Source organism: Pteronotus mesoamericanus, unplaced genomic scaffold, assembly GCF_021234165.1.
Source record: "Pteronotus mesoamericanus isolate MK-2021 breed Mesoamerican mustached bat unplaced genomic scaffold, CSHL_Meso_final contig_221, whole genome shotgun sequence".
NCBI classification, from domain to species: Eukaryota; Metazoa; Chordata; class Mammalia; order Chiroptera; family Mormoopidae; genus Pteronotus; species Pteronotus mesoamericanus.
This window is the reverse complement of record NW_026555092.1, coordinates 5,641,919-5,781,206: the sequence shown is the minus strand read 5'-3', so window position 1 is coordinate 5,781,206 and position 139,288 is coordinate 5,641,919. Positions and strand designations below refer to the sequence as shown.

The 139,288-nt window shown below is 48.2% G+C and overlaps 9 protein-coding genes across 16 annotated transcripts; 5 read left to right on the top strand and 4 right to left on the bottom strand.

Moving 5' to 3' along the window:
- Positions 1-26,301: 26,301 nt before the first annotated feature.
- Positions 26,302-29,011, top strand: KDF1 (keratinocyte differentiation factor 1). The gene is made up of 3 exons (XM_054571497.1): positions 26,302-27,359; positions 27,838-27,912; positions 28,457-29,011. The coding sequence occupies exons 1-3, from the start codon at positions 26,321-26,323 to the stop codon at positions 28,537-28,539; spliced, it is 1,197 nt and encodes a 398-aa protein (XP_054427472.1). The 5' UTR covers positions 26,302-26,320; the 3' UTR covers positions 28,540-29,011.
- A 1,742-nt stretch (positions 29,012-30,753) lies between these two features.
- Positions 30,754-44,468, bottom strand: NUDC (nuclear distribution C, dynein complex regulator). Its single transcript, XM_054571805.1, has 9 exons — positions 44,254-44,468; positions 40,493-40,570; positions 34,119-34,322; positions 33,968-34,033; positions 33,059-33,172; positions 32,792-32,986; positions 31,827-31,910; positions 31,616-31,734; positions 30,754-31,174 (listed from the first exon to the last, which is right to left on the bottom strand). The coding sequence occupies exons 1-9, from the start codon at positions 44,332-44,334 to the stop codon at positions 31,123-31,125; spliced, it is 993 nt and encodes a 330-aa protein (XP_054427780.1). The 5' UTR covers positions 44,335-44,468; the 3' UTR covers positions 30,754-31,122.
- A 6,926-nt stretch (positions 44,469-51,394) lies between these two features.
- Positions 51,395-54,486, top strand: NR0B2 (nuclear receptor subfamily 0 group B member 2). Its single transcript, XM_054571807.1, has 2 exons — positions 51,395-52,010; positions 53,152-54,486. The coding sequence occupies exons 1-2, from the start codon at positions 51,470-51,472 to the stop codon at positions 53,448-53,450; spliced, it is 840 nt and encodes a 279-aa protein (XP_054427782.1). The 5' UTR covers positions 51,395-51,469; the 3' UTR covers positions 53,451-54,486.
- A 6,655-nt stretch (positions 54,487-61,141) lies between these two features.
- Positions 61,142-68,057, top strand: GPATCH3 (G-patch domain containing 3). The gene is made up of 7 exons (XM_054571803.1): positions 61,142-61,613; positions 62,931-63,355; positions 65,216-65,390; positions 65,690-65,749; positions 66,350-66,471; positions 66,591-66,718; positions 67,182-68,057. Exons 1-7 carry the CDS (start codon positions 61,187-61,189, stop codon positions 67,396-67,398), a joined length of 1,554 nt encoding a protein of 517 aa, XP_054427778.1. The 5' UTR covers positions 61,142-61,186; the 3' UTR covers positions 67,399-68,057.
- Positions 68,058-68,068: 11 nt separating this feature from the next.
- Positions 68,069-78,470, top strand: GPN2 (GPN-loop GTPase 2). The gene is made up of 5 exons (XM_054571804.1): positions 68,069-68,790; positions 69,354-69,510; positions 71,660-71,820; positions 73,084-73,214; positions 76,083-78,470. The coding sequence occupies exons 1-5, from the start codon at positions 68,380-68,382 to the stop codon at positions 76,153-76,155; spliced, it is 933 nt and encodes a 310-aa protein (XP_054427779.1). The 5' UTR covers positions 68,069-68,379; the 3' UTR covers positions 76,156-78,470.
- A 6,382-nt stretch (positions 78,471-84,852) lies between these two features.
- On the bottom strand, positions 84,853-85,672 carry SFN (stratifin). The gene has a single exon (XM_054571801.1). It carries the CDS (start codon positions 85,665-85,667, stop codon positions 84,921-84,923), a length of 747 nt encoding a protein of 248 aa, XP_054427776.1. The 5' UTR covers positions 85,668-85,672; the 3' UTR covers positions 84,853-84,920.
- Positions 85,673-90,246: 4,574 nt separating this feature from the next.
- Positions 90,247-117,825, bottom strand: ZDHHC18 (zinc finger DHHC-type palmitoyltransferase 18). Its single transcript, XM_054571800.1, has 9 exons — positions 117,420-117,825; positions 112,948-113,108; positions 99,131-99,280; positions 97,428-97,565; positions 97,256-97,304; positions 96,662-96,764; positions 95,065-95,177; positions 93,906-94,005; positions 90,247-90,930 (listed from the first exon to the last, which is right to left on the bottom strand). The coding sequence occupies exons 1-9, from the start codon at positions 117,734-117,736 to the stop codon at positions 90,832-90,834; spliced, it is 1,230 nt and encodes a 409-aa protein (XP_054427775.1). The 5' UTR covers positions 117,737-117,825; the 3' UTR covers positions 90,247-90,831.
- On the top strand, positions 101,022-101,282 carry LOC129069210 (cytochrome c oxidase subunit 6B1-like). Its single transcript, XM_054571802.1, has one exon. The coding sequence runs from the start codon at positions 101,022-101,024 to the stop codon at positions 101,280-101,282; it is 261 nt and encodes an 86-aa protein (XP_054427777.1).
- Positions 117,826-127,079: 9,254 nt separating the features above from the next.
- PIGV (phosphatidylinositol glycan anchor biosynthesis class V) lies at positions 127,080-137,604 on the bottom strand. 8 transcript variants are annotated; one of them, XM_054571793.1, is made up of 5 exons: positions 136,915-137,604; positions 135,822-135,905; positions 133,913-134,043; positions 129,758-130,879; positions 127,080-127,973 (listed from the first exon to the last, which is right to left on the bottom strand). In XM_054571793.1, exons 3-5 carry the CDS (start codon positions 133,988-133,990, stop codon positions 127,692-127,694), a joined length of 1,482 nt encoding a protein of 493 aa, XP_054427768.1. In that variant the 5' UTR covers positions 133,991-134,043; positions 135,822-135,905; positions 136,915-137,604; the 3' UTR covers positions 127,080-127,691. The 8 variants fall into 8 exon arrangements, with proteins under 8 accessions (XP_054427768.1, XP_054427772.1, XP_054427770.1 ...); XM_054571797.1 differs by having other exon boundaries at positions 135,822-135,910; positions 136,915-136,934; XM_054571795.1 differs by lacking the exon at positions 136,915-137,604 and adding an exon at positions 136,745-136,904.
- Positions 137,605-139,288: the final 1,684 nt, after the last annotated feature.

The window sequence follows — 139,288 nt, the reverse complement described above, 5'->3', positions numbered from 1 at the left end:
CTGTGCAGGACATTGCCCACACCCTTCAGGTCCTTCGTCCTGCTGTCTTGCTAGAACAACCGGTCTCCATTCACCTCCCCCCAAATTTTGGGTGGAAAGAGGACCGTATCTTCGCTGGTTTGGCCCCTGATCATAAACTCTGGTAGTTGGTGCTTAGAAATCATGGATTCCAGTCTCCACTTAGAGGGGGTTTTGCCTGAAGCCACACTCTGTGAGAGTCCTTGCATAGTGCTCCTTCCCATACTGCACCCCTTGGTCCAATCGGTTCTGCCTGGTCTCCTGGACCACAAGGCTCACCAGGAACCCCTTCTCCAATCTCTCTGGGTGCGGGGTAACTCAGGACACGGCGCCTCCACGACCTCAGAGAACAGATGGCTGCCTGGCCAGCAGCCATAAGGAATGAGGAAAACAGTCTGTATATGGATGTCTCAGCCTTCTCAAGGCCCCTCTGTCTCAAGGCTCCCGTGTTTATCATGAAAGTGTAGAATTTGCACACGCTCCTCCCTCCCTAACCCTATAAGAAGCATCAAGGCTGGGTGCAGGGCACAGGCTTTCTCACACCGATCCACTGCCATTGGTGGACTCCCCTGTAAAATGAATAATAAACGGCATGTCCACAGCGTGTCCACATCTGCTGGTCCTCCGGGTGGTTTTTCCGGAATATCATGAACACAAGTGCAGCTCCTCAGTTTGGAGCTCCAGTGTGACACTGGAGCAGCGAGAGCTTAACACAGAGGGGCGACTGGCGTCCTGGGTCCTGGTGGCAATCTGATCCTGTTGGTTCCCCACCAGGCAGGCCCGTGGCATGCAGGACTAGAGCGCTGCCACTGAGTCTGGCCCAGCTTCATCAAATCTTGATGGACCCCCCAGAGGAGCCCTGAACCACGTGGTCTGCAAAAGTCTTTCCACACCCTTGCTCCTCCCAGTGGATGTCCCCACACCTTTACACAGAGGGGAAACACACCCAGAAGGTAGCAGTGGTGCCTTCCCCAAGGTCAATGGCAGATCTGTTGCTGAATTTGAACCACTGAATGGAACCAGCTCAGCCATTCATGCCCTCTGGAGGCTCAGATACCTGGGTCTGCTGTCATTGGGGAGGACCTTAACTGGGACCTTGTCAACCTGGCAAAATGATGGAATGGAGCCACGTCCATTTTCCCCGCAACAGAAATGACCCTGTCATACCCTCTCCAAACACTGGCTCAGACCACAGGGTCCTGCCTCAGTTTCTATCCCTTTGAAAGTGCCATCAGAGGTGGAAGGTCTCTGATCGGCAGAGCAGAGGCTGGAGGGTCAGAAACTAGTTCATACAACTGGGAACTGTAGCCAGCCCTGGGCTCCAGGGGACTTGCTAAAAGCGTGGCCAGTGTGATTACTGCCTCAGCCTGACGACAGGCAAATGCGGGAACTGCGCTGGCTTGATGTGGAGGAGGACAAGGCTGAAGCCTCCCCCTCCATGGTTGCGAAGTGCTTTCAGGTGTCTTAGATTGAGTGATTGGGACTCGTGGGCGAGCCAGCTGGGCTCCTGGGAGGCAGCTCAGAAGAGGAGGGAGAGGTCCAAGAAGGGGCCAGGCTCAGTGAAAAGGGAGGGAGGAAGACTTAGAAGGAGGGAGTGAAGGGGAGAGTGTTCAACAACAGAAGTGGTGGAGGTGCAGCGGAGGGGGAGCTGGGCGCTCAGTGAGTGCAAGACAAGGGGCTCACTGACTGTAAAGGGCTAAGGGAGGGGGGAGGAGATTAGTGGGTGCATTGGTTATGGAGGAGGCTCACACAGAGAAGAGGAGGAAAATTTAGTGGCAAAGATAGGGTCTCAGGGAGTCAGAGGGGCTCAAATGGGGATGAGGGGGGCTCAGGAATTACCAGGTTGCCCCCAGCAAGAAGGAATGCCTCCCTTTGAATGGTCTCCTTTGAGCCATCAAATTCTGTGACTATCTCTGGGCAGATGACCCCCCATCATCATCATCATCATTGTGGGGAGACTGACAGGGGTTTTGCCTGAAATAGGCAGACCACTGCTGCCAACTTCTGAGGATAAATAAGGGGGAAAAAGCTAGGGCTTACCCCTACCATCAGCCAGCACCAGAGAACCAGCCAGATCTGCGTTCACATCCCACATAGAGATGACCTTGTGACCTTGGGAAAGTCATTTCTCTAAGTAGGAGGAGATACTCAGCCTATTTTTATTGAACGAATGAATGTTCTCTATCTCCTCACAGCATACATAAGAAAGGAGCATCAGCAGTCTTTTCTTCCTGATAAGAAACCAAAGCACAGAGAGGTCACACAGCAGCTAAGGGGCCAAGCAAGAATTCAAACACAGATCTGACCCAACCCAAAGTCAGAGCTCACCTCCCTATCATTCTCTGATATGTTCCCCTCTTCCTGTCCTCTGTGGTATTTTTCCACGTTATAGATATATATGTATTTGTTTATTGTTTAGTTATTTAATAGTCTCTCACCCTAAACTGGTTTTCCTTATCATTAGACATCCCTGAAGTAGAATGTCTGGCCCCTTAAAGCTCCTAATAAACACTTGAATTAGAAAATAACGCAAGGGTTGATAGAGCTTGCTGAGAACAGAGAAGTCTCCTTCTTTATTCATTCATTTCTTATTTTACTCACTTGACAAATTTGATCATTACCTTCTCTTTTGGGCTGGCTGCTGAAGATACAGCCCAATGATCAGATGGGGCCCTGCCCTTAGGGAGCACACAGTTTACGAGGGACACAGGCATGCAATGGCCATTCGGTGAGGTATCTACTGGGATAGGGAAAAACAGAGGCTCTGGGAACACAAAGCAGATAGTGAGACCAGATGGGTGGGGAGGGGATCAGGGAGAGTTCCCTGCAGATGACATTTAAACTGAGACGTGAAGGATGAATCAAAGCAAGTGATGCAAACATGATGCGGGGATGGAAAAGGAGAAGGATTCAGGATGGGAACACTGTGTGCACAGGACCAGTGGTGAGAGCTTTGGCATCTGCCAGCTTCCCTTCTGGCTCCCTTAACGGCCCTGGGCTCTGCACTCCCAGAAGTGGACAGAGGCCACAGCCAGCCATCTCTTAGTGCGCAGCCAGCCTGGCAAACACAATACTTGGAATTAGGAAGTACATATTTAGACTATAATAACCATTGGGGTTTTTTTTTTTATTGTTATAGGTTATACATTCCTCTTACTGTAGCAAAGATGGGATATAGAGAAAATATTAAAATTAAAAAATAGACCCCTGGCTGGTGTGGCTCAGTGGATTGAATGCCAGCCTGTGAACCAAAAGGTGCTGGTTCAATTCCCCGGTCAGGGCACATGCCTGAGTTGCTGGCCAGATCTGCAGTTGGGAGCCTGCAAGAGATACCGATTGATGTATCTCTCACACATCGAAGTTTCTCTGCCTCTCTCTAAAAAAAAAAAAAAAAAAAAAAAAAGGGAAGAAAGGCATCTGGAATTAGACTTGAATTTGACTTGAAGCTCAGTCCTTTCTTAGCTGTGCAGCCCTAAGAAAGGCATGTTTTTTCTCTGATCTTCAGGGACTGAGGAATGGAACTGTTAATACCTACGGCATAGACAAGGGCATGGATAGATGCAAGGATTTGTCCAAGGTTTCAGAAGCTGGTACTATCTGTCCTCTGTCTGAGCCAGAGACACTGAAAGGGAAGAGGCAGCCCGAGGGGGACCTAATTCCAGAGTCCTGTGCACTATATGCCCACCCTTCTCAGGACAGCAGCCAGCAGAGACAGAGCCTACGGAGGGAGAGTGTGGCAATGGCCCAAACCGGGATCCCCTCCATCCGCTGAAAGTGGGGTGGGGCAGGAGGTCAAGGCCTGAAAAGTCCATCCCAGCCTAGAAGATTCAAGGCCTCTGCTAAGAGATCCAACCCCTCCCTTTCAGTTTCTTCCCTGCAACCTGATCTGGCACCCTCTAGGATGTGATATCAGTTTAATAATTTAGCAGATGCAGACAAAGATAGCAGCTCTGAAAATAACCCAGCCAGGCCCAGCCTCCATCTCCTCTTTCCCCAGCAGGCTCCCTACTTTCCCCGCCAGGCTTCTGGCTGCCCCTACAGCTGGCAGTGCCCCTGCCCACCGTGGGCACCTCACTTGACACATCCTCCTTTTTCTTCTTCTAGTCCTTCTCCTTCTCTGCCCTCCTTGCCTCTTCTTTCTCTCAATTCTCATATTAAGAGCTTTTATATTAATTAGAGCTTAAAAGAATTTTATGCTGGAAGTCAGGACCTTGGGTTTAATTCATTATGTGCACTGAGCAAGCACCTTCCAAGTGTCTCTTTCCACTTTTGTAGAAGGAGGCCTCTGGATTCCGCAGTGTGGCAGGAACAAAATGTTTGGGTGGAGGCAATTACTTGGACAGGGAACTGGATGTCATTCCCAGGCAGGCACAGCTGCAATGCCAGCGCCGTCTCAGCCAGTAGTATTACAATCCATCCTCCTGCTCCATCCCGAAGCTCGCAGGTTTTCTTTGTTTTAACTTCTCTTACGATAAAAATTTTGCTCTGGTTATTATTCTCAGAATAAAAGGCTGTGCGTGACTTGCATTCACAATGGATGTAGCAAGTTGCATGTGCTTTTGGTGCTTCAATCATGTTTCTGACAAGCAGAAATTTTACTTCCCTCTGGGAAGCTGGGAAGAGCAGTACCTCTTCCCCCTTGATGGGTCTTTGCCCAAATCACCCCACCTTTATGGGTCTCAGTTTTCACATCTCTAAAGTGGCTAGGTGTTGAAAGGTAAGAAAGACTCTATGATCTCTAGATTGTAAACTCCAAAAGGGTGAGATCGCTTCTGTTTTCATGCATTTATTCAACAACAGAATTAAGCACTTACTACGAACCAGACACCGTGCAAGTTGCTAGAGGCATAACAAAAAATAACAGCACAGTCCCTGTTCCCTCAAAGCTTACATTGCAGAAATCAAAATAATTAAATCACCCTGACTGGTGCAGCTCACCAGTTGGTTGGGCATTGTCCAGTAAAGCAAAAGGTCGCCGGTTCGACTCCTGCTCAGGGCACATGCCTGGGTTGCAGGCCCGGTCCCTGGTTGGGGCACGTGTCAGAGGCAACTGATCAACGTATCTCTCGTGCATTGCTGTTTCCCTCCCTCTTTTTCTCCCTCCCTTTCCGACTCTCTACAAATAAACACATAAAATCTTTAAAAACAAAAAAATGAAAAAACAAAATAATTAAATCCCAAGGCATGCACCATAAAGGAATAATAAAATACCTGCTAATATTTACCTAGTGCTTACTCTATGCCAGGTACTTATCCTATGAGGTGCTACTATTAACATACCCCATTTTATAGATGAGGAAACTAAAGGACAGAGTGGTTAAATAAATGTGGGCAAGGTCACATGGTCAAGGAGTGGCTAAGCTAGGATTCACCACGCAGGCAGTCTGCCTCCAGAGTCTGCTTTCAACCATGAAGCCACAGGGCTTCCTTAAAAATTATGAACAAAGAATAAAGTAGTGACACAATGAAAAAGAGGAGTCGAGGGGCTTCTCCTTAGGAGGTGACATTTAAACTGAAGCCTAAAATATGAGTAGGATTCAGTCATGTGGAATTGGGTAGAGAGATTTCCCAGCAGAAATAAAAAATATGTGCAAAGGTCCCGAGACAGAAAGATCAGTGTGTTCAGTGTCTTGTTAGCCAGCAGGAAAATGGGGAGAGCTGAGGTCAGAGGAGCAGGCTGGGCCTGGAGGCCAGCGCAAGGGTTTTGGATTTCACTGTGAGTTCAGGGGAAGCCTTTGAAAGGTTTAAGTGGGTATCAACATTATATGATTTGTTTTTAAAAGATTGTGCTGTTTGCTGTGTTGAGAATGAACTTAAATGGAGCAAGAAGGGAATGAGGGAGACCGGTTAGGAGATTACTACAATAATCCAACAGAGAGGGGAAAGTGCCACTCCAGGAGTAATGACAAGAGGTGGGAGGGGGGATGAATTTAGGCTCTATCTGGAGGTGAACTGAGAAGATTTGTGGGTGGATTAGTGTGAGCGTGAGGGTGAGGGTGAGGGAATGCCTTCCGGGTTTGTGGATGGAACAGCAGAGCAGACAGTCATGCCTTTGACTGGGATGGGGAAGACCAAAGACTGAGGGAGGGACAGGCTTAGTGGAAAAATCAAGGTCAAGCGTTTCTTGGTTTTTGTTTTTGTTTTTTAACCTAAATGATAATTGCTTCATTATAAAAATAAGAATAAAAGGGGCCTGACAGTAATAGCCCATTATATCTTCTCATTTTTTTAGTCTAATATATATTATACTTTGCAGAGGTGTGCCGTCAGTTTCAAAAAGCGGAAAGATTATTAGAAATAACTGGCATTAACGTAGAATTCAGATAATATGACTTGTGCCACAGTGCACTGGAAAATGAAGGAAAATAAAACTGTTTTCATTATGTATCAGTCTATTGAGAAAGGCAAACCTCAATAAAAATAATAGAGAGAGGAAAAAATATATTTCTGCTAAAAGTCTACACACATAGGGGATAAGCTTTGGAGAATAATTTTGTTTTGGAAACTGTTTTCTGCTTTTATCCTCTACTCAATATTCTACCTACAGTATTTTACTTCTGGTCACCAAATGTGTGGGTTTTCTTCTCCACACCAATCAATTCTCTGACATCAACTGGCTTATCCTGCAATTCGATTCAATTCTTTTTTTTTAAGATTTTATTTATTTACTTTTTATAGAGAGGGGAAGGGACAGAGAAAGAGAGGGAGAGATGCGAGGTACCAGAGAGATGCATCTATTGGTGGTCTTTCACAAGCCCCCCTCCCCCAGGGATCCGGCCTGCAACCCAGGCATATGCCCTGACCGGGAATTGAACCAGTGACCCTTTGGTTCACTGAGTCACATCAGCCAGGGCCAATTCAATTCTCTTTTATTTTACTTTTTTATTTTTGAGAGAAAAAGAGAGGTTGATTCATTGTTCCACTTATATATGCATTCATTGGTTGATATTCTTTTACGTGCCCTGACCAGGGATAGAACCCGCAACCTTGGCATATTGGGATGACACTCTAACCAACTGAGCTACCCAGCCAGGACTCAATTCAATTCTGACAGTACCCAGAGTTAACGCAAACCACAGACGTTAAAAGCTCATTCACACAAGACTGCTCCCCACTTCAGATGCCAAGCACAAGTAGTAGGTCCCCAGTGTATCCACAATTTCTGTCCCATTTGGCTACAAATCAGAGGTTCCCATCATCTTCTTGGATTCAATCATTTGCTGGCACAGCTCACCCAGCCCCTCTCCCCTTCCCAGCGCATTAGGGGGACAGTGGTTGGGCTGAAAGTTCCAAGCTTCTAATCATGGCTTGGTCTCGCTGGCGACCAGCTGCCATCCTGAAGCTACCCAGGTACCCACCAAGGGTCACTTCATTAGAACAAAAGGCGCTTCTATGACCTAGGAAATTCTAAGGATTCCGGAGCTCCACATCAGGAACTGGGGGCAGACAACAATATAGGCATACCTCATTTTTTGTGCTTCACTTTAGTGCTCTTCATAGATTTTTTAAAAACAAACAAACAAATTGAAGGCAAAACCCTCCACTGGCAAAGATTAGGACTCACTTTATTGCAGTGATCTGGAATTGCATCTGCTATATCTCTGAGATATGCCTGAATATATATTTTCTATTATTTCCCAACACCCAAGTTGGATATCCATGATAAGTAGTCAGGTAGGTGTATAGATGCTTCTGGAAGTTGGCACTGGAGAGTCAGGGCTGGAGACTTGAATTTGGAGAGTCATCTTCACATAGATGGCATTTAAAGCCACGGGACAGGACGGATGGCCTTGAGAGAAAGTGCTGATTGAGAAGAGAAGCAGACCAGCGCCTGAGGCAGCACATTGAGGAGTCAGGTTGACGGGGAGAGCAGGACCCCGGAAGGAGCCTGAGCAGGAGTGGTTGGCGATAAAGAGAGAAAGCGAGGAAGCAGCTGAACAATAAATTGAAAGTGAAGAAGCAATCATGGCAAATATAGACCAATCTTTTGCAAAGTTTTGTTTTGAAAGCAAGCAGAGAAATGGAGTGGTAGCTGGCGAGAAAGTGAGGTCCAAAGATGGGAACTTCGGAGCAGCTTCGTGTGCCGATGGCATTTATCCAGAGAGGGAAACATGGCTGCCTGGCATGAAGTAATAAACCGAGGTGCGAAGTTAAGAAAGCAAGAGAGGATGCGCTCTCCAATTCATCCTGCCAAAAGCCTTTATTAAGCACTTGCTGTATGCCAGACCCTCTTCCAAGTACTGGGGATAGAGCATTCAGAAGAAAGGGACCATTTGGGGTTCCAGCGTTCCATCGGATTTTTCTTATCTAAGGAGTTACGTTTTGGCCATGTTGACTTTGGAATGCCTATGAGAGATACTCAAGCAGAAATTTCAAATAGGCAGTTGAATTTGTGTGTGTAGAACTCAGGAAGCCTCTGAACCCCAGAGGGACTGCTGGGCTGGTCCCAGCCGCTCAGCTGTAGGATGCTGAGGAACAAAGATTCTACTAAGGGACAGAGCTCCAGAACCAGGGGCCAGAGGGAGGCAGAAGTATGGCTCTAGGACTGAAAACTGCCCGAGATTTCAAGGGACCACAGTGGGAGGCTCTTCGCCAACCTCTTAGGTGGCAGGAGGGGGTAGCAGTTCAGGCTCCCCAGTCCCAGGGAACGGATGGATCTAGGCCCTGCATTCAAGGAGACAAGTGGCATCCATAAGACTCGACCTCACATCAAGTGGCTCCTAGATCACCAAAGATGCTGTGCACCAAGCACAGCTGGCACTGAATGACACAGTCTCTAACTCGATGGGGCCATGCTGGCTGTGACCAAGGAGGGCTGCTGACCAAACTGAAACCTGTCCGTATCTGGTTCTGCAACACCAAGGCCCAACCCCGGGGGCTGTTATGGACTGAGAGAGCCCAACAATAATGGAGACTGAATTTCCCACAGGCCAGGTGGAATGAGGGTTCCACGTTGGATTAAAAAGTAGATATCCTTGCCCTGGCTGGTGTGGCTCAGTGGATTGAGTGCCAGCCTGCAAACGAAAGGGTCCCTGGTTCAATTCCCAGTCAGGGCTCATGCCTGGGTTGCAGGCCAGGTCCCCAGTTGGGGGTACATGAAAGGCAACCAACCACACATTAATGTTTCTCTCCCTTTCCTTCTCCCTCCTTTCCCTCCTCTAAGAATAAATAAATAAAATCTTTTAAAAAAGCAAATAGCCTATACCAACGTTTTTTTAGTAAATAGCCTATTTCTTACCTACCTAAACGTGTGCACACTACACAATACACCTGCTCCTGCCCTTTTCTTTCATCTGTCTTGTTCCGACTTTCTAGGTCTGTCTCCACCTCCCTCTCCAGGTTTGCCTTTCCCTCCCTGCAGCCTGCCTCCCCACGTGACCTCCCCTCCTCCTCCAGTATCTGAGGCTTGGACTCAGCATCCACCCCCACCCCCACCTCCGGAAAAGCTGGGAGAAGGGAACAGCAGAGCTCTGGCAGGGTGAATGCAGGGCTGCTTTTCCCTTTGGAAGGGAGGCCAGAGCTCAGCTGGCTCACTTGTGACTGAGTTCCTGTGCTGGCGACTCCCCAGAACCCTGGGGACCCGGAGCACCAGCGGAGAAGAGTGAAACAAACTTGAAGTCACTCAGGCTGAGGCTGAGCTGAGCCAGGGTCTAAGCTCCCATTCCCCCTCCTGTGTTCCACCTGCCCCAGAGAGGGGTTCTAGAGGGCTGCACTCCGCAGGTGGGCCTGAAGGCAAGAGCAGGGGTTCTCTGCTCAGACAGGGAGCTCCACGTCTGGGTCTGCCTGTCCTCAGTCCACGTCACCACCTTCCTTTGTGCCCTCATAGGGCTCTGCCTTCCTTAGGGAGGCGACCCAAATCCAGGACACAGGGAGGGACACCACACAGCAGCTCCTCCCACTTCCACACTCGCCTCTAGGGACATTCCTGCAAGCTCAGGAGAGAACCCTGCCATGCCCCACCTTCCCTATGATTTTGGCAAGAACTGAACAGGGTGAAAGGAAGCCCAGGATGTGAGGAGATGGATCTCGGTCAAGCGACTCCCCCACTCTGAGCCTCAGTTTGCGTACTATCAAAGGACCACTCTGGTGGTCTTCCCAGAGCCCACCGTGGATCCGCTTTCATCCTTTCACTGCCAGGGCCGGCGGGCAGCTGGCGCGGGCTGCCTTTACCTGCTCCAGCCCCACCACTTTGTCTGACCAACTGTTCGTCCTTCCAGCATTCCTGCTGTGGGGAGCACTGCTGGAATCCCTTCCCCGGGGCCCCAAAGGACCCTGGAAAGCCTTCCCCTGCAGCACTAAGCTGTCACCTCTCGCATGGTGTTGGCACCTCTGGCTGTGGTGTGTCTCCCCCCACACTGTGAGCTCGCCAATGTCACATGCTGAATCTTATTCCTCTTGGTGTCTGCAGCGTTCAGCCCAGAGCAAGGTGCACGGCAGGGGCTCGGTGATACCTGCTGAGGGAGAGAGCGGTCCAGGGCTTTTCAGGTTCTCCGCCATGATTACTACCCCTCCGGTGCCTGTTCTCACCTTACCCTACCCCAGCCTCACCATGCCCGGGCCTGTGTGTCTCCAGTGCTGCTGGCTTCCCCAAGCCCACTGTCCTCCTCAGGGTCTCACTTGGGAGGTCCAGGGGCAGGACACTATGCCACGACCCTGAGACTTCCGGCAAACCCCACCCTCTTCCCCCTGCACTTGAATCTCACCCATCTCCTCAGGCTGCCAATGGGGAAGTGTGTGCTAAATTGTTACATTGGTGGCCTCCAATGAAGCAGGCCTCCAGATATCCGTGCCCCGTGTGCCACCTCCCATGTTGACTCCGGGCTTGGCGAACAGGACTTGCTTTGGTTAATGGGATGTCTAGAAGCATGGCGGAAGCAGAGACTTAATGGGCACTTGCATATTGGAGCTTGACCTCCTGGAAGCCAGCTGCCGGGCTGTCAAGAAGGTTGGCTAGACTTCTGAACGATGAGGGGCCAGATGAAGAGAGGTCTTGGAGGTGGGGAAGCCATCGTGGTAATCCAGCCCCAGCTGCCCCCAGTTAAATGCAGCCCGAGTCATGACCCTCAGGTGCCACCTGCAGAACTGACCAGCTGACCGCAGCTGGACCACAGATTTTTTTTTATATCATTGCTGTTTTAAGACACTAAGTTTGGGAGTAGTTTATTGCTCAGCAATAGATAACAAACAAAAGTCCTCTCTTCCCGTACCCTCCGCAGGCAGTCCTGGGGAATCTACCTCCAGAACAGATAACAGGTCTAACCATCTCCTACCGTGTCCCCAGGCACCACGCTTGTCCAGGCCACCATCACCTCTCAGCTGGATTATCGCCCCGGACTCCTCACTGGACTCCCTGCCTCGTCTTACTCTCCTGCATTTACCATACAGTGACCAGAGTGCAGCTTTCGGGGGTTTGATCCAATCAAGCCATTCCCCTGCTCAAGACCCGCCTGTAAATTCTGATATCACTTGGATTAAAAGACAGACTCCTTGGTGGCCTTCAAAGCCGCCATGTCTCCGTCCCCATCTCCATTACTCTCCCCCAGCTCAACAGCAACACCAGCCTCCTTTCAGGTTTCCAGAACATGCCAAACCGATCCCCACATTGGGGCCCAGAAGATTTCTCCCCTAGGTCTTTCAATACTCAGCTTAAATGTACCCTCCTCAGGAAAGCTACTTATAGAAGAGAAAACTGAGGCTCGAAGAAATAAGGTCATTTCCCAATTCACACAGTTAGGAAGAGGCTGGGCTAGGATTCCATCCTAGGTGTGTGTGACCCCCCTCCACCCCGCTCCACTCCAGGGCTCTTTCTAACACATCAGTGGTTTGGGAGGGTGAAGGTGATGCGCATGCGCTCCTGAGAAAAGGAGGGGCTTGGAGGGGCTACAAGCTGTGGGCTTTGGACCCTGCCTTTAGCTGGGGGATCAGAGATGAACTGGACCGGACTTTGCTCTCTGAGGGCTCCCATCTGGGGGCACGGAAAGCAGGAGACAAGGTCAAGGCCATCAGAGGGGCTCAGATGGCCTCTGAGTTAGCTCAGAGAGAATGACTTCCAGGGAGCCTGGGGCGCTCTGGAAAGGCTTAACAGGGTTGTAAGATCCCTTGCAAGGGGGTGGGGAGAAGGGAGGAGCCCAGAAATGGGGATGTGCTCAGTGACCACAGGTGCCTATTTTTCCCTGTGAGTGACAGGAAGACTCAGCTACTGGCCACATGTATCCATGCCAGTGGGGTGTGTGTGTGTGTGTATAAGAAAATGAGAGAGCAGTACTGGGGCTGAGGTGGAGGACAGTTTAAAAGGGCTGAATGAATAAATGGATTTTACTGATGTGGAAATTAAAGCCCAGAGAGGCTGAGTCACTTGTTCCAACTCACAAGGCCACTAGGTGGTTAAGGCAGAATCTGAACCCAGGCCTATCTTGACACCACACAGAGCAAGGTGAAAAAGTAGAGGTCTGCCTCCCCCAGGGCCCACTGCTCATTCACCATGTGACCTCGGCTAAGGCCATTCCCTCCATGGGCCTCCTCTCCTCATCAATAAACTGAGGGAGTTTGATGAAGCTTTTTTAAGAACAAACGCTGCAGAAAATACTTCTTCTAGAGCTTGGAACCAAAGCCAGGAACAAAGCAGAAGCTGTTGCCTCAACCTGGTACAGGTTGGTGCCTCACCCTGAAGCTCCCTCCAGGCTCAGCGACTGGGTGCCCCACTAGCTAAACCAAGGGAGCCCCCACCATGCAGCCCAATCCAGAGTTCCAGAAGCCCCCATCGCCTAGCTCCCTAGAATTCTGGGGCTCGAGCTGCACCTTAGCCACATCATCAGCCCAACCCAGATCCCAGCACACCTGCCCGCCGCCCCCCTGCCAGGGAAGCTCACTCCTGGGCTTCCCTGGTTCTCTCCAGCTTCCAGGACACACCGCCCTTTGGCCAAACCGCCCTTTGGCCAACGAAGGAAAGGGGAGAGGCAACTCTGAATGGTCGCTGGCCCATTGTCTGACCTTACAGACAGGCCTGACCAATCAGAGGAGATGAGGCAGCCTCCATTCTCACATTCCAGTTCTGCCCATCCTCCACCATTCTGTCCCATCCACCTCAGTGGCTTTCCTTTCAGTTGGTTCCATTCCATTGATTCCATTCAGAATTCCAGGGTATTCTACTTGGGAAAATGGGGTATGGTAGCCAGAATTGGAGCTGATTACAGAAGGGAATTCTTGAGGGGAGAATCCCCCATTCGGCTGGGGCCTGGGGCAGTCTCCAGCACCCAGTCTGGTGTACCCAGAGGAGCCACTGCAAAGAGCTCAGGCTCTAGACAGAAGGAATTTGGGCTGATCTTAGGCAAGTGGCTTAAATCTCTGTGCTTTTGTTTTCTTAGCTGTACCATGGGGATTTGGGATCTATTCACCAAGTTATTGTGAGAATTAAATGGAATTAGGCGCATCATTTACCTAACACATAGCAGGTGGTCATGGTCAGGAGTAGTAATTTGTTTTCCTGCTGATTCTCAAAGTCAGTGATGTTTTTAAAATTATTTTTAGAGAGAGGAGAAGGGAGGGAGAAATAGAAGGAAAGAAGTATGAATGTGAAACAAAAACATCGATCGCTTGTGTGACACCCAACTGACCAGGGGCGTCAGAATCCATGGTCTTGCCTCAGAGAGTCCTGGCCCAGAATGGCTGGGGAGGCAGGGACGGGGCAGAAAGAAGGGATTAAAATACAAGAACTATCATCTATTTAGCACTTACCATGCGCTAGCCTCTGTTGTAATCACCACATGAAACTATTGCTACATTCACTTTATAAACAGGTATCTGTGCATAAGGTATCTGAGGCATAGAGAGGTTCAGTAACTTGGCCAAAGTCACCCAAGCTAGTAAGTGGCAGAGCTGGGACACTTATTCAGGCCCTCTGACTCCAGAGTTCACACTCTGAAGCACATCCTACCTTACATTAAATCCATTTTTGGATGAGAAATGCTGAGGTTCAAAGAGCTTAAGTTCACACTGAGCTGAACAGGGGTGCACCTAGGACTCCAACTCAGATCCTGTGACCCTGAGGTTCTGGCATGTATGCTGTTGTGTGCTGCCCCCTAGTGCCCCCTATGGGAGATGCACAACAGAGGCAAGTAGAAGGTAGATAACCCATGGATCCACATTTCCCTGACCCACGCTGCTCCTCCTGACCTCAAAACTTGCAGGTCTCATAAATAATAAATATCACTCTGAATGTCAACTACATATACAATCGTGACATTTCTTGGATATCTTACAAATCCTCCAGTTCAACAGAATAACACCAAGTTTGTACTTTTATACCTCAAATTTGCCCTCCTCAGTCATATCCATCCATCCAGTAGCACAAACCAGACCTTAGCTGCCCTTGACACCTCCATCTCCTCCTCACTATCTGTCACCAGACCAGGAGTCTGCATGGTAGCTGAGGAAGAAGACCAAAAAAGTAAACACTGAACACAGTAGAGCAACAGTAGTAGAAGCAGAGGATCAGGACAATGGCCCCAGTCATGGCCAAGAAACAACACTGAGCTTGGGTGGCTCTGGTTACAGAGGCAGGGCTTTCTGCTCAGAAAGGAGCCCGAATGCATGGCTGGGAGGAGGGTACTGTACTGGGAGCCAGAAGGGCTGGGTTCCCACCCAACTCCACTACTCAGTCCGGTAGGACCATGGAACCCTGATGAGCCTCAGTTTCCTCATTAGTAAAATGAATTTGATGATGCCTACCTAGGGCTTTTGTAAGGGTCAAATTGAAAAGTGTTTACTTTGTAAACTGTAAAGGAAAATGCATAGAAGAGATGGATTGTTATCTGGAAAATTCACTCCAGTAGAATTCACCTCTCTTTCCTTTGTTATACATTTTTAAAATTGTGGTAAATAATAATAATAATTTTATACGCACACACATGCATACATACAACAGGGGGGCTCATAAAAACAGAATTTATTCATTTAAAAAATTCTGTATTTATACCTTGGCTAGCATGGCTCAGTGGATTGAGTGCCAGCCTGTGAACCAAAAAGTTGCCTGTTTGATTCCCAGTCAGGGCACATGCCTGGGTTGTGGGCCAGGTTCCCCAGTTGGGGACGTACAAGAGACAGCCAACCGATCAATGTATCTTTCGCACCTTGATGTTTCTTTTTTCTCCCTCCCTTTCCCTCCCTCTAAAAAGTAAATAAATTAAATCATTTTTAAAAATTGTGTATTTATTCTTACATATTTAAATTTCAGTCACCTTCAAAGTACTCTCCATTGGATGTAATACACACACCTATTGAGGCATATTTTCCACAGCTCAAAACAGTTTTTGAACTCATCGACTTTGATGCCTTTTAGTGCTTCTGCCACATCATCAAAACATTTCCCTTTGAGGACTTTTTACATCTGGGGAACTTAAAAAAAAAAAAAAAGTCGCTCAGGGCAAATCAGGTGAACAGGGAGAGTGGAGCACAGGGCATGCCATTTTTTGGTCAAAAATTGCTGAATAGTCAGCGCGATGTGGGCAGTGCACTCACAAATCACCCATCATGAAATGGGCAAATGCATTGAAAGAGTCTTCAAAAAAATTCACTGAAGCTGAACACAGACTCTCACAATAACGCCAGATAGTACACCGATACAGATGGCTTCCTAGGACACTCACCTAGTGGGGGAAGTTTGTACTACAAGGGGCCTGCCCTGCAGAAAATAATTCCATTTTGGGGGGAGGGGGTGTCCCCCCTTGTATAAGCATAACATTTTCAATTTTAACCATTTTAAAATATACAATTCAGTGGCATTACATTCACACTGTTGTGCAACAATTACCACTATCTATTTCCAAAACTTTCCATCATCCCAAATAAAACCCCTGTACCCATTAAGCAGTAACTCACCATCCCCTTTTCCCTCCATCCTTGGTAACCACTAATTTCTGTCTCTATAAAGTTGTCTGCTCTAAGTATTTAATATAAGTGGAATCACAATATTTGTCCATTTGTGTCTGGTTTATTTCACTTAGCATAATGTGTTCAAGGTTCATCTGCATTTTAGCATATATTAGAACTTCATTTTTTGTTGCTGAATAATATTCCATTTAATGTATATAAAACATTTTGTTTATCTGCCCTGGCTGGTGTGGCTCAATGGACTGAGTGCTGGCCTGTGAACCAAAGGGTCACTGGTTCGATTCCCAGTTAAGGCACATGCCTGGGTTGCAGGCCAGGTCCCCAGTTGGGGGTGCATGAAAAGCAACCACACATTCCCTCTCTTTCTCCCTCCCTTCTCCTCTGTCTAAAAATAAATAAGTAAATCTTTAAAGAAAAACATTTTGTTTATCCATTCTCTATTGATGGACACAAGTTGTTTCTGCCTTTTGGCTGTTGAGAATAATGCTGCAATAAACCTTGGTATATAAGTATCTGTCTGAGTTCCTGTTTTCAATTCCTTTGGGCATACACAGAGTGTCATTGGATTTTGAGGAAGATTTTCAGTATGTACCGTGGCAAAGGAATGCAGAGGGCCCAGCGTGTCAAGTGTGGGAGAGTGAGGGGCAGAAAAGGAGAGAGGTTTCAGTGTGACTGTGGCTGGAATAACAGCAAACTTGTGGCTTTTGAAAAACACTGCACAAAACACTCTAAGGGGAGATTATTATCAGCTCCATTTAATCAATGAGGAGAAGAGAAATGGCTTCTCTAAGGTCACACAGCTGCTGAGAGGCAGGACAGGGGCTCCAGAGGAAGGGTCCCTCACTCATCAGAAAGCGCAGCCAGAGGGTCAGAGGTATGCTTTCCTTCCTTCCTTCCTTCCGGTTTTGTTTTTTTTTTTTCTAGGTAAGGAAAGTAGTTCTCAGCTGCGTCAGTCATCATGTTCCCATTAACCTACAGCATTAGGTAGCACAGGATTAGAATTTTGTAGTGCAGTTCTGCACTTTTACAATTAAACGTGTTTGGAAAAAACAAAGCTATGGAGACAGAAAAGAGATTAGTGGTTGCCAAGGGGTGGGGTTGAAGGCAGGAACTGACTACAGAAGGGTTTAGGGGAATTTTAGGAGATTAAGGAATTGATCTATAATTGATTGTGGTGGTAGTCATGCAACTGTATGTAGTTTTCAAAAAACTCACAGAACTGTATACACTAAAAGTGTGATTTGTACTATGTTATAGCTTAATCTTTAAAAAAAATGAGTGAATGAATGGGAAAAAAACTAAATAGACTCTAGACTCACACTTTTGCTACCTTGATAACTTTGCAAGTGACAGTGCCCTTAATTATTTAGAGCAAAAAAAAAAAATCTGTATTTTATCGATTTATTCATTTATACATTCATTTATTTAAAAATGAAAGTCCTTGAATCTAAACATCCAACCCAAGAACCAGAACATTACTAAAAATTAAATCCACTAATGGGCTCCCTGCCATCTCTGACCCCTTCTCCACTTGACTCTGGGTAATCACTAGTCTTAATTTTGTGTTCCTCAGTATTCTGCTTTTTTTTTAATAGTTTTTTTAATGTATAAATTATGCTGAACCTTATAAATTTACAATTTTTATAGGTCAGGTCAAAAACAGTAATTTCATATGATTCAACCCCATATTATTCCTAAACATAGTGGTTCTAGTTGTATTTGAACTTTATAAAAAGGATACCATTTTGTATGCACTCTTCTGGGACTTGTGTTTTTTCACTCAACATTCTGTCACCATGATCCAGCCATATCGCTGTTTTTTCACTCTATTCTGTCAGTGGCATTTGGGTGTTTTTGTTTGGGGCTACCATAAACCATGCTTTTCCTACCACTCTTACGCACATCTCCTGGTGCATGTATGTACTTCTTGTACCCTAGGAATGGATTTGCTGGGTCTTAGGGTACACAAATGTTCAACTGTACACAATGTGATACACTTTCTGAGCTCCAAATGAGGACACAATGTACCACTTGCCCCAGCTGAGAAGGTGGACAAGATATGGTAGGAGGGGTCACCATGGAGAGTCTCTAGTGGAAATTGAACATCTACTGTGTGCACATGGTAGGGCACCTGTGGAATGAAATGATCGTGTCTCGACAAGTAAGACAGGGAAGAAAACTCCCCAGTTACGGTAAGATTCATCTTCCAAGAAAACAGGAAGGACGCCTTGGCTGGCTAGTTCAGTTGGTTAGAGTGTTGCCCCAATGTGCAATACACCAAGGTTGCAGGTGCAATTCCCAGTGAGGACACATACAAGAATCAACCAATGAATGCATCAAGAAGTGAAACAAATCAATTTCTCTCCCTCTCTCTCCTTCTCCCCTCCCCTCTCTCTCTCTAAAATAAATGAATTAAAAAAAGAAAATGGATGAACCTGGAAAATATTATGCTAAGTGAAATAAACCAGTCAATAAAAGACCAAAAAAAAAAAAAAAAAAAGGGCAAGGGGAGGGCTTGCCAACCCAACAGGGCAGATAAAGGGCTCTGACCTAATTGGCAGTATCTCTGTTTGGGGGATGGGAGGTGAAAGGGGGTCTGGGGTTGGGAGGTCCTGCATTTGTGGAACACCTGGAGGGGAAGAAGCCTAGGCAGTATTGAATTCCTACCACTTATCAATCCTTATCCCCAGTCATCTCTCCCCATAGTCTTTATTTCACTTTGTATCTGCTATCTTTTTTAATTCATCCAATGGGAGAGAAGTACTATTATTTCCACAGATGAGGCTTAGAAAAGGAAAGGAAAGTGCCTTGCCCTAAGTCAAACAGTTTGTGCCAAATGCCTGAACAAATACGCCTTCCCCTTGCTAAGCTTTAGTTTCCTTATCAGTAAAATGGAATGATAAAACCAGTCCCACATCACAAATTAGTGGAAGGATTAAACAATACTATGCAAGTAAGGGGTTTGGCATGAATCCTGGAGATGCTCCCTAAAAGTCACTTGTTTATTGGTGCTATTAAGTTAAGTTGTGGGGTTGGGTGGACATAGAAGAGGTTATGGTGGGGGGAGCTAAATGGTAATGAAGAAAATACAGCCCTGGCTAGTATGGCTCAGTGGACTGAGTGACGGCCTAAGAACCAAACGGTTGCCAGCTGGATCCCAGTCAGGACACATGCCTGCATTGCAGGCCAGGTCCCCAATTGGGGGCGTGCGAGAGGCAACGTACTGATGTTTCTGTCCCTGTTTCTCCCTCCTTTCCCCTATCTCTAAAAAAAAGATAAAATCTTTTTTAAAAATATGATAAAATGTTTTAAAAAGTTATTAAGTTGTTATTAAGGGGAGCAGGAACCAAAGATAGTCTGAGCCCTGACTTCTTGCCACCCAGTGATGTTGCCTCTGGCAGAGACCCTGTGGGAAGGGCTGATCATGGCCCGTTTGGCCACTTCTGCTGATGTTGGATGTGTCTTTCAGGACTTCACAGCCTCTCTCCCTCCTCCCAGAACAGAGGTACCTGTCTTCTCCTCCTGCAGATTTCCTGGAACAGAGGTGAAGTGACCAGGGAGCAGAAGGCCCAGGCCCCCAATCCTACCTCAGAGCAAAGGAAGAAATCAGAGCCCAATGGTTCATGCAGTTGAAAACATCTGCTGAGTACCTCCTATGTGCCAGGTCCTACACTGCAGGAGCATTGGGAACAAGACCAGATCCTGTCCTCAAAGTCTGAGGCTAAAGGAGGAGACTGAAGACAAGAACACAACGGTGTGCTGAGTATTATGACAAAGAAGTACAGAAAATTGTTCTATATAACAAAATCAGACAGTCCTGGCATCAGGGAAGGCATCCCAGGAAACATGCCCTTTTGTCTCCTGGGCTTTTTAAGGTCTGGCAAGAGCTTCTGGGGCTCAGAGGTGCTAGGACCACCTGCCCACGGAAGAGCAGTCTGGGCCCCAGCATTTGTCCACTCTGCCCACCAGGCCTCACTTACCCGACTATGCAGAGCACAGGGCTCAAGAGTCTGCAGGCGGAGCACCCAAGTTTGCCCTCGGTGCCAGCCCAGCGCCCGGGGCGGGGCCCAGGTGCGCGGCGGCGGCGGCGGCGGCGGCGGCTGCGGCTGCGGCGCTTCGCGGAGGAAGGAAGTGTGTCCCCAGCGGCGGCCCGTGCAGCACTCCCGCGAGACGCTCACCTGCACCCCAGGTGCGGCCGCGGTGGGGGGGGAAGGGGGCGGGGGGGAGGGGCCGAGCCGAGCCGGAGGCTCTCACCTGGCGGGACAGGTAAGCCCCGCGAGGGCCGAGGGGGCGCGAACCGGGGAAGCACCAGTGTATAGAGGTCCCCGAGGCTGCGCGGGGGCAGGGGAGGATCCTGGGACCGGTTCCTCGGGGACCACCCTCCCACTTCCGGGGTGCGCAGACCGGGCCGGGGAGCGGCCTGAGCGGATGCCTGGGCCGTGATGGCAGAGTGGGGCAAAAGGGGCTGTGTTCGATCTTAGGGCTGCTCTGGCTTGGGGCGGGGACCGGGCATACCTTGAGAAACAGAGTCAGGGATGGAGGGAGGCTGCGTCCGCTGGAGGGCAGAGGGCCACCACAGCTGGAGAGGGTGGTGCTCACCCCCAGGGCATTGCTGGTGTAGGGGCTGTGATAGTTCATGGGGCTGTGTCGGGGTCTAGTCTCCCTTGCCCCCGACCAGGTACCCGCGGATGCGGGAGTTACGGGATGAGCCTTTGGAACAGTAGACTAAAGGTGCACAGATGCCGGGCGCGAGAACCGACGGCTGTTCCCTGAGCAGAATTGGGGTGCCCCTCCCGGCCCCGTGTGCAAGACTCGGCCGGCACGGGTGTGGGGCAGAGACCGGTGCAGCCGGGCATGTCCTGAGGACCTTGGGAGGAGAGAGTCGATAGAGACAGACCCCTGAGTGTGTGTGTTTGCAAGAACTGAAGGGGTGGGGGAAAGCATCAATAAGAAGTGTGGAGAAGGCGGGTCTGGGACCCTCTGAGCCTGAGGAAGATCCCTGCGGTGCCTTGGCGCTTCCCAGTGACCCAGATCCTTCCAGGTGCTAAAGTCCTTGCATGCAATACCTCATTTAAACCTCACCTGGCACTTGCAGATACTCATCTCCCCTTGCTAAAGTTGAGGAAACTGCCAGGCAGGTAGTTCAGTTGGTTAGAGCATTGTCCTGATAGGCCACGGTTGTGGTTGGATCCTCAGGGCACATACAAGAATCAACCAATGAATGCATAAAATAAGTGGGACAACAAATTGACGACTCTCCCCCAACACACACACCTGCCCTCTCTTCCCCCTTCCCGTCTCTCTCTAAAATCAATAAATAAAAAATGTTTTAACATGAGGAACTGAAGCCTAGAGTCTTGCCCCAGACAGCAATAGCAGCAAGGACCCTCCCCTCAGAAAATCAAATGAGCACTGTTCCTAGGATTTGGGAGGTGGGGGCAGCATCAGGCGGGGGGAAGACACAGCCTAGATGAAATGGGTCGAGTTTGACTTCAGGAGTGTTCAGGGCCTAGAGGGGAGGGGAGAGCTGAGGCCAGGCATTGTCCTTACCTCAGGTTTCACTCCCCTTCCTTCTGGTTTCACTCCCCTTCCCTCTGTCCCACTCCTGTTTGCGATGTGTGGCACAGAGCAAAGTTACATGGGCTCTGGAGTCCAGCAGACCACAGTACAAATCTGGTTCTATCCCTTTCCAGCTAGATACCAAGTCGCTTCAGCTCTCTAGGCCTCAGACTCCTCATTTGTAAAGTGGAAGTATAGTACTTACAGGGCAACTGTGAGTGTTAAATAAAGTAAAAGTCCTCTTGGACTGGAGCCTGTTTCTGGCCCATTCACTGCTGTTTCCCAGCATTTAGCACAGTGCTGGGCACGTGGTAGGTGCTCAGTAAATATTTGTTGGATGAATTTAATGAATAGTGGAAAATTCTAAAGTCTTGGAGATGAAGGAGGAGATAGAGACCCCGACCATCATCAGTAACCCCTTGATGTTCTTACAAACCCCCAGTACCCCAGAGATCAATGCAGTTGAAATAGTGTAGCTACGCTCACCCTTCTCATCCAAGGTCTGAGCCTGAAAGAGTCAGGGCTCCCTCCTTGGACTTGTCTATGAAGTTGGCAGCTGGCCACTTTGACTGCCCTCTTCCTCCCAAGTAACAGATGGGATGGGGTAGTGGATAAGAGCTGGGCTAGGCTGGTTGGGTTCAAATAAATGTGTGGCTTTAGACAACTTATTTAGTCTCTCTCTGCCTCAGTATAGTAATAATAATAATACCTACAAATAGGGCTTTGAGAATTAATTGTTGTAATATATTCAAAGCACTTATAACAATGTAAGCTATCAATAATTAACTCTTTCACTAGAATGCAAACTCCTGAGGTTAGGGAATTTTGTCTGTTTTACCACTATGTCCACAGGATTTATAACAGTATCTCACACACAGTAGGCCCTCAGATAATATCTGTTGATTGAGTGAATGAATGAATCCATTCCCACCCCAACATTGCTCAAACTAAGGCAAAGGTTTTTTAACCACTTGCATTGCCTCTCTGGCCTGTGAGAGACTATTACAATTTCAGTAATAGTTCATTCATCTTTTGTTCTACAGTGCCCAACACAGAACCAGGTTCAGTATTATGAAATGAGTGACATCTTAACTCTGAGCTTGCTAGCAACCAAGTCAAAAGGGAAAAAAGATGTATTTTGTGGCTCGGCTTTCTTGTCTAATCACCAGAAGCAAAACTGCTCGTACACCTTTGGAGAGAGGATTTCACACACACCCCCATCCAAACACTACCACCTCCACTCTGGTCACCTAGAGCCTAAGTCCTTTTTATTTGCACCCAATGATCCTTGCTCTACCCTGAGGTCACATGGAATGTGTCAGCTCCCTGAAGCACTTACTGTACCAGAACCTGTTTCAGACATTGAGGCAGAAGGTCCCTGTCCCTCCAGGTCGTATTGGTTTGTCGTTAAACTCTGGGTTCAAGGTCAATGGAGCTGACAAGCCAGCAGAATGCTGTTGGGAGAAATTTGCGACTCTGGAGGGTCCTTGGAGAAGCAGTGCTGAGTGGGGACAGCAGAGTGGGTTGCAGAGTTGTAGGAATAAAGAACTCTGTCCTCCTCATCCACATTCATCATGGCTAACAATCCCTCCCTCCCTTTCTCTCTCTACACACATATACCTTCTGCTTTTGGGGGAAACCTTTTTAGATTTTGCAGACATCATGCTCTTTACCCCTAAATTCTTCAGTGTATATTTCCTAAGAATAAGAACATTATCTTATATAACCATAGTAATCAAATTCAGGAAATTTAACATCGACACAATATTATTAAATAATATACAGTATTTTTAAATTTCACCAATTATCCACATTATTCCAATTTTTCCTCTTGATCCAGGATCCAATCCAGGATCACACATTGTGCTTAGTTGTCATGTTCCTCACCTTGGGCTTGTCTGATGTTTCCTCATGACTACATTCAGGCTATGCATTTTTGGCAGGAATACTTCATAAATGATATTGTATCCTTCTTAGTGCATAGTATCAAGAATACATGATGTAAGTACATCCCATTATTGGCAATGTTAATGTTGGTCATTTGATTAAAGTGGTATTTGCCAAGCTTTTCCGGATTTTTGGGTTTTAGCTGTTTTGTTTTGTTTTTTAAGTTCTCACTGGTTGCAGAAAGTAGAAGGGAGTGGAGGTGGCCAGAATCAGGGTCTTGACAGTATCTGGGTGAGAGACGATTGTGATTTTGGTTAGGGAGGTGGCACTGATTTCCCCAAAGCACGTTACCTATTAGAGCCAGAACTGGGACTAAAACACAGGTATTCTGACACTTAGTTCTTCCCAAGCATCACCAGTTCTAGGACCCCAGTCCCATTAAATCGGGGATAAAAAGGTAAGAGGTCAATATTTTAGAAAACCTAGGCTCAGAAGAGTTAACTGCCCTGCAAACCCCTACACATGACCAAGTACCCTCCCAAATATATCAGTACATAATGTTTCCTGACTCCCTTTGGCAGAGTTATTCACTCCTGTAATGCCTCATCTAAACTACATGCCCTATGTTAAGAGCCTTTAAGCATCTGTTTTCCCTACAAAACCATGTGCAAATCACAGGAACAGGGTCTATAGTTCATTCACCTTTGGTTCTACAGTGCCCAACACAGAACCAGGTTCAGTATTATGAAATGAGTGACATCTTAGCTCTGAGCTTGCTAGCAACCAAGTCAAAAGGGAAAAAAGGCATATTTTGTGGCTCGGCTTTCTTGTCTAATCACCAGAAGCAAAACTGCTTGATGTTAAATATTGCTAGAAGAGTAAATCTAAGCCAGACTGAAATATTGACAGGGTACCTGTTACATTCCCATCTCGGATTTGAAGGAGGAGGGGAAGAGAGAGAAGGTGGTAATGGTCAGGTTCTGTAGCAAGTCACATGGAAAGGCATTTATTGGGCAGCCTCAGAGGCTCTGTGCTGGGTGGGCTTATCAACAGTGGGAAGGAACTGGGGGAGACTATTCCCCAGGCAAGATCCTAGGAGATTTTTTTTCTTTTTTCTTTTCTTTTTGATTTTAGTGCGAGGGGAAGGGAGGGGGAAAGAGAGGGCAAGAAACACCTATGTGAGAATCATTGATTGGTTGCCCTCTGTATGTACCACAGGGAACTGAACCTGCAACCCAGGTATGTGCCCTGACCAAGAATCAAACCAGCTACAGGACAAACCAGCTACATTGTCTCAGGACAATGCCCAACCAACTGAGCCACACCAGCCAGGGCTTTTTTTGCTTTTTATGTGGTAAACTATTTATAACATAAAATTTACCATTTTTAACTTCTTGATTTTAGAGAGCGAGGAAGAGAGGGCGAGGGAGGGGAGGAGGGAGAGGAAAACATCTGTTTGTTGTTCCTCTTATTTAAACATTCATTAGTTGATTTTTTTAATATCCTCACCCAAGGACATGCTTATTGATTTTAGAGAAGGGAAAGGAGGGAGAGAGAGGAAGAGAAACATTGATAGGTTGCCTGTCATGTATATGCGCTGACCAGGGATAGAACTTGCAACCTAGGCATGTGTCCTGACCAGGAGTTGAACCTGTGACCTTTCAGTTTACAGGATGACACTCCAACCAACTGAGCCACGACGTTCAGGGATCATTAGTTGATTCTTGTATGTGCCCTGACCGGGATCAAACCCACAACCTAGGTGTATCAGGACCACGTTCTAACCAACTAAGCGACCCAGCCAGGATACCATTTTAACATTGTTAATAAATCACCTTAACCATCCATTCCTCTGGTGCTAAACACAGTCACAATGTTTTGTAATCATCACCACTATCCATCTCCAGAACTTTTTCATCTTCCCAAACTGAAACTCTACCCATTAAATGCTAACTCCCCATTCCCTTTGCCAGTCCCTAGGAACCAACATTCTCCTTTCTGTCTCTATGAATTTGACTATTCTAAATATTTAATATATGTAGGACCATACAATATTTGTCCTTTTATGTCAGGCTTATTTCACTTAGCATAATGTCTCAAGGCTCATCTGTGTTGTAGCATGTATCAAAATTTCATTATTTTTTAGGGCTGAACAATATTTCATTGTACATATATGTCATTTTATTTCATTCATCTGTCAAGGAACCTGTGGTCATTTCTATCTTTTGCTTATTATGAACAATGCTACTGTGAATATTCTTTTTTTTTAAATTGTTGTTCGTGCCGTGAATATTCTTGTACAAATATGTTTTCAGTTCTTTCTTGTATATACCCAGAATTGAAATTGCTGGATCATATTGTAATTCTGTGTTTAAGTTTTTGAGGAACCACCAGCTGTTTTCCACAGCAGCTGTGCTGTTCTGCATTCCCACCAGCAATGCAAAAGGGTTCCAACTTCTCTACGTTCTCTCCAATTCTTGTCACTTTCTGGTTTTTTTTTTAAAGATTCTATTCACTTATTTATTTATTTTTAGAGAGGGGGAAGGGAGGGAGAGAGGGAGCAAAACATCAATGTGTGGTTGCCTCTCGCATGCCCCCTACTGGGAATCGAACCAGTGACTCTTGGGTTTGCAAGCTGGCACTCAATCCACTGAGTCACACCAGCCATGGCTCCCCACCCCCCAATAGTAGTCATCCTAATGGGTGTGAAGTTCCAGAAGATTTCGATGTGTAGATTAAACCTCAGAAAGAACCTCCTCCTTGGAGAGGAAGGGAACACTAGATGAGGGACTGTGGGCATACTTGGGCTCACCCACATCGCAGGCCTCTCAGAAACCAGAAGTCTAAAGCTCCTCAGCGGATGGGATCAGAAAGGATCAGCGTAGGAACTTGCTCCTAGTCTCTGATCCTGACTCCTTCCTGACCTCTCCTCACAGGTGCCTGGCTGCAGCAAACCATGTAATGAGCCATGCCCCGCCCTGGACACCCACGCCCATCATCTGGGCCCCCACGCTTGGGACCCTGGGAGCGGCCATCAGAGCTATGCCTGGAGACCTATGATGAACCATCTCAGCCCCCAACAAGCCGCCGCACCCGTAGGCCAGACCCCAAGGATCCTGGCCACCATGGGCCCGAAAGCCTTACCTTCATCTCCAGCTCTGCTGAGCCTGCCGCGGAGCCCCCAGCCTGCTGCCTGCTCTGGCGGCCCTGGGTGTGGGACTGGTGCCTGGCTGCCTTCTGCTTCCGCCGCTGCCGGGATTGCCTCCAGCGCTGCGGAGCCTGTGTCCGGGGCTGCAGCCCCTGCTTGTCTACCGGGGACTCCCCTGAGGGCACTGCTGAAGCCAACTGGGCCAAGGAGCACAATGGAGTGCCCCCCAGTCCTGACCGTCCACCTTCCGGCAGGCGGGATGGCCAGCGGCTCAAGTCAACCATGGGGAGCAGCTTCAGCTACCCTGATGTCAAGCTCAAAGGCATTCCTGTATATCCTTACCGCAGTACCACCGCTCCAGCCCCTGATGCGGACTCCTGCTGCAAGGAGCCGCTGGCTGAGCCCCCATTCATGCGGCACAGCCTGCCGAGCACCCTTGCCAGCAGCCCCCGTGGCTCCGAGGAATACTACTCCTTCCACGAGTCGGACCTGGACCTGCCTGAGGTGGGCAGTGGCTCCATGTCAAGCCGAGAGATCGATGTGCTTATCTTCAAAAAGCTGACGGAGTTGTTCAGTGTACACCAGATTGACGAGCTGGCCAAGTGCACGTCAGACACTGTGTTCCTGGAGAAGACCAGTAAGATCTCGGACCTTATCAGCAGCATCACGCAGGACTACCACCTGGATGAGCAGGATGCTGAGGGCCGCCTGGTACGCGGCATCATTCGCATCAGTACCCGGAAGAGCCGCACCCGACCACAGACCACAGAGGGGCGTTCAACCCGGGCTGCTGCCCCTGCTGCCACTGCCCCTGACAGTGGCCATGAGACCATGGTGGGCTCTGGGCTCAGCCAGGATGGTAGGTGGGGTCCCACGGGGCCGAGGAACAGAATAGAGGGGGCCCTGGCCAAGGGAGGGCAGCACTGGGGTCTTTGGCCACTTTGGGTCCACCCCTCAGCCAATCCCTGCTCTTCCTCCTCCTTTTCCTCCTTTTCCTCCACTGCTCTTTATCTCCTTACAGTCTCCTTCTATCTCTTGCTACCACCTGCTGGGAGTAGCTTCCAGGCCCGGCCTGGTTAACAGGACTCAGGAGTTTATATGTATTCGGACCTCTGACCTGTCCTGGCCTAATTAAAACACCTCCCCCCGCCAATTGTGCATATCCACAAGCACACGTGCGCACACACACATGCATACACTTGTTACCTGTCTTTGTTTTAAACACTGTTTCTCCAGCCCCGCCGTGAGCAGCCCCTCTCTCATTGGGCTGGGGGCAGAAGTGGGGAGTGGAGTTGAGAAGACGTGATGACAGCTGCCCCCTCATGTTCCCTTTCTAGAACTCACAGTGCAGATCTCCCAGGAGACGACTGCAGATGCCATCGCCAGGAAGCTGAGGCCTCTTGGAGCCCCAGGTTTGGTCCTGGCCTGATGAGGAGTGTGGAGAGGAAAGGGGACTGCCCTAGGGGCCCCCAACCAACTTCCTCCTGGGGTGGGTGCGGATGGGATCAGAAAGAGACGAGAAACCTGAGGAGCCACAGAAGCCATCCCAATCCTGCAAGCTAGCTTAAAGGGTTCAGTTGGGAGAGATCCAGGGGACTGCTCCTGAATCTGCAGGAGGGCGGTGCCCAAACAGGCAACCTGGACGTGCTGGTACTCCAGCCTCTAAGCCCAGGTCACTGGAGAGGAGAGTGGAGGGTGGCGTCTGGGACTGAAGGCACTCTGTACGGTTTCTACTGTTGTCTTGGCCTTCACAAGCCCCTGGGAGCGGGGTTGTTACCCTTTCACAGAGAGGAAGTCTGGGACTCAGAGATCAAGAAACTGGGTGGGTCGCCCAGCCAGGATCAGACAGGCCCCGCTCCCAGTTTCACTCTCCTCCCCAGTGGGCTTCTCCCTGCCCGTGGGACCTGCACGAGCTCCTTCCCCTCTCAGCCTATTTCCTCCTCTCTTCCCCATCAGGATACCCAGCCAGCCACGACTCGTCCTTCCAGGGCACCGACACAGACTCCTCAGGGGCGCCCCTGCTCCAGGTGTACTGCTAACCCCAGCTGGGCCCAGGGACCGCAGCCAACCCCTTCTGAGAGACGCACGGCCCGCAGGATGATGAGGGGGACCAGGACCCGCTTTGGGGGAGACGGTGCCCACTCCGGCTGCCTGATTCCTGGAACATGTGCACTTCACTGGGCCGTGGTGCCCGCATTCCCCTGGATCCCCAGCTGGCCTGACTTGTCCCTTTCTGTCCCTGGCCTTCAGGCAGCCTGGGCCATGGAAAGCAAAAACTTACTACCTTCCTTCTGGGATTGAATCCCAGCTCGCTCTCTAACCTGCCACCCAATCATGCACACCACCCTCTTTCCACAGAGGGTGGCAGAGGATCACAGCGAAAGCAGCCTATCTTGAATGGACTGGGTTGGGGCACAGGAGTGTCTTGGTCAAATTCTGTGGGCAGTGCCTACTCCATTACGTTGTTGAACAGTGATCGTGGTTTCGCTACACGTAAGGTGACCCTAGTTAAAAGTACAAAGGAAATAAAGATGTCTGCCTTGTTAGCCTGGCTGTGACACTGTCCTTTCTGTCCCATTTGCCAGGCTACTGCCCACAGTAGGAAGCAGGATAGAGTGTCCCGCCTGGCTTAGTGTCATAGGGTCATGGTCAGAAGGCTAAGGTGGGAGCGGTAACACTGACCTCTCAGAATCACTGAGCTCCAGGCAATAGCCCAGCAGTGTCTGTACCTGAACTCTCATATGTGGTTTCTGGCATTCGGTCCAAGGACCACCTGCCTCGACTACCCCTGCCATCCAGTCACTGCCTGCAGGCGGCTGCGGTTTCACCCAGCTCAGAACTGCTACTCCCTCCACCTCTCCCTGGCACTACCCAACACTGTGGTTCACTGTTACCTTCCTGACCTTCCCAACAATGGAGTGGAATCATTTTCAGAAGGGTCAAGGAATTTAGTGGGCCACACAGCTAGAAACTGTGGCTCTGGACCTAGAAGTTGGCCTCAGAGATTGTGCCCCCAAGCTGCCGAGCAGACCTGCTTGCAGAAGCAGGGTCCCGGATACCAGCTGGGTTCCGAAGGATCCTGCTTAGCTACTCACGTAGGAGGGTCTCTTTCAGGAGCGAGGCCAGAGGAGACCCACCAACCCACTTGACTGAACAAGCTGGAAGGGTCCAGGACCACCTTGGCTCCCACCTCACCTATAGCCCCCGAAATCCTTATCATCTTCACGAGCACCCTTCAGTGACTAGACAAACTCTTCTTCTCTATCCAATTTCCTGTTGAACACAGGATGGTCCCTTGGGGTTATGACCACAGGGCCCAGTAGTGAAAACGGGCCCTTTTCCTCAAGCTCTCTCATCCAGGTCAAGGCCTCCCCCAGGCTGAAAATGACCACAGGGCACTGGAGAGCAAGGATACCAAAGAACATAGTAGGAATGATGTAACAGCCCCTCCAACCCAGCCTTGGCCCTGGAGCCCGATTTTCCTAACCCAGCCTTGGGACCAGTACTGGCATTCCCGGGACACACACACACACACACACACACTCTCTCTCTCTCTCTCTCTCTCTCCCCCCCCGCCGCCCCAAGCTTGGGAAACAAAGCTAGGTACTGCACAGCCTCGAAGTCTCAAGCTACTCTGAATTGCTGAAATATGCTATGTTCCAGAAATTCAGTTCTGCCCTCATCCACAGGGCAGAATACCCTGGGCAAGCCAATCTAGATGCTCCTGCTACTGTAACCGTATCTTCTACGGCCCCTTGCCCTCAGGGACCTCCACTCTCTGGCCAAAATGAGGTGGGGGACTGGATTTGGGCAGAGGCGAGCACCTCTCTAGCCCTGGCACCACCTGAGCAGCTGACTCTTAGAAGCCCCGAAACCTCCTGAAACCTGCAGAGGTCCAGGTCAGAGACACAAAGAGGGCCCCACTGGACTTTACCCTATCCTCCGGGCCAGCTGCCTGCCACACCTAGAGCAGACCTGAGCCCGGGGCTGTTCCCCCCGCCTCTGCTGCTCTCAGCCCCTGTGAAACAAGTGTGTAGTTTCAGAAACACTTGACCCAGGGCTGGAGGACAGACCCACTGCAGTGGGAAGATGTCATAGATGAAAATGAAATCAAGTACAGCTGGTCTGAAACTCTGCTGAGGCACAAGCCCCTCTGAAAATCAGACATATGTTCTGGTCCCTGTAGCCAAAAAAACACCTTTGCTCAGAATCACACACAAACGGCAAGTCTTGCTTTAATCCTCCCTTTAAGTAATGAGAAACTGAATCCAGAAAGGGGCAAGAACTTGCCCTAGTTCACATGGCAGAATCAGCTGGACGCCAAGCCCCCAGCTCCTTGCAGCAAGCGTAAGAGGTCTGTCCTTCCAGGTAAAGGCCAAAGGGAAGAGAAAAGAAGTGGAACTGGGTAAATAGTTTTAATGTGTAACAGAACAGTAGGCCAATTGGGGAGGATAAGAACCCCCTCCAGGGCCTCAGCCCTTCTTCCATGATGCCCTGGGACCTGTGTGCCTGGGCCAGCGCCATGCCTGCCTCAGCTCTGAGGCTCTCAAGTCCCAGGGAAGGGTGGGAAAGACAGGTAGATGGCTGTAGCCTCAGCCCCAAGAGTTCAGGGAAGCAAACAGCTAGTTGAATTTGGCCTTGGAAAAATCCATCTCCGGGTGCTGATCCATGAACCTGGGAAGGGAAAATAGGAAGAAAGTGAAACAGGCTGTCCCTCTCCCCCAAAGTCAGGCCCTTTCTCCCCACCTCCCGTATGAGGTCTAATCTCTTTAGAATCCTGAGCAACTTAGAGCCAGACCAGGCATGGGGTCCCTGAGGCCCATTTGGGACCGTGAGGCTGGAAGGTAAGGTACTAATGTTGGCACTATTCTCCTGTAAATGGCAATGACGGCCTATTATCTTCCTCCCCATCCTCTGGTGGCCTTGCCCTCAAGATCACCTCAGCAAGTGATTAGGGTAGGCAAGCTGAGGCAATAAAGCCATAAACTTGGCTGGCTCATTCTGGAAGGGGCAGGACAGCTCCTGCGTCGTGCTCAACGACCCACTTGCTGTTATCACCCAAATCCAAGCCCCCCAATATGCACCACCCCCAACCCCAATCTCTGATATGCTCACTTCTTCAGAATTTCCTGTTTCTTCTGTTCGTCCGAGGTAGGCAGCCCCATGGACTTCTGTCTCTGGTCATACATCATCTTTTCCACCATGCTACGCGTCTCACTGTCCAGGTCTGACAGCTGGGGGCAGGAAGCAATGGGAACAGGTGAAGCTCTGGGGTTACCTAGGCCCGCCTCTCCCGGCTAAAGCTCCCCAACCAGCCAGGGCTCACCTTCGAGTTCTCAGGGTTGATCTTCTTAGTATTGATCTCAGGGTCACTGGACACCAAGCGGCTCCACCACTCCATCTTATTGATCTGTGAGGAAGGGGAGAAGAACCACCAGGGGGTAGGCAAGAGCTCACTCTGTGCCCCAGGAACTACCCACCAACCCTGCCAGAAACCAAACTCCCATCCACATCCTTCACCTGAGACCCAAGCAGGCCTATGCTGGGGCCATAAGTAAAAAGGAGCAGGACCTCTGCCCTCCACAGTGGCTGGGGGGACTGACCCCACCAGTTACAAATCAGCATAAAGGAAAGAACGAAGCGTGGATGGAGGGACCACCCAGGGCGAAGGGAAAGAAACCGGTGCGACTCCCAGCTAGGACAAACACTGCACCAGATTTAAAGAGCAGGGAAGGACATCCCAACTGAGAGAAAACGCAAGTGCCAAGAGCACAGTGGGGTGACAGAGAGGCAGCCACGGCGGGTCAGGTCGGCCGGGACGGGCCTCAGTGCTATGGGCAGCTCTCCTTACACCTGCGGCACTTGACAGGGACTGCCTGTATTTACTGGTGTCTGTGTCCCATGTTTTTGAGGGACAGTGAGAATGTACACTTCCTGAGGGCAGTTTTCTGTTTTGTTCGCTGTTCTCTCTCCAACATATAGAATAGTCCCTGACACATAGTAGGTGTTCAAGTATTTGTTAAATACATGAACCTAATGGAAAGGCGAGGATTTGGTAACAAAGACTGTTTTGATCCTAACTCTACCCTTTCCTAGATGTAAAGACATCAAACAAATCTATGAACTACATTTTTCCTGACTCTGAAATGGGTGAGACCTACTTGAAGTCTTGTGTGATTAATATGTCCCCCAGGTCCCCAGCATGGTCCCTGAGTCAATGAGCAGAAACCCTCTCCTCCTCCTCCTCCATCAAGAATGAAGATGCGGGCCAGGAGGCTGGGCCCCTCGCACCTTCTCCAGATGCACTGTCACCACCTTGCCGTCCTCAATGAGCCAGGAGCTCTCCTCCACCTTCACCTCATTGTAGAGCTCGCCATCAATGATCGCAGGCTGTCCCTTGAGCCCCACCCGGAGGTGCTTCCGCTGGATGTCCACCACCACATCCTTCCCTTTCAGCCGGAAGTTCACACGGAAGGGCACTGCCAGCTGCATGACACAGAGGCGGTCAGGAGGGGCCCCAGGCTGGCTCCCGCACTCTACCCTGGCCCTGCTACTCACGTCCAGCTCTGACAGGGTCTGGGTCCAGCGATAGTTGGACAGGTCTGCCCCATTGCCAAGGTTGGGCTTCAGTTTTCCTTTGTCCTTCTCATCCTCTTCCTCGTCCTCAGCCTCCTGTTCGCAGTCAGAGTGCTCAGCTACTTAGCTGACAGACACAGACTGAAACCCTCTGGGCCAGGCCCAGGACTGGCACTGAGCATACAGCCACACAATGAAACAGACCTTTCCCTGTATACTCTATGGCCCACTGGGAGCCAGAGGTAAAACGTGGTTCTGGTCTCTGAAAGGAGCTCAGACTGTTATAACCATGTGATAAAGGACACAGCTGAGCGGCAGTGACAATCAGAATGGACCCATAGGATCCAACTGGGGTGTCAAGCCAAGGGATTTGGGAAGAAAGCCCAGCACAGAAAATTTGAAGGTCACAAAATGGCCATGAGCAGGTTTGTTCTGAAATAAAACTAGGCTGCCAAATGATCAACACCCTTCTTCTTTGTAGGGTTAAGACCCCTGTCTCAGAACAGAGCCTCCAGAAAGCCAATTAACACCTCAGCAATTGTTTGCAAATCTGGACTCGGTCAGTGGGAGGAGGCTCAAGGGGCTCACTCCCCAGATGTATTAGTGTCCCACCACAAAGTGCGAGGCTGGGCCCGCAGACCCCAGCCCACCTGAATGGTACCTGCGCAGGCACTGCCCTCTCTGGTTTTGGGGCTTTCTTGCCAAGGCTTAAGGCCAGTGGATTTGGGCCTTAAGCCCAAACACAGATCCTTTAATCCAATGCCTCTGAAACAGTGAGATCCTGAAGTATGGGGAGGACCCCAAAGCTGAGGGCAAGGAGGGAAGAGTACTCTGGAGACAGGGCAAGGCTCGAGTCCCCAGAAGTTCCCAAGCATCCCCAGTCCATCTCACCTGCTTCCCTGGTGAGTCAAGGCTGCCATTCTTGAGCTGGGCCTCATGATTCTCTGCATCCTTTTTCTGTGGCAGAGGGCAAAGCAGTTGGCAGGAGGGTCCTCTCTTCCAGTGCCAACTCAGGAGGCAAATGAGGGAAGCCCACTCTTACCTGGTCAATCTCTAGCTGCAGCCTCTCTGCCTCCTCATCTGTCAGCTCCTTGATCTGGGGCCCAGAGCTCTCTGACTTGGCCTCCCTGGCCAGCCTAGCCGCCCGCTCCGCCTTCTCCCGCCGCTCGTTCTCCTGCCGAGTTCTCTTCTCCTGCCGGGCCTTCTGTGCCAGCTGGTTGTGGTGGTTAAAGGTTTGTGTGATGAGCTGGGGAAGGAAGTTTAAGCAATGAGCCGTCACGACAGGGGACAGTCCCCATCTGCTGGGTGCCTGCACAAGGCATTGCACTCAGAACCTCAGTTTCCTCATCTACAAAATGGGAATAACACACCTATCTGACAGAGTTGTAATGAGAATACATGCAAATACCTGGCTCAATAGACAGTGGCTACATTAAAAGAAAAACAGTCTAGTGACTAAGAGTATGGACAATGCAGTTGGACAACATGGGTTCTAATCTAGGTTTTGTCACACACTACCTATCGTTTTTTTTTGCAAAGTACCTAACTTGTAAGAGCTCCAAAGTCCTCATTGGTAATGATGAATCCCCACCTCATAAGGGTTGTTGTGCAGACCAAATGTAAAGTGCTCTGGTGCTCTCCAAGTCCTTCACTAGAGAGTGAAGCTACTAGAACTCCACACACAGCTCCTCTAAGAAGCCTTTCCTGAGCTCAGGCCTACGCTCATTTACTCTGTACTGTGGCCTTGGACAAGTGAACAAAACAATGTTTTCTATGCCTGTTTCCTCATCTGTCATGAGGATCAAACATGACAGACACTCGTCTAGAGCCTGCCACAGTCCTTGCCACGTCACAGCTCACCTGGCTGAGGCTAAGCCGATGCCAGCTTTGAGGGCTGGGGAGAAGTATCTTCTCTACAACACAAATACAACGGGAACAATGGTTCCACCTCACTCCTAAGTAGCTCTCAAGTACGGTTCCCGCAACCTGCAGCCTCAGCATCATCCAGAATTTGTTAGAAATGCTAAATCTCAGGCCCGACCCCAACCTACTGAATCAGAAATTCCGGGGATGTGGCCCAGCAATCTGTATTTTTAACAAGCCCCCCTGGCTAGCTCTCACGCACACTGGGGAACCGCGTGTAGATTTGAGTCCCCGGCCTACTCCTTCTAGCTGTGTCACCCAGGGGTCACCTCTCTCTGTGCTTCTATTTTATTCTAAAAGTAGTCATGCGTAAGCTGTTCTTTGTCTAGAATGTCTTTGTGCCTCCTCTCAGGTCACCTGGCAAACGCCTACTCGTCCTCCAGAACCAACTCAAGTGTTCGAGTTTCACCTCTTCATCTTCAGAAGGCCTATAAACATACCAGACTTAGGAAACCCAACCTATACTGACACACTCATCTGGAGGTTTCGCTGGGTACCCATGAGATCGGTGATCAATAAACCATCTTTCAAGGGTCTCTGCGCCCAGTATGTAGAGAGGAAGGGGTCCGTCAAAGCTGAGAGGCCCACAAAGCAGTCAGGGTCACCAAAGTTACTTATGGGCTCCCAATGGACGTTTCAACCAAATGCCCTGTGACTTCTGAATCATTAGATGCCAGGTCCTCCTGGCACCCCCATATCCTCAACCTCATGCCGTACTGTAGAAGTTCTGTACTCTACAAAGTTGAAAGGGCACCAAAACTCTTCCCAAAACCAACCGGGTTAACAAAATGGGGTACGAGAGAGAGAGAGAAATGAGCCACCTGAAGGTCATTCTGCTGTTAACAGAATCAGTCATGAGACAATTACGCCAGCAGAGACTGTTCCACCACAGGGCTTTGGTCCCAAGTCCCTAATCGGAGAGACCTTGAACTCAAGCCATCTGCTAACCAGCGGCCAAGGGTAGGCGGGAGCAGGGTCCTCCCCTCTCCCGGCTCCAGTGAATCATGTTACATCTGTCCTGTTCCTTCCTAGCTCCTGGAGGTTAGGTAAGGGCAGAGCTGAACCACAGGACAGAGTCAAGGCCAGTCACGGCGACCTCTAACCCCACCCCCCCATGTCCTCCCACCAGCTTTACCCAGGCCCAGCCCCAAGCAAAGACCCCTGGGGGTTTGTAGCCTACTCAGAGGTGCCAACCGGCAGGCTGTCAGTCAAGCTTCTGCCACTGGGCACATCTTTGGGCACCACAGCCCAGCAAAGTAGGGAAGGCATGAGGAAGGCTGAGCTAACTCTAGAAGATAAGCCCTAGACTGCTCAGTGGGAATGCCTGAACACAGGCTTTTCCTGACTTAGGCTGGGTGACAGGGATGTAAAGAGTGGTCACCGCCAGTCTAACAAGGGAAGACACACATATTTAAACCTAATCCAAAGACATGAGATCCTGAACTTGTATTGGGGCAGGGGAGGGGGGTACGGGAAAAGAGGGAGAATCCCCAACACATCTGAAATGACACACTCCTATTTTCTAACTTCATATAAATGTAACCTTACATGTGCCCCTTTGTGTGTCTGTCTTCCTTTAAAAGGCTGAATAACATTCCATAATATGTATATACGATGTTTTGTTTATCCGTGTGTCAATGGACGTTTGGGTTCCTTCCAGCTGGTGGCTATTATAAATAGTTCTATGAACATGGGTGCACAAAACTCTCTTTAACCTTCAATTCTTTTGGATATATACCTAGAGGTAAGATTGCTGGATCATATAGTAGTTCTACTTCAATTTTTTGCAGAACTGCCATACTGTTTTCCATAGTGCCTGCATCACTTTATATTCCCACCTACAGAGCATAGGGTTCCATTTCTCCACATGCTCACCACACTTTTTATTTTGTGTTTTTTTTGATAGAAGCCATCCTAATGGATGAGAAGTGGTATTTTGTGGTTCTGATTTGTATTTCTCTTATAATTAGGGATGTCAAGCATTTTTTTAATTTTTTTAAAGATTTTATTTATTTATTTTTAGAGAGAGGGGAATGAAGGGAGAAAGAGGAGAGAAACACTGATGTGCAAGAGAAACATCGTTCGGTTGCCTCTTGCATGCCCCCAACTGGGGACCTGGCACTGGCTAGGAACTGAACCAGCCAACTTACGTTCACAAGCCAGCACTCAATCCACTGAGCCACAAGAATTCACTTCTACTAACAATGTCCAAAGAGTAGCCTTTTTCCACATTCTCATAAGCAATTTTTAAAAATTTTTGTTGATAAAAAGAAAAGGGCATCTCACTGTTTAACTTGCATTTCCTTGACTACTTGTGAATTTGAGCATCTGTTCATATGCTCTTTAGATTTGCTCTTCTTGCAACTGCCCATTTTTTTGTTTTTCCTTTTATTGTCAATTTACAAGAGTTCCTGCATATCACATCAGCTATTAAATTTTACCTGCCCTCTGCATTGCATTTTCCCAAATTTACTGTGTTTCAGTTGACTTTCTATGTCAGTATCTCTCTTACCACACAAAAGTTTTCAATGTTTGAAGAGGCAAACAGCTACCTTTTCTTTCATAGCTTCCAGGTTTCTACTTGCAAGGCCTCCCCACACAAGATTATAGTTTCCTAGCTTTCCTTACAAGACTCCGCTTGATCTGCAATTTATTATTACATAAGAGTTAAACAGATGGTACAATTTTGGTTTTTTACAAATAGCCACTTGTAGCAGCATGACTTATTTAATCATCCTTTGCTTACTGAACTGACATTACCACATTAGACAAGTATTAAATCCTCATACATGCTAGACTTTTTCTCGGTTCTCTTTTCTGCATCTCTGGTCCATTTCCCTTACTATGTCCATACTGTATTGATTTGATCATTATGGCTTTACTCAAATCCACAATCTCTTATCCAGAATTCCTAGTCCCCAAAGTGATAAAAACTGAAAGTGTTTTTGTACTTTTTTGTAAGTTTGTGGCATAAAAGTATTTACAGTCTTCATATCTCCCACTTGGTATGAACACTGATACCTAGTTCTCCAGCACCGCAGAAATTTTTACATAGCTGATTACAAGATGCTGCTCCTGACCCCTGGATTGGGACATTGTATGAAAATTACAATATATGCACTGTATCGCCTCCTAAAGTCCAAAGAATTCTAAATCCCAAAACATATATGGCCCCAAGAGGCTAAAAAAAAAGGGGACTGTGCACTTGTATTCTCATATGTCAGCCACTTTATGACCTTTTTATCCTCACAACAGCCCTGTGAAGATTATCCCTGCTTACAGTAAGAAAAATGAGGCTCAGAGAAAACGATTCAGCAAACACCACAAAGCTGTCAAGCGGGGAGTGGAGAGACCAGGATTCAAACTCATGTCTGCTTACTCCAGAGCCTTTGTTCTTTAACCGCTGCAACTGGAACTGATGTACCGGGTGGACCTGCACATAGCAGGTGCTCAACAAAAAGGAATTACTTAGTTACAACTAGAGACCAGGTAGGAAAGCTAGGCAGGTTTCTGCCTTAGAGTCTGACCAATCTCTGGGGCAGAAGCTGACCCTACGGAAACAAAGAGCCAAAGAACATAACAAAGTCTAAAAGGGGACATGCAGACAGCCAATACATGGGTAGCTATCATTACCCCTGATACTTCTGAGCTTGTCAATATTATTCATCCTTCTCCCTTCTCCCAGCTACCTCTTACTCACCCTTCATGCCACACGCATCATTTCCTCATGAGGTTTTTCCTAACCCCCAACCTAGGTTAACACCAATTTTATGCTCCCAGGGCTTCTGCCTTATCACCCACTTCTTCATTTTCCTTTCTTTTCTTTTTTTTGGGGGGGTAGGGCGGGGGGTGGGAGTACTATACTGTGAGATCATAAAAAACAAAGACCACATCTGTATTCACCTCTGTAATACTGAAGGGATTGGCATAGTATCTAACACAGGCAAAATGTTAAGTGTTCAGTAAATATTCACTGAACATTTTTAATACATAAATATTAATTGAACAAATGAATTAATGAATGCTGATATTATAAGGTAATTTGGCCCACAGGAAAAATGGGAGATGCTAGTGCTAATATAAAATAATATTTAATCCTGGCTGGTGTGGTTCAGTAGATTGAGCGCCGGCCTGCAAACCAAAGGGTCGCAGTTTTGATTCCCAGTCAGGGCACGTGCCTGGGTTGCGGCCAAGTCCCCGGTAGGGGGGTACGTGAGAGGCAACCACACACTGATGTTTCTGTCCCTCTATTTCTCCCTACCTTCCCTCTCTCTAAAAAATAAATATATAAATCTTTAAAAAAAGTAATTACTGTTCTCTGGAGCACATCTGTACCTTTCCTTCCTCCTTCCCCCAGTCTCGTTCTCTGTACCTTTCTTTTCCTAAGCTCCAAGGGGCCTTCTTTTGCCTCTGTAACTTGTTTCATACCGCTGTGACTTTCTAAATAAATTTTTGCTTGTTAAAAAAAAAAAAATGTAATTATAACCTAAGGTAGCTGGAGCAAGTTCAAGGTCTTAGACTTGTACCACAAAATGCAATTACCATTTGGGTCACAACCACTAGGAAGGCTGGGATAGGTTGGTTTTGAGGTTTCCAGTATTTTCTGTCTTCTAAGCTCATTTTGTTTTTTAATTAAAAACATTTTTTTTTTGCCCTGGCTGGTGTGGCTCAGTGGGTTGCGCAGCATCCTTCAAAGAGAAAGGTTGTCAGTTCAATTCCCAATCAGGGCACATGCCTGGGTTGCAGGCCAGGTCCCCACTTTGGAGTGTGCAAAAGACAACCAATCGATGTAACTCTAGAACACTGATACTGCTTTCTCTTTCTCCCATCCCTCCCCTTTCTCTGTAAGTAAATAAACCCCCCCAAAATCAGAATTTTTTTTTTTAATTTTAGAGAGTGAACAAGGGAGAAAAACATTGACTTGTTGTTCCACTTATTTTATACATTCACTGGTTGATTCTTGCATGTGCCCTCACTGGGTATTGAACCTGCAACCCTGACGTATCAGGATGATGCTCTTACCAACTGAGCTACCCAGCCAGGGCTAAGCTCAGTTTCTAACATTTGCCTGCTCTCACTTCCCAGCCAGGTAATTATATAAAACCTCCATAGTGGAAAAGGAACCAGGAAGCATGGTATCAGGGGCAGAAGACAGTTTTACAACTGACTTTGGTTCCAACTCTGGCTTTCCCACAACTCAGCTCAAGACACTGGATAAAGTGCCAAACACCCCAGAGCCAACTTCCTCATTTGTAAAGTGGGTACAGTAACACCTACCCCTTAGGACTGCAGAAGTTTCATGGGAAATAGGGCACATTAAGCACCTGGCAGAGAGAGGGGCTTCCATAAATGACAGCTTGCTTCCGTCCCCCAACTCTTCGCCCTCGGCCTTTCACTTCTGCTGAAGGTTACTATTACACCGAAGAAAGGCTAGGTGAGCTTTTCTTCTAAAAAAACAAAGCTACCAAAGGGATAGCAGTTCCCAGTACTCACCTTCTCTGCCATCCCCTCTTCTCCTCCAACGAAAAAGTCTGTTTTGCGTCGAAGGAAGCTGAAAAAAGTGTTCACAAGCTGAAAGACAGAAGAAGACTGAAGCTATAGAGATGGCCCACTGGGAGCTCCTCAACTACACAAAAGTCAACTTCCTTCATCTACGAGGGAACTTAGGGCATAACTGTTTTACCCTTGAGCCTCTCTACTAAGGAGACATCCTCCCCAACAGGCCCAACCTTAGTCACTTCTGCCAGAAAGCCTAACTTAACCTTACCTGTATCTCCTGAAAGGCAGATTCTCATTTCTTGTGTGTATGTGTAAGAATGTTTCACATTCCCTGGGGCCCTAGAAGCAGCCTAAGAATATGGAGGACTCCTCCTGCATCCAGGGCTTAAAAAGCCTGGGCCCCCGCCCTGGCTGGTATGGCTCAGTTGGTTGGAGCACTGACCCGTAACCAAAGGCTGCGAGTTCAATTGCCAATCAGGGCACATACCTAGGCTGCGGGTTCGGTCCCAGGTCCAGGTGCATACATACAATCCCTGGTCTAGGCGTGTATGGGAGGCAACCGATCAATGCTTCCCTCTTACATCGATGTTTCTCTCCCCTTCCCCTCTCTCTAAAAGCAATGAAAAAATGTCCTCAGGTGAAAATAAGGAAAGAAAAGAGCCTGGGCCCTGGGAGGAGACTCAACTTTGCGTAGTGAACACGCAATACAATATACAGATGATGTTATTATAGAACTGTATGCTTGAAACCAATATAATTTTATAAACCAGTGTCACCGCAATAATTTCAATAAAAATATAAAATCAAACAAAAAATAAAAGAAGGGAAAAAAACCACTAAACACAAGAGGACAGGCAATAAACAGGAATCAGACAAGCAAGGTAATTTCAGACGGGTATAAGTTTTAAGCAAGAAATAAACAGGTCTTGTTAGAGCAGCAGTCCCCAAGATGTGATCTGGAGATCTGAGAACCCAGAGAGACATTGATTTGTCTTTTTCATCTCATTCCCTCACAAGTGTATATACAGTAGTTTTCCAGAGGCTACATGACATGTGGTATTACAACAAATTGAATGCAGAAGCAGGTATCAGAATCAAGCAGAATCTGCCTTGGACTAAGTCAAATATTAAAGAGATTTACCTCAAAAGTAAAATAATGCTTCTCACTAAATTTATTTTGTTTTGGAAATAGTTATTTCTCATAAAGAATGTTATTTTACATTAGCATACAATGAGTTTGTTGTTGTTATTGTTGTTTTTCAATGAATTAATAAACGAGTCTTTAAAAAACAAACAAACAATGGCCCAGCCCTGTCCGGGTAGCTGTTGGTTACAGCATCATTCTGCTATGCCAAGCTTGTGAGTTCGATCTAGGGTCAGGGCACATACAAGCAGCAACCAATGAATACATAAATAATGGAACAACAAAATCGATGTTTCTCTCCCCCTTCTCTAAAATCAATAAATTAAAGAAGGAAAAAAAAAACCTGGGCCCAGCTTTACTCTCCAGATAGTAAAAAGCCCAACTAGAGTGGCAATGGCTGAGTTACTAGGGCAGAGCCAGAAGGAGAGGAGCAAATGAAGCCACTTCAAAGAAGGTAAGACCAACTAACTCTGCCTGGGGCACCAGTGCAGCCAAGTCATTAAGAGCATCAGACTGATACATGTATTACGTCTGTGACCATGGGGAAGTTTCTTAACTCTGTAAGACAGAAACCGCAGCAGGACCTATTTCTAGGTAATTTCCAAGGATCAAATGAGATGTCGGAGGTAAGGGCCTTAGCAGTGTGTGGCTTAGAGTAAGAGCTCTCCTGCCAAAGAGTAAATTCTTCACAAATGGGCACCACAAACCATGGCTTATTCTGTCTACATTCCCAATGCCTGGCACCAGATCTGGCTCAGAGTACACGCTCAGTAAAATGTTTGCTGAATGAAAAATCTAGCGGTGACCTAGGGCAAGCACATATAAACGCTTTTATTTGCCCAAATGAATGGTTCCAAATCTGATGCTACAACTTATTTTAATGGTTTCAATTCCTGTTTCTGGGCACTTTAAATTCATTAAAAAATGAACTCATTCCCAAATTCAGCTTTGTGCTAACAATTTCGGGGGAGAATCTTTTCATCCTTGCAAATTATTAACTCTCTTCCTACCTCAAAGGGCTTAGGAGTCCCCGGTCACCACAGGCACCTGGGTGAAAGTATGGGAATGGAAAGCTCAGTGAAAACTTGTCCCAATGGACCCTGGCCAAGTAGCTCAGTTGGTTAAGAGCATCATCCTTATACACCAAGGCTGCAGGCTGGAAGCCCGGTCAGGGTACATACAAGAATCAACCAGTAATCCCTGGCTGGGGTGGCTCAGGGGATTGAGCACTGGCCTACAGACCAAAAGGTTTGATTCCCAGCCAGGGCACATGCCTGGGTTGCAGGCCAGGTCCCCAGCTGGGGACATGAGAGAGGTAACAGATCCATGTTTCTCTCTAACATCATGTTTCTCTCTCCCTCTTTCTCCATCCTTTCCCCTCTCCCTAAAAATAAATAAAATCTTTAATAAAAGAAATCAACCAATGAACACATAAATGAGTGGAACAACAAATCGATGTTTCTTTCTGAAAATTAGGAAATTTTAAAAAATTAAAAAATAAAAATCCCGTCCTAGGGAGACAAGAGAATCAGCAATGAACTGCGGGAAAGCAAACCGGCCCAAGGAGTTTGGTCCCATCTAGGTCAGGAACCTGTTGGATGATCCTGAGCAAGTTCCCTTGGTCTCTTTACAAAATGAGTGTTCTGGACTGATGTTAATAGGCTTTTCTACCTCTAAGTTTCTGTGTTTCTGGTCCAAACAAGCCTACGCCAGAATCAATACTAGTTGGTCCATGTGGTTCACACATTATGTTGTGTGTGGTCACTACACATGAATTATACTTTTGAAAAACTCTTTGTAAGCTCCATCAGGGCAAGGACGGGTTTATGCTCCCGTCTGAATCCCCAGGACCCAGTCCAGTGAGTGCCTGACGAGCACCAATCACTCAACAAGTGATTTGAATGAGTGAATTAATTCACTCATTCAAATCACTTGCTGAATGAACAAACCTGACTTCTGGTTAGTCCTCACTGTCCTTTACTCCAAGACACTACTCTCCTACAAAAATTCAGAAAATAGGGATTCACAACTATTTCAAAGACAAAGAAACTGAGGCTTGGAAACATGGAAATGTCCCAAGTGTGGGCTGGTGGCAATCAACTGTGAACCCAGGCCTCCAATTATTCCCCATTCAAGGCCTTAAAAAACCACGTGCTAACATTACCCTGCCCCACACATCACTTGACTCGCTCGAAGTCGGCAGCTGCCAACCCCAATGTCTGGGGTGGTTCGTCCTAGGAGATGCTCTTCGCAGATGGCCATCAAATAAGAAATGGAGCCAGAAGAATGTGTGAGATTAAGCGGGGACGGGTGATCCCACGGCTCTTGGGGTTTTCCTGCGGCAGATTCAGGGACGCCGGAGTTGCTAAAATAGAAACTACTGAGCAGAGCCCAGATCTGAGACTGATACGAAGGGGGCAAGACCTGAGGCAGGGAGGCCAGACCGGAAGCGTGGAGCGCGGTGAGAATATGGGGGGAATCCCTGAAGCCTGGAAGGCCCAAGGGTAGATCGCGGCCTTTGAAAACAGAGGAGAGAGGGAGGCTGGCTAGGGCCTAGCGGGTGGGCGGGCTCCGCTAAACCTGGCCTGTCCGACGCCGCGGGGGCCGTTACCTCCTGCACGCCGCCCTCGTGCTGCTGCGCCATGGCCAGCAACATGCCGTCGAACCGCTCCTCCTCCTGCTCTCCACCCATCGCACCGTCCGCTAGCCACGCTCCGAGCTCAGAACTCCGCACGCCCGTCCCCTGTTCTCCCCGCTCCTTCGGGTCGCGTCCGGCCCCGCAACTCCAGTCCTCCGCCTTCCGCAGCGGAGCCGGAAACACGCACTTGTCTCGCCGCTCCGGCCCGCCTTCTCGCCCTCTCTTCCCGCCTTTTTCTCTACTGAAAACCATTGAGCGCGCGGCAAACAGCCCGCTTCATCAACCATTGGCTAACTTGCTGAGCCAATCAACGAGAGCGCCCAGGAAGCGGTGGGTGGAACCGAAGGCCCCAAGTTTGGAGTGAGTTGCTATGGTCACCAGACGCTTTGGAGCCTTCCAGAGATCCTGGGGTTAAAATGGGAGGGGGGAGGGGGGGGGAGGTGGGATTTGGAAGTTCAAAAGGAACAAACATTACTCAACCGCCTTGAGAGTGATTTCCCAGCTTGTAGAACGGTGGATCTGAAAGTGTCTGAAAGTGTCCTCAGCCATCTCTTCCAGTCCTTCCACGCGTAAGAAGACCGAGAAAGAAGGGACGTGCCCAAAGGACCACCTACCTCCGTCATCATTACCAACTCTACCAGGCTTCGTGGGCATACGTAATATTCAGTTGCACTGGTCCTCGGCGTAAAAGGGCTCTGTGCTTGGTTTAATGCTCTTCTGATGGAGACCTGAAATTCTTAGTAATTTTGAAAAAGGAACCTACAATGAACAAAGAAAATTTTCATTTTGCGCTAGGGCCTGCAAATTATGTGATAGGACTGTATTCACCTTCAGTCCTGTTAATATGGGGGATAAGTCCCAGGCAGCCAAGCACCTCTCCACTTTGCAGTGAGTTTCATCATGTTCGTCTCTCAGGGACTCTACCCTTGTTATTATTCCTTTTGAATTTTCCTGTTTCACAAATTTCTTCTGGATCATTCCCTTCAACTTATAAACATGCTTTAATGTCACTCACCTTTTTACTGTTATGCCACCCACTTTCTTCTACTGCCCCAATTTTCAGTCCTTTTTTTGTTTTAAGATGTTATTTATTTATTTTCAGAGAGAGAAGAAAGGAGGAAGAAAGAGAGGAAGAGAAACATCGATGTGTGACAGAAACATCGATTAGTTGCCTCTTGTTTGCCCCAAAATGGGGACCAGCCCTCAACCCAGGCATGTACCCTGACAGGGAATTGAACTGGCGACACTGGCGCTCAGTTTACTGAGCCACACTAGCCAGGGCCCAACTTTCAGATCTAATTCACAGCAAAACTTGAAAAGGTTGTTATATTTGTTTCTCTACTTCCTTACCTCCCATCTTTCCTCAGTTCAATTCGTCTTTTCTTAAAAGCCTCTGACCACAAATCACTGTTACCTTCCTCAGCTTCTCAGCTGCATTTCCCACAGCGTACCCCTCCTTCCTTATGGAAACGTTTGTCCGTAGGCTTCTGTTATGGACAGAATCGTGTTCCCCCAAATTCATATATTGAAGCCCAATGTGACTGTTTTTGGAGATAGGGCCCTGCAAAAAGGCAGTTAAGGTTAAATGAATTCATAAAAACGGGGCCCTCCTCCAACAGGATTACTGTCCCTACAAGAAGAGAGACTGCAGAAGAAAGGCCACATGAGGCAGCAGAAGAGAGTCATACTGAGTCAAACACTTGATCTTGGACTTCTGTCCTCTAGAACTGTGAGAAAATAAATTTTGGTTGTTTAAGTCACTCTGTAGTTATTTTGTTACGGCAGCCCTAGCAAACTAATAGGGATCAGTGTCACCACACTGCTTGGTTACCTTCTCACTCACTAACACTTTCTCAGTGCCCTGTCATACCCAGACTGATAAAAATGTTAGAGGCTCTGTCTTTTGCTCTCTCCTCTTTTCCTCCCTACACTTTCTCCACAGGTGATCTTACAATATTTCAGGCCTAGACCTCTCCTGAGCTCCAGATTCATCTACCTACCTCCTGGACAACTCCATTTGGATAATTAACAGATGTCTCAAAAGTCACATGACTTTGAGAAGATTAAAAAGTTCTGGTGACAGAAAGTAGTGATGGTTGCACAACACTGTAAATGTACTTAATACTACTGGTCCACAGAGACCATTGTATTTGAACAATAAAAAATAAATACTACTGATCTTACCTCCTTTCCTACCCCTTTATTGTCCACCCTCCCCCTAGCAGCCAGAGCAATCTTTCTAAAGGATAAGCCAGAAATTATTACTCCCTTACTTAAAATTAGCCGTTCATAGGTTACCATTGCATTCAAAATAAATTCCAAACTATTACCCGTGGCTTCCAAGGAGTAACACCATCAGGGCCCTGCCCAGCTACCTCTCCAACCTCATCTTGTCCCACACTCCCCTTCACTCACCAGGCTCCCTCCTCACTGGCTGCTTCCAGCTCCTCAAGTGTGCTGTCCTAGTTCCTAGATCTTTGCCAGTCAACTCGTTTTTGTCCATCAGGTCTCAACCAAAATGACTTCTCTGAAGCCTTTACTGACCCTGATACCCAGATTAAGTCTCCATCTCCATGATTTTTGTTTTCAAAGTGCCTTGTGCTCTTCCTCTGCAGTAACTTACTGCAATGGAAATATACAATTAAGAAATTTTGGTTCTACATCTATGTACTCTGACTGAAATATAAACTTTGTGACCAATAGCACCTGTCTGATTCATCTGAGCATTCAGCTCATAGTCAAATGTAGAACCTCAATAAATATTTGGGGATTGAACAAATAGTCTTTGCTCGATACCACTTATTAATTAAGTATTGCTAAAATGTACTGCCTTCTTATTAAGGCCCAGTACTATACCAAACACTTTATAAACACTATATGACTTAACCTTTACAGTGTTCCTATGATAAAAATGCTATTATTATCTCCTTTGGAGGATGAGAACACAGGGACAAAGAGGCGAAGTCACGTGCCCAAGGTCACACAGCTGAAGGGGATTGCATTTTTTGCACTGTGGGTAACTTTGTTATCTGAGCCCTGTGTGCGACCCAGGGGACCCTGGGATCCAGCCTCCAGACCAGCTTTATTATGACCTCTGCAGAGGGGTCTTTCCTTTCTTTGGGTCTCCTTCTCCTCTAGAAAGTGAAGGCGAGAGTAGCAAAAACAATAATGACAATTGTCCTCCTTTATGGAACACTTGCTGTGTGCCAGACACTTTGTGTCCTCACAAATACCTCATGTGAGCTTTACAAACACCTAGGAAAGGCAGGCACTATTAGAGGCAGGTTTTCTGTACAGTTAGCAAAGCTTGAACTTCAGGGCCTTGCATTTGCATGGGCCCACTCAAGGCACTGGGAGAGGCCCCAGCAATGTATTAGGGTCATGTATATTTTTATTTTTAATTTTAAAAATAAAATTGTAAGACTACAGTTGGTTTAAGACCCCTGTTTCTTCCCACTCTAATCCCACTTCCCAATATGAATGATTCCCAAGACACCTGGAAGTATGTGGGTGGAGGAGGAGAAACAAGGATATGTGTGGAACAAGAAGCAAAGCTATGCAAAACCCTGTCAAATATCATTAAGTTGTCATTTCATGTTGAGATCAACTAAAAAAAAAAATCTTTCCTATAAGGAATACGTGGCACATGCAATTATAAATGCTCCCTGCTATCTTTCTTTTTTGATAGGAATTACACAACGTACTTTATCAAAATTCCTGCTACAAACCTAGACTCAGTGCTACAAGTGGCATGTACATCTATGTGTGAAATGGCGTATTTATGTATCCTGACTCTCAAGAAGGAAATGCTTTTGACCAGCCATGTAAGAGAAAAGACAGAATCATCTTTCTATTCTCACTGTAGAAATGTATTTTTAAAAATCATTGACAGCATTACATCCTCCTCTTCCTTTATCTTCTTGAAAAATTTTGGCCCTAAAACAATTAGGTTGGGCACGATAAGGTAGAGGTATGTGCCAAAGCAGGAGGGAGCCACAGTGGCACAGAGCAGAAGTCAGAGCCCCGGGAAGGTGAGGAGGGCAACCACGAGGACTGGAGACCTGGCATGGGGTGACAGAGGCACAGCAGGGTGAAGAAGGGAACCCTGAGTGGGAAGGGGCCTCCTGACACAAGGTATCAGAGCCCAAGCGGGTGAGGAAGGTATCTCTCATGGGATTGGGTGGGGCAGAGACGGGAGATTGGTTACAAAGAGGGGTTTGATCCAAGTTAATAAACTAAGAATGGAAGCCAGATTTATCAGTGTCAGAGAAGGGAGGTTATAGACTCTCTCAAAACAAAATAGACAAATGAAATATTAAAAGAAAAGAAAAGAAAGAAAGAGAGGAAAATAGGAAGGAAGGAGAGGGGAAGGGAGGGAGAAAGAAACACTGATGTGAGAGAGATACATCGATCAGCAGTCTCTCACATGTCCCCAACTGGCCTGCAACCCAGGAATGTGCTCTGACTAGGAATGAAACTGGCGACCTTTCAGTTTGGGGACCTTTCAATTTAGCTAAGGCTGAATAAGTAAAATCTTAAAGAAAAGAATCAACCAATGAATGCATAAACAAGTGAAACAATACATTGATGTTTCTGTCTCTAAAACCAATAAATAAAACATTTTTAAATAAAAAATAAAGATACATAACTCAAGTCTAATCATTAAGAAACCTAAAACAAACCCAGATCAAGAGCTTAGCTACCAAATAATTACAACTCTTCCAAAGCATCAGGGTCCTAAAAGGCAAAGAAAGACTGATAAAGTTATCCAACTGACAAAGACTAGGAGGCAGGACAAAGAAATGCAAATATGAGATTCTGGACTGAGCCGTTTCACTGTAACTGATTTCACAGGAGCATTTGGTGAAGCTGAAATGGGGTCTGAGATTAGATGTTCGTTTCTTGATTTTGATGATTATATTGTGGTTATATAGGAGAACGTCTTTGTTTGTAGGAATTACACACTAAGGTATTTGAGAGTTCTGAGGCATTAGGTTAGCAATAATTTCCTCTCAAATTGTTCAGGGTAAAAAGAAAAAAAAAAGTTCCCTGTACTTGTAACCTTTTTGGGTTTGTGATGGTTTCAAAAGAAATAGCATTGACAGGTGAAGAGATGAACAAAACGTGTACTGCTAAAACACGTAGGCAAATATTGTCAGGCAACTTATCAGTAAAAGTATTTTGTTATTCTCCTGAGTTTCTGATGTTTGTGTTTTCAGTCCGCTTATTTTAGTTCATAATTGGTAGTGACCTGTTTTTTCATTTTAAATACCCACTTTTATACTTGCCTTTCTATCATTAAAGAGAGCCCTCCACCCTGGCCAGGTAGCGCTGTTGGTTAGAGCATCGTCCTGATACACCAAAGTTGCAAGTTCAATCCCCTGTCAGGGCACATACAGGAATCAACCAAAGAAAGTGTAAATAAGTGGAACAACATAATTGCTGTTTTTCTCTCTCTCTCTCAAATCAATAAATTAAAAAAGAGGGCCCTTCAAATTGTATAAATTTTAGGCCCCATAAAACCAATATCTACTATTGGCCTTTCTTACTACCCTTTTAAGGATAAAGAAACTGAAGCACAGAAATCTAAAGCAACTTGCTCAAGGTCGCTCAGCTAAGTGATGCAGCAGAATTTAGACCCAGGCAGTCTGACCCCAGAGTCTCCTTTGAGGGGAAGCTGTGAAGGTTGAGTGAGAAAAAAAGGACATGAAAGAAACTTTATAAATGTAAGGATTAAAATTATGAATAATCAAATGAAAGAGGTGTGCCTGTTTGTCTGCTGAGGTTTAATTCCTTAGGCAGCAGCAATGTGGGAGCAAAGTCCCAACATGTGCCAGAAACTGCTTGGAATTTGACATCCAGGACCTCACTTTGTCCTCACAGCAGCCCTGCAGGCAGGCATGACTATTCCAGAGGAAGGTCCCACGGCCAACAGAGATTTGGGGATCAGCCCAAGGTCGCAACTGGGAGCCAGGAGCCAATGCCAGGAACGGTGACAGTTGCCCAGGCTGGGTTTGGCAAGGCCCACAGACACAGTTGAGGACCTTCCCGCCTCTCTCACACCCCATGCCCCACCATCTGGGACAGTTGCCAGGGTCAGAGTTGCCATGTTGCTAGAGACAGAGCAATGGTTCACATCAGTGGGCAACAACTGCAAAGAAGGCAGTACCAAGGTGAGGGCCCAGGTAGCCATCAACTCTGGGAAACTCAGGCCACCACAGTTCTAACTGCACAATTGGGCCAATGGGTGTAGAAGAACAAGCAAAAACTTTGAAATCAGACAGATCTGGGCTCTCTCTCTCTTCTTAGTGGCATGACCTTGGGCAATTCACTTTACCTCTCTGAGTATCAAAAAGGAAAAACCTTACCTCCTAGGGAAGCCCTGAATATTAGAGCGGAAAGTTCCTGGCACATAGCAGGTATTCAATAAACAGCAGACATATTTCATTATTATTCTGTGAGGGCTTCCCCAAAGATACAGCCTTTCAGGAGCTCTAGGAATCTAGATTGGGGAAAGAGAGTTCTTAAGGCTCTTACTTCTGCAGAGGCCCCATAACTGGAGTCAGAGGAAGGAGCCTCACAAACTGCACAGTGAGCAAAGTCCTCCCAGCCCCCCAGAGTTCTGGCTCACTTCCCTGCAGCCTGTTCCTTACCAACAACAGGAGCTGAGCTCCAAGGTTAGGCAAACAAGCCAGTGATAAGGCACTTCCAGGTTGGGCCTTGTGTTCAAGGCTTGCCCAGCTCTGGGGCTGACTTCCAGCTTAGTGAGTCCTGCAGGCAGCAGTAGGGACAGCTGCCATGGCCACCTGCTGATTGTGCACCTGAGGCCTTGGTGTCCTGGTGCAGCTTGGGTTAATGACCCTGTTTATCCACTTGAGTCATCCGATAAGGGGCAGCCGGGCCAGCGGACAGGTGGCCCTATGCCCTGCACCATCCGCTTCATTGACTGAAGCGATATCAGGGCCACGTGGAACTCCCAAGTATCCCTCCCCCGGCACTTCCCCACCAGTCCTGCCAGGGTCAGTGTATTTCTTTTCTTTTTTTTTTTTTTTTTTTTTCAATGAACATGACTTCTGGAGTCAAGGTTGTGGGCCATCCCCCCCTCCTCCCCATTGGGAATATAAATAGCACCCACAGCGCAGAGCAGAGGGCGGGAGAGCTTGGAGGAAGGAGGAGCAGATCCTCAACCATGAGCTCCAGCCAGCCAGGGGCCTGCCCATGCCAGTGCGCTGCAGTGCGCCCAGCCATTCTGTATGCGCTTCTGAGCCCCAGCCTCAGGGCCAGGCCCTCTGAGCCCCCCACCCCTAGGCACTGCCTCTGCAGGCAGCACCGGCCTGTCAGGCTGCGTGCCCCCCATCGCACCTGCCGGGAGGCCTTGGACGTTCTTGCCAAGACAGTGGTCTTCCTCAGGAACCTGCCGTCCTTCTGCCAGCTACTCCCCCAGGATCAGCGGCAGCTGCTGCGGAGCTGCTGGGGCTCCCTCTTCCTGGTTGGGTTGGCCCAAGACACTGTGACCTTCGAGGTGGCGGAGGCCCCAGTCTCCAGCATACTCAAGAAGATCTTGCTGGAGGAGCCTAGCAGCAGTTCAGGCACTGGCCAGCGGCCGGACCGGCCCCAGCCCTCCTTTGCTGCAGTACAGTGGCTTCGGTGCTGCCTGGAGTCCTTATGGAGCCTGGAGTTGGGCCCCAAAGAGTATGCCTACCTGAAAGGGACCATCCTCTTCAGCCCTGGTGAGCTCCCAGACAGTCCAGGATGAGGGCCAAGGCTGGAGGGGGGGAAGGGCCTGGCCAGGGAAGGCACCGGCTAGGGATTTGACATTTGTTACCTCTTTGGGTCCTCCTTATACCAGTCATCTCATGAAAGAGGCTCAGAGAGGCTAAGTGACTTGCTGAAGGTCACAGCCAGGTAGGGGCAGAGCAGGAAGAGAGGCCCAGGTCTGTCCACACCAAAGGCCCTTGCCACTTTGCCCAGAAAGCTTGCCCTGACCCTCAGGGAAGATGGGAGTGGGGGAGGGGAGGGTGGGCCGACACAGCTGTGCCTCACAGGTAAAATTACGTGGGTTTAGATGGATCACATAGAGAAGAGGAATGAAAATGAGGGGGTGAGGAGAGGAGAGGGAGGAGCCTTTGTAAAATTCAACCAGGAAACCAGTGGATTGGGGTAGCGTTCTTTGTAATCTGGAGAGCATCTAAATGAAAATTCCTCACCAAGAGGATCCTCAAGAAATCATAGTAATTAATTATAATAATAGTAGGAAAATACTCTCATTACACTTACCATATGTTAGGGCCAATTCTGTGGTTTTACATACACCAACTCATTTAAACATCATAACAAGCCTATGCATTGGCTGGTGTGGCTCAGGGAATTGAGTGCCATACTGTGAGCCGAAAGGTCACCGTTTCCATTCCCAGCCAGTACACGTGCCTGGGCTGCAGGCTGGGTCCCCAGCTAGGGGTGTGCCAGAGGCAATGATCAATGTTTCGCCTGCAAATCAATGTTTTTCTCCTTTTCCACCTCCCTTCCCCTCTCTCTAAAAAGAAATAAATAAAAATTTTAAAAAATTAACAAGCCTAGGAAATAAGTACTATTATTATACCCATTTTATAGATGAGGAGACCAAGACATAGAGATCACATAACTTGTTGAAGGTCAGACAGGTAATAAGTGACAGCCTAGGATTCAAACTCTTCAGCATTACTCTATACTGCCTGCTCATAGATGGATGGATGAATAAAGTGGGAAAAAGTAAATGGAGGAGGTAGTAATGGGTCTCAAGGGCTGAGCAGTAGCCTCAGGTCTGGGGCCAGTCTCTCCCAGGGGCGGCGGGGAGTGGGGTGCTCACCAGCCCTCTCCACTCTCTGCCCACAGACATGCCAGGCCTCCAGGCCTCCTCCCACATCTGGCAGCTGCAGCAGGAGGCTCATCAGGCACTGTGTGAGGTCCTGGAATCCTGGTGCCCAGCAGGCCAAGGTCGTTTGGCTCGTGTCCTGTTCACAGCCTCCACCCTCAAGTCCATTCCTCCCAGCCTGCTTGGGGACCTCTTCTTTCACCCTGTCATTGGAGATGTTGACATCGCTGGCCTCCTCGAGGACATGCTTTTGCTGAGTGGACCTGCTCCAGTCCAAGCAGAGGTCAGCTGTAGCTTGGGCAGAATTTGGAAGCACTGATTTGGCCAAACTGCCTGCAAGGGTGACTCAGTGCCCCCAGAGCGGGCAGGCCTGTGCAGATGGTACTTGGCTCCCTAGGAGCAAGTTGGCCCTGGCCCAGCCAGATGGGCTCTATGGGCCCTCACTCAGCCACACCCTGTCTTGGCCTTCCTTGGTTTGGCACAGGGCTCCAGCTGTCTGGCTGGCCCTTGGTAGTCCCCATATTTTCTGGTCCAAGACTCCTGTCCTCTCTTGAGATGGGGATGGAAGCTTAGACTGCTCATTGGATAAGACGTCCTACTGGCTTTGTACAGAACTGACTTAACTTATTAGTTTTTATAATAAAATGTTTTACACCCTTGGAGCATGACACTGTAGTTTGTGCATGTAGAAGGGACCATCTGACCTCGGTCTCCAGCCTCCAGCCTCCAGCTCCCATCAGAGGCAGAGAAAGGAACCATAAGGGATGCAGGAGCTAGGCCTCAGAGAAATGGGATATTAATTTTCAGAATCGAGTGATGATTTCATTTCTGGGGATGAGATTTATTTTGCATGGGTCTGAATCCAGTTCAGAGCCCCATCATCTCCTTGACTTTATCTTTGGGGGAAAGAGGTTTCTCTTTGTCCCCAAGCCCCTCACCGACCCCTCCCTCAGCTCCTGCCTCCTACAGGCTCCCTCTCACCTCAGTGAGAGTTAGATCACAGACAGTAGGGGAAACGAAGCAGCCCATTCCAAATCTTAAACAGGCAAGGTCCCTGAAATTTATGCTGTTTGGCATCATTCACTTACCCCAAGCCTGCAGCCAAGAGAAAAGGATGGTCCATTATTCTCCTAATGGGAGGGGGCGAGGACACCCACGGCCGGCCTGGGAGCTGTTCAAAGGCCAAGGCAAGCAGAGGTTTAGCTGCCGCATTAGCTGTTAAAGTCTGAAGCAGCCCTGGCTGGCGTGGCTCAGTGGATTGAGCGCCAACCGACAGGTTGCAGGTTCGTGTCCCAGTCAGGGCACATGCCTGGGTTGCAGGCCAGGTCCCCAGTAGGGGGCGCGTGAGAGGCAACCACGCACTGTTGTTTCCCTTTCTCCCTCCCTTCCCCTCTCTGAAAATAAATAATAAAATATTTTCTAAAAAAGTCTGAAACACTTCCATGACAGTTGGTTCAGAGCCACTGCCCTAAGCCCCCTGCCCTCTCTTGCACTGCCTCTGTATCCCAATCCTTCTCCTGGAACCCATTCCCATTGTCCAGCAACTAGAGAGGCAACAGTTAGCATGGCCATGGCTTCCAGGACGGCTCCATTCAGCGCATGGTTTGTACCTGTTCTGATTGGTCAATCCCTGTTCCTCACTGTTTGTTAAATATTTTGAATAGCACCTAGGTCAGGGTGACTGACCCACAGGGCGGACAGGAGGGAATGATAACAACACACATGCCTTTGGGACTCCCGCTCAGGCTTCCTCCTTTCTCCAGCACTGCGGCCTGCCTTGACTGGGCCCCACCCCCTTCACCACCACAGTTTGAATTCTCACGGGAGCCAAGTTAATTATTGCTCAATGAGAGGTCATTCACTTAGGGACAACAGTCTAGGATTCAAGTCATCATTAAGGTCTCTCCCTAAGGTCCTCCAGGATCCGGACCACAGCTGAATTGGCCCTATACCCATTGTGGGCACCCAGTGGCAGCAGCAAGGCGCATGTCCCTGTTCCTTACCCTGTCACCTACTCACCACTCAGAAACCCAGAATGAGACAGAAACACACAGTTCAGACCCCACAACAAAGAGGCACACAACTCAGACCTATGGCTCTCACACCCACCTATACAACAAGACGTAAAACTCAGACACACCTACATAGACCCATGAAATAGACCCTCCATCCACCCACACACAGCACACAGCATGGAAATACAGACATACTTACTCAGTGACATGTAACAGACCCAAACACATCACACCGCAGAGACATGCACCCAGGCCAGACGATCATACATACACCCCTGCGCCCAAGGGTGGGACATGCAACAGAGGGACATGCTCACACCAGGGTGTGTTCTCCATCTTCTGTGTGTCACAGTAAAAGGAAAAGTGGCAGACCTGCACTTGCACATCTACAAGGTCTATCCAGAACCTGCAAATCCAGGTCAAACGGCTCTGCCTGGCATTTAGTGCCTCAACTAACCAATCACCCCCTTTCCGCATGGTGACCCCAACATCTACCCTCTTCTCAACCAGGCCATGCCCTTCTTAGCAACTCCTTCCAATCTGGACCTAATCAAATCCCCAAATAGAAATATCCCCCGCCCCCCACCCCGATTGCCTTTAGAAAGAGAGGAAGGGAGAGAGAGAAATATTGATGCAAGGGAGAAGCACTGATCAGCCGGCTGCCTCCTGCATGTGCCCAAAGAGGGGATAGAACCCACAACCCAGGTTTGTTCCCCGATCAGAAATCGAGCCGCATCCCCTTGGTCACAGGATGATGCTACAATCAACCGAGCCACACAGGCCAGGGCAGAAGTATCCTTTAGAGCCCAGAACAAGCCCTGCATCTCCCCCAACCCGTAATCCACCAGCAGACAGCCCAGCCCAGACCTCAGGCCCACAGGCTCCTCTCCCTGCCCTGCCCTTCCAGCACTTTGGCACACACGGCCCGTCTCACCTTGCAGACACAAGGGGCAATTCTTTACAGAGCAGGCGCCTTATGTCCCGGTAGGATCCAATTCCAGCAGATTTAGGGACTTCAGGTCATTCTATCTTTTCTGTCCCTTCACGAACTGATCCCATGAGTTTACCATTGCACCTCTTTAAACCCTCAGGCTGAGTCTTCCTGCCTGTTACCCTTCCCCTCCTCCAACTCTGAACAACCATTCATCAGAAGGCACGCCTCTCCAGTACCCACCCTAGTCTTTCCCCCTCAACTTAGGTTTCCGTCGTCCAAATAGCTTTCCTTATTAACCCTACCTTGCCCCTTTTCAAATGTCTTCCCTACCCTCCATCCCCCATGTAGTTTGGGAGCTACACTTCTGTTTGCTTCTTGGCTATCTCTCGAGTCACTTCTTATGTCCTACCCAAGCCACCTGCAAGAAACACAAAAATAGCAAAACTAAAGAGAGAATTGTAGTACAATGTAATAAGGAAAATACAGTAATGCTTTCTCCATGAGACTGCAGGTTTCAAAGGTGGGGCACTCTTTCTCCTTTATAAGCACCCTCTTAGGAATGGGACCTGTGTCTCATCAACCAGGGAAGGTAGAGAAGTTTCAGACAGAGTTTGAAACTTACTCAAGGTTTGGGTAGATCACTGTGCTGGGATTTGAACACAGGCCTGTGGGACTCTAGAAACCTGGTTCTTGCCACCAGCACAGGCTAGAGTGAGTCACGGCAGTGTGGGACTGTCTGGAGCCAGCTCAGCCACTGTTTACTGACCATCTACCTTTCGGCCATGATCTCTGCTCTCAGGCAGTGCCAGGGATGACTCACTAGGAAGCAAGGTCAGTCTCCGGTACTATTTTGTTATCATTATTATCGCTACCTTCATCAGCCAAATCACTGACTGCTTATTAAGCAGTCAGCCAATGATGTGAGCTGTGCCCTGCACCGACACACCCTGGCCTTCGGGCAGTCATGTATCCTAGAACCTATCAGGCCTCCAAAAAGCCAACACCCACTAGCCATCCATCCACTCATTCCGTCATTCAACATCTCTCTTGACATCCACTTGTACCAGACCCTGTGGTAGATACCAAGGGACACAGAATAAATAAGATATAGTCCCTAGTTTCATTGAATATCCTATATGGCAAAGAGAGACATATAAGTAGTAATTGTAACACAGAGTGATCTGAAGTGTGATAGAGGGAATACAAGAGGCAGCAGGAGCTCAGAAGAGGAAGTGATTAAATCTGCCTGGAGGTGGGAAAAATGCTTCAGCCAGTTGGTGACTGATTTGAGCTAAAGCGAATTAATAGGGATTTGCCAGACAAACAGAGGGACTGGTACTCCAGCCAGAGGGGATGATAGGTGCAAAGGCACAGACGTGTCAGAGAGCACTGCAGCAAGAGATGGCGGACAAAGACCGTGTCACAGAACAAAGCAGCGGAGAAGGCAACCCCTGTAGAAGTGGTGGAGATGACAAGACTAAGCTCTCAGGGGAATCAAGATTAACAAAGGGGACCGCCCATTCCTGGCAGATCATTCTGGGTAGCTACTAAACATTTATTGAAAGCTGTGCTCTAAACACATTACATGGATTGTTATTTCTCACAACAACTCTGTGCTGGAAGTGCTATCATTAACTCCATTTTATAAATGAGGAAACCAAGGCATAGAGAGGTTAAGTAACTTGCTCAAGGTTGTACAGTTAATTAGTAGTAGAGTCAGGATTTGAACTCAGGTGCTCTAGATTTAGGGCCTGCGTTCTTAAACACTATGCTATCGTGCATCTTTACAGGTTAGGGATAATCAACTGGAAAATAAATTTTACTATAAGGCAGAATGAGAATGAAAATGTAGTCTTGGTTACCTTCAGGTTTAAGGTTTTTTAAAGATTTTATTTATTTATCTTTAGAGAGAGGGGAAGGGAGAAAGACAGGGAGAGAAACATCAATGTGAGAGAGATACATCTGATCTGTTGCCTCTCACACACCCCCAGCTGGGGACCCGGCCTGCAACCCACGCATGTGCCCTGACTGGGAATTAAACTGGTGACCTTTTGGTTTGCAGGCTGGCGCGCAATCCTCTGAGCCACAGTAGCCAGGGCCCAGGTTTAAGTTTCTGATGACAAATCTGATCTGTGTGTTCCCCCAAGGAAGTGGCCCCAAGTTTTCTGGAGGGAGTCCCCAGCCAACACCTGGTGGCACATTCCCAAGTTAGTGCCAGGAATATTCATTCCACCCATAATGATTTACTGAGAGCCTACTACATGCCTAGCATCTTCCCGGAGGTGGAAAAAATGTGAGGTCCTGGAAATTTGGTTCCACAAATGGCAACTGTGTACAATCATAACTGTATAACTTCTTGGGTCATCTAACAGTTTTTCCAAAGCACACCATCTTTACTTGGTCCACATTGTTCGCTGTAAGGCATTTATTTTTCAATTTTCATATCTTCAAAAATACAGTTTTAACTGAAACTTTTTGTATAATATACAGAAAAGTACACAAAGCATACATGTATAGATTGACAAATTATCACAAAATAAATACTCCTGTAATTACCATCCAGCTCAAGAAATAAAAGAGCATTAGCAACATCCCAGAAACCCTCCCGTCACTGTCCTCACCATCCTTCCAAAAGGGCATCACTATCCCTGGTTTCATAAATGAGATTTCTTGTCCTCAACTTTATATAAATGCAATCATATAGCATGTACACTTTTGTCTTCGACTCAATATTGTCTGAGATTCATTCTTCTGTTGTGTAGCAGTAATCCATTCATTTTCATTGCACAGCATCCCAATACACTGCAATTCATTCACCCATATACTGCTGATAATCATTTGGTTCATCAAATAGTATTGCAAGGGTTATCCTTGTACATATCTTTTGGTGCACAGATGTTTGCAGATCTGTTGTTATGTAACAAGAACTGAAATACCAAGTCATAGAAAGTGTGTTCAACTGCAGTAGATATTGCCAGTTTTCCAACATGGTCCTACCAATTTACACTTCCAACAGTGAATTTTAGAATCCAGATATAACATCGCCCACATTCACAATTACCCAAGTCATTAGAATTGTTTTTATTTCTCAAATAGGTATAAATTGGTGATCACAAAGTGACCACTTGCTTTGGTTTTGAAATATGAATTATTTTCCCTTTTAAGATGTTTTTATTAAAGTTGAATAAAACAAAATCATATTTATAAAATATATGTAAAAAATAACAGTACAATGAACATTCATCATTGTCCCATAGGTCATTATTACCATCGTTTGAAGTTCCCAAAGGTAGTGAGTACCCTGAATTTTGGGTTAATCATTTCTTTACTTTTCTTTATGGTTTAAAGCATATTTCTCTATGTATCCCTAAAAAACATTTTTAGTTTGCATTTTTGAACTTTATATAAATAGAATAATTGTTTTCTGACTTGCTTATTTTCACTCTACATTATATACCTGAGATTATTAGTACTAAATGCCAATTTCACTTACAAAAAATACAGCTATGAATGTTCATGTATACTGTTAAATAAAAACAAATTTGGACTTAGTAAGGAAAGACTTTATTTGAAATGATTATTGGAATGGAGGAAAGGACCTGTTGCAATAGGAAGTGGGAAGCTTTTGTAATGGGAGAACACTCTGATCATAAGATCAGCATGTGTTTCAAGGGTAAGGTAAGAGCTATTCTTTCATAGGGAGGAGTAAACAGGCAGGAAGAACTGGGTATGAGGATGTGGGATGACCAGGATTGGCGTGATAGGACAGTAGATCAGAGGTTTTACCCTGAAGCCAGTCTATTCTCTGGAGGAGCTGTTAAGGAGGGGCTGTGTGCTGAGAGAGCGGGGGGGGGGGGGGGGGGGGGGGGGCACAAAGTTCAGGGACCTGGGGGAAGGAGAGAAACTTAACCAAAGTTTGGTTAATAAGCTTTTTCTTGTGATTGATAGTGGGGACAAGCAGTTCATCTAAACGTTTATAAGGCAAAGAATTGGAATTTGGATCCTGTGCATTGCCACAGGGAAACAAGGGGGTATCCATAACTTTTATTTGTCATAGAATGGTGTTTCTTTGCAGTAACCTGTGTTCCAGAACCCAGGTTGGGAGCGGTTTCTTAACCTTCCCCGTTTTCCAGGATCACAGGGTTGGTAAAGTGCAACGATGTCTATACACCTCTTGATAAGCATAAGCAAGAACTTCTGTAAAGTCTATACCTGTAAGTGGAAATGCTGGGTCAAAAGGTACGTGCAGCTTCACGTTTACTGGGCAAATTGTTTCCCAAAGTGGTTGTACTAGTTTCATGCTTCCACCACCACCAACAGTGTATGGTATCGCCACCTGCTCCACATGGTCGCCGACACCTAAGGATTTATTTTTTCTTTTTTTTGCCAATCTGGTAGATATGAAGTGGGTCTTTTGGCCCTTCCTTGATTATTAATGAGATTGAACATCTTTAAGTATCCATTGGAAGTGATTCTCTTCAGTGGAGTGACTTCGGCCCACTTTTCAACTGGATTATCTTTTTTTAGTAATTTGTGTAAGTCTACCAGTGTTTTGGTAGAATAAATGGATAAACGATTGAAAAGTCTCTGAAATAAGAAAGAACTGAAATTAGATTGGGGAGATTTCCCAACCAAAAATCTTGAAAATTGTGCCTCTCGCAGGCTTCTAATTTGATCCTCCTAAGAGTTTATTAGAGTTCTGTAACCTCACATCTCCGTTTTTTCTTTAAAAAGTCCTCACCCAAGGATATATTCACTAATTATAGAGAGAGAGAGGGAGAAACATCAATGAGTACGCACCCAGGATCGAACCTGCAATTTCGGTATGTGCCCTGACCCAGGGACATCCCGCAACTTCTTAGTGTACGGGACCACGCTCAAACCAACTGAACCATCTGGCCAGGGCTCAGGTGAGTTTTTCTGTTACCGCACTTGGTAGGATAAGGACCCCCCACAAACCTCCCCAAGACCTCCCCAATTACAGGTTCCAGTTCTACACCCCCCGCGGATCAATCAAGGATTACAAGGCGTTCTGACACAGACTCTCTGCGTCGCTCGCGGTGTTCTCGAGAGAATTGGTTCCAGCCGGTCATGTGACAACCCAAGATGGCGGTGCCCAGCGAGGGGGAGGAAGAAGCGACAGTTTACCTAATTGTGAGTGGCATCCCCTCCGAGCTGCGCTCGGCCCAGCTACGGAGCTACTTCAGCCAGTTCCGGGAACAGAGCGGCTGTGGTTTCCTTTGTTTCCATTACCGGCATCGTCCTGAGCGGGCAGCTCCCCAGGCTACTCCCGACTGTGGCGTAGGCCAGAGTCGTGCCCAGATTTCAGTAACGGGTGCCCGCACTCTCTCCACTCGGGACTCTGCTACCGCCCAGCCCCGCACCTGTTGCTGCGTTATCTCGGTACGGGGGGCGGCTCAAGCCCAGAAGCTTCTTCGCATGTATTCGGGCCGCCCGTGGCTGGATGCTCAGGGGACTTCGTTACCCGGTCGTTGTTTCATCCGCAGACTTCGGCTACCTGCTGAGGCATCAGGTATGGTTGGGAAAAAGAACAAACTGGACCTGGAACGCAAGCACCTTTCCTGACAGGTGATGAGGATAAGTCAGTTCTTTGGTTACGACTATTTAGGAGTTCAGGTCTTTTCTGGACAGAGCTTCAGGCTCAACTTGCACGGTAGTTTACTCAGGAAAACAAAAACAAAACGGAAGAGGCCTGTGCGGATGATCTGACATTTTCCATTTAATATGTCCCCTTCGAGACCCTATTCTCTATCTGAAAGGATTGATAAAGAAGGATAAAAAGGAAATCAGGTTTATAATCCTTTTATTGTCTTTATCATGCTGTCATCTTCCTTGCTCCCCACCCAGTACTCTCAGCAAGATGCAAATGAAGAGACAATTTCTTCTCTCAGGACAGCTCCCATTTTCATGGGAAATCACTTTGATGGTGAACAGGAAACAGTGCAGAGCCCTCTAATTTATTCATTCAACAAATCTAGCTTATATTGTTAGACCTAGTGTTACTCCAGCTGGTAGGCAGAGACCAGTTGGACACACTCTGTCCAAAGAGGAAGAGTCCAGAGAGGAAGTCAGATTTCTAAAAAGGTAATTGTCACAGAGATGCCATTCTAATTGTTTATGTTTACTGAGCACTTCCTGCATACTTAGGAGGCACTCTTCTAAGGCTTTCATTTCTTTATTGACTCCTCACAACAATGTAGGGTAGGATCTATTGTTACCCATTTTATAGGTGAGGAAACTGAGGGATGCAGAAATTACGTTACTTTCCCAAGGTTGCAAAGCTAGTAGTTGGCAGAGTCATAATACAAACCCAGGTATTTTGCTCCAGAGCATATGCTGTTTATCACCAAGTGCCATGAGAAGACAGAGGAGGAGAAACCGATTTCCTATAGGGATCAGGATTTTCATCTGGATCTTGAAAGATAACAGCATTTGTGGGAAGGAAGTGGTGTTTAAAGTAAATGGTATTTGCAAAGACACAGATGGGGATGGAAGGGCCCATGAAAGTTTCAGAGCATGTTAAATTGTTCAATGTGGCTGGAGCACATAATATGAGGGTGTGCAGGGAGTGGGGGTTATTGGGAGTTGAGAATCAAAAGGTCGACAGGAACCAGATCTGGAAGAAACTTGTGTGTTCAACTGAAGTAATGAGAAATCCCATGAAATTACTAGTTGGTTCTGGTCAGGGAATGGAGGAAGGGACTCTGGGAAAGTTTGAAAGAGAGGAACAACATTAGACTAAAGGATTTAAACCTTGACCAATTTCTGGCTCAAGTGTTGCTGGAGGCTTCTAGGAATCAAGAGCCATTTTTTTTCTCTGCTTCCCAAGGTTTGGGCACCTTTCCTTTCAAAACCCGGAAGGAACTGCAGAGTCGGACGGCTAAGAGTGAAACATTTACTCTTTTTGACCTGAAGCAACTGCCAGAGCTGAACCCACCAGTGCTGATGCCCAGTGGGAATGTGGGGACACCCCTGCATGTCTTTTTGGAGTTGATCCGGGCCTGCCGCCTGCCCCCTCGGATCATCACCCAGCTGCAGCTCCAGTTCCCCAAGACAGGCTCCTCCCGGCGCTATGGCAATGTGCCTTTCAAGTATGAGGACTCAGAGACTGTGGAGCAGGAAGAGCACGTATATACAGCTGAGGGTGAGGAAATACCCCAGGGAACCTGCTTGACAGACATATCAGCCAGCCTCTGTGGAGAGATAGTGGAAGAAGGGGAAAAGGAGGACGAAGAAGAGTCACACTCAGATGACGTGAGTACAGTGAGCCACACTGTCCTTGCTGGCAGCTTAGAGAGGCCAAGGCCTTAAGAATACCACTCTTCATCCTAGCTGGGTAGCTTAGTTGGTTGGAGTGTTGCCCAATGTGCCAAGATTGCAGTCCATTCTCCTGCCAGGGCACATACAAGAAGCAACCAGTGAATGCATAAAAAAGCAGAATAACAAATCAATGTTTCTCTTTCTCTCAATCAAAAAAAAAAAAAAAAAAAGGATACCACTTTTCAATTGTACATTACAAGAGTTCTGAACCTGGAGTCCTCAGGAGGATTCCAAAGTATTGGAACTCCCTGACATTAAATGTAATACAGCAATTGCATGTGCAGATATACATTTCTTTGGGAAGGGGGGCCATAACTTTTATCAGAAGATTCTCAAAGGGATCTTCTTTTCATTCCTCAGAAGGAATGTGAAGAGGGTCCTTTTCATAGGTGAAAACCTACAAAGAGCTAAGATCATCTAAGGAAGTAGAGGCAGAGGTGGCAGGTGAACCCACTCCCCTTCGCTGCTTGTCTGACCTCTATGTGCTTTCATTACATGGCTGAGAAGTCATCTCTGTTTTCTGACCTTGAGCCTGTGGATTGAACACTAGCTTCCACTTCAGTTTTATCAATGAAATACACATTTCTTCTACCTCTTTCTCTGAACTTGGTTATTTATCCATACAGTCAGGGGAGGTGTGATTTGTTGAGAAACTATTTATTTCCATTTTACAACTTCTATTTATTTTTTTTATTTTAATTTTACTATATTTTTTCTATTACCATTTATTCCCCGCTGTGTTCTCTGCCACCTCCAGCCACCCCCTTACACCCCTCCACCCACGATAGAGAAACTTTCTGTTTTATTTTTTATTTTTTGCACACTCTGGGTAAAAAGTAATTCACCTATGTTTTCAAAGCTTCGAGAACAGAGTTGCTAACACATCTGGACCACACCCTAGTCTGGTACTGTCCTGACTTTTCTCTGGCACCTGTTCTGCAGCAGTGATTCTTGGAAGGCTCTTGAACTTTAACCCTGACAGGGACCCCCAAGATTTCAAACCATGATCTATCATGTTCCACAAGTCCGGCCAAGCAGTGTAAACACAGGGCCTAGCACAGGATCCCAAAGATATTCTAAGACCATTTTCTGCCCTCAGAGAGCTTTAAATCTCCCTGGAAAGCATCTGGAAAAGCTATATGGTGTGGTGGGCTGGGTTTGAATGCTGGCTCTGCCACTGTGTTGGTGTACTACCTTGGGCACATCACTTTACTCCTCTGAACCCAAGTTTCCTCATCTGTAGAATGGGGGTGATGGTACTTACCTCATAGGGTGGTTGGGGTGATTAAAGGAGCTAAGTTATGTGAAGGGCCTGACACACAGTAGAAAATAGGTATTAGTTCTTGTCCCTTCTTTCTTTGTGATATCATGTATAAATGCCTAAACAGTGTGTACTAATTAAAACTGAGAAGTTCGGAGACCAGTGAGAGTGTTGTGGGCCTCAGTGTGAATGGCTCCATTTAGACTGTAGAACTTGAGAGAAGAGGAAGATTTAACCAAGTGAAGAGAAGATAGTGAGAGGCAGGAGCAGATATTTCAGGCAGGGGGAACAATATGACCAAAACAGAAATAACAGTGAAGCCGCCTTGTCTGGGGAAAGAGCCAAGTATGTTGAGAAACGGGATGGAGAGATGTGTTGGTCAAGGCCTCAAGAGCCTAGCATGTGTTGCATCTTGGAAGATTTGGAGGAATGATGCTGAGGGCACATTTCATGGGCCTCCAGTGCCCTGAGCTGCCCTCCTTGTGGGCCTAAGGCCAGGAAGCCAAACAGCTGAGTCACCTCTCTTCTCCCAGGACGATGACCGGGGTGAGGAGTGGGAGCGGCATGAAGCGCTGCATGAGGACGTGACCGGGCAGGAGCGTACCGCTGAGCGGCTCTTTGAGGAGGAGATCGAGCTCAAGTGGGAGAAGGGCGGCTCTGGTCTGGTGTTCTACACTGATGCCCAGTTCTGGCAGGAGGAAGAAGGAGGTAATGCTGGCATCAGACAAGGGTGGGAGTGATTCCTGCTGCATCCCCTGGCAGCGGGCCCAAATAACGCGTTAGGAAAGTGGCTTGCCTTAATTGTATACGAAGGACCAGTTAGCCTGTTTAGGGGTGGGACAATCAGTGGGGTGGTAATAAAGTGCCCTCCTGCAAATTCTGAATGACCTTTCCAGAGGAGAGATTTAAAACTACTATCAAAGGCCTCAAGTTCTAGAACATATGTATAAGTCTAGATTTAACCCTCAACAGGACTGACACTCTGCTTAATGTTTTTATACCTACAGACTTCGATGAACAGACAGCCGATGACTGGGATGTGGACATGAGTGTGTACTATGACAGAGGTACTGGTACTGGGCCAGGGGTTGCAGTACTGGGAGATGGAACAGGTGCCCTGGGTCTTAGACTGACAGTTTACCGGACCTGTTTAGCAGAGGCTGAGACAGGACACCAGTTCCCATGGGGTAGCTCACTGAGAGGGTTCCTCTCTTAAGACATTCTAGTTGAGTACATTAAATGCTTGTTGTAGGCAGAGCCTTTTTCCTTTCTTCTGGAACAAGGACATGAAAGGACAGCCCTCAGGAAGCTCTGGTTCTGGTGGGCAGACCAGGGTAGAGTGGAGATCGGGAGCTCATGCTCTGGTTAAGAATTAAGAGTCTGGAGTCCAAAATGACCTGTGTGGGGAGAGAAGGGGAAGACCTGGGTTCTAATTCTGTCTTTCATTTGTTGGCTCTATGATTTTTCTGTGCCATAATTTCCTCATCTGTTAAGATGGGAAAACCTTGGTTCCTCCTTTTGGTAAGTTCCCGGTCTAATGAGAGGGAGAATAATAAAGTAATAAAACACCATAAAGATGAATATGGAAATTTTGTGAGGTCCTAGAAATCTGATTTTCCCCTCCTGCTGAGAAAGACCCTTCTGCAAACTGGGCTCTGCTTCCTCAGATGGTGGAGACAAGGATGCCAGAGACTCTGTTCAGATGCGCCTGGAGCAGAGACTCCGTGCTGGCCAGGAGGACTGCTCCGTGATCCAAAACCAAGTGGGCCCCTTTGAGCGCCACACCAAGGTACTATGCCCAAGCCATTGACCTCTTTTCCTTCTCTACCCCCATTCTTTCTTTTCACCTTCCATCCCCTGCCCTCCATGAGAGCCCCATCTTTTGAGTCTTCTCCCTTCCCTCTGCAGGGCATTGGGCGGAAGGTGATGGAGCAGCAGGGCTGGGCAGAGGGCCAGGGCCTGGGCAGCCGCTGCTCAGGGGTGCCTGAGGCCCTGGATAATGAGGGCCAGCACCCCAGATGCAAGCGTGGATTGGGGTGAGTATGGCTGTGGAATTTCTCTGGGGTCCCAAGCTAGCCTTTCAGCTGTACCCTGCTTCCCCCTTCTCTCTGGTTTTGGGGTGGGTGCTGGACACTCCTAGGGGGTGAACTTCAAAGCAGAGTTAGAAGGGAAAAAATGGTCTGGATCTCGGTGGGGGGGTGGGGCGGAGAGGGTCATTCCCTTAGTCTGAGGAGTTTGGACTTGATTGCCATTAGGAGGTGACTGTGAGTCACAGAGTTGTGACAGCTGTTTTAAACTTTGTATACTACTTAAAATGAAAGCAGTGAGGCCCCTGGTTGCTGGCACTGTCAATGAATGGATAAGGGGGCTGGAGAGCAAAGATCCAAACTTAAAAGGCTCTGTCTTTGGAACAAACCAGATCTGTAGTAGCTACTTCCCTGTCCTTTCCCAACCCATTTAACTGGGGTTTCAGAGAGAGCTGGGCCCTTTTTAATCCAGGTACCACGGAGAGAAGCTGCAGCCATTTGGGCAACTGAAGAGACCTCGTGGAACTGGTTTGGGGCTCATCTCCACCATTTATGATGAGCCCCTACCCCAGGACCAAGGGGAGTTGCTGCTCCGTCGCCAGCCACCCACCAGCATGAAGTTTCGGACAGACGTGACGTTTGTGAGGGGTTCCAGCTGTGCCTTGGACAGCTTCTCCGAGCCTGAGTGACAGATTCAGGGGCTTCCTTAGGGTTACTCGTAAGTGCACAGTGGCAGCCCTCTGCCCCAGCCTTATCTGCCAGGAAAGCAGGAAGAAATCTCCCACAGAAGCAAGAAGTCTGGGAGCAGCAACCTGTGAGGCTCCTTCAGGGTGCTTTGCTATGAACTTGCCTTCTGGCTCTCTACCTCAGGGGCGTTTTTACAAAAAGCCCCCTCCCCTCCCTTTTGACATCAGGGCTTAATGATCTCTTCATAGGTCTCCTCATTCTTGTCTCTTTCTGGGCTTGCTGCCGTTGCCTCCCTTAGCAGTTTGAAAAGCTGGATTGACTGAGATTACTTATGACCACAACCTTCCTTGGGGTGTGGTCACTATGAAGGCCAGAAAGAGTGGGAAAGGGACCTGTAAGAGAAGATTTGTGCTCAGAAGAGGCGGTCTTGGGGCGGGCCTTCCACTGCCGCGATCCCTAACTGGCTAGGACTGACTAGACAGTGGAGAATCCGCGGCAGGTGGCCCAGATCTGTGACTGAAAGCAAGAATAAATAAACTTGTGACCGAATTTCTCTCTCTCCTAATTTGGGTCTGGAGGAAAGTTGCAGAAATCCCGAGAAATAGTTCTCACCCGGACTCCAAGTTTCCAAGTACGCCTCACAACAAAACCCATCCCTCCGCCAGGCGTGAAGTGCTACGCACCGCCAGGACTCGGCGCTAAGCTGTGTCGTCATTGTGAGGGTGGGACTTCCTCCCCGGGATCCACTGTTTCCGACGTCCTCCGGAAGTCGGTGCTGGTCGGGTCAATACCGGGCTATTCGCTCTGCGTTGTACGGTTCCCTGCTGTTCCTCTTTAGGCAATTCCAGAGCATCGCCATCGCAACGCCCTCTCGCCCAGAGTGCACGTCGGGGATCCCGTCGCCCTCGCTCGCTCTCCGGCGCGGTCGCCCTCCCTGTTTCTCCGCCCCGCAGACCTGCTGCTCACCGGCCCCATTGCGACCCATGGCGGGAACTGCTCCGACCACAGCCTTTGGGCAGGCGGTGATCGGCCCGCCGGGCTCGGGAAAGACCACGTACTGCCTGGGCATGAGCGAGTTTCTGCGCGCGCTGGGCCGGCGCGTGGCGGTAGTGAACCTGGACCCGGCCAACGACGGGCTGCCATACGAGTGTGCGGTGGACGTGAGCGAGCTAGTGGGCTTGGGCGACGTGATGGACGCCCTGCGGTTGGGGCCCAACGGCGGCCTACTGTACTGCATGGAGTACTTGGAGGCCAACCTGGACTGGCTGCGTGCCAAGCTTGACCCCCTCCGTGGCCATTACTTCCTCTTCGACTGTCCAGGCCAAGTGGAGCTCTGCACCCACCACGGCGCCCTGCGCAACATCTTCTCCCAGATGGCCCAGTGGGACCTCAGGGTGCGTCTTAGGTCGGGCAGGTCCATTTTGCAGATGAAGGAACTAAGACAGGGAGGACATGCCACACCCCCATGTCACACAGCGAGGTAGGGGCGGAGTTGGTTTGGGGTATAACAGGTGTGTTTTCGAATTCTGGCTCTGCCATCGACTCACTATGTGGTCCTGGGTAAGTCACTTTATCTCTCTGAATCTCAGTTTTCTTATCTGTAAAGTGGATGTGTTCGTACTCAATTTGGGATTATGGACATATGGAAGAAGTTATGTGAAAAGTGACGTGGCGATCGTTATTGTGAGTTAGGGGCAAAATTAAGTGAAAGAATGGAGTCAGATGTAGTGAAAATTGAACCATTTGCTCACTGGGAGGCTCAGTGCAAGGCTTCTTGTAAGAAAAATGCCCGTATCTCCTGGGAGAAAGAAATGAGTGTGGCTGTTAGAACAAAACAGAAGGACACTAACGGGGAAGGCTTGCACTCTGTCCTCAGGCATCCCCAGCCTGACAGGGGAGACATAGGCCCTGATTTTCCCTGCCTCATACCCCTCACCCTCTCTTCCTCTCTTTCCAGCTGACTGCTGTCCACCTGGTGGATTCTCACTATTGTACAGACCCGGCCAAGTTCATTTCAGTACTGTGTACCTCTCTGGCTACCATGCTGCACGTAGAGCTGCCCCATGTCAACCTCCTTTCCAAGATGGACCTCATTGAGCACTATGGGAAGTTGGGTAAGAGCTCCAGTTTCGGACAGGCAAGGTGCAGGACAGTGGTTAGGCCAGAGTGAAGCAGAGATCTCAGCTGAAGGAAGCTGCCTCCAGAGACCATGCATGGCCTGGTGATCATAGCCACTGACAGGTCATGACCTCTGTCCCTTTATTTTGTGCCATATACTCTTCTGGGTTTGGGGATAAGGGGGCTACAGATGGCAATATATATTGTGAAGGAATTAAAACTGAATGATGAGGCAGTGGGCGGTAGGGAGTGAACAGTGCCATCTGACCTGGGATCTGAACGGTGAGGAGCCTGCCAAGGGAGAACTGTTCTAGGCAGCAACCAGTAGGGGTAAAGGCCCTTAGGCAATTGCTTTTTGTGTTCAAGGAAGTGGGGTGGGGCAGAGTAGCTGAAATAGTGATTAGGGGAAGGGTGGTAGGAAATGAGGTCAGAGAGGTCGGCAGGGGCTAAAATCCTGTACTTTTCTTTTTCTTTTTAAAGATTTTATTTATTTTTAGAGAGGGGGAAGGGAGGGAAAAAGAGGGAGAGAAATATCAATGTGCGAGAGATACATTGATAGGTTGCCTCTCACACACCCCCAACTGAGGACATGGCCAGCCACCCAGGCATGTGCCCTGACTGGGAATCGAACTGGTAATCTTTCGGTTCACAGGCCAGCGCTCAGCCCCCTGAGCCACACTAGCCAGCGAAAAAGCAATACTATGTAAACACAGGAAAGTAATTGATGAATATTAAGCAAGGAAATAACACACACTGAAAAGGTCATTCTGGCTGTTTTGTGGAGAATGAACTGAAAGGGGCAAGAATGAAAACAGCTGCTCTAGGAGATTGTTGCAGCAGCCCAAGGAGTGGTGATAGGAGTGGGGAGAAATAGATTCAAAACTTGCTCAAGAAAAAAGATTTGTTTGTGGATTGGACATAGAGTTGCAGGAACAACGGATGATCCTCAGGTTTCTGACCAAGCCAGTGAACAGATGAGGGTGACGGTAAAGCCCCATTTTACCTATGCCCACGTTTGTAGTCCTCCCAAGCCTCCCTCCCCTTTCACAGCCTCCAGTCCAGATGGCTGTGTGGTGGTCTTCAACCATCCTCTCTCTGACTCTTGATAGTCATCCTCACAAGAGGCTGGTAGGCAAATCAGATGAGACAGCTGAGTCCCAGAGACCTTACAGGAATCACACAGCGAGTATGTTAGCTGAGGTGAAATCTAAACCCAGGTGTACCTGGCTCCAGTTTCTTAATTCTTGTTGAGAAACGTACCTGACAAGCAATCCAAGACGTTTGTTAGATTGTTCCTTGTAGGCATAGGGGTGTCAGTTTCTTTTCTTTCTTAAAAATTTTTATTTCTTTTTTTAGAGAGAGGGGAAGGAAGGGAGAAAGAGAAGGTTGCCTCTTGTATGCCTCCAGTGGGAAACCTCGCCTGCAACCCAGGCATGTGCCGTGACTGGGAATCAAACCAACAACCTTTAGCTTCGCAGGCCAGCACTCAATCTACTGAGCCACACCAGCTAGGGTAGGGTGTCAGTTTCTAATTAGAGCTGATTTAGAACATGGGAGGCAGAGCTCAGGGAGTGAGTTGATCAATCTCTGATCTCGGACAGCCTGGTCTCTCAGCTCAGTTGGGGACGTAGCTGCTGAGGAGCCCAACTGCTTGATCTTCCAGGCCGAAATGGACAATGCAGGACCACTTTCCTTCTCTTAGTGGGAAGTTTGTAGTCATAGAACTGAGTCAGGGCCCTAGAGTCATCTAGTCTGATCTCCTTATTTTAAATTAAGAAGGAAATAGCCCAAAGGGGAAAGAGATTTACCCAGATGCCAGCCTGCTAAAGTCCTTACAGTGTGTGCTAGGTCCTGGGGGTACCTGTCTCTGAGCTTCATGAGGGACGTACCAGGCACTGGAGTTTATAGCATTTACTGGTAATCCTCACAGCAACCCTATGAGGTAGGTACCTGTCCACATAGCTAGTAAATGACAGAGCCAGCAGGTGAAACCATCTATTCCTTCATAACTTCATTTCACTGCCATTGTTGAATGAATAAATGAGGGAGGGAATGAAGGCAGAGGAAGAAAGAAAAAATATGGTCCCTGCCCTTGGGGCTTTAGCCTGATGCCAGCTACTCCTGAACATTGGCTTCTCTCCTTAGCCTTCAACCTGGACTACTACACAGAGGTCCTAGACCTCTCCTACTTGCTTGACCACCTGGCTTCTGACCCTTTCTTCCGCCACTACCGTCAGCTCAATGAGAAACTGGTGCAGCTCATTGAAGACTACAGCCTGGTCTCCTTTATTCCTCTCAATATCCAGGTACCGGCGACTAAAAGGCCTCTTCCCTTGGCTGTAGGCTCTGACAGCACGTGGGACCTCACCAAGCCAAGAGTACAGGAGGCTTTGAGGGCTGAAACAGTGCTCTTTGTCCTAGGTCCAACTATCATTCAGCGCCCTTGGTGTTGGGACCAGGGGCTCTGGTGAGCAGGATTCCAGTAAAAGGGGTGCACCAAACTTTGGCCCTGTTTATTCTGTGTTGCTGGGTCCTCTCTACGTGTTCCTTCCTCAGTGTGAAAATGGACTAGATCAGAAAATCACCAGCAAGGGACTTGACCAAGGCCAGGGACAAGTCTCTCAGTCTCCTTCAAGATGAACAACTGCTTGCTGACTTTGGAAAGTCATACCCAGGCACTATGCTTCTCACCTTCACCCTGCAAAGATATCCTGGGAGACCCCAGTGCATGCTTGATTCCTTTCTGCAATGGGTAGACTTGAGTGAACTTGTCTCTTCCCTTTTTAAGGCCACCCTCTTCTCTAAAATAAGCTAAATTCTATAATATTAAGCATAACAACTACTTTTTTAAAAATTGATTTTTAGAGAGAGAAACATTGATTTGTTGTTTCACTTAATTATGTGTTCATTGGTTGATCCTTGTATGTACTCTGACAAGGGATCGAACCCACAACTTTGGTGTCTTGGGACAATGCTCTGACCAACTGAGCTACTCGGCTAGGGCACAACTACCACTTACTGAAGGCTTTCTGTGCTAGGCATTGTGGTAAGGGACTGTAATGCATTCCTTTGATCTTTCCTTCCTGACATGTGAGTATGAATTGTTCTTATTAGTTTTATGTGGATGAGTAAATAAATAAGTTACATGCATATTTATTGGGTGCTTACTGTTAGCTAAGTACTGTGCCAAGCACTGGGAATACCTTGACAAATGAGTCCCTGACCTCAAGGGGAGCACAGTTGAATAGGGGAGGCAGAGGAGTTAATAATTTATTAATAGTTAGTAAGATGGTAGGATCAGAGCTACAATAGGAATAAACCCAGGGAACTGTGGTTGTGCATATAGAGCTTATCTGTTCTAATTGAGGCGGATTGGTGGTCAGGGAAATGGGTTGTAGCCAGGCCCCTGGGAACATGTAGAGCTGCTCCAGGCCAAGGAAGCCTCATATACAGAGGCTTCATGAGGGAAGACTGAGGAGGGCGTTTGGAGACTGCAGGCAGTTTGGTATAACCTCAGTTCCACACACCTCTGTTTCACTCACAGAGCTATTTCTCTCCTCCCTCCATAGGACAAGGAGAGTGTCCAACGGGTTCTGCAGGCTGTGGATAAAGCCAATGGCTACTGCTTCGGGGTCCAAGAGCAGCGAAGCCTGGAGGCCATGATGTCTGCTGCAATGGGAGCTGACTTCCATTTCTCCTCGTATCCTTGCTCTCTAGCTTCTTAGCCACAGTCAAGGTGGTGGCGGCAAAACGAGATATGGGACTCAGGAATGGCTACATCTACCCTTGTAGATGACTGATTTCATGTTGCTCAGTTGGACTCCTCGGTGACTGTCTTCCATATACAAAGAGTGGTCCCTTAGAAGGCTTCAGGGTTGGTTGTACCTGAGGACAAGGAAGGATATTGATAAGAAGGAGCAGCAAATGTGGGGGCTCAGGAATGGAAGGGCACTGGTCATTTGAGAGAGAAGCAAGGGGTTCAGTTTGCCTAGTGTCTTGACTGTGAAGGGGAAGGGAGATGCAGGGCTTTCGATGGAGCGCTTGAGTGCCCCGCTAAAGAGAGTGGACTTCAGCTCATGGGTGAACAGTATTGTTGAGCAGGGTGTGACATGAACAGATGTACATTTTTGAAAAGCTTCTTCAAGTGTGGAAAAACCCATTTAAGAGATGTGATTGGGAGCAGGAGAGTTTTTACAGTATAGAAGAGAAGAGGTGAAATAGTAGAGAGAATAGAAAGAAGAGTGTGGATTAGAAAAATACTAAGGTGCTAGACCACTTGAGTTTGTAACTGGATGATTGTGAGACAGATGAAGGTGGAGCAGAATTTAGATTCCCAGTTTCTGGCTTAGACAGTGATGTGGATGGTTGTGCTAGACACTGAGGCAAGGAAAGAAAGAGGAAGGTTTGGTCACGTGGATGAAAGGGATGATGGGAGCTAACAGCTGTGCTGTGTTTGAGGGCCCCTGGAACAGAGCTGCCTGGAGGCAGAGCAGACCTTCAGAACTGGACCGATGAGGGTGGAGCTGAGGTCATGTGCAGGTGTCTCTCAGGTCACAGAGGCTACTTGTGAGGCAGGACAAGGAAGTCCAGGCTTTCCAGGCTGCTTTCAGACATTTGGCATCTGCACAGGATACGGAGACAAGGTGGGATGGTAGGGCCCCGGAGTCCTTGGACAGGGAGGAAAATAGTTCCCGCCACCTCTCAGATCCGTGTTAGGCCCTTTCATATGTGGGAAACAACACTCCCAGGGAAACGGGCAGTTACAAATGATGGCAGCAGGGTGTGCAGTGCCTGAAGAAGGGACCGAGGAGCTGCCTCACACATGCAGGGATTCCGGTAAAGTCAGCGCTACCAGAAAAGGGAAGGGGCACTTTCAATAGTGCTGTGAGACAGGATTCTATTCACAAAACCATGTATACTATATTTAATAAGTGACTTGAGGAATTTTAAGGGTATTTTCTTTTGGTTTTGATTCCCTGAATGGCTTGCCTTTTTTCTTAATTTTTCAGTTATAGTTCGCGTTCAGTATTATTTTGTTTTGGTTTCAGGTGTATAGCATAGTGGTTAGACAATCAAATATTGTACTTTACAAAGAAATTTTAAGGGTATTTTTAACCATATACATTTGTGCTGATTATAGATTCTGCCCTGCACCCTAATCTCCTTAGGGTTCAACTTCACTCTCTGTTAATAAGATAATTAGGGATTAATATAGAAAGGAGTACATGGGTAAAGAAAGCTTCATTGTGGTAATAGCATTTGAGTTGCATCATCCCAAAGTGAGAGTTAGCCAGATTGATTAAGAGAGAAAGGGAATTCAGGGCAAAGAGAACAGTGTATACAGAGGCATAGGAGTCCAAGATTGAGACAGGTTTGGGGGGTTGCATAGAATGGCATGACTTGTGGGCAGGACAGGACTTCCGGCCTGGGGAGCAGTGATAGGGCCAGACAGATGGGCCAGAACACAGGGTTTTGTGTGCCCTGCTCAGGAATGGGGGCTTCAAAGCGGAAATAAGGCAGGTTTGAGATTATTCCAAGTCAAGCAAGATGGATCCCACGGATCCTGAGTGACCATCAGGACCAACTTGCTTAGGAGCAAGGGGTTACCTCCTGAAGAAAAATGAAGGGGAGAGGGCACGGGTTCAGAGTCAGTTTGTGTAGGGGTGAAATGGATTTTGATGATGGATCCATGAGATGGTAAAGAAGGATCTCTAACATGAACATCATTTGGTGGGCTACATACTTTATTTGCAGGATGCCGTTTAATCTTTATTCAATCCCCTTTTACAGATGAGGCAGTTGGGGCTCTGAGAGTGACAGGCCCAAGGTCCCTCACTCAGCATGTGTTTGGAAGAACGGTTCAAATCTCGGTCCCCTTGGTTGTAGAATCTCAGTTGCTGACACTGGGCTCATCTAGTAGAGCAACCATAGTGGCCAACCTAACCATGGTCAACGCCCATTTCCTAGTCAGACCCCAGACCCCGACCTCAGGCCAGCCAGCCCGATGGGGCTCCATCAGCAGCGTCATGATCCTTCCCTTTGTGAATCTGATTTGTGTCCTTACTGCTGTCCCAGAGAGGTAGCAGGCACCCTGTGGTCCAAGTAGAAATTTGTCATTTTCTTTGAGCGCCCTTGAGTTCCCTCCCTTGGCAAAAGAAGTCACAAACATTTCTTAAGCACCTACTGTGAGCCAGGTGCTGTGCCGGGCACTTTGTATTCATTGTCTCATTTGATTCTCATAACAACTCTTGCTTTACACATGAGGAAAAGGACATAGCAAAATCAGTATTTAAATCCCCATGGCCTGGCTCAGAGCATGTGTCATAACGCAGAGCTGAAGGGTTAGCACTCTCTGGTCCTTTGATCTTCAGCAGCGTGGGGGAAGAGGTGAATATAGGGGCACTTGAGTTGCTTTGGAAGGCATTTCAGACCCAGCTGGTCCCTGTTGCCTGAAGCTATAATGATGAGGAAGGGAGAAGGATGGAAGTACTCTGCCAGATGTGGTTGGAAGGCAGTCATCAGTAGAGGTCAGATCCTGCCCTTGCTGTCATCCTTGACCTGCCCTCAGCACCCTGAGCATCCAGGAGAAGTACCTGGCACCCTCAGACCAGTCGGTGGAGCAGGAAGCCATGAATCTGTAACCACCAGCTGGGCTCTGGAGAGTAAGACACGTAGAGCAGCACTGGGGAAAGCTGCAACTCCCAGCGAGCAGCGGACAGCCCAGTAGGCTGGAGATCCAGGAACAGTTCTCCCGGCCAGAGTTGGGAGACTGATGAGGGGACACTCAGCCTTGCAAAGGACTCCTAGCCAAAAGCCAGACATGGCTCAAGCAAAGCACCCACCATACCTTCAGTGCGTAGGAGCTCTGGACACTGTCACCAGGAATTCAGCGCTGGTCCCACTCGGACTGTGGCGGGACGTGCTACAATACAAGAGTTTATTTCCTTCTCCATTCTGTGATTTTCAAACTTTCTTCAACCGTCCAGGGAGCTGGGGTAGAACAAGTGAATGTCACCTTCTCTCAGAAGACTTCTATTTCTTTATACATGGCAGTATGTTCCCAAAGCACAGGATCATACTAGAGGATTGACACTTATTCTCCAATTGCGTACTTAGGTTAATTTTCAATTTTAACAGTGATCCTTAAGCTTGAGGCACTACTTCCTAGCTAGATCTTAACATTTTATTTCATTGTATTCATTTCATGGTTTTATTCTACTTTTGACAAGTGTTAGTTAGTTTCCTTTATAATAGTGATTAAAAGTTTACTTTAAAAATGAAGTTATTTATACAAAGTGCATTTTCTTTTTAAAGATTTAATGTATTTATTTTTAGAGAGCAGGAAGGAAGGGAGAAAGGGAGGGAAAGAAATATCAATCTGTTGCCTCTCTTCATGTCCCCCAGCTGGGGACCTGGCCTGCAGTCCAGGCATGCACCCTGTCTGCAAACTGAATAGGCGAACTTTTGGTTTGCAGGCCAGCACTCAGCCCACTGAGCCACATCAGCTAGGGCATAAACTGCATTTTTTAAAGAACAGTATTCAATACAGAAAGACATTAGGGGCACAGGAAAAATTAAGATAGTTTCAAGTTAGAAATACTGGTGTTTGCTTCCTTTGCTCTACTTGCTACTGGTAGGATGCAATTTGTATTTTCAACCAATAGGTGGCAACCCAGGCTTATTTTTGCAGTTGTAGCTTGGAGGCGCAAGGGGAGGACAGAAGGCAGTTGTGCCAGAAGTCATTTGCAGTTACATGGTCCTGTTAACACGTGCAGGGTTTGGCATTTTACAAAGTGCTTTCACACACACGGTCCTCATGTGATTAACACAGCAACTCCTAAAAATACAAACGATGGGGATTATTAGTAAGCTCCACTTTACAAGAAGGAAAAAGATGAGTTTGAACTTCAGTCATCCTGGCCCTCTGGCTTACTTTGCTGACTTCTTAATTGTGAATACTTAATGGTGAAAAGTCATGCTTCATATTCTACAGGATTTGAGACCAATTGGAAGGAAGAATTCAGACACCTTTAGAGTGTTCCTGAATCATAAATCCAGGGGAAGGTAGGTCAGTGGTGGTTTTGACAGTTAAAGAAAATTTGAAGTAGCGTTGAGATGATGACTGAACTTTGCTTTCCAGTTTTGACAGCCAGAGCAGAGTGAAGCACTATAAGGAGCCTCCAGTGGCTGGAACGGTATGAAAGCAGCCCATCTCCGCTCCCACGCCTGGTGTTACAGGGGATAATAATTGGGTGCTGCTTCCCCAGCCTCTTTCATCTGCAGAGTTCAAAGCACCTCACTCCTAATTAACACCCTGTACAGTAGTAGGTGGGGAGTATCAACAGAGCAAGCCAGGGAAACTGAGGCGAGTAGGCCCTGCCTGGGGCTGGCCATGAGTCACCTGTGGGGCCTGGAACCCAGGAATCCTGATGCTCAGGCTGCTGGGCAAACCCCTCAGGGAGTGAGGATGGATGCTGTGTTTTCGAAAATAGTATCAATAGCTGTGGTCATGGCCTTTGATGCCTACCCCATCCTGGATGCTGCAGATGTCACCAAAGCAAACCAGTAGGAAAGAAGTGTCACTTAGAACTTTATAGGGTCATATCCAAGCACGCTTAGTATTCATTCTTTGCAGTCCTGGAGTGAAGGACGAAATAATCCAAAACTTTGTTTTCAGGCATTTGTGTGACAGCAAGGATGTTTTCCCCTCCAGTAAATGTAGCTTTCTCCACCTCCCACTGATAGCAGAATGATTATCATGTTGGGAGGTGGGGAGGGCAGCACGGTGCAGAAAAGATCAGATGCCTGGGCTCCAGGTGAGGCCTGTTCAGCCATATGAAATGTGTGGAGTAGAAGAAAGACAATCTTCCAGTATGGTTGAGATATGGCAACTCTCCTTAAGAGTTCTTAATTTTTTTTAAATTTCATGATGAAAATAGTAAAGTGAAAAACTTGGGAAATAGAAAATTAGACTCATAATCGTAACAAAAATATAATTTATAATAAATTTATATTTACATTTATGTTTTGTCTGTTTTGTTTTTCTGTACATCTAGAGGGATAGTTACAGCATTTATATAAGTGGGATATAATTGCTTTGTAACCTGCTTTTTTCAGTTGATATAATTAAAAATATAAAGACTTTTTATTTACGTGATAATATTCCATGGTATGTCTAAAACGTTTACCTACTCATATTCCCATGGTTAGCGTGTAAGTCAGCACCACTTTTTTGCTATTGTAAATAGTGCTGTGATTAATGTCTTTGTATCCAAATCTTTGAGTCTTTGACTTTTATGATAATATCCTAGAAATTGAAAAACAAAGCAAAACTGATGTTTTCCAGGTCTGGATTCATGTTGCTAAAATGCCTTCCAGAACAGTGCCATTTATGTCTCACAGACACTTCCTGAAAGTGCCCCTCTCCCTCTCAGACCTTACTCAGCAAATTGTGGACAACTTCTGGAGAAAGGAAACCATGTCTGAGTACCTTAGAAGGGACCTTCTTGGTCATATCTGCTTAGTGCTGATATTAGGATAGATGCATGTCCTGGCTCTGAATTGGGACCCCAACAATTGGAAGATAGCATTTGGAACTTTTCAGAGACCACAGTTCATTGGAAAGGCTTCCAGGCCAGACAAAGAGGCATAGGAGTGAGGGTGACGCCCTGAAGTCCACAGGCTGAAGCACAGCCAGCCTGCTCTCAGCTGTTTCCGAATTAGCAAAATGCTCACCCCCCAGTTGGCTGAGAATAAGAAGCCCAATCCCATTAGAGTCTGTGGGAAGGTCGATCTTGGAGATTCTCTGTCATTTCTCAAGGCTCCTGGGAAGAGAAAGGGAGTGACTTCAGACCCATCTCAGCATCACCATGACACACCAGTTTTTTAAAGTTGGGAGGCCCAACTGCCCCCAGACTCCTGGAAGGAAATTCTCTCGCAAGCCAAGCCGCGTAGCCCCCTTCCTGTCCCTCCCCTTTTCTCCTCTCTCGCCCCTGGCCATGGAGCCCTTACCCAGTCTGGTCTGGGCTGCCCACCTCCACTTAATGTCCCTTTTACAAAGAAGAATCCCAAATTCACATATATCTCAATGGCATCAGGCCTACTAAGGAGAGAGGAAGTTGTAAGTCTCATTTACAATTGATTGTGTCCTTTCTTTCCGGCAGGGGTGCCAACTTCAGACAGCCCCAGAAGTTCAGGTGAGGATCTGTGAGGGGGTGAGCCAGGGATTTGGAGCCCAACTAAGGTGAAGAAAGATGAGTGTTGATAAAAACCTCTGGACTAGAATACATAACAAAGTTAAATTTCCTTTCCCATCCAAAACCTTGAAGCAGTTGTGGAGGGGGGAGATGAGAGGCCCCTTCAAAGCCATCCCAAATCAACCTAAAATCTCAAGGAGTGTGCTTACTGTGCAAATCAGCTCCCTTCCCACTGGTGGCCTTTTCTTGTCTATGAATCCTGCAGACTCCACATTGCTCTGTGGAATCTTATAAACATCCCAGAAGGGATAATGGGGGACATGGGTAAGATTTCTCCCAGCTCAAAGCATACCAGTGGTTGCACAATCTATTCTGAGTTAAAAATCACTCCCATCTACACTCAGACAAGGAAATTTCAGGTTAACTTTATTTTGGAGGAAGAAGGGGGAGAAAATGTGTCTTCCTCCCTCCCGTTTTTTGTCCCTCTTTCCCTTCCACCCGCCTTTCCTTCCACCCGCCTTTCCTTCCACCCACCTTTCCTTCCACCCTTCACCCTTCCTTCCTCCTCTTTCAACCTATATTTCTCGGATACTATAAACTGATATATATCAAGTACTGTACCTAGCCACAGATTGAAGACTCCATGAGTTCAGAGTCTGGGATCTCCCTCTTTTTATCTCTAGACAAAGAATTAAATTTCCCAGAGAGCAGTAAGGAGAAGGTTGGGTGGAGATGAGAGATGAATCATCCTCAGACACCCCTGGGGTGACATACCTGTCTGCTGCCCCCACAGACATTCCAGGCCCCTGAATCAGTGAGTAGGTGGGGCGGGGGCGGGGTGGGGGTAGTTTGAGAGGAGAGGGATCTACCCTGCAGAAACATGCCTTCCTCACTCCACACAGAGCAAGGACTGTGGGGTGGGTAGACCCTGTGAATAGGGCGAAGAATTGAAAAGGAACAAAAGATGTAACCAGATTAAGGAAACCTTAACTTGGTGAATGAGCTGGGAAATTGGTCCACTACACAATTTTTTCTTAAGACAATTCCTTCTTGCCAGGCCCTGGGGTGGCATTAGACTGAGAGTAGAATAAGACTTTCTTGATTCTTAGGAGCAAGGCAGCATAGCATAATGGGGTTCTTTGCAAATGTATTTTTAACTCATGTAACTCCAATACACAATACAAGCATACATGCGGCTCTTTTAGCCATGTGTGGAAATGGGAAACCCTGACCACTACATTCCTGCCTTGTTCTGGGGAACCCTCTGAACAGAATTTGAAAACAATTTAAAAATCATAGACTTTGGAGTCAGAGCCATTCTGCTCCCTAGACACGTAAATAGTTGTATAACCTTGGTTATTAGTTGTACAACCTTGGTTATTAGGTTATTTAGCTACACTGAGCCCCACTCTCCGCATCTGCAAAACAAAGGTGATAATAGTTATGCCCACTACTATTGTTACAGTACTGTGTTCCCTAGGAAGAAGCAAGAATGGGGCACTGTTGGTCAGGATAACCTCAGTGCAAGCCTCTGAAATCAGGCTTTCCGGAAAAAGCACTGGACGTTTGGACACTGGACATGTGTGTCTGTGTGTGTGTGTAGAAGTAGAGTATCTTGCCTTCTGGGAGTATCTTGCCCTGCCTAACCCCAATGCCTTGGCCTCCCTCGGATGCCTGGTTGATTCTGAGAAGGCACATTGAACCCAATGCCATGCCCTCCATCACCTACTCCTGTGGATCTACAGAGCCAATTAAGAATGGATATATTCTCTAGAAAATTTTAGGTTGCAAATTTTCTCCATACCAGTCAAATTCTTAAGAGAGGATGATCTTTGCAAGTCCTGGACCTCCATTTCCTGAGGGATCCTCTGGCAATATAGAAAGGATAGGACTGGGATTATTTAAATCTTTCTGAGCCAACCTCTGTTTATAGTCCTGCCTCCTCTCACAACCAGCTATTTTTCCATTTCCACAATTAAGGACCTGGCACTAAACCAGATTTCCAGGCACTTGGAAGGATGGTTTTAAAATTAAGTTCTGAGCACCTTCCTATACACAAAACCTTGCTGGAGACACTGTGGGAAGACAGGATGAATAATGGGACAAAGTTACTGTTTTTGGAGAGCTCTCTGAGGAGACAAGAAATAAACCCAGGACATAGTTGCAAACTCAGAGGTAGGATCAAGTAGATATGAAGTCATAACTGAATAAATGTACCTATATAAATGAAAGGCGGTGGTAAAATAGCACATACCCAAAGCTCTGTATACGTATAAAAGGGAGAGGGAAGCTGGTCAGTCATGTTTTGACCTGGAGATGGGCTTTGAAATTTGGAAGAGCTTATAACTGTGCTCCAGTGGAGAGGATGATGGGAATGGGAGAAAGGCCACCATGAAATGTCTAGTGGAACTTGGTTGGCATTCTTACCTGCTTTGCCTTCTGGGACTGATTTTTAAAACAGATATAATTCACATACCATAAAATTCATCCTTCTAAAGTTTACAGTTCAGTGTTTTTAATATATTCACAAAGTTGTGCAAATATCACCACAATTTAAATCCAGAACATTTCATCACTCCAAAAGAAACTCCATACCCATTAGCAGTAGGATTGAAATTTCTACAACGGCAAATCTAGACCAGAACAAGACGGTAAGAAATGCTCACTGAAACCCCACTCTGGGTAACAGTAAGAAAGCTTTACAGAGGCTAAAAAAAAAAAAGTCAGATAAAAAAGACTGTGACCCTCATGGCCTGTTGTCTAAGCAGGCTCACATCTAGCCATCTGACGGTGTTCCAATCCATACCATATGCTTTTGAAATCCTTCAACACCAACATACTCATTTCTTTCCCCATATAGGGCAACAATGAGTGGTGTGGAGAGAGAAGGCAAAGTCAGAGGCTGAGAGAAAGAAGTTTCTTTCCCAGGACCTATCCCATTAAGAGAAAGTTACCAGACCTGTCTGGTAAGAGAAACTGGGTCACTTTCAGAGTGGAGGGGGAGTCACTTGCCCTAGCCCAGAGTCTCTGCATCGTTTGGAAATCCAACACACTTCCAGGAAAGGAGGGGAGAAATAGGGGACCCAGAAAGCATCACAGTGGTCCCGCAGACTTCCCCTGCAGAATTACTAACTCTGTCTGATAAGAGCCGTTCAATTTTGAGTTCCATGGGTGTGGCCAGACTTGGACTGTAATGAGGCTGGCCTGAGCTCCCCAGTCACCCTGCATTTTCAGGTGGCCCAGTGAGCATGCAGGTCAGCTTTGGCAGTAAAGCTGCTCCTCAAGACTGGGCCTGGCTGATGATTCTGCTTTTGGCACAGAAATGCTGGATAAATCCTAGACTATTATAGATGCTAGAAGGATTAATAATAGCTAACATGTACTATGAACTACTTCAAGTGCATTTATTTTCTTAAACTTCATAGTTACTCTTAAGAGGAAGGTACTATTTTCTAGTCCCCACATTATAAATTAGGACACAAAAGTTAAGCAAGGTTAATTAAGAGCCTTGGCCAAGGCAGGATGGGAGTCAACTACGGCAGCTTGATTCCAGTACCCAGATTCTTCAGGTTTCTTTAGAGAGTCTTTAGTTCAAGACGCTTTAGACACTGAAAGGGAAACTAAGGTCCAGGGAGGTGTAATGGCTTTTCCAAAATCCCACAACCAAGTCAGGGATGCAGTCCAAGCCTCCTGGCCACTAGTTCAGGGCTGCCTGGATTCTAGTGTGTGGTGGCCTCTTCCCAGCCCGCCCTGCCAACCAGGCCCCCAAGGTTAGGCAGATGACTCAAAGGGAGGGGACTGCTTTTTCCGGACCGCCCCGTTCCGCTGCCATGAGTATCCTAGATCTCGGGTCAGGCGGGTAGCAACTTGTCTGAGTGAAACCCGGAAAGCGCCGCCCCTAGCGCTCGGCAGGCGGTGAAGGTGTCTCAGTCCCGCAAGGCAGACTCGCAAACCGCAAAGCCCACCGGGCGTCCGAACGCGCGCGGCGCGCGTCCGTTGCTTACTCTCCCATTGGCCAGTACTTCGAGCAGCCCCCTCCCGTGATTGGGCGATATAGGCTTCGGGCCCGCCTTCAGGCGGGACCAAGCGAGCCGGTCGCAGGCCTAGGCGCGTTGCCTCTGGGCGCGGAGGCGGCGGGGTTGGAAGCACTGGTCTGGCCTACGTTCCCCGAGGCTCTTCCCAGCCAGCTAGCGCCTCCTCTCCGCCAGCCCGTTCCATTTTGTCCCGTCTGCGAACGATGGGGTACGTTCCCCTCTTCTCAGAGCTGGGCTTTTTAATGGTGGCGTCACAGCTCTGCCCCAGATCGTACTTCCCGGCCTCTCAGCTCTGAGCACCTGATGGGACCCTCCCTTCGCTTTCAAATCGGGGTGCTCAGTACTGCTCACTACAGCATATTCATGCGGCGTGGTCCTTAGACCTTATGCCTGAGACTTAACTGGTTTCCTGCCGCCTCAGATCTAAGCTCTTCAGCAGAAGAGCGTTAGAGCCGCCTTTGCGCTCACCTGACCCTCCCCGGACCAGACCTGTTTGTTTGGGGCTTGGTGGAAAGAGCCGTACCCCCAGCTTCTCACCTAGTCACCGGTCCCAAAGTTTTGCCTGACCCCATGGCAGGTTAGGGCCCCAAATCAGGTTTTCTGTAAATCATACACCAATCCTAGTCCCAGCCCTCCGCCAATAACTGGAAAAGACAGGAGGAGTGTCACAGGGGAACTTTATTGAGAGGAAACATGGTCACACCCAGCAGACATGCTTTCCCTCTCATTCTGGGCCTTTCTCTCTCTCTCTCTCTCTCTCTCTCTCTCTCTCACACACACACACACACACACACACACACACACACACACTCGCCAACCTCTGCCACACGGTCCACTTCTCAGCCACAAGGGTGGGACACTCCTCAATTCCTAAGATCCAGAGGCAGCAGGGGCAAAAAGGAGTGAAGAGGGAGAAAGAAGTGACCTGGTTCATGGGTGGGGTCTCAAGGAGGGGGTGCAGAGAGCAGGGCTGGGTGAGCACCCGACAGTGCCAGAAGAGTGGGATCCAATGGCTCTAGGAGGCCTCAGCTCTGCTGGTCCCTCCCTATGGAGCTTCTCTGAGCTGGGACAGAGCATTCAGGGAAAGGGGTCGGGCCTCCCACCCCATATAGTCCTCTCTGCTGGGGGTGGGGGACTGGAGCGGGCAGGGCAGGGCAGGGAGAGTAGCAGCGTGGCTCAGCTCTGGGGCTCCTCTGGTGCTTCGCCTCCCTCTTCCCCGGCATTGTCGGCCGTCCACAGAGTCAGGTTGTCTCGCAGCAGCTGCATGATGAGGGTGCTGTCTTTGTAGGAGTCCTCACTGAGGGTGTGCAGGTCAGCCATGGCTTCATCGAAGGTGGTCTTGGCCAGTGAGATGGCTTCCTCAGGGCTATTGGCGATCTCGTAGTGGAAAACGGAAAAGTTCAGGGCCAGACCCAGGCGGATGGGGTTGGTGGGTGGCATCTCCTTCTTGCTGATATCCATGGCCTCTTGGTAGGCTGACCGGGCAGAGTCGATGATGCGCTTCTTGTCGTCACCGGTGGCCACCTCAGCCAGATAGCGGTAATAGTCACCCTTCATTTTCAGGTAGAAGACCTGGCTTTCAGCATCACCAGCCTTCTTGATGAGGTGGGTGTCCAGCAGGCCCAGCACGGTGTCGCACACGCCCCGGAGCTCCGTCTCCACCTTCTCCCGGTACTCACGAACCTCTGGGCCCTTCTCTTCCGAGCCTTCCTCATTGCTTTTCTGCTCAATACTGGACAGAACCCGCCATGCAGCCCTCTGGCCACCCACCACATTCTTGTAGGCCACTGACAGCAGGTTTCGCTCTTCGCAGGAGAGCTCCTCACCCTTCTCCACAGCACTCTTCATGAAGGCTGCCATGTCCTCATAGCGTTCGGCCTGTTCGGCCAACTTGGCCTTCTGGATTAGACTTGCTCTCTCCATGGCTCTGGGGACAGACAGGCGTTGGGCTAACTGGCTGCCTCAGGATCAAGCTGGATTCTGTGCCTCTCCAGTTCCCTGCCTGCCTTTTGGCTGGACGGCCTGGCCCAGAGAAGGGTGGGGAGGGAGTGGCAGAGGGCGGGACTGAGGCCCTGGACCTACCTCCCTCTGCTCTTCTCACACCCTTTCCGGTCTTCCTTAAAGGTAAAAGGGCTGGGATATGAGGTGAGTCATCAAGACAGTCAGCAGGAGAAGTCTGGGTGTCGGCCCCACCTGCACAGGCACCTTTCCAGGCTCTATTACATGGGTGCCAGCCTACATTAGGTAGCTGCCCCAGTTTCTCAAATCATATTCTCCTTCACAGTGTCCTTCAGAGACTAATGATGGCTTCAGCCACCTGACTGCATCAGCCTTGGCAGACCCCATAAACCCAGGTGCAGGAGGATGGGGTTCCTATTCCTGCCAGATAGAATCCCCCTCCTTGGTTCAGGTGAGATCTTTCCTGTTTAGGCAGGTCTCTACAGTTTCCCAAGTACCTCCATATCCATTATCTAATTTAGTCCCTACTGTGTCTCTGAAGTGGGCAGGACTGTGACCTCACTTTAGAGATAGGAATACTAAGGCTCAGAGGGAGGTAAGATTTGCTCAAGGTCACACTGCTACTAAGTCCCCTGCATCCTACTTCCTTTGGTTTCTCTCCCATCAAGGCCTCTGACTTGTGAGCTCCAGGATGTATTTAGAAGTGAGATCCAAGCTTCCTGAAATGGTTCCATCCCCCAGCCTCATTTTCCCTCAGGATCTTGTCCCCTCTGAGCTCCCAGAACGCACAGGTGGCAGTTTTCAGGGTGCCACTTAATGAGGTATTTAATGAGCAGCCTCTGACGCTCCAGCCCAGTCGTTGTAATTAGTCACCCAGTAGGTTTGTTGGACACCTTTCCCATCGCAGCACAATTTTCCCTTTCAAGTTGGTGGCCTGTTGCCACTTGTTTGAGGACTTACCCTCTGGCTCTCCAGGCCAGGTCACCTGCCCCCTCCAAGTCACCAGCCACCCTGTATCAGTGGGGCTCACAAAGGGTGGGGGCCCAGCTTGCTGGCTGTCCCACTTTCCTGCCTGACTCAGCTCGCCCTCTGTCAGAGGCTGGGAAGCAGGCCACCTGAGTGCTCAGCCCAGTTTGGTTCCCCAGGGGGGACGCTAGCAACTGGGGAGAGAGATGGGACCAAGAAAAAGGAGGTGGCGATGACACATACCATTCTGTTTTATGGGGCAGCAGTCCCAGCTGAGTACTGCCTCCCAGAGCCTGCCTCTCAGAATTTTCCCTACCCCTTCCCTTTGACCATGGCCCTACCTCTGACTTCTGTCAGAGGCCTCAGAGATGGAGAGGTCTCTGTTGTCAACCTTCTGTCCCTGTTAACTGGAGTGCTGTCCTTGTGCAATCAAGAGTTTCTTTCATCTAAAGGTGTTGGCACTGTGCCCCAGAAGGTGGGTTCCTGCTTATCTGCCCCACCCCTAGCGAAAGCTCAGATGGGGCTCAGGGTGGGGCTCCCCTTACTGGGATCCAGCCAGCTTAATCCTGGGGCCAGGACCCGACTGTCCCTGAGTTTGTCTTGGTGTCTGAATACCGATCCTCCCCTTCCGGAGAGAGGGAGGCTTAGGCCCAAAGATGAGCTCTGCCTCTTAGGAGGAAAAGCAGGGACATATCTGGGCTGATGCTACAGGTTTCCCAAGGAAGCAGAAGGGGTTTTAGGCTTGATAATCCTGAAGGCTTTGCTCAAATCAGACAGAAAAGGATGGAAAGGAAATACACTAAAATGCAACTTACAGAGGGCGTCTTTAAATAGTGAGACTGTGAGTGATTGTTTTTCCTTTTCTTATTCTCCTCAAGTTACCGATCGTGAACGTGTATTATTTTTCTGAGAGACGGAATAGCCAGTATCTTTGGAATCAGACCAGCTGGGTTCAATTCTTACAAACTGTTGTGGCCTATGCCAAGTGACTTAATCTCTGTGAGCCTGTTCTCCTAAGTGGAAAATGGGGTTTGTTGTGAGGATTAAATGAGTTGATGGAAAGCACTTCTTTGAGTGGATGATGGCTATTAGTATGTGAAAAAAATCCAACCAACTTTATTATTATAAACATACACATTCACAACATGAACATGGAGCTGGGGCCTCTGAAATGAGGAAGGGCCCCACACCAGGTCTCAGTTGAAGACCAGAGCCTACCCAGCTGGGTGCCCACGTGGGAAAGACGACGGACGAATGGTCAGCACTGCTCACTTGACCCTGCTCCTCCTTCTCCGCCTTGGGTATTCCTCTGGGCCTGCGCAGGGCCCTGGGCCCTCAGGGACCTTCCTTTGTGTAGTCACCCAGTCCAGGCTTTCCACGTCATGGGGGAAAGCTGGAGATCCCAGAACAGCATAAATCTGGGAAGCAGGGCTTGGCAATTGTGGAACTATTTCTGTCTCTAGGAAGGGAGTCTTCTCTTTTTTATCACTGAAGCCAGGAGGCCTGGTGGCGGTTGGTTTGCACCCGCAAGCTCGATGCCCTCAGTACAGCTCTGGGCAAGAGATGGAAGCCCCTTCCCTCCTCTCTCTCCCCTGCTGAATCTGAGAGTCAGGCTGCCTGCAATCTCCCGCTGGCTCTGGCCTGTTGATCCTGACTCAGTTCCTGTCTCAGGCACCTCCCTTTGCCTCCAGGCCTCCATTTCCCAAGTCCAGAAGCCCAGGCAGGCGGGAGGCAGCAGGCCCCGGCAGGGCACAGGGTTCCAGTCAGCCATCTGAGTCAGCAGGACAAGAGCTGGGGCTGCAGCCCAAAGGGGCTTTCCTCATCCTGCCTACTACCTCCCACTCTCCTGTATAATATCCATTCTACCAGCAGGCTTAAGGCCTCTGATCCCATAGGCAACCAACCCTTCTTAGCTGGTAAACAGGCGTTGAACGTTGTGGTACAGAGAAGGCAGACAGCAACTACCATATTTTGCCGTGTATAATGCACATTTTTTTTGCCCAAAGTTTTGAGGGAAAAGATAAGGATGCCCATTATACATGGGTAGTACCTGAAATACCTTTTATCTTTTCTTGTGCTCTGTAATTATTTGTTACATAAAATTTCTTGTACCGTATGTTCAAAAATAAATGCTAAAATCCCTTTACAATACAAAAAAAAAACCAAGTATCTAAATAGAAAGAAATAAGTGAATTAAAATAGTAAAAGATTTGTTCCCTGAAAGTTTGCACCAAAAACATGGGTGTGCATTATACATGGAAGCGCATTATACATGGCAAAATACGGTAGTTTCTGTCTATCTCCACTGGGATAGGGCTCCAACTGCAGCACAAGGGACTCTGGTTAAGATTCCAGGAAAAATTTCCTAGGAAATTCTTCCAGTCTTGGCATGATCAAACTACATAGGTGACTAGAGGAAGCTACAGCATCTTCTCCCCCTGGCTAGTTGTTAACCAGAGTTCAGTTATCCAGCCAAGAGCTCACTCAACTAGTTGCCTTTGCGGGGGAGGGGGTGTGTGTGTGGGGGGGTGAATTAGATTACTTTTGAGTCAGTATCCTGACACTTTTCCTCAAGGCACTACTGTTTTAAGTATCCCACATTTCCCAGACCAGTCTAGGACATGGCGTGAAATTTTTGAAAGAATGGAATGAGTTCAGGGGGTGGGACTGAATTCCAGCCCTGTTACAAGGCCTTGGACAGGTTCCTGCCTCTGGGCCTCGGTTTCTCCATTGGTACAAGGAGGCCCTGCAGATCATCTCTAAGATCCCTGCTGCCTATGAATGATATTCTTTAACTTTAGGGTTTTTCCTTCTGAGATCCCCCTTCTCCTAAAGCAGCCCAGTTCATTCCTTGGGTAATGCTGAAGGGTCAGAGGTCAGCACAGAGATCAGGATCAAATCTTGAATTTGCTACTTTACCAGTTGGCAACTCCCTGGGCAACTCCTGTGCCTTCCTTGAGCCACAGTTTTCTCATCTGTAAAAAGGCTGACAGCACCTTCCTCATAGGTTACGTTGAGAAAACAGGCCTGGCGCTTGGCAAGTCCTTGCTAAATGGCTGCTGTAGATATTTATTTTTATTTATTTTCAGTTTTTAGCTCTTAGAATGCTGTGTGTATATCTTGATGTGGGGAGGCAGCTGGGAGGAGGGAAGGCCCCATGAGAGTTGTCACCTGGGCTGGGCTCAGTTCAGGAGTGTGACAGCCCCAGACTGGAGTCAAACCCTCTGTCATAGCCTAGGCTGGGACCTTTCTGAGTCTGGAGGTCAGCTAAGGCTTGAAGGTCTCTGGAACTGAGACCAGGAATTCTGGAGGGGCAGAATGAAGAGGATGCTGGTCACTCTTCCTGTGTCACTTCTGGCTTTGCTGAGCCTTTTAAAAATCTCCAAACAGCACTGACCGACTGGAACAAAGCTGGCGGCTGTAAGCCAGCAGTTCTCTTGCACACTCATTGCAGGCCCCACCCCCAGATCCCAAAGTAAAGGTGGCACCAGACAGCCAAGGGTATGGCAAGAAGAGGGAAATCTTTATTTTGGTTAAAAAAGGTACAGGACAGCAGCCAAGCAGCCCCCAGCGTGGGTCCAGCAGATTTCTAAAGCCTACCCTGGTTTCCTTCAGTGCCTCTGAAAAAACAAGGGGCAGTCTGAGCTAACTCAGTCCCTCAGTGCCTGGAGTAAAAGGTACAAGCAATCTTCCTTGCAACCTACCTACCCTGGTGCTGGGGGGCGGAGGGGGCCGTGGGAACAGTGTCAAACCAGTTGTGCTTAAAACAGTTACCAAACTTGTTCAGCAGCGTCATCAACCATCAACACCCCAGACGGCTCCGGAAGAAACCTGCTCAGCTCGACTATGGCTATGCCTGCCTGATTCCAGGGGAAGGGAGGCAGGCTGTAAGGCAAGATTCCTAAAGAGTCTTGACGCCTTACAAATCTGGGGAAGGGGAAGTAAGGAGGAGGAGGGGAGAGCGAGTTTCAGCAAAGTATTTATTATACCACTGGGCTGACAGCTGCGATATGGCTTTTCTACACTCTGGCTGGCATGGAGTGGGGATGGGGGCGAAGAGGCCAGCCCTTGCCCCCTATGGCCGGGACCCTAGAGAGCACATGTGTGGGGCAGATTTGGGGGCAGACCCTGTAGGCACAGATGGTGGCAGGTGGGCCACAGGTTAGGCAGGTGGAGGTGCCGGGTGCCTGGCGCCCCCCAGGCCGCTCCTGGAGAGGCAGAGAGCAGCAGTCCTCAGGAGGTCCTTAAGCCCCTGCACACACTGGAGATCCCGGGTAGGGCAGCAAAGAAGGAGAAGAGAGAGGGTTAGAGGGATTGGGAGGAAAGAGGAGGCCTGTAGGGGTGCCACAGCACCTGCCTCTTCCCCGGAGATGGGCCAAAACTCAGCAGCAGGCAACGAAGCAGGAGAGGAAACGGGCAGGTGAGAGAAAGCTCAGGAGGGACAGACGGCCAGGACACAGCGTTAGTGACCAAGGGCCCCCGCACACCAGGACACCACCAGAACAGGCCCAAGCACCTCGGAGCAGGTATGCCATCCTCTCTCCAGCCTCACCCTTCACCTCCTGTGCCAGCTGGAGAGCTGCTGTGCGCAAAGCTACTTCCTCATCCAGAGGGGGGCTGGGCTCTTCGCCCTGGCCCCACGCCCCCATCCTTCAGCTCAGGGGGAGCCCTCGGGACCCTACCGCCGTCAGCACACACACCACGTCACACACCAGACAGATGAATGGGCTCCAAGGGGTTGGCGAGGCATGCGATGAGGATGAGATGGGTGTGTGGGGGAGTGGGCAGTGCTGGCCGACAGGGGATATAGAGTCTTACCAGCTAACCCTCTGCAAAGAGGCCTGTTAGCTCCCCTCAGGCTGTGCAGGAGATGGCAAAATCCTGACAGGTGTCCTCCTGGAGGAGATACCAGAGAGGTGGGCCAGTGTTATGAGGTGTCTGGCTGGGCTCTGCTGCCCAGACAGGCGTTCGGACCAGGAAGGCTCCGGCTCTCAAGTTGGAAACTACTGTCTCAAACATTTTCTAATCTGAGCAGTCCCTGGGGGTCAAAGTAAAAAGAATGGCAGGGGAGAACTTGGGGGTCTCCAAGCCCCCGAGGCAGGGGAAAGTGGAAGGGACAGACTGGCCTCTTCTCACTCGCCTACGGGCTCTAGCGGCAGCTCCCTCTGCTCTGCCTCCAGCAGACAGACTCCAGCCCAGAGAGAACTTTAGCCAGGTTGATAGGCTGCCTGCCTTCTCTCTGTCTCCCCAGGAAAGACCAAGTTTGACTGAAAGAACAGACGGCTGCCATTTGGGGCCTCAGCAAAGGAAGAGCAAATAAAAACCAAACCAAAGCAAATCAACTCTTAAAAACAAAAGTTTTATTACAAGCAGGAACAAAGAATACTGGCTCAAATAAAAGGCCCCTCCTCCAGCCAGCTTCCCCCCCACCTCCCAGCGCCACTGCAGCGTGGCTCCGGGCACCGAGGCCGGGGCGAAGCTGTTTCTCCCCAAGGAGACCCTCTGTGGCTGCCACTTCTCAGCTGCCTGCGATCCACTAGTCTCCGGAACAAGGAAGGGAAAGATGAGGGGACTTCTATGTCACTTTCCAAGGACTTCAGTTCACTTGAAGGGCCAAGGAGGGGGACAGAGGGACATTTCCTATCTATTTTGACAATAAACTATAGCTCCCAGCAGAGGAGGGACATCCTCTGAGTTTCTGGCCTAGATTTAGGCCAATCTTCACTTGTCTCAGCCCACCCTGTTCCTTCCTTCATTTTCTCTGGAATGAGGCTTCCAGGTGACAGAGACTCCCTGTCCCCTAGCCCTTGGCACTGAGTCCCATACTCAGGGCTTGGAGGAGGGGGTGTGGCTTTTAGGATGGCAGCCGCTCCCCACAGCCATTACCCCATCCACCACACCCAGCCGCAGCCTGTCTAGGCAGAGCCCGGCTGGATGCCTCACCTGGGGCCTGGATGGCAGGGGTGGGGTGGGGAGCGGCCGAGTCCCTAGCCACTGGCTGTCTGAAGTCCCCGGAGGAGGGAAAGGTAGGAGGATGGGGGCTGAGCTACAACAGGAGCCCAGGGGTCTCTAGTAACCAATGTACACATTCCCTGTCCCCATGGTTCAAGCTGCTCCTGCTGTTGCCAGCTGACACTGGGGGGGATGGCGGGCGGGGGCAGCCCAGAGCATGTGGGGAAGTGGGAGCCAGCCACATCTGTAGAAGGGTTAGCACTCATTCACAGACAAGACGGCCTCTTGTAATAAACTTATTAAAACCAACTCGCCTTCTGCTCACCCTTAAGCTGGCACTACACAGACAGCAATTTGGCTTTTTTTTCTTCTTCCATTTAAAAATGCTATGTAGAAAAGAGGTCTATAAAATTGTGCAAAATACCCAGCATTAATAAACCCGTTTCAAGTATTGCCAACATGAGTGTAATCTACCCATCCCAGATCTGACTTCACTTCAGAGAGAGATGGGGGCCAGGCTGGGATCCCAGAGAACCCTCCATGGGCAGAGAAAGGGCAAGACTCCCCACTTCCTGGTGTGCTGCCCAGGAATCATGCAGGCGCTGAGGTCTTTGAGTGCCTGGCTGGCTGGTTAGGCTTCCTCTGACACGGGCTGCCCCCGTACCCACCCCAACTCTGCCTTCTCTACCTAGAACCCAGCTCTATCATACTGGCCAATTCCATACAAAAAAAATAAAAATCAAAGAAAAAACAATGACCATCACAAAAAGAATGAAGGAGCTCGCAAACCAAACCAGCCCACGGAAGCATCCTCTCCCACAGCCCACCGTCCAGGGCCAATTGCTCATGGGTCGTGCTTCACCCCAGGACCCTGGCTCAGCGGGGCTCAGCAGCGCCCCCAAATGGGAGGCATCACACTCAGTCCATACCCTCATTCACACAGGGCTCGCCCTGGCACAGAGACTTGGCGTGGTCCTCTGGGTGGCCTGGCCCTGGTCTCTCTATCCTGTCACTCCTGCCACTGATCAGCCTTGGCGGGGACCTCAGGCCCACGGCCATGGGAACCTGGGTTTGGGGAGCAGAGGGCACAGCCATGGAACAGTGTAGGGACAGCCACGCAGGGTGGGAAATAAATACGAATAGACTTGAGTCTTTGGCAGCTCTGCTTCGCTTGGGTGGAATGGGGAAGGTCCCAGCAGGTGTGGAGGGCGGCAGGTGAGTGCAGAAGGGCAAACAGGCCAGCAGGTGGCAAATACTGAGCCTGGTTCAGGGGTGACCTCCTACCATGCTGGCATCAGGCTTGGCTCCGCAGGCTGGATCGTCGCTTCTGATGGGCGAGGGCAACACAGCGTCAGACTGCACAAATCCCCTCCGGTCAATGAGGCTTCCAAAATACAAGGGGACACATGAGGACCCTGCCTGATACCAGAGTTCCAGACAGGGTGCGAGATGGCAGAGTTCACAGCCCAGCCAGGGGAAATCCCAGCCCTGGAAAGTCTGAGGAAAAGAGAAGCTGTGCTCCCACTGGGGGACCATGACTCCTCCTTTCCAAAAGGGCCTTCTCTGCACTCTGGGCGCCTGGCTTTTGGCCACAGAACTCAACGTTAATTCAAACTGGTCCACCCTTCTGTGTGACTGCCAAGAAACCAGGCTGCGAGTAAGGGGAAAAGTAAGGGATGAAAGGGTATTTGGAGATAGTGTGATTCCTATGGTTCCTACCCCAGTGCAGGGCTGGTGGGAGGAAAGGGGGACAGTGTGGGAAGTTTTGTTCCCAGTGTCCCCTGCAATTTAGCTCCCGATCTGGCGCTCTAGTGCCCCCTGCTGTCAGAACGGATGAGGCGCTTCCTAGCAGGGATGAACCACTAGGGCTTTCTTCTGCCAGGCGGGAGGATGAGGGCCCCACCCAGTTTCTGGCCATCAGCACCAGAAGAGCAGCGTTGCTCAAGCGTGGCCAAAACGTTAATTGTAGTTATCCCTGAGGAGTAAGATTACATGTGAGACCTAATACTCTTCTTTTATTTAACTAAATATATATGTATATACCTTCATTCCAGAGAGAGGGGAAAGGGTGAGAGGGAAAAAAACATTGATTGGTTGGTTGCCTCTCTTATGTGCCCAACCCAGAATGACCATGAACCAAACCTGCAACCTAGGCATGTGCCCTGGCTGGGAACTGAACCTGCAACCTTTCAATTTATGGGATGATACTCCAACCAAATGAGCCACATCAGCCAGGGCTATCTTTTTAATATTCTGTACTTAATTTTTTTCTACAATGAGCATGTGATTAAAAATTAAAACTCCCCATAGAATTCCTTTATGTCATGAATGCACTCAGGGCATTCAGCAGGGATCATGGACAAGAGGGGACTGTGGAGAGAGGTCTGCTGATTCCAGAACCTCTTTTGAGAGGTGTGAACGCACAGGGACACCCCCGTCTCACCTGGGAGGTAAGGGGCCGCAGAGCACAGCACAGCAGTTGGTGATAACACTCTTATGGCTGTAGGGATTGACAGAGGCCTCACCGCCCCTCTTACTGGACCATGAGCCTTTGATCTGCAAGCAGGAAGGAAGTCTGGGTCAGGTAACTTCTTTTGCTTTGCTTTTCTAGAAGGAAAGTCTAGAGGCAGGGAAGAACTGGCGAATTCTGAAACCAATTCCAGCTAGACTACTGGAGGGAGTACATCTTTAACCTAGGCCATCCAGAGAGAATGTGGGGGACTTTTGGATGTTGGGAGCATCCAGCAGAGAGGAGGAGGCCCCAAATGGGACAGAAGACAGAGTAGAACCAGAGAAGCCTCCAAAAGCAGCTTTTTGGGTGCATCCTTCCTTCTCTGGCCAGGCACCTACGAGGGCAGGACAAGGGCTCAGGCTGCCTGACTGAACACTGGTCCTCCCACTGATTCTCTACTGAGAGCCTCTTCTCTGAATCCTCACTTGAAAAGTAGAGAACTCTCTGATAGCAACTCTCCGATAGCACTGTTGAAGTATCAGATGAAATCTGGCCCTTCTCTAGCTCTGTGAAACTGGCTATCAAAGGCACTGAGGTTAAAAGTGAAGGACATCTGCTTGGCTTTAACCCAGAAATTTTCAAATTTATTTGGCTCTATCAGTCCTTTCTGCTTAACCACTAGTGATCTCAGAGAACCAGTGCCCAGGAAACCACCTTGGGAGATGCTGGCTGATGTCATTTCTACTTTGTACCAATCACCCAGCTCATGATACCTCATCATGCATGTTAAGTTTTGTTTCCCCAAATGAGAAGCTGAGGTCAAGAAATGTATTTTCTGTTGGTGGATGGGCCTCTTAGTATCAGACAGCAGCCCTGGAAGGGATGCCCTCGTTTGCTTTTTTATTGTTTGGGAGAATGGGGAGGGGAGGTCAGATCCCTGGCCCAGGCCTGGGCACCGAGTGCGTGCTCAAACAATGCTTGCTGGCGGGGGCATCTGTAAGGCAGCAGGTAGGGAAGATTGATGGAAACTCACGGTCCTGGACTGGCTGCCCCCCTCAATAAGAAAGCCTCAGGGAGCCTCAAGGACACCTGAGAACAGTCACATCTCCGCTGCCTACAAGTGAAGCGGGGCACAGTCAGCGTGGCTGTGGCTTCTGGGTGAAACCCTGGCTCTATCCCTTCCCAGCTGTGTGACCTTGGGAGTCGCTCAGCCATCAAATGGAGAGGCATCCCTGTACCTTCTGCCTCAGAGGTGGCGAAAGGACTCAAAGAGACGATGGGAACTGAAAAAACTCTGGAAACAATAAGGTGCTGGCCAAATGTAATGACTATTCGGGCACGAGTGCTGCTTCTGTGGGGTTAGGGAGAAAGCCCGTTGGGGGACCTGGGAGCCTGCACCGAGGGGCCAAGGCATGTGGGGACCTCAGAAGCCCACACTGGGTCTCCCAGGGCCAAGCCACGAGCACTGGAGATGGCTGGCTGCCTGTCATCTGAGGCGGGGCCGCACCGCTGCTGCTCCAGCCCCCTCAGCCCTGCCTCTTGCCCGGGGGCCTGCCCAGGAACGAGTGGTTGCTCCAGCCTTACTCACGTCTTCGTTAGTTGTCAAGTTGGAGGCGACGAGGTAAGTGTGAAACCCTGAGAGGCCCAGGATGGACCAGATGGAGAAGAAGCAGATCACCAACTCCAGCACAGTAAGCAGAGCAGTCAAGGACCCACAGCTGGGATCAGGGCTGGGCGCCTCCCTGTGCCTGGAATCTTGCCACGCCCAGCCTTTCTCACCTATCCTTCCCGAGAAAGGAAATAAGTTTGTAACCTTCCTATGGCCCAGTCACCACTTCTTAGCAGGATCACCTCCGGGGCCTCAAGAAAGGTTCGGGAGCTGGCCTCAAGAACAGGATGAGCCCAGGGTGATGGACATGACACGGTCCAGGGAGCTTGGTGCCTCAAGGGAAGGCAAGAGCTGTGGCTCCTTTGAGTTCTCTGCCACCCCGTCCCCACAACAGCCCATTTAGGATCAGCTCAAGCCTGGGCATGAACAGAGGCAGCTGGTCTATTGGATTCTAGAGGACAAACATCAGCTCTATGCCAGTCCCCTGTCGACAGGATGTGTGGGGACCTGCCCCAGTGACCAGGTCTCAGTTCCCACCAGGGCATCCACTAGCAGACAAAAGGCAAAGGATATCTCGCTGGTGTCTCCTTCAGAGTGGAGAGGAAGTTGCTTCCCTGAGAGCCTGGGGAGGAAGAAACAGGGGAGCGCACAGCTCAGAGGGATGGCGACCGCAGCCCCTCAGCCTGGCTGAGCTCGCAGGCCCGCCCTCTGCTCCTCCCCCATCCCACTGCCACTGCCAACTCACGCAGTGTCAGATGGGTGACCACGCAGGCAAAGATGAAGGCCGTCAGGAATGAGAGGGAGAGAATAAACGCATAGAAGAAGCGGTAGTTCCGTCTCCCCACACAGTTGCCCACCCAGGGGCAGTGATGGTCAAACCGTTCTGGAAAAGGGCCAGGGGAGACAGGTTAGTGCAGGGCGAGCCTGCAATTGGCGCAGGTGTTCAGAGGCCTCACCACGGCTGGGGCTTTCCTACTCCTCACTCTCTGCAGCAGCTCTCAGTTCCTCAGACGCTCCCTGCATCTTTCTGGTCCTTTGGGAACAGGTTCCCGCTGCCCACACATTCTGCCCCATTTCTTTCCTGGTGAAGGGCAATTCCTCCTTCATATCTTGGCTACAAAGCTACTTCCTTCAGAAAGTATCCTCTAACCCCAGACAAGGTAAAAGTCCCCTGTTACCTGCCCTGTTGTCCTGGCACTTATCTTTTGAAGCACTTTGCCCATGGTGTTAACATACTTATTTACAATTAGTGGACTGGCCAGTTACCCCTGCTCGATTTATGCTCCACGGGGGGCCTGTGTTGGCCTCACATTGAGCTGAATCCAGGGTCCAGCAGTGCCTGCTACAAGGAAGATCCACAAAAAGTACTTGTTGCCTGGCCTATGACACTGGCCATAGATCGACAACCAATGACCCCTGTACTGCGAGCTAGAACTGAAGGCCCAGAGAGGGGCTAGACTGCTATGTAAACAGTGGAGAACTGGCATCAGAGGCCTGATCTCAGGTTGGCACCATGCCCTGGCGGTAGGGTCACACCCAGACTGTTGAGGAAAGTCCCCTGTGGGAATATGGGTCACAAGCCCGTTGCAGGCCTCACACCAAGGCCAGCACCCTTCGCAAGGGGTGGGTGGGGCAGATTCTCATGGATGAATGATGCCCACTGAGTCACCCAGCCCTCTGCCTGCCATCATGGGGTGTTCCCCACTGTTCTCTTGCTCAGGGAATGCTGAGCCAGTGTGATGAGCTCACTGCCCTGGAGACCATGCACAGTCATCGTGGCTTAGCTCACCTGGGTCCTCTTGCATAGCATTTCCTTTACGACACCCTCCCAGGGACACACCTTGGTCCCTATGAGAGATTCCCAGCCTCTGGAGAGCAGGGAGAGGGACAAAACAGCCTCTGGTTACCCAGAAACCACTGCAGTTGTGGGCTGGCAGCTTGGTTCCAATCCCAGCTATATCCTCTCCACCTCACCAGTTTAAACTCCTCTATTCCCAGGTTCTTGTCTCTCTCAAACCCTGGGGATCAGATTAAAGTCTTTTAGTATAGCTGGTCCTGGGCACTGGATGGTAAATCATTCCCTTTCTGGACTGAATGTATCTAGAATGTTATTGCTCCAGTCTCTGGTTCCTGGAACCTTGGACCTACTGAGGACCAGGCTGAGGCCCAAGAGAAGAGTTCAGGGCCTCTCTGTGTCTCTGTGTCTGCTCCACACGTCAGAACCGGGGGGAAGGAATCCACCAATCCTGGGCTGAAGCCAAGACACCACTGGTCACACTCAGGTTCCTCCCCAGTCAGAGCAAATCTGAGTGAACCAGACTTCCTGCCCAGCCCTGGATATTCCCAACGTGTTGCCCACCCCCCAGCCCCACATGAGTGACTCTCCTGTTTCCAGGGCTCCCTCTCTCTCAGGGCTCCCCACATCCTTCCCTGAGGCCTCTCACTTACCCACACAGTTGTCGCAGACACTGCAGTGTGAGGTCCGGGGTGGCCGAAACATCTTGCAGGTGAAGCAGTACTTCAACTTCACCATCTGCCCGTTGATCATCACCTCCCGGGTCCGAGGCGGGGGCCGGTATGTGGAACTGCCTGTGTTGTCTGAGGGTGGGAGGAGAGAAAGATGGGGGGTGTCCAAGCCTGGAGTCAGGAGCCCCAGTGAGGGGGAAGCCATTGCTGCCTGGCTGGGACAAGAGAAGGCTCATAACTTTCCGGGGACCAAATATTAGGGTAAAATGCCGGCCTAAGGCGGGGACAAATATTAAGAACTGCTGCCATTTACTGAGACTGTTATGAGCTTTACACACGTGCTCACACACAGTGGGCCTAACACAACTCTGAGAAGGGCTATCAGAGCAGGAGGCCAGTAAAGCTTACTGAGGTTTATTTATTTGTATCTAGGCTCAAGCCTAGATACTGGTTTCAATTTCCAGGCAGTTCAGGACATGGAGGGACAAAGTAAACAATGCTATGAGCAAACAATCAGATCAGAATTGGGGATATCGACAAGACCACTGGCCTGATCTCCAACAAAAATACAGGGGGCTTGTATTCCAGTCTGTGCATCAGAGGGAATCCTGACACCCACTGGATCAGCAAACCAGTCTGCAAGCACAGGGAGATACGAGGGCTCCCATCTGCAGGCAGCAAGAGCCGGGGCCTTGAAAAGGGCCACATTCTTGCCACACTATTGGTGGTTCTCGCCATGCAGCCTGGAGAAGACACAATACTCTCTAGCTCCACTGTTACCGCTAATATAAGTAATGTTTGTAAACTTCTTACCTAATAAACAATTTTTAGGGCAGTCCAAAAAAAAAAAGAGAGAGAGAGAGAGAGACAGGGGGATGGTTCTCAGAAGAGATTTAGGAGATGTAAACAAGCAATGCATGATCCTAGACTGGAGTGTGTTTTGAAAAAGAAAACAGAGCAACAAAGGACATTTGGAGGGTCCCTGGGGAAAAAAAAAGTACAGGTGAGAAACTTGAGAACTATTAATTTTCCTAGGTGTGATCATGAAATTGTGGTTATGTTGGAAGCTGTCCTTAGATTTTTAAGATACGTGTTAAAATATTTATGGGCCTACTTAAAATATTAAAGTGTCTATAATTTATATGAAATAGTTTAGTAAGAATTATGTGTGTGTGTGTGTGTGTGTGTGTGTGTGTGTATGACACAAATAAGATACACTAGTGGCAACTATTAAATGTAGATGGTGAATATATAGGAATTCATTGTACTAATTCTTCACACTTTTCTGGATGTTTGAAATTTTTTATAATACAAATTTTAAGAGAAAAAGAAATATAGAGCTGTATCATATTCATAGCTTGGAAGACTTGATATTAGAAAGAATAAATTAATCTGTAGAGTCAACATAATCCCAGTCAAAAATCCCAGGATTATTTTTTGGGGGGAAATTGATAATCTTGTCTTAAATTCATATGGAAACGCAAAGTGCTGAGAACAGCCTAGGCACTCTTGAAGAGCAAAGCAAAAGGTCTTATTATACAACTTGATATCAAGACTTTGAGTCACACTGAGCTGTGAGTGGCTTCAGGAGTGTCTTTATTTATTTATTTTATTATTTTTCCCATACTTTTTAAAAAAAATTTATTATTTTTTAAATTTTACTTTTAGAGAGAGGGGAAGGGAGGGAGAAAGAGAGGAAGAGAAACATCGTTGAGCAAGAGAAACATCGACTGGTTGCTTCTCAGAACCCCCCAACTGTGGACATGGCCCACAACCCATGGGAATCAAACCAGTGACCCTTCAGTTCACAGGCTGGCACTCAATCCACTGAGTCACACCAGCCAGGGCAGGAGTGTCTTTAGGAGTCAGCAACATGGCAGAAGACATCAAGACCAAAATCAAAAACTACCAGGCTGCCCCTTTTGACACCCGCTTCCCCAACCAGAACCAGACCTGGAACTATTGGCTGAACTACCTGGGCTTCCACTACTGTGAGAAGACAATGACTGCTAAACGGGGCGATGTCTCCGTGTGCAAATGGTACCAGAGCACATACCAGTCCCTTTGCCCCATATCCTGGGTGTCAGCTTGGGATGACCACTGGGCAGAAGGCACATTCCCTGGGAAGATCTGAACTGGCTGTACCCCACCTGTCCTGTCACCCATCCTTCTCCCAGGGAGCTGAAGGGGGAGCACCCCAAACCATGGCTTCCCTAATAATAAATACTTGTTGGGCAGGTGTTAAAAAAAAAAAAAAAAAAAGGCCGACTTAAAGGGAAAAAAAATACAGCAAAAAAAAAAAAAAAAAAGGACTTAGGATAAAGCTGTAGTATTTACGACAGCCTGGTTTGGGTGGAAGGGTAGAAACACTGACCAATGGAACAGAAAAGAGAACCCAGAGGCAGACACAACATGTCTATGATCATATGGCTAGTAACAAAGGCAACACTGCAGTGACGTGAAAGAAGATGGTCTTCCCCCATAATCAGTGCTGAGTCCACTAGGTATACAAATGGGGAAAGAAAATGCATCTGTACTCCAGACTCCCCCCAGACACACATGCATTCTAGATGGACTGTCCCTTTAAATGCAAGAGTTTGGGATTTAAGTCCTGACTGGGGGGGGCTCAGTTGGTTGGGCATCATCTCATAAAGCGTAAGGTCACTGGTGCAATTCCCAGTCAGGGCACATGCCTGGGTTGCAAGTTCTGCCAGGTGGGGGCAAGGCAACTGATCAATGTTTCTCTCTCACATCGATGTTTCTCTCTCTCGCTTTCTCCTTCCCTTCCCCTCTATCCAAGAATAAATAAATAAATTCTTTTAAAAAAATAAGAGATTCATCTTCATGACTGTGAAGTAGACAAAGATTTCTTAAACAAGACACAAAAGAGATAATCATAAAAGAGCAATTTGCTAAACTGCACTTGTATATCACAACGAGAACTTCTGTTCATCTAAAGGTAGCATTTAAAGAATAAATAGGTGACCTTCAGATCAGGAGATGATATTTACAATTACTGATGAAGGACAAAGGATTTGAATCCAGAATATATAAAGAAATCCTATAAAGTCAGTATGAAAAAGACAACTGAATTCAAATGTGGACAAGAGAGTCAAAGAGGCATTTCATAAAAGATGTCCAAATGACTAATAAACACATGAAAGGATACTCATACTCATTAGTCACTGGGGAAAATGCAAATTAAAACCACAATATGTTACCACTATACATGTATCAGAATGGCTACAATGAAAAAAATTTAAAAATCAAGTGTTGGCAAAAATGTAAAGCAACTAGAAATTTCATATTGTTTGGCACTAACTATGAAAGTGCAATATATGCACCCCCAGCAAGCCCACTCCTAGGTGTCTTGCCAACAGAAATGTGCCTGATTTGAGGTGAACCAAAAGACAGACACAGAATGTTCACAACAATTCTCCTAAACAGCCATAAAGCTGGACCTACCCAAATGCCCATTAATTGTAGAACGGATTTAAAATGTGGTATATTCAGCCCTGACTGGTGTGGCTCAGTTGGTTGGGCATCATCCTGCAAAGCAAAAGGTCACCAGTTGGATTCCCAGATTCCACCACCGGGTTGGGGTGCATACAAGAGGCAATCGATTAATGTTTCTCCCTCACACTGATGTTTCTCTCCCTCTCATTCTCCTTCCCTTCTCCTCTCTCTAAAAACAAACAAACAAACAAACAAATAAATAAAATCTTTTTAAAAAATGTGGTATACTCATATTCAGCCCTGGCCAAGTGGCTCAGTTGGTTGAAGCATTATCCATACACGGAAAGGTTGCGGGTTCACTCCCTGACTGGTCAGGGCATGTATGGGAGGTAGCTGATCGATGTTTCTCTCTTTTTCACTCACTCTCTCTAAACAAAACAAAACAAAACAAAACAAAACCATATCCTCAGGTAAGGATTAAAAAAAGTGCTGTATTCACTCACTCAATGAAATTCCAAAACAGCAATGAGAATGAGTGATCTTCAACAACACAAAGCAACATGAATGAATCTCATCAACACTGAGTAAAACAAAAAAGCCGCACATGTAAGAACACAAAAACAGATAAAAGTAATCTATGATATTACCCTTGGAGGTGTGACGTGATCAGAAAGAGGAACAAAGAGGGGGCTCCCGGGACACCACTCGTATACTGTCTCTTGATCTGAATGCTGATCATATTCTATATTAACATGTAGAATACGTAAGATTTGTACACTTGGGTAGGCCCATTATACTTCAGTAAAAATCTAAGAAAAAGAAAGGTCCAAGGTCTTATTTGAAGTCATGTAGCTGGTATGCTGCCAAAACAGGAATCTGGACCCAGGTCTGCCCTATTAAAGCCCACAGTTCTACCCACTGAGCCTCCTGGTACCCAGGCCACAGAGGACCAAGTTCCCAGAGCAGATTTCTGAGAGTCACACAGGGCTCCTGTGATTCCCAGCACTCAGCCATCACTTCCCCTGGATCAACTCCCCAGATACTTCCAATTTGATCGCTTGCCTCCAATAATTATTCACTGAGTACATACCATGTGCCAGGCACTATTCTAGATGCTTGGCAGGCATCAGTGAAGCAAACAGATTCGCATCTTACATTTCCAGCCACCAGACAGACTTCTGCTAGGCTGTCTCACCATCACCTCAACCAGTGCGTCTGAAGGAGAACTAAGCATCTGAGCATCCATCTCTTCCTTAAAACACTGCAGCATGGTAAAGGGCACGGGGATTGAGGCCAATGACTGGTTATTGCCACTGACTGCTTATGTGTGAGCTTGAACTTCTCTGAGCCTCAGTTTTCTCATCTGTAAAATGGGAATAACAGATAGAATGGGGCATGAATCCTGGCTCCACCTCTTACTAGCTGGGTTTCTCCTAATTATACCATTGGCTAAATGTGTGACAGGGCGAATCATTTAACCTCTCTGTGCCTCTGTTTCCTCAGTCCCTGAAATGGGGACAATAATAGTGCCCACCCATCAAGTTGTTGTGAGAATTAAATGAGTTAAAATATGTGAAGTTGCATAAAGTAAATGCTTAAGAAGTGTGCACTGTTATTATTAGCTCATAAAATTACTGAGAGAAAGAAGGGAACAGGCATAGAGAACACTTCACTGAGGGCCTACTGTATGCTGAGCACTTTACACACAGCATCTCCTTATTCATTCATTCATTGATTCATTGAGAGAAGGGACAGGAGGGAGAAAGAGAGGGAGAGAAACATCGATGTGTGAGAGAAATATCAATTGGTAACTCTCGTACATTCCCAACTGTGAACCTGGCCTGCAACCCAAGCATGTGCTCCGAATGGGAATCAAACCAGCAACCTTTTGGTTCACAGGCCAGTGCTCAATCCACTGAGCCATACCAGCCAGGGCCATACTGTATCTTCTTTAACTCTGGTAAGATCAGGAGAGGTTAGGTTATAATTATCAGGTTACAGTTAAGGAGACTTTAAAGTGAGGTTAAGTGACTTGTCCAAAGCCACACAGCTAGTAAGCGGCAGAATCAGGATGTGAAACCAAATTTCCAAAGCATGGGGTTGAGGTCTTTTTGTAAATTTTAAAGTGTTATAAGGAGTGTTATTTATCCCTGTCTGGTTCCTTATTTCTGCTGAAGGCACAATCCAAGAGCTGACAGGAATCTCAAACAGCAGAATACACAGACATGACACACAGCAGATGCTTGATAAATGTCCCTTTGCTCGCTGCCTCTGTTCTAACCCCTTCAGTTTACAAATGAGAAACAGGCCCAGAGAGGTTAGGGGACTTGCCCACGGTCACACAGCCAGAAGGTGGCAAAGGCAGCAGAACCCAGTTTGGAGTCTCTTTGCAGACACTTCCTTCTCCCTCATCCCTGTCTGGCCAGTTCATTCTCCACTTTCAACACCCTACCCAGGCCAGGCCGGTATCACCAATCCGCTTACGGGCTCCCTGCTCCCGGCCCCTCTGCCTTTCACCTCCCCCTTGTATACACTGGCACATTCCTCTAAATAACCCCTTTTGAGTCACTTTTCAGCTCAAAACCCTTCACTCGACTCCCCTAAAAAACAAGATAAAAGGACAAATTTCTTTTCCTGGTATTAGGGCCTTTCACAATTGAGCCCAACCTCCATTCCTGGCTTTTCTCCAAATCCTCTTCCCCCACAAATCACTGGAGCCCAGGGCTTCCTGCCCGTTCCCACCAAGGCCCAGGCCCTCCCTTCTCTTCCCTCACCAGGACCTGCTAAAGCTCTGTCTAATCTCTAGCAGGTTCTTCAACCACTTAGGCCTCAGGGGCTCTTGTGCCTTGCCCCCAGCACCTACACATGCTCACTGCTCCATTCTGAGGTGTGGCAGGACTGCTGTGTGTGTACACTGTCTCCCCAACTAGACCGTACACCCCCTGAAAGCAAGAACGGTGGAACAAACAGGAAGTCCTAGGCGTATGAACTATGAGGCAACAGGCAAAGAGGAAAGAAAATATGCTTTGGACTCAGGCAGGCCTGGAGTTCAAATATTGACCCTTTCATTTATGAGCTAGTATCCTTAGGGAAGTGACACAACGTTTGTGATTGTGAGCCTGCTGTGGCATCTATAAAAGCAGACAAATAACAACTACTACCTCAAAAGGTTGTAAGGATCAGAAATAGTACATATAAAGGTACTGGCACCTGGTGAGTACTTACTAGAAGCTATTTTTACAAGGGGCAGCAAGGTGCAGACTCTGGAGTCTGAAACACTGGGTTCATATATTGGTTTTGTTACCCATTTGTTACTTAAGGAAGTCCCTTTACCTCTCTGAGACTCATCCATAAATGGAGATAAGAAAGTCTCAATCTCACAGGCTTGTGGTGAGAGCTGAATGAGGTGCTGCAAGGGCAGCTGAGCATAGGGTTAGAGTCATGGGAGCCTTGGTCCTCACACGCAGCTCACACTGTGGCTGTGCTCAGATATGTGGGTATGGATCTTGGCCCAACCACTTACTAGCTGGGTCATGGGAGTCAGAGTGCTTAACTTCTCTGTATCTTCATATGAAAGTGGCACATAATCAACTCTACCCAGTTTTTTAGTGTTGTTAGGAGAATTAGGTGAGAATTCATTAAGTGTGTTTAGTCAAGTGTCTAGTACCTGTCAAGAGCTTAAGAAATATTAGCCATTATTATTATGGCTTTTTCTGTGTAACACTATATTCCAAACAGCTGGTTTATGAAGACACTGCAGAACACAACCCGCCTCTGCGTGAAGGCCGGCCACAGCCCCTCCTCAGGACTGCAGCACAGGAGTCCTCGCTGCGTTCCCCCAGGCCCCAGGCGGAGGAGGGCCCCAGCCTCACCCCCAAGGCAGGGAGGGAATTCCTACCAGCAAGTTCCGGCCTCAGGGCCAGGATTTCTCCTCCCAAGAAAAAGAGAAAGTAAAGCTCTGCACACCTGACTTTGTCAGGCTGCCAAGAGCCAGAGGCAAAGGAGAGAAGGTGTCACGCTGGAGCAAGGGTGCCACCCAGATGCTGAATGAGTCACTAACTGCAGGACCCTAAACAACCTGGGTTAAAGGAGGCTTTGTGAGGATGCCACCACAGAGGCTGAACCCCATGCAGCAAGAAGGCAAGCAGCAGTTCCACTGCTTTTTCTCAGGCCAAACAACCCTGGCCAGTCGCCACCCTGGACCTGGCCTTGGAACTCTCAAGGCACTCCTCCCCGCAGCCAGCACCAGTGGTAGACTGCTAGTGCCCGGGGCAAGTCTGTTTGCCATTCCCTACCACAGGCTCAAGCCTCTGAAGTTTCAACAGAGGAAAACAACTTTCGAAGTGTACTGACATTCCCTGCCTCACTCAATGCACCCAGTGTTCTGGGCTGGACAAGGGAATATGTGCCCACATTTTACAGATGGGGAAACTGACTTCACTCCAGCAGCATAAGATGTGGCTGAAATCAGAACCCATGTCTTCCAAGGCATTCATTTGTTCTTTCTCTCACACATTAACATCCACTGTGCCAATCTATTGTACAAGGGCCTGGGGGTGGCCGGTGAGGGGAGAGGGGCAAGTATACACAGGTGAGTCAAATACGTTTGCTTTGGTTACCAGTTCAGGAAGTACACGCTGAAGAAATGAAGAGTGGTATAAGAGATGCTATCCCTGCCCTAAGGGAATGTAAGATCCACTGCAGGGCTCTTGCTGCTTTAGGTCTTTCCTGAAGAAGTAAAAAGGCAGCCTCCTGCTGCTTAGACCTTCCTGCTGCCTTCCAGCCACACACTAAGCCGCTGGGGAAGTGGTAATGAGGGGGGAGGCTCCTTCCAGCTGAATGGCCATGAGAAGCAAATGAGTCTCCAGACACCGTCCTCCTGTCCAGGGGCCTGCTATGGGTCTCCCCACCCCAACCACAAACCACAGAGAAGAGCAGGCAGGCATTCTGCAATCAGAACCTGAATGGCTAGAGCTGTAAATGAAGCCCAGTGGCTGGCGTGGAAGCCCTCTGGGACTGGTCATGACCTTCTGAGAAGGCTTTAGTGAGGGAAGGAGGAGATCTCTATTCGCGCTGCTGAGCCCCATTGCCTTCTGTTGTCCCCACCTGTGGAGGAAACAACTGTAGGACTGCGGTCTGTCCAGCTTCTGGGCCAGCTCAAGGTCAGTCACAGCGCTCAGGCTGGGAGTGCTGGGTCACTGTAATCCCCATCTGACCACTTCTGTTCATTCCAGAGGTTTATGGAGTCCCTGCCACATACGGGCTTAGCGGTAACCTGAAAATTCACGAAGAGCTCAGCCGGAGGGCAGAGTGAACCAAAAGTGGATAATTACAGTCAGTGTAAGAGGCACTGTGAGTCAAGCGTGGTGACTCTGGGGCCAGCCTGACCTCATTTTGAAACTTTCCGTGGCCGCTTGTTAGTTCGTGACTTTGAGGAAGTTGCTCAACCTCTCTGAGCCTCAGTCTCCTCAACCTTATCAACATTGTAGGATGACAACGCAAGTTAGAGATGATATAATGGAGAAATCCAACCTATAGCTAGAAAATTAACAGTATTAACTGGTGCCTAGGTTCAATAGTGTGAGAAAACAGAGGACAATATGTAGGGTTGGGCAGGAGGCAGCATTCAAGAAAGCAAGTTGTGCCCTGGCTAGTGTGGTTCAGTGAACTGAACACCAGCCTTTGAACTGAGAGGTCACTGGTTCAATTCCCACTCAGGGCATGTGCCTGCATTGTGGACCAGGTTCCCAGCTGGGGGCATGAGAGAAGCAACTGATTGATGTGTCTCTCACACACTGATGTTTTTCTCCCTTTCTTTCTCCCTCTCTTCCCCTCTCTCTAAAACTAAATAAATAAAATCTTAAAAAAGAAAGAAAGAAAGGTAATTAAGCTAGATCAGAAAAAACAATTCCTTGGGCCCTCCAGGGGAGGAGGACATGGCAGTGAGCAAAGGCAGAGAGGCATTAACTAACTGCAGGCGCGGCTGGGGGCACTGGAGAGTGGCAGCAGACGGGGGAAGGGCAGGCTGGAGCTTGCCTTGGTCCTGCAGGCAGGTGCACCTCTACAGACAAGCGAGTTTTCAGGAAGACACAAGATACTGTAGTTTGTTTCTGGCCATGACACAAAGCAACCTTGAATCGTGTGATGAGAAAGTTAACCCTCACTCCCTTCCTTTGGAGAACAAATTCTTTTTATTTACATTTCAATAAATTTAAATCCTTGAGGAGCACAGCATTACATGGATTCTGTGTCCAATGGCCTTAGCAGGAAGGCTGCTTTGGAATTTAGCAAGAACTGTCCACTGTTTCCATGCACACAAGTTCCCTTTCCCCAGATGACTCTGGCTTTGTTCAGTTTATCACCAGGAGTCTCTGTGTTATTCTTTGCTTATACACATGAGCACACCCCTTGCCTAGAGAGCACTCAGTTTCATATCAAGCACAAACACCTTTAATTTTAAGAAGAGCCCTCTGGTTCTGGAGACCCTGCTTATAGCCGGCAAAAATGGCTTTGGACCACGGCCTTCCAGACATATTTGTCATCATAGAACTCCTGTAGCCTCTACAGGCTTCAAGATGGCGGAAAGAAGAAGGCCAAGTTATTCCCTTCTCAATTCTCTTTCAAGCCTTTCATTCCATCAATGGCAAGCCTCAGCTTTTAATATTTAATACCTGTGATCCTCACAGGCCTCCAAGTGGCTGTTTTCAGCAGGCAACTGCAACCACCAAAAATTCCCTGACATTGTTAGGTTTTTGTTTTCATGCTTATCTTCTATGCAGAACAAGGGGCTTTCTGCTCACAGGGGTGATACAAAGCTTCCTTGTAAATTACATTTAAAAGCAAGCCATTTAAAGGAAAATACTAAAGAAATGAAGTAACACGGCGAGATGCAGAAAGGGCAAAAGTCACAAAGGTTATTTTCCACGGATCGATCTTTAGGAAATGCTACTGAGGGTGTTACGAAGTCACCCAAATTTTGAGCCATGGAAAGCCAGAGTCAAATTTATGTCTTGGAGAGACAGCCATGATTGAAAGAAGCAGCCAGGTGTCCAGGCCTGGCGAGCAGAGTCCATCGGGGTGAAGTCGGTCCCGGGCTGTGGAAGGACAGGAGGGGAGGGATCCAGTATGGGGTTTGTGATCTGCCATGTGCTGGCAGAGGAAGAGGAGGCATTCGTGTCTGTCCTGTGCGCTGTGACCGTCTAGATGAGTGCCTGTCAATCGGCTTTAGATGTTTCTATCATCTCCCATAACACCAGGAGCTTTATGGGCCAATGTTCTAACCTCCTACCTCTCTCCCAACTGCCCAGTGTGCCTGGGCTCTGGGTGGCTCTGCAGGGTGATCCGGCTGCATGGCATGCCAGCTGACAAGTCAGGATATCAGATCAGGGTGACCAAAGGCCTGGTTTGCTTGCAGCTGAGGGGTTTCCCCAAAATAGGAGACTTTTAGTGCTAAAACAGGCACGGTCCTGGGAAAACTGGGAGGTCCTGGTCATCCAACCTCAGACCGTACTTGTGGGGTGGGAGCCCTAGGCCAGATCCTGTTGGGCTGGAGCCACTGGCCTATGGGGCCAAAGTGAGAAGGGCACAGCCTGCACAGACCCATGCCCAGGCAATCAGTTCACGTTTATATGAAAGAGCATCACAACCTCTGAGCCAGACCCCAACCTTCACAGAAAGGCTCAGTGACCTTAGTCCTTTCCAAGAAAATGTTTCACCCTGACTGGAAGCCTCCTGTTCAAGTCTGAGAATTTAAAGCCCCCAAAGATGCCACTTTCTAGGCATGGCAACTATTCTCAAAGGAGTCTCCAACCCTGACATGGGGTCCCCACAAGACTGCCTCCACCCCATCCTCCAGTGAGAATGTCCCAAATTCTCTGAAGTGCTCCTCGTATTCCAGCAGACATGGCTTGATCAGAGTCCCATGCCTGTCTCCCTTCTTCCCATTCTGCTCTCTCCTTCTTCCGTTCCAGCCTAAAGGACTCCCCTCACTCATCTTCCTGTGCTTGAACTCCACCTAAACTTGATGAGTTGGCTCAATGCACTTCTCCGTGAAGCCTCCCCATATCCTCCAGGTAGAAGATACTCCTGGCTTCCCTGATCCTCTTCCAAAGCCTGATTTCACCTGTGGTGGCCAGTCGGGCTTATCTTTGTCCCCTAACACACACACACATAGGAGTCAGCATATGGAATCAACACATAAATGATCAAACCCATAATGCCTCATTGGAAGAAGTTCCAACTGTCTCTCCAACAATCACATGCGGACAGCAAGGAGGCTCATACATTGTCCATGTAGCAGACAAGGTGAACAAGACACTCACTGTCTAGAAAAGGCTACTGAGCCTGCCTGACAATCCCGTTATGACCACCATGAAGCACAGGACCAAATGGCAGGACAGGGTGCTTTGGGAATGGGTCACAGAAGGTGTGGCCCAACTGGGGTCACAAAGGCTTCCCAGAGCATGGGACACCTGAGCTGAGACATGAGGATGCAGGGATGTGGCCATCTCAGAAGAGAAGGCAAGGGGTTTGGGAGTCAAGGCACATATTCTGTCTCCATTCCTCCACCCTCTGGCCTGTAATCACCTGCCTCAGTTTCTGCATCGGCAGAGCCGGCTGTTGTGAGGATTTGAGGGGATAATGGATGGAAGGCCCTCAGCACATGGTCAAGCCCTCTCCAAACGTAGACGGTTACTGTTGGCAGTATCACCCGGACAGCTCAGAGGAGGCAGAGCATTCCAGGCGGCCAGACCCCTCAGCCCAGGCTGCACTGGGCAATAATCCTGCCTCCCAATTAGCCCCAACCAGAAAGGAGGAGAAATGGGGCTCCAGCTGAGCCTTCCCACTGCCAGGCAGACTGGTCCAGGTCAGACCTTGGGGTTCTAACAGAGCAGAAAGCAGGCCAAGTGGCCGAGGGATGCCAGGGGGAAGGAAGCAGGAGGAAGAGAGCAACCAAGGGCATGGCTGAGGGCAGGCCTGGGCAGAGTGTGAGACAAAGAACAGACAGAGCAAGAGAACATCCTCTCCCCTCCACTACCCTCCCAAGCTGCTGCAGAGAATTAATGGAATGACTTCCTGCGATGGGTGCAGCAGGGTTCTGACATTTATAGGCCACAGGTCTCTTCAGGGCCAAATGGGTATTTTAAAGCTTGTCTGGAAGCCACCAGGTTAGGGGAAGGAGCCAACCACAAACCGGAAACCAGTGAGGTGTGCAAATACCGACGTCACTTCTCAGCAGGAAGGAGTTGGGGTGGAGTAAGCCGAGATTAAGGCCCTGGCCGCCTGCTGCCCAGTCACCCTGGAGGATGCCCACTGTAAGGAATCCAGGGCCATCCGGGGTGCTCAGGAGCACAGGTCCTTTTTGGCTATAATGGCCTTCCTGCCATTCTTCGAACACACCAATCTGTTTGCAACTCCAGGCTTTTGCTTCTACTGTTTACACACCACATATTACTGGCTCCATTGCACCATTGAGGGCTCATCTGAAGTGCCACCTCCTCCTAGAGGCCTCCACTGACCACCTAATCTAAGTTAGCCCATTCCCCATATCTACTTATCTACTGTGCTCTTCCCCAAGGTCCCCACGCAGCTCAATCCCTCATCTCTGCAGGTCTTTGCTTCCTTGCTCAGGTGCCACCTCATTCACAAAGCCTTCCCTGACCACCCTATTTAAAATCATACACCCTCCCCGGCTCTCAGCCTACCTCCCTGGTTTCCTCTTCTCTGTCTCACATCCTAGATCTTTCATTGCTGTTTACTGTTTTATTCTCACCGCTAGAATGTCAGATCCGAGAGTGCAGATTATTGTCAGATTTGTTCATTGCTGTATTGTCAGCATCTAGAAAACTGGCACACAGGAGGGACTCAATAAGTGTTTGATGAGTAAATGAATAAACGTATATGAATGTTTAAGAGCAGGAGCTCTAGCCAGACTGCTTGGGGTCTCATCCCAGCTCTTCTGCTTACTGTGTGATCCTGGACCATTTACTTGACTTCTCTGAGACTCGATTTAATTAGTAAAAGGCAAATAACAGTACTTACCTCATAAGATTATTGATTAATCAAATAAGATTGTGCATATAAAGAGGTGAAAACAGTGCCTGGCACCCAGGAAGCACTCAGTACTATGCTGGCTGCCAACACAGCCTTCACCTGCTAGCATTTCTTATTTATCTGCACACTCATTTAGCATCTGTCTCCTCCATTCTCATGTCGGCTTCCGCCTGCTTTGCTCATACTGGACCCCTAGTTCCTAACAGTTTGGGAAGAGAAAACCAAGCCTCCTCTCAAATCAGGGCACATGGACCTGGGGGACACAGCTGCAGGTGAAGTAGGAGGCTCACCGATCTGTTTCTCCAGGGCGGCTGCTTCACAGACGGTGGCCCGGGGCAGGATCCCAGGGTCGGTGAAACTTGTCTGCAGCAGGCAGCTCATGACGAAGAAGAAGAGGATGGCAGCGATGATGGGGATGGCAAGGGTCAGCTGGTGGGCCAGGAAGGGACAGCTACAGAGAGAGGGAGAGAGAAATGAGCAGCTACCCCCAGGGCTCCCTGGGCACAGGGCTATAGGCAGGTGTTGTCATCCCGGCAAATACTGCCACATTCTTGAATGGAGCCTCTCCCTGGAGGCGGCAGCCACTCCCCAATAAGTGCCTGACATCACTAATTAATCTTTGCACTTTCACCCTGAGCCAAGGCAGATACGATAAGTAGATTCCAGCAATCTTAACCCCTACACTTTGCTGCAGCCTCAGATTCCTTCTAAACACAGATTCAGGCAGCTACTACCAATTAATTGGGATGTCACTTGAGATGAACCATCCATGACAGTCAGTCAGTCACTCATTCCACAAATGTTTACTGAGGCCTTCTAAGTGCCAGGCGACACCTTCAATAAGAAGCAGGAATACTGGCAGGGATAAGGCTGGAGTCCCCTGCTCCCTCAGTGAGGCTTATGATCTAGTGAGGAGAACAGATATGTAAACAGAGAACTGTCACACAGAGCCTGCCTTGCAGGCTATAATTGTAAGGGGAAGGCAGAACAGTCAGGAAAACAGGCTGGCTAACGAGAGGCCTAAGCTAACGCCAGAGGAATGAGTAGCATTAGCCAGGGGAAGTGGGCTGGAGAAAAGCACGGTCCAGTCGCTGACACTGTTACCCAAAGGCTGGTGTCCCGAGTCAGTTCCGCCAGGCCCCTGACCCCAGCTGGCTTACAGAACACCCTGTGCCCAGGACTGCTTTTGGGGCCCAACCATATTGTTCATCACTGTCCTCTGTCCCCTTCCCTCCCAGAGCCATAGTGGCATCTGATGGGGTGAGGAGCTGTTCTTTGGGGGATGACTAGCAGCTGGGAGGTCCGAATCAGTCAAGGTTCCAGGAGCTAACATAATAGCAGGAGGCAAACCTGTGGGCACCTACGTGCTCTTTCTGGAGCCTCCATCACTGGAGGCTCTGGCCTCCAGAGAGGACCACCCGTTAAGGAGCGGAGACTGTCAAGGCCAAGGGCTCCAGTGAGACGCATTCCGCTCCAAACATCTACTCCCCAGATCCGAACCTCAAACAGAGGCTCTCCATGGCACCCACATGACAGCTCAACCAGGCTTCCTGGGGGATAAAGACTTGAAATCGGAGACTTGTAGAGCCTTCAGAAACACCAAGTCCCAACCCCCTGATTTTACAAAGGGGAACTCCAAAACCCACAGCCAGATACAAGGTCACCCAGCCAGGGACAGGACTGAGGGTCTTTGGGCTCCCAGCAAATGTTCTGTCCATTTAGTCAATAAATATTTACTGTATCAAGTGTCCACTACACAGCAGGCCCTGTTCTAGGCACTAAGAATACATAGTGAGGAGAATAGAGTCTTACTCCCATGGAGAAAGGCACAAAACAACACACAGTATACATATGGTGTGTCAGATGAGAACAGTAAGTCAGGGCAGAAGGAACGAAGGACAGGGACTCATTTGCTCTATTATAGGGATGGTCAGGAAAGGACAGCTGAGAGTGAGCCTGGAGGCTACCACCGAAAGGTGTAAGGACCTGGGGTAGGAGTGCGCAAGGAGGCCCATGTGCCTGAAGGGGAATGCACAAGGGGAGCAGGAGGAGATGGAAACCCAGTGAAGCCCGTTACCAGAGAGTTGGCCCTGATCCTGAGAGCCAGGGCGGACTCAGGTCTGATTTACAATTAAAGGTGCACTCCGGCTGCTCTCTGGGGTGGGAAACAGGGCAGAAACCCTGCTTGGAGGCCTGTGCAATAACCCGCCAAACCAAACCATGGAGCGAAACTATTCTCAGCAGGAAGGACCTAGAGAGCCACCTTTCCCTTTTCCCAGAGCAATAGGTGAGCATAGCACCTCTCATCCTCCACACCCTCACCAACAACATTCCCAACATGCCAACTGCCAATTGAATGGGGTGCCTTTCACCCCAATCCAGACTGAGGAGAGCTTTCGGCCCAAACCCAAACTCCCCTGCCAAGTCTACCACCCCAAATGAGGAGGAGCAAAGAGAAAGACAAGATGTTTCATAAGGTCTCCCCAAACTCAAAAGTCCTTGCTTCCTCCCTCTCTGGGGACAAGCCTGTCACCAGTGAAGACACCCACTCAGCCCAGATAATGTCCTGCTTCTGAACTGACCAAATCCCACATTGCAAGTCACGAGGCCAACCCATGGTAAGCACTGCTTCCTCCTGCCCTTGCTGCAGCCCTGGTGGGAAGACCTGGGCAGGATACTGGAAAACACATTCTCAAAACGCCCCTGTGGGCTGTCTTAGCAACACAGATCTGAAACTCAGCCCAGAGATGTGGGAGAGGGGAGTGGGGGGAGGGGCACTGCTGGGGGCTCCTGAGAGCTTGTTTGCTAAAACTATCCCAGAACTTTGTCCCCATACTGACTCAGAAAGCAAGGGTGAAAGGGAGAAGCTAAGTGGTAAGCACTCCTCACCCTGCTTCAAGGGGAAACCTGTTCTGGCTGGGTGGCTCAGTTGGTTAGAGCCTTGTCCCCCTATACCAACAGGGTGTGGGTTAGATTCCTGGTCAGGGCAGTAGGCAAATGATCAATGTTTCTCTTTCACATCGATGTTTCTTTCTCTTTCTCTCTCTCCCCCTTCCTCTCTCTCTAAAATCAATAAACATATCCCCCTGTGAGGATTAAAAAAAAAAAAAAGGCAGGGGCACAAAACCCAAGGTTGCAGATATATAATCTGGCATCTGGAAAGGGTTCTCTGGAGGCTAGTGTCTTTGTGGCAGCCTCGTTCATCATGGGCACAGGCCCCAGGGATGGGGTTTTTGGCAAAAACAACAGTAACAGCAACAGCCAGCATTAACTTCTTGTTGTAGGCTAAAAGCTAAGTGTGTGATTTTCATGCCACCATTATGGCAACCTTAGGGATTGGGTGCTGTTATAATCCCCATTTTAAAGATGAGGAAACTGAGGCTCTGAGAGGTGAAGTGACTGCCCCAAAGTCTCACAGTTAGTGTGTGGTGGGCCTGGGATTTGAACCAGGTCTCTTGGCTCCAGAGATGGCATTCTTAGCTACACTGTATAACGAAGACAGACCACAAAAAAGTGGGGGGAAGTAGGAAGGGAAAGTGAAGCTCATACAGCATGGGGTGGGTGTGGGTATGTGTGCACATGTGTGCGTGCAAGGAATCACGTAGGAAGTGGCTGAAGCTAGAGACCAATGGTAGGGTGGAAAACTTCTGATACAAATATGTGACCCTGGTAAAATGACAGGCATCCCCTCATCCATAAACTGGGGGTACCATGTGGGCCAATCCTGGGGATATGAAGAGGTGAAAATTCATGCGGGTAAACATGACCTGTCACACACAAAAAAGTACTGTGGACTCTACTAAAAAATAAAGAGGCACTACAGCTATTCCTGCCATGGGACAGGCCAGAGGGATGCTCCGACAGTTGAGGAGGTTAAGAAAACCAGGTCAGGAGGTGTGTGGCAGGGGCTTGAGAGAAGTCTGGTGGGGAACAGGACGAGACTAAGGAAGGACAGAAAGCTCTGGAGAAGCTAAGGAAGGTACTGGAGAGGGAAAAGGAGGCCAGAGAGGCCCAAAGATATTTGAGAGATTTCCTGAGGACCCAGGCCATGAGGAAGAAGCAAGGGGAGAGGGTCTGAGAGTAGAGATGAGCAAGGGGACCCTAGAAGGACCCTGGAGGGAATGGGGAATGTGGCTAGGAAGGCTGCAGTGAGGAACACATAGCCAAAGGCCCATGGGAGGGACTCAGAAGTTACCTGGAAGGAATATAAAGAAAAGATGTCTCAAGAAGTCAGAAAGAGCCCGGTGCTGGGCCAGAGCCAGTCCTGGGGATAAGCGAGGAGAGGGGATCTGTCCAAGGAGCCAAGGAGAGCTAGGGGGCAGATTCTGAGAGGGCAGAGAGGATGCGGGTCAAGGGACATGGGAGGGTAGTGCTGCTGGCAAAAGCAGGGTGCTAGGGAAGGATGGGGTGCTAGGGCGGGGCCACAGGGAGTGAGGTGGCTGGGAGGGCAGATGGGGGCCAGGGAGGAAGGATGAAAGATACGCAATGTGCGGAGGCCTGAGGGCAGACTCAGAGGTACAGGGAGGATGCAGGCCCCAGAGGGGCCGGGAGTGGAGGCTGCCTGGCAGGTGCTGGGAAGGGTGGAGTCCCGGAGAAGTGGACGGGATAGGTGCCCAACGGGGCCCAGGGAGGCTGGAGTGCCCATCAAAGGCTGGGGAAGGTGGGGTGCGCGGCAGGGGATGGAAGAGGCTGGAGGGGATGGGGCGCCGGAGGGGATGGGGCGCCTGAGGGGGCGGGGACGGGGGCGCCGCCAACAACTCACTCGAAGACGAAGAAGAGGACGGTGGTGGTGAGGATGAGCAGCAGCGTGAGCGCGAAGACGCCGCCGTGGCCGGCCAGCATGAGGCGGCCGCCGCAGTAGAAGCGGTTGCGGCCGGGGAACACTTCCCACTTGCGCCGCGGACGGAGGCCGATGCTCCCGCTGCCGCTGCCGCTCCAGCGCGGTGCGGCGGCAGCGGCGGACGGTGGGGGCCCGGGGCCCGGACCGGCCGGCGCGGCGGGGCCGGGGCGGCGCGCCCCGGGGGAGGCGGGCGGCGGGGCGGCCCCGGGGCTGATCTGCTGGTACTCGCAGTCCTTCATGCGGCCGGCCGCGGGCCTAGGCTCCGCGCCCCGCGGGCCGGCCGCGCCGCACCGGGACCGGGCCGAGCAGCGGAGGTGGCGGCGGCGGCGGCGGCGGCGGCGCGCGCGCGGCACTAGCTCACTCGCCGGGGGCGGCCCCGCCCCGCCCCGCCCCCGCCGTCCCGGCCTCCCGCCGCAGCGCCCCCTCGGCCTGGGCCCGGGATGGCGCTCCGGCTCGCGGCTGGGTCCCGGGCACGCTGCAGGACGCCGGCCAGTCCTTGCGGCCCCTGAGCCGGCCCGGTCCGTTCTGCGCAATGACGGGGCAGCAAATGCGTGCTCGAGGGCTTTCTGTTCCTTTTCAAGCAGACCAGTTGTTGGGCGTCCCCTGTGTGACGGGCACCGTGCCAAGCGCCGAGATTGGGGTGGTGGACTTCGCGATCTGCTTCTGCAATCTATAATTCCAGGGCCAGGCTTCACCTATTTCTTGATGACTGACTGGGTAGGCATTTTGCGGGGCAAGCAGGAGTGGGTGTAGGGACACAATCTTCTTTGAGAGCTAGGGGCCTGTTAACTACTGCCTTGAATTTCGAGGTGCCCAGTAGTTGTGTGTGTGGCGTATGCGCTGGCCTTCCTCACCCAGCTCTATGATCCTAGGTGTCACCTCATGGAGAGTTCATGCCTCATGGCCCCAGTGTCTTTAAGGAATTCTCCGTATATTCATTTTCCATTGATGTGCAACAAATTACCACAAATTTAGCGACTTAGAACCACACACGTTATCTCACATGTTCCAGGTTGGGAGCTCCCACGCAGCTTAGCTGAGTCCTTTGCTTAGAGTATCAGAGAAGGCTGCAATCAAGGTGTCAGCCAGGCTGCATTCTTTCCCGGAGACTCCACTTGCAAGCCCATTCAGGTTGTTGGCAGAACTTATTTCCCTGGAAATGTATGACTGAGTGCCTGTGATTTTTGCAGGCTGTCAGCTGGAGGTGCCCCTCAGCCATCTGCAAGTTCCATGCCATGTGGGCTTCTCCACCATGGCTGTTTACTTCATCAAGCCCACAAAGAGAGTCTAGCTCTAGGCTGCTAGACAGTTTTATATACTCTAACTTATTACACAGTTGGCCCTTGAGCACCGTGGATTTAAAATGCACAGGTCTACTTATACACAGATTTTCCCCCCCAGTAAATTCATGTACTGTTTTTCATCCACAGTTGGGAGTCCACAATGGGGAGAGCTGACTATATGCATTGGTGTATGCCATTTTCTATAGGAGACTTGAGCATCAACGGATTTTAGTATCTGCCTGGATCCTGGAACCTATCCCCCATGGATACCGAGGGACTACTAAATTGGGGGGGAGTCAAAAGTTAAACATGGATTTTTGACTGCACAGAGGTCAGCACTCCCACCTCCCTCACTGTTCAAGGGTCAACTGTATATGTAACAGGGGCGACATCCCATCACCTTTGCCGTATTCTAGAAGAAAGCCACAGGTCCCACTTTAACTCAAGAGGAGAGGATTACACAAAATTGTGAATACCAGGAGGTGGGGATCACTGAAGGTCACCTTAGGGTTTGTCCACCAGGGTGGGGTTATTGGAAAACCTAAGGAGAACTACAGGAAAAAGGAGAGCTGGAGCACTGGCTGGTGTGGCTCAGTGGATTGATTGTCGGCCTGCAAACTGAAAGGTTGCTGGTTCGATTCCCGGTCACCACATGCCTGGGTTGCAGGGCAGGTCCCCAGCTGGGGGTAGGGGCGTATGAGACGCAACCTGTCGGATGTATCTCCCATCAATGTATCTCTTTCTCCCTCCCCATCTCTCTGAAAGTAAGTTAATAAAATCTTAAAAAAAAAAAAAAAAAAAAGAAAAACTTAATAAAAAAAGAAAGAAAAGGGAGAGCTGGAGACTAGGGTAGGAGAGAGGAAGGAAGTCAAAATACACCACGGGAAGTGAAAAGGCAACAACAGTAACCTCAAGGATCACTAACTGGTACACATGTCCAAGGCCACCCCCTTGGTGCCAAAGATTCTGGATTTGATGAGTCCCACCTTGAAAGAGTCAACCAAACTGTGGGCTTTCTCCTCTCTCACTCCCTGGCTATGGAACAAAGTCACAAAACTGGACATACTGGTTCCAGTACACATTTCTGCTGTCTCACCTCAACTGGGTTCTCTTGAAACCCTAAACATTGTCTTGTTCCTTGTCACTTCACAGAAACCAACTTGATTTTCAGCTTCCCTTCTCTCTACCTCATAATTTCTCTTTGAATCTTTCCTTTCCTCACATCTTAAAAATGTGGACCACTGGCTCTGGCCAGGTAGCTCAGTTGGTTACAGCTTGTCCTGATACACCAAGGTTGTGGGTTCGTTCCCTGTCGGGGCACATTCAGGAATCAATCAACAGGTGCAAACATCAGTGAAACAACATAATTGATGTTCTCTCTCAAATCGATCAATAATTTTTTAAAGAAATTTAAAATGGGGATCTCCCTCTGCCCACAGCCAACTGTCCACTCATGTCATATCTCTTCCTGTTCACTGAGACTGCAAACACATATTCAACTCTCTATCAATTCAAAAGAAAAACTAAGCTAAAAAACCAACAACTGAAACAGTTTTCCGGATTTGGCTACCTCTGTACTCTAGCTTCAGGTTTATTTTTTCTCTCTTGTTAGAGTCACATTAAAGAGCAGCTACCATTTCCTGGTCACCTATTCATTTCTTAACTTCTAAAAATTTATCCTGTCTACATCATTCTCCTAAAACTTCTATCTTCAATGTCCCTAGTGACCCATTTTGTGTGGCATAAATTGCTCATTCACCAATGCCCACAGTCCCCCAACTCTCTTACAGACAGAAGTGACTGAATTCTGGCTAATGGAATGTGATTGGAAGTGACAGCCTGGCCCATAAAACTCCCAGGTGCTGGCCCTTGCTCTCCATCCCATCTGCTAGCAGAAAAGAGGGCACTGAGAATGTAGAAGAAAGTCAAACCAGATGTCCCCATTCCAAGTTTCAGAGTCCCGCTCCTTCTCAATCACAGAAGTCTTAGTAAGACTAAATTAAACTGATGTAACTCTGCACCATGCATAATTTTATGCTTTATTTGTAGCAAATAAGCCTGGTTTTTTATAAGAAATAAGAGATTATTTCATGGCTATCATGGAATCTCTATGATTCTCTACCACGACTTGAGGGAGGAGTTTAAAGACCCAAATTTGTCATTTACTGCAAGGACATTCAGAAAGATTCCTCCCATACCAAGTCCCTGTAATCATCATCACTGCTACAACAGTCAAGCGCAACAACCATTTGGGCCCCCAAGGCAGTTGCTTTAGTTGGCACTTTATCACAAATAACCCCAGGTGATAATTTGATTAATCATGATGCCACAGCATGCCATGGATTAGAAGCATCACATTCCTCATTGGCAAGGAGCTTAGCACATTCAGACTCAATGACACAACCAAACCAGTTCCCTAATCCTATCTTTTGAGGTCTACTTCCAGGGACCACTATTAGTACCAATTTCTATGGCAGTCAGGGTCCAGCCAATGAGACAGCAACCATTGGACAGAGAGAATTTAATATAAGGAATGGTTAGAGTGGTTAACTAAGTACAGAGTTGTTAACTAGATAACTGAAAGGGTAAGAAGAAAACTCTGAGATTTCATGGGGAAGCAATAGCAGGGAGCATCTATAATTCCCAGGGATAAGAGAACTTGTCCTGATACGCCAAAGAAAAGAGTTTGGAATTACTAAAACTTAGACACTTAGAAGAGGAGCCCTACAGAGTTGACATTCAGACCTCCAAGTCTGGTGCTGATACATCTGAACTTGGAAGAGAGACCAATACCTCTGAGAAAAAGGGTGCTACCCATTGGTGCTGGTGTCTTTGAGGGGCACACTATGAAGCTCGTTCTGCAAGTGTTGGGAAAAACAAAGCGGCCCTGGTTGGTGTGTCTTAGTGGGTTAAGCGCTGGCCCAAGAACCGAAAAGTCATGGGTTTGATTCCCAGTCAGGGTATATGCCTGGGTTGCAATCCAGGTCCCCAGCTGGGAGAGTGTGAGAGGCCACCTATAGATGTTTCTCTGTCTCCCTTCCCCTCTTTGCATTAATAAATAAAATCTTTTTTTTTTTTTTTTTTTTTTTAAATAACTGCAAAGTGCATTCAGCTCCTGCTACAGGAAGGAATTGCTGTTGCCAGGGTGAAGGAGCATTGCTGGGGTGACTTCACAGGAACAGGAAGCAAACAGGAGTCCTTTCTTCCTCCTCTGAACTCACTAGCTCCCTCTGGTGGGCCTTATGGGCAGAGCCAAACATAGACCTTGCTGACAAAGCAGAGAAATGGTATCTGCAGAATTCCAGCTCCAGTATCTCCAAAGCAAAAAGTAGAAGGGATTGTTTGGAGCTGAAAGAAAATAACTTAATAACTAGCACAGGCTCCTTTATAAAGTACTAGAAGGAAGAGGTGGACTTAGGTGAGAATTAGCTCATATTCACACAGACATGGAAGGGAAATACAGGGTGGAGCAAAAGTAGGTTTACAGTTGTGAGTACGCAAAACATTTTATTCTTGTATCATTATTGTGTATTAATTATTGTACTATTTTCCTTTCTTAGATTTTATGTATTTATTTTTAGAGAGAGGGGAAGGTAGGTAGAAAGAAAGGGAGAGAAACATCAAGGTGTGGTTGCCTCTTGTGCACCCTATCCTGGGAACCTGGCCTGAAACCCAGGCATGTGCCCTGACTGGAAATCGAACCAGTGATCCTTTGGTTCACAGGCCGGCACTCAATCCACTGAGCCACACCAGCCAAGGTTATTGTATTATTTCCCATATGAACAACTGTAAACCTACTTTTGCCTCAACCTGTAGACAAAGTCTAGCGGTGATGGGCCTTTCAGGGTGGGAAAAGCTGACTGATTCTGGACAACAAATAATATAAGATTGAAAAAGGTCTTGAACCACTGGAATTGAGAGATATGATCACCTCTTAAGCAAATATCAGGTGAAGAGCATGACCTTCCCACTTATTAATTCACACAGCTTTAATGTAGCCACCATTACATTGAGAGTGAGGCAAGGGGGTAAAGAAGCAAGTAAGTATATCAGGTTGAAAAGTCTATCTAGGAAAGAACTTGTGTGGTTAGTGTTACATGGATCTGACTAGAAGCAAATGGAGCAGAAATCTATTTTGTTAATTTTGTGTGTCAACTTGGCTAGGCCACGGTATGCAGATATTTGGTCAAATATTATTCTAGATGTTTCTGTGAAGGTATTTTTTTTAGATGAGGTTGACATTTAATCAGTAGACTTTGAGTAAAGCAAATTATTTTTCATACAGTAGGTGGGCCTCATCTAATGAGTTGAAGGTCTTATTAGCGGTAAAAACAAACAAACAACACATTAACTCTTTCATGGGTCTTCAGCTGCTGGCCTACCCTGAAGATTTTAGACTTGCCAGCATCCACAACTATGTGCCAGTTCCTTAAAATCTCTCAATCTCTCTCTCCCTCTCTCTCTCTCTCTCTGAGGGCACAGCCACAAAATGGGAGAAGCCTGTGTCCCAAGCGACTGAGTAGAACAGGCCTCCCTCCTCAAACGTGCATTATACTACAGTGTAAGTAAGAAAAACCTTTTATTTTTAAGATTCTACATTTTGGGAGTTGTTATAGCAGTTAGTGTACTTTTCTCATCCTTTCTTTAACCTTAACAGCATGACCCTGATAACCATTTCTTTCTTCTTGAAACTCATTCTTTCCCAGAAACTATTTGTTTATAGTCCTTTAATAATGATAATAATGATGGAATTTTTTCTTTTTTGTTTTTCATGAGGTTCTATGTGTCAGACACCATGCTAGTGCTTTATCTAGTGTCTCATTTATTCCTCATAACTACTCTGTGTGATAGATGCTATCACCCCTATTTAGAGATGAGAAAACAGGTTTAGAGAAGTTAAGTCACTTGCCCAAGGTCTTAGAGACCCCTTTCTCCCTCTACACTTTTCCTTTTGACAATCACATCCAATCTCATGGCTGCTGTAATTATCATGTTTGGTTAGATGACTCTTCTGACCCCTCTTCTTGTCTCCAGTTCCACATTTCCTGGCATATGAATGTGCTGATGGCATTGTAAACTCAACATGTCCAAATGCAGCTATTCCCTTGTTAGTAGTGTTCTAAACACATTTCATTTAATTTCCACAATAAGCCTGTGAAACAGATAATGCCATTATTCACATCTATAAGCTATAGAGTTACTCCCCATATTTTATGGAGGAGTAAACTGAGGCTTGGAGATTTAGTATCTGGCTCCTATTTACAGAACTAGTACACAGCAGGGCTGGGCTTGGGGCTGATTTCAAGGCCTAGACCTCAATATTGATGATACCTCAGTTCCACTCAAACTAAGCTTTCCCTGTCCTGTTCCATTTCCTCCTTCCAATACTCATTCTCTGCCCTTAAATTTTAAATCCTATCTGTCCTTCGAAGCCCAGTCCAAAGGCCATTTCTCCACGAAGCCTTTTCAGGTATTCCAAGCTGGAAGGGATCTCCACCTTGTGTGAATTTAGAGTATTTATTCTCTACCTCACTTACCTTTTCCTAAGCATACCAGTAAAACTTTGATTCATCTTCATCATAAAAAGTTTATGTAGAACGATGTAGAGCAAGATATTTAAATATCCCTCTATTTTCCAGAATTGATCAGTTTCTATCTTGATTAATATTTCTGTGTATCTGCTAGCAACTCTATGAGACAGTTATTTGAGGACGGGAGGCACAGTGAGTCATTTTATCCCCCTAAAATAGGAATAAACAATTGCTGAAAGAATCAGTCAGCTTCAAATCCCTTGAGCCTGCACACATTACATTTTTAGATGAAGGTGAGAGGCCTGTTCAAGGAAAGGAGTGATTTCCCTCCCAGGGGGACTGGTGAAGACATGTCAAACACTCCCCCTCCTCCCACCTTCATTAAAGAACAAAAAAGCATCCACTTCTAGATACATGAAGCTCTGGTTTCTGTTTTAGCTGGGTCTCAGAGAAGGAAATTACTTTTCTCTGAAATTGTAGAAGCCCAACCCAGCCGCAGCATTGTTAGACCTCAGGGTAAACAGGAAGCTTCCTGCCTTGGGCCCTTCATGTCCCTCTCCCAGACTATTAAAGACTGTTAAAAGGATGGTAAAAGGACAGCTGCTGGCCATAAAATCAGCCCATTCCTTAGATCCTTAGAGAGGAGCAACTCCATCTCTCCAAGGTCAAAGAGAAAACCGTGTTGTCTCTAGGTCACGCAGGTGCGTCCACCAAGCTGGGGTCCTCAGTTATATCCTCCGTGGTCAACTGAAACCATAATGGTCTTTGCTGAATACCAGTGTGATTTAGTTGAGAAGATGGAATTCCCATTTGTAGGGTCTCTAGTCCTGAAATCACTTTTTTTCTGGGGGTGATGAGATCTAGTATAAAGGTGAAGCTGAGACTGCCAGAGCAGTGAAATCACTCCCTACTCTGTGGAGTGTTTATCCACCAGGAAGAGGCAAAGAGGAGAATGCATGAGAGCAGAGTATAGTGCTCCTTCCTCTGCAACGAAGAGCTGAAACAGGACCTCAGCTCTTCCTGCACACAGGGTGGAAGTCCCTGGATTTGCAGCTGTTGGTGAGGAGGGAGGGAAAAATTTCTGCCAACTGGAAGGACACTAGGGCAGGGATGATTTTTTGCCAAGAAGGGCACTCGGGTGTCTTGGCAGAAGGCAGAGGGCTGCCCCAATCTGTGTGTACATTTTCAAAAGCATTTGACTCTGGACCAAATTCTCTCAGCTGTGCTAAAGCTGGGGCAATGGATGGGAAATGTTTATTGGCCAGGCTGACTAGAAGCTCCAACAGAGGGTGCTGGGACTCAGCCAGGAACTTCCCTTCAGCTGGCAAGTTTAGCTTTCTGTCATGGTCAGAGGGAGCGTGTCAAAATTCCAATTCTCAGGGCTCTCCAGAAGCTGCTTATGATTAACCACTTACTTTGATGGAATTTTTTTGCTCAAATAGGGAAGGAGTGGTTATGATGTGGAGAGCCTCTTACTTGGCTCAGAGTGAGCAGCCCTAGCCAGTATGGCTGAGTTGGTTGGAGTGTCATCCCGTAAACTGAAAGGTCATGGGTTCGATTCCAAATCAGGGCACATGCCTAGGTTGTGGATTTGGTCCCTGGATGGTTCTCTCTTTCATCCCATAGATGTTTATCTCCATCCCTCCCCCTCTTTTTAAAAATCGATGGACATGTCCTCTGGTGAGTATAAAAATAAAATAAAAAAAGAATGAGCAAAAAATAGTACAGCAGGAGTCAAGGATCTTACTACCACTAAAGTGATGGGCTCATAACCAATGGGGCAGTCAGATACCATTTCATTCAACCTTGGATTTAACTACAATTTATCAGTTCATGCTGCCATGTGGGCTCCTCGGACCCATGTCTACCAATTAAGCAAGCACAGGTACTTGGGCACAGAAGGCAAACCAGTCACTGCTTTGACTATTTAGTTGCCTGGCACAGGTTTACTTATGCAGAACAGGAGCCTTATTTGCCAGGTATCACTGTTTTCCCTCATTCCAAGAAAAGTTCACTTAAGTTACTCCCGAGTTGCACCCATGAAGGGGAGAGCTTCTTTTAAATGCTGAAAGCAAAACTGAATAAATTCTCCTGAAGTCTCATTTGAGCCTCCACAAAAGTGTTTAGACTGGGATGATTCCATTGTTTAAGGCCGCTCTTAAGATATTAAAGGAGAAAGGGACCTACAAGTATGTCAAGTATGGGGTTCATTCCCCTTCCCTACCGCCGCCCCCACCTCCCGCCCCCGCTGGCTTTTGGGATAGTATCATTTCCCTTAGTTTCAGAAGAGGTAACTGAGGCTCTGAGCACTCTCCCAAGGTCACATAGCTGGTAAGCGGGTTTTACTGCGAGGACTAGAATCCAGGTCTCCTGCTTCCTTGTGCAGTGCTTTCTACTATGACTTTTTTCCCCAAGTAATTTGTATTATTATTTTTTCAGATTTTATTTATTTTTAGAGAGAAAGGGAGGGAGAGAGGGAGAGAAACATCAATGTGTGGTTGCCTCTTAAGCACTCCCAACTGGGGAGTTGGCCCACAACCCAGGCATGTGCCCTGACTGGGAATCAAACCAGTGACCTTTTGGTTCACAGGCCGGCTCAGTCCACTGAGCCACACCAGCCAGACATAATTTGTATTATTTTTAAAAAGGTATTGATTGCTCATATAACCAAAAGTTGTTTAATCTGCATATCTTTGTAAGACTTCTTATATAAATACATTAACAAATCATTAAATATATCAGGAACAATGACACATTAAAAATTTTTTTTTTAAAGATTTTATTTATTTTTAGAGAGAGGAGAAGGGAGGGAAAGAGGGAGAGGAACACCAACACGAGAGAGAAACATCGACTGGCTGCCTGCCTTTCTTACGTGCTCTGACCAGGGACCAAACCTGACACCCAGGCTCATGCCCTGAGGCCAGGGCAACAATGTCCCATTTAGAAAAGAAGGTCGCACTTTACTTATTATTGCCACTACACTGTTCAGACCTCTGCCATCATGTGTGGACTATTAGTAGCCTGTTAGCTAGAGCCTTTGACGAAATTTATGTTTAAATTTACAAGTGGATCACTGGTAAGTTCAAGGCTCTCTCTGCTGTGCTTGGTTAAAGAGACAGATCAAGGTATACTTTAGATTTAGAATAAGATTGCTTTCACTTTCTGTGAAAATACTTACTACCCTAAAATTTTCCATAGCCAGGACCATTAGGGGCTCTCTAGTGGCTCATACTGCTCCCATTCCTAACCAGCCTTCAAATAGAGAAAGAGGTTCTAATGGACAGAGTAAGAATCCCAAGGCAGTGCAGGCAGTGTATTTATGTATTTGTACTTTCAGACCTGGTTTGGTTGGCATTAAGTCTGTCCCCTGAAATTCTAGGTCATGTCCAAGGCAGGAAGTTGCAATGTAGGAGTAGTCCCAGGAGCCAGTAAGTCAGGAAGTAGCCTAGAATGCATCGTGTGACTAGAGAACAGGTTTTCCAGTTGTACAAAAGTCCCATGATAGAATTTCTAGGGACCTTTTGTCCTGGTGGGGAGTCCCCTGCAACAGGCTTCCAGGGCATCGTCTCTAGGGATCTCAGCAGTGGCTCTCGGTCCTGAAGCAAGTGAGCTGCAAACCAGTACACAATAGGTGTGGAGGAGCCCAAAAACCTGGTGAGAACCTGGAAATCATAAAAGGGGGAAACCCACACATTTATTGGAATGTCACTGACTCAAATTGGACCAGCCTAGGGCTTCCCTGCTGCTGGGTGAACTATAACCCCATGACTAGACATTAATTACACTGGACGCAAAATTTAATAGAGCTTAGGATCTGCCTTACAAAGCGGTACATGATACCAACCAGGTGACCTCAATGTTATAAATAAACACGCTATAGACTAATTACCACAGTAATGTGTAAATCAATATAAAAAAAGCTCTGTGGGGTCCTATTTTAGACCAGGGCCTGAACTATAAACTCTAGGCTGTTATGTGGAGCTTTGGGAGCCTAAGGTGGTTCCCTCATTGTGTGAGGGTGGCAAAGCAGAAGGAAAGGGGACAGAGGATACTATTGCTCAACAGTCCCTCTTCTGGAGGAGTTTAGAGCCAAATGGCCTCCCTCATCTACCTGGAAACGCTAAGCTTTGCTGGTATTCCCTCTACTAGCTAATCCAGCTACAAATACAGAATGCTACTTTCTGTTCCTCTGTGCCTTTTATTCACACAACTCAGAGAACTTTACAAACAGCCGATGTGTGCCTCCAAGAGGCAGAAACTGCTAAGGAGTGGCCAGCATGGAGAAAAAAATACTTCCTTAGGGTTAAGTTGAAACTGGGACCACAGCCAGGAACAACAACAAAAAAATCAAATGAATGATCAAACTCTTTCCATCCCTCTCTACTGCCACTGCCCCCCACAACTGTGCACAAGACATCTCCTCTGAAAATTGAGCACCCACTCAGGATACCTCAGAAAGTCAACTATCAAGTTGATATTCTGGGTATAACTATGTATTAGGGGAAGGTCCCAGAGGTATTCTCTGTGCTTATTCCTATATCTCAGTCAAATCAGGTCCTTTCACAACTCTCATGTCTTTGCCCATATCCTTCATTTGCCCAGAATGTTCTTACTTTGCTTCTTAAATGGAATTTGCTTATTCTTTATAACCTGGCCTAAATATGATGCCCTCCTTCAATCAGCTTTTTTCCTCTGTGCTTCCATAGTAATTTTTCTCAAAAAAAAGCAAGTCCCCTCCCATTCCACTGTGCTCTAATTTTATCTGTTACATGTCTGTCTCCAATTTCTACCATAAGATCCACTGGGGCAGCAATCTTTTTTTTTTTTTTTTTTTTTTTTAAAGATTTTACTTATTTATTTTTAGAGAGGGAAAGAGAGGGAGAGAAACATCAATGTATAGTTGCCTCTCACACACCCCCCTGGCTGGGGACCTGGCCTACAACCCAGGCATGTGCCCTACACTGGGAATTGAACCAGCAACCCTTTGGTTTGCAAGCCAGCCCTCAATCCACCAAGCCACACAAGCTAGTGCCTTTTTTTTTTTTTTTTTTAAAGATTTTATTTATTTACTTCTTAGAGAGAGGGGAAAGAAGAAAGAGAGGGACAGAAACATCAATGTGCAAGAGATATACTGATCGGTTGCCTCTCGCATGCCCCCAACTGGGAACCTGGCCTGCAACCCACACATGTGCCATGACTGGGAATGGAACCAGTGACTCAATCCACTGAACCACACCAGCCAAGGTGAGCAGCAATCTTATCTTATTCATGTCTCATCCTCTGTGGTGTGACCCATGGTCTAGCACAAAGAAAGCCCCTACATAATTGTTGAATACATAAATTAGGCATAGATCACTCAAATGGGAAAAATTAGCTCTCTTCCCCACCCCTGGCCCAGGGGTTTTGCCTGTATTCACATCCTGTCCCAGCCAGGAATCCACCTCACCTGAACGTGCATGCACAAACTGCCAAAGAGAAGCAGTGCTACAGCGTGGACCAGGTACACAAACACCTGAGGACTGAGGAATCCAGGATCAGGCTTCTCTAGGGTCTCATTGTTCTTGTTCCTTCGCATCCCAAGTGTAAGGCAGAACCAAGGGTAGGTGGTCACATATGTCCAAGTTGCCCAGGCAACCAGTATAGCCACTGGTGCGGCCAGCAAAAAATTGGGCACCTGCTTAAGCTCATAGTATCTCAAAAAGCCAACATTCCAGTAGATATCCTGAATATAGCTGTATATTAGGGGAAGTTCCCAGTAGCACCAAGGAGGCTTGTTTCCCTTTGCAATTCGGTAGCCCTTGTCCAAAGCTAACTGCAGCAAGGGCTCAGGGATGGAGTGGACTGAGCCTGGTAGACAGAACTGGGTGTAGGCATAATACTGAAACAGGGCAAAGGGAAGGCCAAGTGTCAGCATGGACAGGAACACAGAGCCCATTAGCTTCAAGACCTGTCTCAGAGGATTCAGTACCATGAGAGAAGAGAAAAAGCCTCGGCACTGAGAATGAATGAGGAAGCCAACACTGACCAGCCCATTGGAGCGTACACCGGCAGCAAGGGCAAAGAGAAGTCCAGTAGTCCAGCTTCGGCCCCTTTCCAGCTGCCCCATGGCGGTGAATGTCAGGAGGGCAAACAAAGCTTCTGAGTAACCGGCAGCCAGGAAGACATTGGCAGGACTGAGGCAGAAAAGCAGTGCTCCATAAAAGGCCTGGCGGGGACAGTGCAAAACCAGACAGCCCAGGTCATGAAGTGCAACTGCAGCCAGGATAGAGAACAAGGAATTGAGCAATGCTACTGAGATTAACAGGCAACTCCGTAGGCTCAGTAACCCCCTCAGGGGTCTCAGCAGTTCAGTCCCCATCAACAGGACCAGGGGGAAACCAGGGAAGAAGGCAAAGTTGTGCTCATACAGGTAGCCATGCTCAGCAATGAACAGAAAGTGTTCAGCATCCCAGTGAGACAGGCCACCCAGGAGACCTTCCACAAGTCGGTCCACAGAGCCCGAGGGAGCGAGGCGAGGAGGAGAGAAGGCTTCTGCACGGTGATCCGGGATGATGGCATTGAAGAGAGCCTGTGGGATGAAGGAGAACCAGGATTTTCATTTAACAACTGGAAGAAAAGAATTACTTTTTAATAAAATGAAGAAGAACAGATCTGTTGGGGGGAATCAGTTCAGTTTTGGGCTGGTTAAGTTTCAGTTGGACATTCCAGAGCAGAGGTCAACAAGGCAGTGAGATGTATGAGTCTGAAGGTCAGGAGAGTGATCAGGGCTAGAGATATAAATTTGGGAGATATAAGTACTGGGGTGGTATTTAAAGGTATGAGACTAAATGAGAGCACTAGAAAGTACACATAGAGAAGAGAAGAGATCTGAGGACTGGGCCTTGGACACATCAACATTTAGTGACTCAAGACAGGGTAAAGATCTAGCATTGAAGATAAAGAAGGACCAGTCAGTGAGATAAGGGGAAAACCAGGAGAGCCTGGTGTCTTAGAACCAAGTGAAGCAAGAGAGTGATCAGCTCTGCGAAATGCTGCCAACAGGTTACATAAGAAGGGGACTGAAAACTGGCCACTAGACTTAGCAATGTGAAGGTCACTAGTGACTTTGATTTCAGTGGGGTGGAAGAGAAAGAAGATTTTTTAGGCTGGGTTCAACAGCAAAGGGGAGAAGGGAGATAGTGCATGCAGACAACTAGTTGGAGGAAGTTTGCTATAAAGAGAGGCAGAGAAAGGGTTAGTCGGTGAATGACAATGTGGGGGTAAAGAGAAATCTTTTCTTTACATTGTTTTTTAAGTTGGGAGATAAGTATTTGTTTACTAATGGGAATAATCCAGTTGAAAGGAAATGAGTACACAAGAAAGGGAGCGGAGGATTGCTGGAGCAGGCGAAAGAGGATGGAATCTGCTGCACAGGCTGTAGAGCTAGCCTTGGAGAGGACAGACAGCTGGCCCAACCTTCCGCAGAGGGAAGATGTAGGTATACTGATGGACGCGGTGCAGGCATGCAGAAATTTGCTTCTGATTGTTTCTACTTTTCTGAGTTTTCATTCAAAAAAGCAATTTGGAGAAAAGATGCTAGAGACTTGACCCTAGTTCTCAAAATAGACTGTGCACTGGAATTACCCAGGTAGTTTTACAAATACTGATGCCTGGGTTCCTCCCCCAGAGTTAATAATTTCACTGGTATTGGGTACAGCCTGGGCACTGAGCTCTCCCAGGCGATTCTGATGTGCAGAAAAATGGGGAGGGGGCGGTGAGTGGACCAAGGAAATATACTAACATTACCAGGTGGCACTAGGGACTCACTTGTGTTAATGATTTTCAATAAAAGGAAACTAGTTACTATAGGTGTGTTTTACTCTGGGAAGGTGCAGGCATGGAACAGACACAGAACTGAATTTAACCAAGGTTGGACATAGGGAGAAGAGAGCAAGTGAGCTATGCGGGGATGCGTGATGGAGCACGGAATCTAAGCTGAGTAAAAAGTGAAGCTGAAGCCTTGAGGTGGGTGAGAATCAATGAAACAGTGGTAGAATCAATGGATTATAAATCCTGAGGGGTTGGAAGAATCGTTAGAGCTGGCATGCTGAGAAAATGAGCTGCAAAGAGAGAAGATAGTAGTCAGGTGTATCAGCTTTATTAATATTCAAACTACCAAGAAATCAACAGTTGTGCTGGATAGAAACTGTGAATCAGGAGGTAAAACCTTAAGAATGAGGAGGAATGAGCTGTCATTAACACAGATGACAGCAACAATGAAGGGTAACTAGCAATATATTCTGATGGCATGAGCTTTAAACCTGGAAGGGGAGCACAGTGGGAGAAGTAACAAAATAACATTATTGTTAAATGTCTTTTTGCCACATTAGATTGTCAGTTACTTTAGGGAAAACAGACCATGACTTTTATGCTCACCACCTAGCATGAGTAAGTACTTAATAACTTACGATGATTGAGTGAACAGTCTAGAAAACATCCTTGTTTCGAAATCTCCATCTGAATTAGAACCCAGCTGTCCTGGTTCCCTATCCCAGATGCCGATTCACAGTATTGCTCCACTGGGTCTGCCAATCACAGTTATCGCCAAGCCACTTTCTCCAGCCTGGCACCAGGAATACAACCTCATTTTTAAGGCTCTTTCTGTTTTTGGTCAGTTTACTTACTTATTTGTTTTTGTAATCAGGCCATTTCAAACAGTGTAAACAAAGGGGACAGGAGTGACAGTCACAGATATCAGCCCTAATCTCCAAGCTGAAGATACTTTTCACTAAACCTGGGAGCCAGCAGAGCCTACTATGTCTCCTGTAGTGAGGGAGGAGAGAGGAAAGGCGATTTCCACAAAGGAACCAGCTATGAGCCTCAGAGGGAATGAAGCTTGTGATAAAAGGCACACGTAATTATGCTAATATAATATATCTAGGGTGTTGACTACATTCAACAACACATACTGAGAACCTACTAAGCACTGGGCACTGTGCTAGGCACTGGATATAATTCATACACATATGAAATTTGATTAAAATATATATAAGGACAGGGGAAAGGGAGTTTTGCAAAAGTGCGAATGCATTCTGAGGGCTGTGTGTGGGTGAGGCTGCAAGGGGAAACACCTGGGGGAAGACCAGGTGGCACTACTAACTAAACAAATACACACAGATGGTCTCAGGACAGTGCCGCCTCTTTCCCACTCAACTGACTGACACAGTGCTCAGTCTCTTGGTTAGGGGACCCAGGGCAATGCTTTGAGCTGTCACACTCTAATGGCATCTCTGGTTATGGGACATCGTGGTCTGCTGCAAAGACCACTAGATCAAGAGTTAGAAAACCTGGGGTCTGAGTCTGGCCCTTCTCTAACTTGCTATGTGACTTCAGGGAAGCCATTCAACTTTTCTGGGCCTTTGCTGCTTCATGTGTAAAACAAAGGGCTAATACACCATTCCTAAGAGTCCTGCCCATTTTTCAGCTATGAAGCCTAAGTGTCTATGGTTCCAACCACATGGAGGGGCACACCTGGAAGATAAAAAGAAGATGGGGACTATTCTTAGTGTCTAGCCCAGTCATGTGGCAACAGCATGTTCAGCGCAGAAGATCGGAGACTGACCTGCAGCACCAGAGTCAGGACACGGCAGCTGACTGCAAACCTCAGCACCTCTTTCTGGGACTCGTCCAGGGGCCACATCCTCTCGCAGGAATTCAGGGGTGTTGCTGCCGGGACTGAGCTCCCTCAGGTTTCTGAACTCCAAAACCCAAGGAGGAAATGTCACACATGGGCTAAAAGTAGATTCTTGGGGAAACATTCTTCACAGGAGACTCCCTCTTCCGCATTACTAGGAAAATTTAACCACTTAACTTCCCAGATGCATCTTGGGATGCTTCCCAAAAGCATCTTGGAGGCAGATGTCACTTGGTGTCATTCTGAAGTACTATACTCTTGTTGGGAAAGTTCCACACAGATAAACATGAAACTGGAAAGCTAAACTCACAGAAAATCTTTAAAAAGCCTGTTGAGTGCCCCTAATGCAGAAACTAAAGACCTGGGTTCAAGTCCTGGCTCTGTTATTCACAAGCTCTTCTAAGCCTCAGTTCTTTATGTATAAAATGGGATCAGATTATTTTGCCCGTCTCACAAAATTATTATGATGGTGAAATGGACTAATGTGTGAAGTACCACTACATCTGTATTGTGGTTGCTGTTATTTTGTGCCCTTTCCCCCTTGCGCAAAATAATAAACTAGGTCACAAACCAGAGTCCCCAAAATGGGGCAAAGAACTGAACTGGAAGACCATAATGACTATACACTCCAGCTTAGCTCTCTGATGTATGTTCAGCTGGTCTGTTAAATTAAGTGGAGAAGGGAAAGAAAACCACCACTTGGCAGGACTTCAGCCAGCTCACACTGCTAAAACAAACTTTGAGGGAAGGCAGAGTTGACTACTAGGGATGGAGAATACTTATGTCCCATCTCTTTGTTGTAATGGCAACAACATCCAAACAGTTGCAAAGCCATTCTGAGGCAAGGAATGCACTTCAAAGCTTTTTTTTAAAAAAAACAATTCCTTGGGCTAAAAGAAGTAGCAATGGCTTCTACAGAACCAATTGAGGAAATCAGAAGGGAGAACAAGAGCATCAGAGGCAACTCTCTGACTTGGTGTTCTTCCCCCAGTTCCATCCTGCAAATATCCACTGAGTTCCCAATGTGCATCGAGGCTCTATCCCTCAAGGAAAAAAAAATACTTAAACTGAGAAATTCACAGGAAGGACTGGAAGACTTTTCTTTCTTCTCTTATCTTGCTAATACCTAACAAACCTTTAGGAATCACTTGTTTCTGGAATTCTTCTCTGACCCTCACTAGACTATGTGATACGCTCTTATTGCATTCTGCCTTGTGGTCTTTACTGCTATTGCTTAATTAAGTTGCTTGGAAGGGCTTTGTCTATCTTGCTGACAACTATATCCCCAGGGCCTAGCATACAAACAGACATTTTAAGCCTGTGTTCTGATTGAATAGAAGTGGCAAGAACAGGAGGTGGCATCACCAGTTCATTGGCTCTGGATATAAAGTCACTGCTCCAATAGTTCTCTCACCATACTCACGTTAATAGCAAGACTACAAAGTCACAGAAGCCACAGGAAAATAAAATTTCTCCAGAAAGGGAGCAAGGCGTGCCAATGACAACAGTACATATCCTCAGCACGAGGGGGAGCCCGCTGCTTACTCCATCACCAGGAAGCCTAGAGGAAGGGAGGGGCCACCAACGCCACGCGGGTTTGCTCATCAAAATTCAGTTCAAAGGCAACCTTCTGAAAACCCCAGAGAGCGGAGGTCGTTTGTGAATCTACCCACCATTTCCAACACTGACTCGCTGAATCGAAAGGAATCGTAGAAACAGGCACAGCGAACGTCACAGGCCGCTGGGTCTCTATCCTTGGGTGAATTCATATTTTTTCCTTCGTTACTTCCCACCCACATACATGCATAGAGGTTGAAAACAGAAAAGCACAACCCACCTCTGCCTCTTCACCAGGCTGCCATTCTTCCTTCCTCTCTCCAGAGTCAAGCACTAGCCCCAGCGACCGCAGGAAACTTGTAGCCTACGCTTAGTTTACAGGTAAACCAAGTAAAAACAAAATAATGCCAGTGAGTTTTCCTTTTCAGTTAATTGCTAGTCTCGACTTCCCAACAACCCCTTTGCCAAATGACTCTCTGAACTGGCAGGACAGGGAGCAACTTGTTTCACTCTTTTCACGCGAGATAAATATGCCCCAGAGAAGTAATAAAAATCTCCATAGTTTTACATCAGAGCTACACCTGTGAGGTCAGTATAGTTACCATCGCCATTTTATAGATATGGAAACTGAGGCTCTTGGGGTCGAGACACACCCAAAGCTCTATTTAAAAGAGAATGTCGGGTGTGTTTCGTTTGTTTTTGAATTCTGAACCCTCATGGTCTTCCCACCAGGCCGAACCCCGGCCAAAGGGGACGTGCTTTTTTTTTTTTTTTTTGGACAGGATTACAACCCAGGTCTCCCAAATCCAGCCAGGTACTTGTTCAATGACCGCGAAGCTCTTGCTGGGTATTTTGAGGGTAGAGAGGGCCCTATTTGAGAACACAGGGAAGCCTGCCGAATTAAAGCCCTGGGCTCTCTGGGTAAGACTAACATCCTCTGTGGGGTGCGGAAGTGGCTCAACCAAGGGTTCTCAAGGCCAGAGGTCTCGCGGGCCGTCGCGAGCCAGGGACCGCCTCCTGCCAGCCCAGCCGCGCCTAAAGCCCATTCTAGCCCGCTTCTTTCGGACATAGTCCCAAGCGGGAATCGGGTATCTCCTCTCCCCTAAGTACCCAAGGACTATTTCTGAGGGGGCCGGAAAGGCCAGGCCTGGCCGCAGGGGCGGAAGACAGGGGAGGGCGGGACTGTAAAGGAAGAGGCGGCACCTGGAGGCCGCTATGGCGGAGGGGCGGGTCTTCCCGGGCCCGGGCGGCCTCCGCCTCATTTCCTTCGGCCGCCGTTTGACAAGTTCCCTCCCCCAAGAAATTTAAGGCTCCCACGCCGGCACCCGGTCCCCAGCGCCAGTGTGTCTCAGTGTCCCAGGCAGGGCCCAAACCTTGGTTTTTCCATCCGGGGGCCTCAGGAGGACCACGCCTGCGCACTGGCTCCGCCGACGTCCGCTTCGCCCCTCTCCTGCCCGCACTCGGAGCTGCCTCCTCCGCGGCGGCCATGATGACTCCGGGCAAGTGGGGCGGGGACTGCAGAGTTCCTCCACGCCGCGCCCCTCTGCCTTGGCACCTTTCTTCCGTGGTGACACCTGGAGACTTCTACCCCCGCACTGCACGCTACTCAGGCCCCCCTCTTCCGCCTTCAGTTAGTCTCCCGGGGCTGCTGTCTTAGAGTCGATGTTCTTTTCCCGTTCCATCCCGCAAACATTCACTGAGCTCCCGATGTGTGCCTAGGCTCTTGGAGTTAGGGGCTGCCCCGTGGCCCTTCTTTACAGAAGCCAGAGCTGCACTTTCCCTGCTGTCAGGCAACAACAGCTCAGCACAGCGTCTGGCACACAACAGATGTTCTGAGAATAGAAAGAAAAGCTTTCTTGGGGTTCCTGTGGCCAGCAGCGGCACCCTACGTCGTGGGTGTGAAGAAAGTAGGGGATCCCTGACTTTCCACTCTTGCAGCTACCAGGGACCTTCTGTCCTACTTCAACCTCCAGCCCCACCTCAGGTGGCTAATGAGGATGGTGAAGGAAACTTCAGAGGACATCCCACAGGACTCCCTTCTCCTTCCTCATTCAAGCAGTTTCTCTTGCAGGAAGCGGGGCCAAAAGAAAAAGAAAAAAAGAAGCTAACTCAACAAAACTGTCTGTTAGGGAGGAGCGGCCAGTTGGTACCCATGCAACGGAAACTGTTAGAACAACTTTGCACCCTACTTAAAGGAAATAGATAATAAATCCTTCTTCGTTGGTGAATTTCTTGTTTCTCAGGATTCCAAAGCCTTCTGTGGTTTCAGTTATCTGCCCTCCAAACGAAGCTAGGGGCTGGGTTAGCTTCTAGCCACAACCCGGGCTGAGGGAGGGGTTTATCTTCCACAACAGCTACTCTTGTGGGTGGGAACAAAGGAGGTGGTTGCTCTCTCTCAGGCAAAAAAAACTAGACCAGATGAGTTTTTTGGGGGACTGGGGACTGTATCTTTTGATTTAAAAAAAAAAAAACCAAAAACATTTTTTATTTATTTAAAGAGAGGGGAAGGCACTTGGCCTCGAAACCCAGGAATATGGCCTGTCTGGGACTTGAACCAGCGACCTTTAGGTTCACAGGCCGGCAATCAATTGAGCCACACTGGCCAGGACTGTTTTGATTCTTTGTAACTCATTTCAAGCTTTGAGACCTAAACTGCCCTTCAGGTATTTGTCGTGTGTAAGGTAGATAAAATATAAATCACATTTTAGTTGTGCATTGGAGAAGGGAAAAAAATGGAGTTTAGAAGATTCTTCCCCCAGGCTTTCAGTGACACACACTTGCTTTCAGCTCCAGAGGCCTGTGAGTGAATTGGCAAAGCTTCAGGGCTCATTCATAACTGGCCAGGCCTAAAGTTGTGGCCTGAGACTCTAGATGTCCGCGGGGCTCCAAGCAGCACTCTACTTGCAAAGACAAAATTGAGAAATGAACTGTCCCTGCTTTGTGAATTCACATGGGGTAAAGATATGCATTTTTTTATAAAAAAGTTTTATTTATTTTTAAGTAGATCTTTAGCACAAAAATTTATTTAAATGCCTCAAAAAAAAACCCCTGAAAAATACTGTACGAGAATTTCAGAAAAACCAGAGGATTTTTTTTTTATTGTTGTTCAGTTACGGTTGTTTCCATTCCACCCCCCTCGCCCCATTGCTCTCCTCTGCCTCATCTAACCCTTGCTCCCAAAGACAATCCCCACCCCATTGTCTTTGTCCATGAGTCCTGTGTACATTTTCCTTGGTTCTTTGACTTGACCCTTCCCCTTCTTTCCCCGTTATCCTTTCCCCCTCCCCTCTGGCCTCAGTCAGTTTGTTCTTTATTTCCATGTCCCTGGTTGTTCTTTGCTCATTTGTTTTGATGATTAGGTTCCACTTATAGGTAAGATCATTTGGTATCTGTCTTTCACTGTCTGGCTTATTTCATTTAGCATAATACTCCCCAATTCTATCCATGCTGTCGCCTGTGTAGTATTCTTTTGCGTAAATGTACCCCAGTTTTTTGACCCACTCATTTACTGATGGGCACCTAGGCTGTTCCAGCACTTGGCTATTGTAAACAGTTTGTTTATTTTTAGAGAGGGTGAGGAAGGGAGAGAGGAAGAAAAACATCAACTGGTTGCTTCTTGCATGCCCCCAACTGGGGGCTTGACCTGCAACCCAGGCATGTGCACTGACCAGGAATCAAACCAGAGGCCTTTTGATTTGCAGGCCAATGCTCAGTCTACTGAGCCATACAAGCCAGGACTAAAGACAT

Coding starts and splice junctions, on each gene's coding strand:
- KDF1 (XM_054571497.1), top strand. CDS start 26,321: ATGCCCCGCCCTGGACACCCACGCCCATCATCTGGGCCCCCACGCTTG. Junction 27,360..27,837: donor CTCTGGGCTCAGCCAGGATG/GTAGGTGGGGTC, acceptor TTCCCTTTCTAG/AACTCACAGTGCAGATCTCC. Junction 27,913..28,456: donor GAGGCCTCTTGGAGCCCCAG/GTTTGGTCCTGG, acceptor CTTCCCCATCAG/GATACCCAGCCAGCCACGAC.
- NUDC (XM_054571805.1), bottom strand. CDS start 44,334: ATGGGTGGAGAGCAGGAGGAGGAGCGGTTCGACGGCATGTTGCTGGCC. Junction 34,323..40,492: donor AAGAGGGGATGGCAGAGAAG/GTGAGTACTGGG, acceptor TTCCTTCCCCAG/CTCATCACACAAACCTTTAA. Junction 31,911..32,791: donor TGACAGTGCATCTGGAGAAG/GTGCGAGGGGCC, acceptor CCTTCCTCACAG/ATCAATAAGATGGAGTGGTG.
- NR0B2 (XM_054571807.1), top strand. CDS start 51,470: ATGAGCTCCAGCCAGCCAGGGGCCTGCCCATGCCAGTGCGCTGCAGTG. Junction 52,011..53,151: donor GACCATCCTCTTCAGCCCTG/GTGAGCTCCCAG, acceptor CTCTGCCCACAG/ACATGCCAGGCCTCCAGGCC.
- GPATCH3 (XM_054571803.1), top strand. CDS start 61,187: ATGGCGGTGCCCAGCGAGGGGGAGGAAGAAGCGACAGTTTACCTAATT. Junction 66,472..66,590: donor CCTTTGAGCGCCACACCAAG/GTACTATGCCCA, acceptor TTCCCTCTGCAG/GGCATTGGGCGGAAGGTGAT. Junction 66,719..67,181: donor AGATGCAAGCGTGGATTGGG/GTGAGTATGGCT, acceptor TTTTTAATCCAG/GTACCACGGAGAGAAGCTGC.
- GPN2 (XM_054571804.1), top strand. CDS start 68,380: ATGGCGGGAACTGCTCCGACCACAGCCTTTGGGCAGGCGGTGATCGGC. Junction 68,791..69,353: donor TGGCCCAGTGGGACCTCAGG/GTGCGTCTTAGG, acceptor CTCTCTTTCCAG/CTGACTGCTGTCCACCTGGT. Junction 71,821..73,083: donor TTATTCCTCTCAATATCCAG/GTACCGGCGACT, acceptor CTCCCTCCATAG/GACAAGGAGAGTGTCCAACG.
- SFN (XM_054571801.1), bottom strand. CDS start 85,667: ATGGAGAGAGCAAGTCTAATCCAGAAGGCCAAGTTGGCCGAACAGGCC.
- LOC129069210 (XM_054571802.1), top strand. CDS start 101,022: ATGGCAGAAGACATCAAGACCAAAATCAAAAACTACCAGGCTGCCCCT.
- ZDHHC18 (XM_054571800.1), bottom strand. CDS start 117,736: ATGAAGGACTGCGAGTACCAGCAGATCAGCCCCGGGGCCGCCCCGCCG. Junction 97,305..97,427: donor GGTCACCCATCTGACACTGC/GTGAGTTGGCAG, acceptor CTTCCTCCCCAG/GCTCTCAGGGAAGCAACTTC. Junction 90,931..93,905: donor CCAAGCCTGATGCCAGCATG/GTAGGAGGTCAC, acceptor CGGGATCTCCAG/TGTGTGCAGGGGCTTAAGGA.
- PIGV (XM_054571793.1), bottom strand. CDS start 133,990: ATGTGGCCCCTGGACGAGTCCCAGAAAGAGGTGCTGAGGTTTGCAGTC. Junction 130,880..133,912: donor TCCTGACTCTGGTGCTGCAG/GTCAGTCTCCGA, acceptor TTCATCCCACAG/GCTCTCTTCAATGCCATCAT. Junction 127,974..129,757: donor GTTTGTGCATGCACGTTCAG/GTGAGGTGGATT, acceptor TATGATTTCCAG/GTTCTCACCAGGTTTTTGGG.